Source organism: Phocoena phocoena, chromosome 8, assembly GCF_963924675.1.
Source record: "Phocoena phocoena chromosome 8, mPhoPho1.1, whole genome shotgun sequence".
Taxonomy (NCBI): domain Eukaryota; kingdom Metazoa; phylum Chordata; class Mammalia; order Artiodactyla; family Phocoenidae; genus Phocoena; species Phocoena phocoena.
This window is the reverse complement of record NC_089226.1, coordinates 21,353,754-21,497,932: the sequence shown is the minus strand read 5'-3', so window position 1 is coordinate 21,497,932 and position 144,179 is coordinate 21,353,754. Positions and strand designations below refer to the sequence as shown.

Genomic DNA, 144,179 nt, shown 5'->3' with positions numbered 1-144,179 from the left:
CTCAGGTTGCTTTTATGAGGCCACTAATCCCATTTATGAGGGCTCCACCCTCATAACCTAATCAGTAACCCTAATCATAACCCCACCCCCTAATACCATTGCATTGGGGATTAGAATTTCAACATATACATTTTAGGAGGCTACAAGCATTCAGCACCAAACAATCCCAGCTAAAACAACTGCTCCCCACAGGGGTTCAGGTAGGTGAGTACTTCTCCAAGTGTCATCATTACACAAGACATGGTTACAGACAAGACCAGAAGCCAGATCCCAGATTGTCCCAACTTCTCCACAGCTGTTGCTATTGAAACAGTATGAGGTATTGAGTTCCAGATTGCCTCTTTCTCTAGTCAGAGAAAGAAAAACATCATATGGTATCACTTACATGTGGAATCTAAAAAATGATACAAATGAAATTACGTACAAAACAGCAAAGACTCACAGACATAGAAAACAAACTTATGGTTACCAAAGGGAAAGTGGAGAGGGATAAATTAGGAATTTGGGATTAATAGATACACACTACTATATATAAAACAGATAACCAACAAGGACCTACTGTATAGCACAGGAAACTGTACTCAATATCTTGTAATAACCTATAATGGAAAAGAATCTTAGAATAGCTATGTATATAATTGAGTCACTTTGCTGTGCACCTGAAATAACACAACATTGTAAATCAACTATATTTCAATAAAAATTGAAAAAAAAACTATGAAAACAGCCAGGAGAAAGCAGTGTCTCAAAAACCAAGAGAGGACCAAGTTCAGTAAGGAAGTGGTCAGAAGGGTGAAATGTTACCAAGTAAAACAAGGATTGGGTTAAGTAGAACAAGGATTGAAAAAAATGTCCATTGGATTTGGAAATTAGGTGAGGAAATTAGAAACCTTAGTGTAGTTACTCATAACTTAGTGATCCTCCTCAATGTAGTGGGCAGGACGAAGGTTCAGATTCTCAAACAACTGTTTGGTTTAGTTTCAACATTATTTTGTCACTGAAGACATTCGATAACCGGAGACTTTGGAACATGTATAGGTATATATGTGCAGAGAATGTCACAGTGATGAGTGCATGTCCACTGTGGTGCCAGGCAGGTCTCTGCCCAGGAGTCCAGTGAGCTCAGCGTAGAGTCAATGACTGAATGCTTTGGTGTTGACATCTGGTCCTCAGAATCCAAAATCCTAAATAATGAAGAATAATGGCTATCTCTTAAAAAATAAAAATTCTGGGTGCCATACCAGATGGGCAAGAAACTCACCCTGAGAGTAGAAAACTTGGAGTGTCACAGCAAGAAAAGTGTGCATTTTTAACATGAAATAGAGTTACATGTATGAAAGTGAGAAGTGGACCTGGAATACACCAAGAACAAGTCAAATCAAAGCACACTCAACAACCTAGGAACTAACAAGGAATTGATGTGCGTGGCACCAGTAAAAATGCCCCTAACATCAAAAAGCAGGAGACTTAGTCTCCACATCTTGGTGGCAATGAGTGGAGGAGAAAACCTCCAGAACACCACCCAAATCACTGAGAACTGAAGTCACAGAAGACGACCAGAGTTAATCATGGGATTAGAAAGTAAGTCATAAGAGAGTAACAGTGATACACAACAAATGCAGAAGACCTCTGATCAGCTCTCATAAACCTGTTAGATACCCCTTATGGACGGTGAAATGAGAAACAAGTGATTTTTCTGTGAAGACTATGATTCAGATATGCTAGAAATATAACTGTTTCATTAACTCACCATCAGGTTGCGGCTATCCGGTCACATGTGGGTCACCTGTATAAACATATATTCTTCCATTCAGCAAAATTGAGCCGTACAAGGAGCTGAACACTGTAGGTCAGTCTGTAAGTTCTGTAAGGGCACAAAGGATGTCTGTATTACCTACCTTAGTATCCCAAGGACAGCATCCTATACATAGTCCCTGAACTCAAGAAGCTGAGGATTAGATCAAAAGGAAAGTGTGTGTGGATGCAAAGAGAGAGGTAGAAGGAAGTGTAATTGGTGGCTGGAATTTTAGTTTGAGAGATAAAGAATTGGGCGATGAAAAAAGAGAGACCATCACAAAACACTTTGTGTGGAACCTGGCACATAGTATACAGTCAATAAATGATTGCTATTCCTAATATTATATAGTGTGCTCATTTTAAGCAACTCCTCCCAAACTAGGGTATCTTGGGGAAATCCTAAAGCTTTCAGAGAGATTTGTAACTAGCCACAAATCTGGCTTCAGATACAGTTTCGACCTTCTTAATTGAACATAATGTAGTCTCTTCAGGCAAGCCAAGTGTTTTTAAGACAGATGGTTTCAATCACTTATTTTATTATTCAAAAGTCTGCCCCTCAACAGGAATCCAGAGAAGTTTAAACTGAAGATGAGTGGTCATTCTCAGCCAGAGCCATCCCCATCTTGAAAAATACCTCCTCTCATGTTTTGGTTACACTTTCCTTTGATGGACAAACAGCTCCAGCTGTTTCAACCCTTGAAGTTGCCTCAAGCCTTCCTCAGGAGGCTGTCTATCCTTCTCTTCCTACAGAGCAAGGGGATCTGCATTCAGCCCCTGAGGAGTAGAGAAGGCCTATGTTTTCCCTCTGATCTTAGGTTAATTCTTTTTAGTAAATATAAATAGACTGCAGCTCTGTGAACCTCATTCACCCAGCAAAAGGAAAACTCAGTATTTCAGTACTGAGTAAAATTTTTTAAAAAAATAGAAAATTTAACTCACTAGTAGTTGGATGTACAACTGTTGGATGAACAGAAGAAAGTTAATTGATAGAGCTGGGACCCTTCCCAAATTCATACTGACAAACATTCCATGGTATCACCAAGCACTATTGTCAATTTCATTTCATTTGCTTTTTTTTAACATCTTTATTAGAGTATAATTGCTTCACAATGGTGTGTCAGTTTCTGCTTTATAACAAAGTGAATCAGTTATACATATACATATGTCCTCATATCTCTTCCCTCTTGCATCTCCCTCCCTCCCACCCTCCCTATCCCACCTCTCTAGGTGGTCACAAAGTACCGAGCTGATCTCCCTGTGCTATACGGCTGCTTCCCACTAGCTATTTTACATTTGGTAGTGTATATATGTCCATGCCACTCTCTCACTTTGTCCCAGCTTACCCTTCCCCCTCCCCATATCCTCAAGTCCATTCTCTAGTAGGTCTGCATCTTTATTCCCATCTTGCCCCTAAGTTCTTCTGACCATTTTCTTCTTCTTTTTTTTTTTTAGATTCCATATATATGTGTTAGCATATGGTATTTGTTTTTCCTCTTTATGACTTACTTTACTCTGTATGACAGTCTCTAGGTCTATCCACCTCACTACAAATAACTCAGTTTCATTCCTTTTTATGGCTGAGTAATATTCCATTGTATATATGTGTCACATCTATTTCATTTGTTTTTATATAGTGTTTTGGATTGATTTGGTTGGGGTTTTAAGGTATAATTTCACTTTTTTTAACCTTCATTTGTTGAAGATCACAGCCAGTTTGGAATCCAACAATCATATGATAATTGACTCCCTCCCTGGTGAAGGACAGTATGTTTGGAACATCATAATAAAAACAGATCTGATGTCACAAACACCAAGAAAAAGTTTCTTCAAATGAAAGGTCAATTGCTACATTTCTCATTCTATCAAATGTGGTAGCTTCCATGTTGTAGTTATATTATTATATGTTTTTCACTCATGTGTTACTTAAGATTGAAAGATTTAATATTGAAAAATCTACTGTCAACTAGCCTTGAACCTGATAGATAGACCTCGGTTCCCTTTATTCCAGTGGAACTATATGTGCTGTCTCAGAAGATGCCCAACAGCATGTATTAACCATGTCAGTGACAACCCTAGAGAACAGTCCATTTTTCTTGCCAACAGTAATTCTACTGGGAATAGCTTTCTGGCTTAGGTTAAAATAGCTATTTTCATCCATAATCACACTTCCTGTTCAGCTTTTATATACATACAATTTCTACAAATGGAAAGAACTTGGGTATCTTCAACATTTGTGTACTGGGCACCTGGGTTCCTCCCCTCCAATGACCTTCCCAACCTCTTCATTTCATCCAGCTGCTCCCATGACCATTCCTGGAGATGGCTGCTCTGCCTACAAAATGTACAACCCTATTCTTTAAGTATAATCGCCTCCTTTCCCCCATCATCCTCTTCCAACAAAGCCTGTTCTTCATCTCCATGGAGACCTCTCAGTCAGAAGGGCTATTAACTTGCAGTTCCTGATCCCCTAAATGGATTTCAGGGAGTCTTTAATATCTTTAAATACTACACAGATTCTTCTCCCAAGCTGCAGTTTCCTGCTAGAGAAAAATTACACATCCATGCAAATTAGAGCCACCACAGTGTGTGGGTGACCCACAGTGCTTCCCAGCAGTTCTCTCATTTCTTCTGAGCCAAATTTTTGTGCCTCCTCTTCACCTAGCAAATGTGCAAGCCTCACCACCTCACTGAAGCCTTCTAAATCGCCACTCTCCTCCTTCCTTCCCACAACCTGATTGCTGCTGTTGCTTTACTACTTCCTTACACTTGTGTCCAACTTGCCTTACTTAACTCCTGTCCCAGAGGAAGAAACATTAGACTTCTCTAACATAGGAAGAGAAGAAAGACCACTAGTGGTAGTAGTGGTCACCTCCTAGATGTCCTGTTCATTGTAACAATTGTGGTTACCCCACAGAGGGGGATAGACCCCTACCCAAAATTTGATTCAAATGTTGAGACTAAAGCTGCCACATATGCATCAAAAGGGTATGAAAATGTTTATTACTCAGTTTCTGGGCAGAGTAAGGCAAGCTTCCCAGAAGGTCCAAAAATGGCTTGAGAGAGTAGGGAGAGGAGGCTGGCTTTACTGTTACTGTGATTAGGGCTTGAGTTAGATGTGAAGTCTCCCCTGCATGAGCTGGGGCTTGAACTTCCCACAGCACCAAAGAAGGGAGCACCCAGACTTTCTTGCCCAGATGTGGGCAGAATGGGAATGGGGAGTAGTGGAGCTTAAAAGCTGTCAGCAAACATCAAAAGTGAAGTCAAACTCTTCATTACATTCTCCAAGAACTGAATCTGAATACTAGGTTTATTACTTACTAGCTGGATGACCCTAAAAAAGTTATGTAACCATTCTAACCTAACCTCCACACTAATTACCAAAGGCTAATAAATAAATAAAATAAGAAAGAAAGGAAAGAAAGAGAAGAAAGAAAGAAGGAAAGAAAGAGAAGGAGAGAAAGAGAGAAAGGATGGAAGGAAGGAAGGAAGGGAGGGAGGAGGGAAGGAAGGAAGGGAGGAGGGAAGGAAGGAAGAACCTTCCCACTGTGTTGTTGTAAGAATTAAATAAGTATGCTCATTGCCTAGCATATGACAGATATCCAATAACATTGGGAGGTTATCCTCTCCAAAGCTAGCCCTTTACCATGTGCCTGAATCCCTCACGCCTCCTCTAAGGCCATACTCTGTCACTTATCACCTCTTTCTCCTGGATCTTCAATTTCTTCCTCTCCACTGGACACTTGCAGAGTGCCCACATGTCCACAGGTGCCTCTGTCAATAAGTTCCAAGAACAGATCTTTAACTACACCTCAGGAACCCATGCCACCAATTATATTGCTTTTGGTGCTCCAGAAATTTTAGTGTTGTAATTAATATCTCCCTTCTGTACTCCAAACATCTAATTGGCCACCTAATTTTGTGGATTCCAGCTCAGAAATTCTTCCCAACTGTTTTATCTCTAACTCTACTACCACTGCTTTGTCTAATATCTCATTATCTCTCATAGACTTCTCATTGGTCTCTGTCACAAGTGTCTCAAGACCTCAATTATCTTCCTTAATCACTCTGTTAAAAATATCTGTTGATTTTTTAATTATATGAAAAGCTTCTTACATTATAGTAAAGAGTGGGGAAAAAACTACAAAAGCCTCATAAATAGGAGAAACCTATTGACCTGTATAACCATGAGGACGTTGTAGAAATGATAACGTGTGACTTTGAACGCCAGGTCACAGAAGACATTCTGGCTTCTACATTATACTCTCTTCGATCACTTGCTCTGGGGGAAGCAGCTGACATGTCATGAGGACACTTAATCACCCTCTGGAATGGTCCATGAGATGAGAAACTGAAGACTTCTACCAAAACCCAGCACAGTCTTGCCAGGATATGAGTGAACACCTTACAAGCAGATCCTTCAGCCCCTTTCACACTTTCAGATGAGCACAGCCCAAGCTGACATCTTGACTGCAACTTAATGAGAAACCCGGAGCCAGAACCACAAAGCTAAGCTGCTCCCCAATTCTTGACCCACAGAAACTGTGAACTAATTTATTGTTTTTAAGCTACTAAGATTTGAGGTAATTTTTTACACACCAATAGATACCTAAGATGGTCCCCAAAACATCTTTCTTTTTGTGTTATAGTTTTTACTTAGTATAGTTGATTTACAATGCTGTGTTAGTTTCAGGTATATAGCAAAGTGATTCAGGTATACATACATAAATATCTATCTTTTTTCAGATTCTTTTCCCTTTTAGGTTATTACAAAATATTGAGCATAGTTCCTTATGGTATACAATAAGTCCTTGTTGGTTACCTATTTTATATATAATATCTTTCTAATTTTATCTTCCAAAACTCTCCCTTGTGCTTTATACTCCTACCATACTGAACAACTAAGAAATTCCTAGATACTTTCAAGAATTCATATCTTTGCCTCTGCTAACTCTGCTACTTAATCCTCCTTCTTGAGAGACGGGGGAAGATGGCGGAAGAGTAAGACGTGGAGATCGCCTTCCTCCTCACGGATACACCAGAAATACATCTACACGTGGAACAACTCCTACAGAACACCTACTGTAGGCTGGCAGAAGACCTCAGAGCTCCCAAAAGGCAAGAAACTCCCCACGTACCTGGGTAGGGCAAAAGAAAAAAGAAAAAACAGAGACAAAAGAATAAGGACGGCACCTGCACCAGTGGGAGGGAGCTGTGAAGGAGGAAAAGTTTCCACACACTAGGAAGCCCCTCCGCGGGCGGAGACTGCGGGAGGCGGAGGGGGGAGCTTCGGGACCGCGGAGAGGTGCACAGCGACGGGTGTGGAGGGCAAAGCGGGGAGATTCCTGCACAGACGATCGGTGCTGACCGGCACTCACCAACCTGAGAGGCTTGTCTGCTCACCCGCCGGGGCGGGCGGGGCTGCGAGCTGAGGCTTGGGTTTCGGTTTTGGACGGAGCGCAGGGAGAGGACTGGGGTTGGCGGCTTGAGCATAGCCTGAAGGGGTTGGTGCGCCACGACTAGCCGGGAGGGAGTTCGGGGAAAAGCCTGCACCGGCCGAAGAGGCAAGAGACTTTTTCTTCCCTCTTTGTTTCCTGGTGCGCGAGGAGAGGGATTTAAGAGCGCTGCTTAAAGGAACTCCAGAGACGGGCGCGAGCCGCGGCTGAGGGCGCGAGCCCCCGAGACGGGCGCGAGCCGCGGTGGGAAGCGCGAGCCCCAGAGACGGGCGCGAGCCACGGCTGAAACCTTGGACCCCAGAGACGGGCGGGAGACGCTGGGGCTGCTGCTGCCGCCACCAGGGGGGCTGTGTGCGAGCACAGGTCACTCTCCGCGCCCCTCTTCCGCGGAGCCTGTGCAGGCCGCCACTGCCAGGTTCCCGGGATCCAGGGACAACTTCCCCGGGAGTACGCACGGGGGGTCTCAGGCTGGTGCAGCGTCACGCCGCCTCTGCCGCCGCAGGCCCGCCCCGCACGCAGTGCCCCTCCTTCCCCCATCCCCCAACCCCCGGCCTGAGTGAGCCGGAGCTCCCGAATCAGCGGCTCCTTTAACCCCGTCCTGTCTGAGCAAAAAACAGACGCCCTCCAGCGATCTGCGCGCAGGGGCAGGGCCGGGTACAAAGCTGAGCTCCTGTGAGCTGTGAGAGCAGGGAGGAGAGGGGGAGGTCTCTCCCGGCAGCCGCGGAGGCGGCGGATTGAAGCTCCACAATCAACTTGATGTGCCCTGCATTGTGGAATACCTGAATAGACAGGGAGTGATCCCAAATTGAAGAGGGGGAATTTAGGAGCGAGATCTGTGATTTTTTTCCCTTTTCCTCTTTTTGTGAATGTGTGCGTGTATGCTTCTGTGTGAGATCTTGTCTGTATACTCTTGCTTCCACCATTTGTCCTAGGGCTCTATCCGTCCATGGTTTTTTTAAAAAAAAAATTTTTTTTCTTAATAATTAATTTTAATTGTAATAACTTTATTGAACTTTACCTTCGTTCTTTCTTTCTTTCTTTCCTTCCTTCCTTCCCTCCTTTAGACAACGAATCACCCCAAATTGAGGAGGTGGTCTCTGGGAGCAGGATTTATGATTTTTCCCCCTTTGCCTCTCTTTGTGAACGTGTATGTGTATGCTTCTGTGTAAGATTTTCTCTGTATAGCTTTGCTTCCAACATTTGTCCTAGGGCTCTATCCGTCCGTGGTTTTTTTTTTTTTTTTTTTTTTTTTAATTTTTTTTTCTTAATAATTAATTTTAATTGTAATAACTTTATTGTACTTTACCTTCGTTCTTTCTTTCTTTCTTTCCTTCCTTCCCTCCCTCCTTTAGACAGCGAATCACCCCAGATTGAGGAGGTGGTCTCTGGGAGCAGGATTTATGATTTTTCCCCCTTTGCCTCTCTTTGTGAACGTGTATGTGTATGCTTCTGTGTAAGATTTTCTCTGTATAGCTTTACTTCCAACATTTGTCCTAGGGCTCTATCCGTCCATGGTATTTTTTAAAAAAAATTTTTTTTCTTAATAATTAATTTTAATTGTAATAACTTTATTGTACTTTACCTTCGTTCTTTCTTTCTTTCCTTCCTTCCTTCCCTCCTTTAGACAGCGAATCACCCCAGGTTGAGGAGGTGGTCTCTGGGAGCAGGATTTATGATTTTTCCCCCTTTGCCTCTCTTTGTGAACGCGTATGTGTATGCTTCTGTGTAAGATTTTCTCTGTATAGCTTTGTTTCCAACATTTGTCCTAGGGTTCTATCCGTTCTTTTTTTTTTTTTTTCTTTCTAAATATTTTTTAGTACAATAACTATATTATACTTTATTTTATTTTTACTGTATCTTCTTTCTTTCTGTCTTTTTTCCTTCTTTCCCTCCTTCCTTCCTCCCTTCCTCCCTCCCTCCCTCCCTCCTTTCTTTCCTTCTTTGCTTCTTTCTTCCTTCCTTCCTTTCCTCCTTTCCTTCTTTCTTTCCTCATACTTCTACTAATTCTCTCTACATTTTCTCCTTCTTTCCCTCCTTCCTTCCTTCCTTCCCCCCTCCGTCCCTTTCTTTCCTTCTTTGCTTCTTTCTTCCTTCCTTCCTTTACTCCTTTCCTTCTTTCTTTCCTCATACTTCTAATTCTCTCTACATTTTCTCCTTCTTTCCCTCCTTCCTTCCTTCCTTCCTCCCTCCCTCCCTCCCTCCTTTCTTTCCTTCTTTGCTTCTTTCTTCCTTCCTTCCTTTCCTCCTTTCCTTCTCTCCTTCCTCAAACTTCTACTAATTCTCTCTACATTTTCTCCTTCTTTCCCTCCTTCTTTCCTTCCTTCCTCCCTCCCTCCCTCCTTCCCTCCTTTCTTTCCTTCTTTGCTTCTTTCTTCCTTCCTTCCTTTCCGCCTTTCCCTCTTTCTTTCCTCATACTTCTACTAATTCTCTCTACATTTTCTCCTTCTTTCCCTCCTTCCTTCCTGCCTTCCTCCCTCCCTCCCTCCTTTCTTTCCTTCTTTGCTTCTTTCTTCCTTCCTTCCTTTCCTCCTTTCCTTCTTTCTTTCCTCATACTTCTAATAATTCTCTCTACTTTTCCTCCCTATTATTCTGAGCCGTGTGGATGAAAGGCTCTTGGTGCTCCAGCCCAGGAGGCAGGGCTCTGCCTCTGAGGTAGGAGAGCCAACTTCAGGACACTGGTCAACAAGAGACCTCCCAGCTCCACATAATATTAAACGGTGGAAATCTCCCAGAGACCTCCATCTTAACACCAGCACCCAGCTTCACTCAACGACCAGCAAGCCACAGTGCTAGACAACCTGTGCCAAACAACTAGCAAAACAGGAACACAACCCCACCCATTAGCAGAGAGGCTGCCTAAAATCATAACAACGCCACAGACACCCCAAAACACACCACCAGACGTGAACCTGCCCACTAGAGAGACAAGATCCAGCCTCATCCAGCACAACACAGGCACTAGTCCCCTCCACCAGGAAGCCTACACAACCCGCTGAAACAACCTTAGCCACTGGAGACAGACATCAAAAACAACGGGAACTACGAACGTGCAGCCTGCAAAAAGGAGACCCCGAACACAGTAAGATAAGCAAAATGAGAAGACAGAAAAACACACAGCAGATGAAGGAGCAAGATAAAAACCCACCAGACCTAACAAATGAAGAGGAAATAGGCAATCTACCTGAAAAAGAATTCAGAATAATGATAGTAAGGATGATCCAAAATCTTGGAAGTAGAATGGACAAAATGCAAGAAACAGTTAACAAGGACATACAAGAACAAAAGATGAAACAAGCAACGATGAACAACACAATAAATGAAATTAAAAGTACTCTAGATAGGATCAATAGCAGAATAACTGAGGCAGAAGAACGGATAAGTGACCTGGAAGATAAAGTAGTGGAAATAACTACTGCAGAGCAGAATAAAGAAAAAAGAATGAAAAGAACTGAGGACAGTCTCAGAGAGCTCTGGGACAACATTAAATGCACCAACATTCGAATTATAGGGATTCCAGAAGAAGAAGAAAAAAAGAAAGGGACTGAGAAAATATTTGAAGAGATTATAGTTGAAAACTTCCCTAATATGGGAAAGGAAATAGTTAATCAAGTCCAGGAAGCACAGAGAGTCCCATACAGGATAAATACAAGGAGAAATACGCCAAGACACATATTAATCAAACTATCAAAAATTAAATACAAAGAAAGCATATTAAAAGCAGCAAGGGAAAAACAACAAATAACACACAAGGGAATCCCCATAAGGTTAACAGCTGATCTCTCAGCAGAAACCCTACAAGCCAGAAGGGAGTGGCAGGACATACTGAAAGTGATGAAGGAGAAAAACCTGCAACCAAGACTACTCTACCCAGCAAGGATCTCATTCAGATTTGATGGAGAAATTAAAACCTTTACAGACAAGCAAAAGCTGAGAGAGTTCAGCACCACCAAACCAGCTTTACAACAAATGCTAAAGGAACTTCTCTAGATAAGAAATGCAAAAGAAGGAAACGACCTATAATAACGAACCCAAAACAATATAGAAAATGGGAATAGGAACATACATATCGATAATTACCTTAAATGTAAATGGACTAAATGCTCCCACCAAAAGACACAGATTGGCTGAATGGATACAAAAACAAGACCCTTATATATGCTGTCTACAAGAGACCCACCTCAGACCTAGAGACACATACAGACTGAAAGTAAGGGGATGGAAAAAGATATTCCATGCAAATGGAAATCAAAAGAAAGGTGGAGTAGCAATTCTCATATCAGACAAAATAGACTTTAAAATAAGGACTATTAAAAGGGATAAAGAAGGACACTACATAATGATCAAGGGATCGATCCAAGAAGAAGATATAACAATTGTAAATATTTATGCACCCAACATAGGAGCAGCTCAATACGTAAGGCAAATACTAACAACCATAAAAGGGGAAATTGACAGTAACACATTCATAGTAGGGGACTTTAACACCCCACTTTCACCCATGGACAGATCATCCAAAATGAAAATAAATAAGGAAACACCAGCTTTAAATGATACATTAAACAAGATGGACTTAATTGATATTTATAGGACACTCCATCCAAAAACAACAGAATACACATTTTTCTCAAGTGCTCATGGAACATTCTCCAGGATAGATCATATCTTGGGTCACAAATCAAGCCTTGGTAAATTTAAGAAAATTGAAATTGTATCAAGTATCTTTTTTGACCACAACGCCATGAGACTAGATATCAATTACAGGAAAAGATCTGTAAAATATACAAACACATGGAGGCTAAACAATACACTACTTAATAATGAAGTGATCACTGAAGAAATCAAAGAGGAAATTAAAAAATACCTAGAAACAAATGACAATGGAGACACAACGACCCAAAACCTATGGGATGCAGCAAAAGCAGTTCTAAGGGGGAAGTTTATAGCAATACAAGCCCACCTTAAGAAGCAGGAAACATCTCGAATAAACAACCTAACCTTGCACCTCAAGCAATTAGAGAAAGAAGAACAAAAAAGCCCCAAAGCTAGCAGAAGGAAAGAAATCATAAAAATCAGATCAGAAATAAATGAAAAAGAAACGAAGGAAACGATAGCAAAGATCAATAAAACTAAAAGCTGGTTCTTTGAGAAGATAAACAAAATAGATAAACCACTAGCCAGACTCATCAAGAAAAAAAGGGAGAAGACTCAAATCAATAGAATTAGAAATGAGAAAGGAGAAATAACAACTGACACTGCAGAAATAAAAAAAATCATGAGAGATTACTACAAGCAACTCTATGCCAATAAAATGGACAATCTAGAAGAAATGGACAAATTCTTAGAAATGCACAACCTGCCAAGACTGAATCAGGAAGAAATAGAAAATATGAACAGACCAATCACAAGCACTGAAATTGAAACTGTGATTAAAAATCTTCCAACAAACAAAAGCCCAGGACCAGATGGCTTCACAGGTGAATTCTATCAAACGTTTAGAGAAGAGCTAACACCTATCCTTCTCGAACTCTTCCAAAATATAGCAGAGGGAGGAACACTCCCAAATTCCTTCTATGAGGCCACCATCACCTTGATACCAAAACCAGACAAGGATGTCACAAAGAAAGAAAACTACAGGCCAATATCACTGATGAACATAGATGCAAAACTCCTCAACAAAATACTAGCAAACAGAATCCAACAGCACATTAAAAGGATCATACACCATGATCAAGTGGGGTTTATTCCAGGAATGCAAGGATTCTTCAATATACGCAAATCTATCAATGTGATAAACCATATTAACAAATTGAAGGAGAAAAACCGTATGATCATTTCAATAGATGCAGAGAAAGCTTTCGACAAAATTCAACACCCATTTATGATAAAAACCCTCCAGAAAGTAGGCATAGAGGGAACTTTCCTCAACATAATAAAGACCATATATGACAAGCCCACAGCAAACATCATCCTCAATGGTGAAAAACTGAAAGCATTTCCATTAAGATCAGGAACAAGACAAGGTTGCCCACTCTCACCACTCTTATTCAACATAGTTTTGGAAGTTTTAGCCACAGCAATCAGAGAAGAAAAGGAAATAAAAGGAATCCAAATCAGAAAAGAAGAAGTAAAGCTGTCACTGTTTGCAGATGACATGATACTATACATAGAGAATCCTAAAGATGCTACCAGAAAACTACTAGAGCTAATCAATGAATTTGGTAAAGTAGCAGGATACAAAATTAATGCACAGAAATCTCTGGCATTCCTATATACTAATGATGAAAAATCTGAAAGTGAAATCAAGAAAACACTCCCATTTACCATTGCAACAAAAAGAATAAAATATCTAGGAATAAACCTACCTAAGGATACGAAAGACCTGTATGCAGAAAATTATAAGACACTGATGAAAGAAATTAAAGATGATACAAATAGATGGAGAGATATACCATGTTCTTGTATGGGAAGAATTGACATTGTGAAAATGACTCTACTACCCAAAGCAATCTACAGATTCAATGCAATCCCTATCAAACTACCACTGGCATTTTTCACAGACCTAGAACAAAAAATTTTGCAATTTGTATGGAAACACAAAAGACCCCGAATAGCCAAAGCAATCTTGAGAACGAAAAAAGGAGCTGGAGGAATCAGGCTCCCTGACTTCAGACTATACTACAAAGCTACAGTAATCAAGACAGTATGGTACTGGCACAAAAACAGAAAGATAGTTCAGTGGAACAGGATAGAAAGCCCAGAGATAAACCCACGCACATATGGACACCTTATCTTTGATAAAGGAGGCAGGAATGTACAGTGGAGAAAGGACAGCCTCTTCAATAAATGGTGCTGGGAAAACTGGACAGGTACATGTAAAAGTATGAGATTAGATCACTCCCTAACACCATACACAAAAATAAGCTCAAAATGGATTAAACACCTAAATGTAAGGCCAGAAACTATCAAACTCTTAGAGGAAAACATAGGAAGAACACTCTATGACATAAATCACAGCAAGATCCTTTCTGACCCACCTCCTAGAGTAATGGAAATAAAAACAAAAATAAACAAATGGGACCTAATGAAACTTCAAAGCTTTTGCACAGCAAAGGAAACCATAATCAAGACCAAAAGACAACCCTCAGAATGGGAGAAAACATTTGCAAATGAAGCAACTGACAAAGGATTAATCTCCAAAATTTACAAGCAGCTCATGCAGCTCAATAACAAAAAAGCAAACAACCCCATCCAAAAATGGGCAGAAGACCTAAACAGACATTTCTCCAAAGAAGATATACAGAATGCCAACAAACACATGAAAGAATGCTCAACATCATTAATCATTAGAGAAATGCAAATCAAAACTACAATGAGATATCATCTCACACCAGTCAGAATGGCCATCATCAAAAAATCTAGAAACAATAAATGCTGGAGAGGGTGTGGAGAAAAGGGGACACTCTTGCACTGCTGGTGGGAATGTGAATTGGTTCAGCCACTATGGAGAACAGTATGGAGGTTCCTTAAAAAACTACAAATAGAATTACCATATGACCCAGCAATCCCACTACTGGGCATATACCCTGAGAAAACCAAAATTCAAAAAGAGTCATGTACCAAAATGTTCATTGCAGCTCTATTTACAATAGCCCGGAGATGAAAACAACCTAAGCGCCCATCATCGGACGAATGGATAAAGAAGATGTGGCACATATACACAATGGAATATTACTCAGCCTTAAAAAGAAATGAAATTGAGTTATTTGTAATGAGATGGATAGACCTAGAGTCTGTCATACAGAGTGAAGTAAGTCAGAAAGAAAAAGACAAATACCGTATGCTAACACATATATATGGAATTTAAGGGGAAAAAAATGTCATGAAGAACCTAGGGATAAGACAGGAATAGAGGCGCAGACCTACTGGAGAACGGACTTGAGGATATGGGGAGGGGGAAGGGTGAGTTTTGACAGGGCGAGAAAGAGTCATGGACATATACACACTAACAAACGTAGTAAGGTAGATAGCTAGGGGGAAGCAGCCGCAAGGCACAGGGATATTAGCTCGGGGCTTTGGGACAGCCTGGAGGGGTGGGATGGGGAGAGTGGGAGGGAGGGAGACGCAAGAGGGAAGACACATGGGAGCATATGTATATGTATAGCTGATTCACTTTGTTATAAAGCAGAAACTAACACACTATTGTAAAGCAATTATACCCCAATAAAGATGTTAAAAAAAAAAAAAAAATCCTCCTTCTTTATAGACCTTCAAAACATACCTTAAAAGTCACCACCCCAGTGAAGTGGAATTAGTTTCTCCTTCCTCTGCTGAGCCCTGGCCCTCTTTTCCTACCTCTATGATAGCATTTATCCTGTTCCATTGTAATAAATCTATGAGCACATTTTCATCTCCCTCTATACTGTGAGTTATTCAAGGAAAAGGCCCAAACTTGTTCAGCTTTGTGTCCCCAGCACCTAAGAGTGCCAGATATAGAGAAAATGAAAAATTGTTGATGAACAAATATATAGACACCTGAATAACTGACTGAGTGAAGGATTAGAGTATCAATTCTGTCTTAGCCAGAGGAGGAAACCCATACAAAACTCTCTGCATGTTAGCTCAGACAAGGGGTTAAAAAATATCTTTGTGAAAGCAATGACCCATAAACCAAGTTAACCATCCATAACCACCAATTAACTAGGGAGATATTATTTGAGTAGTGGAGTTAACTAATGAAAAAATGCCAAAGAATTAAATAGAATAATTAGGCAAAATCTAAATTCTGAAGAAGACCCTGTAGAATACTATCATAGCAGATCTCAATGTAGGTTTAACTATATTGGGCTGACTTGTGTCTCTCAGTTACAGAAAATACTGTAACTGCCATGAAAGGAGCTACTATGACACAATTAGGCCTCAAGATTGATTCCTAGTAATTCCTACACAGTTTGTAAATATCTTGCTTCTGAAGCCAGTGGTATGAATTGATTAGTAAAGTTAGCTAACAAAGGACACATTTATCTGGAACACTTGCTGTTTTCAAACCAAGAAAAATGTTCCTCCGAGGTACTGATTTTTACTAAAACTGTGGCTCAAATACTTATTTATGAAAATTACTAAGATGCCAAAAATTCATTTACATCTCTTTAAGATCCTGTGATATTATTTTTGAAGCGTTGAGAATTTTTTACTTACCACGTCTAAGTTCATGTGGTCATGGCTCAACCTCGTCCACAAAGCAAAGTGACTTCTAAAATGGAAACACAGAAAAAGTGTGTGTAACAATGTTATTTTATGTTTCATGTTTGCTAGCAATCATATGGGTCCCATGCATTTTTGTTTGTTGTCTGTTTGGGAAAGGTGGATGTTATATTTTTAACTACTTATTCAATTCCTTTAGTTATAATTTATCTAGTCACGTTTTCTCTTTTTTCTTAAGTCAGTTTTATTATATTACAGTTTTCCAGACAACTTTCTATTTCATATTTCAAATTTATTGGCAAAAAGCTGTTCACAGATATTTATTTTTTTAACTATCCACTGGATCTCTAGTTTCATTCCCTTTTTATTCCTATTATTGTTTATTTTTCTACCTCTTATTTTTTCTTAATAAGCTTTGCCAGAATTTTGTCTATTGTGTTAATGTTTTTAAAGAGCAACTTTGATTTTATTGAGTTGTATTATTAAGAGTTATACACTTTTTTAAATGTATGTTTATTATACCTCAAAAAATAATTTTAGAGAAAAATGAAACCAAGAGATGTTGAACACAGAATTCAGAATGATGACTAATTTGGGTTGATGGAGGCAGGGGAATAGGATAGGAGAACCACACCATTAGATTTAGACTATTACCAAGATCTTGGCTTTTGTTTGGGGTGGTGGTTTCATGGGTCTTTATTACCTTATTAAAAATAAATACACAAGCAGGCCATACTTAGACTAATGATGAAAATGATGAATGTGTCGTGGACCAAGAATTGTAGATGAGCCAGTTCTGTGAACCTGGGGTCCAAGGTTTGATGGGAAGTAGGTAACATGGCATTGGTGTCTTCAGGTGGTTACAGATGGATGAATGCTCTTTTTCTGTCCTGGAATGCCCAGGGCATTCCCCAGAGATTCCCCTCATCTGAAAATCTGCATCTGCATATTCCCAATATGAGCAATCTTCCTCTAGGGGCCACTCAGGAGAACCCCAAATCCTTGGCTTCTTCTGCATCCAAAATCTTCCTGCTGTAATCATCACATCTCTCTAGGAAAAACCTGTTCTCAGAGTCTCCCGTTCAACGGGTCCACATCTGGCTCACAAGAACGTTCATTTTTGCCCCCACTCAATGGAAATGTAGCTTCTTCCCATGATGGCCATCTATCCTCACTCTTTCTCAGGGCATATGGCCAGCCTCTTGCTGTTATATATTTCCAAACATAAATGAAAAAAAAAAAAAAAAAAAGCAGTTCCTAAATCCTAAGGATACAAAAAACTGTCTGAGTGGTTATATAAGACCCCACCCTGTTCCACCCACATTTGACTGGGAGGATGGGAGGGAAGAGAACACTTAGTTCATCTATAGCGCTCTCTCTCTCTCTCTCTGAAGAAATTTTCACTCTGAAATTCCTCCTAATCAATATTCAAGCCTATCCTTACCTACTCTGAAGGTAGGTCAAAATAAATTCACAAATTTCACTTGTTCTTTGTAGATGATCTGATACATGTTGTTCTCAGCCTTTGGGGCTCCTGTCAAAAATCCCAGACCACAAGAAACATTGAATTCAGCATGCTGTTAGCTAAATATGGATTATGAGTTCAATTTTAGTAGGGTCTTATTGATGGTAATTCTGTGCAAACTACATTAAAGATTTGCCCCTCCAGAGTTCTTTTGCACTCCCTCTTGCCAGGGTATTGGCTCAGGACAAATTTTATCTTAATTTCTTAACAGATAGCATAAATTCAGACCCCAAACCAGCACAAAGCACAAGCTTGTCATTAACACTTCTTAGGAACTTTTTTCCACCCATGTCAGAAAGGCTCCCTTGTTGCCTCTCTGTAGCAATTAATTGTTTTCTTAATTTATACTTTTACTGATGGTATGGACCTTTGACTATCTTGTCCTTATGCAGGAGTCTCAGGTCCAACTCATTCTCCCTCCTAGCTTAGACCAAAGACTCATTGTCTAGTCCCACATGGATATTAAAACACTAATCCCAAGAGTACAGAAACTGACAACCTCCAGTATTTCAACCCTACCCCCAAGACAGCTGTTTACTGATCTGGATTTTAATTTCCTCCTCATTTTTGGTGTCCCCAGATTTCCCTTACTTTCTTGTAATCTTGGCTCTGCCTGTACAACAGTGTTAATAGTCGATGAGAAGTTAACTCACTACACCAATGATTCCCTTCCCCAATCATCACCAGTCAGCCATTTAATGTTCAGTGCTCTCCTCAATGGGACATCATTCCTCCCACCAGCACCCTGTCTGTAGAAAACCTGGAGGTCCCAGTTCTATAGGCACTAATCTTTCCACACCCAAAAGTAGGTCCAGTCCCTGGATGTCTTGGTTAGGAATGACCGTGTAAAGGGATGACTTTCCATCTCACCAAAATGGGGCAGGACAGAACCAACCAGGGCATCAGTGGATACACCACTCGGGTTATAACACATTCCTGCCACTCTTTCTTACCTTCCTCCCAATCTAGAACCTATTCTTCCTTCAAGGCCAAACTTAGGACTCAAAACTTTGTGGAGTCTTTCCCCATGACTGTAATCCACATTCATGTCACCTTTACCATAGTCCATGGCATTCCTTTTCCAACTGATTATGTCTTGCTTCATACCATCCTTTGTTTTGTGTATTAACTTACAGCAGTTCAATAACCTGCTTCATTTTTACAATCCATTGCATTCTCAAATACATTGTAAGTGACTTTTAAAAACATTAGAACTTATGGATCTAACCCAATGTAGTCACTTTGAAGAAAAAAAAACTCTATTACCTTCATATATTTGTACTTTTATGAAGTTATCATTGCTGAAAACATTTTTCTAATTCAGACACATTTCTTTATGGTTACATCTCAAATGTATTAAATCCTCAGTAAAACTAAGTTCTTAGAAGGCAGAAACTATGTTAGGTACTCCTTTTTTAAAGTTCCACACACAGACCAGAGATGCACTGAAGTAGAGGTAAGGAGTGACATGCCTGTATGAGAGAGGACAGAGGGACTGGAAAATGGAAGTAGGGTATTAAGGGACTAGGATCTGGAAGAGAGCAATGGCACTGGGGAAGCTGTCAAAAGAGGAACATATTTTCAAGAAGGAGGAGGTTGTCTCTGACAATTGAGTCTGTATGCTACATCAGCCAAATTCCCAGTGACATCAGCAATTTGACTAGGTTTTGTTTGGCTCATTAGAGATACTTTAAAAGACAAGGACTCTCAGGGGAAATAAAGTGAAAGTATTTCTTGCTCCTTGGTGTCAGACTTGTGGCTAGGAAAGAGACCTGGAGGTACTAGGACACTGTGGGAAGACCAGGAAGCGTGTTCTCTGCTCAGCTATATTTGGTGCAGAATATAAGCTTGAAGACAGGCATTCATGAACATGTTATTCTCTCTGTATCCCCAGCATTTCTATGGTGCAGGCACATAGGAGGCACTCCCTGAATGTTTGTTCAATGAATGAATGTTAGTGAGTTGGAGCCTCCTAGAAGCATGCAACCTTGTCTCTGGCTCACTGACAAGGTCTTGAGTACTGACTGGCTGATGACCTGAAGGGGTGGGCCAGATTCACTCTTACATCAATGGATAATTTCATTTCTTTTAAACATTGTGAACTGAAAAACCAGTTTCATGGTGTAAATGTAGGAATATTAAAGGGAAGAATTGAAGATAAACTAGAGTAAGACCTACTCTTCTTGAATGATGCTTCTCTCATTTCTAACAATAGATTTTTATTCAGCCAAAAAATTGAATATTTAAACAAATATTTAAATTCACATTTAAGTATTTAAATAGTAGTTACAAGAAATGTGTTATCTCAATCTGGGTAAAGGTAGCAGACAGCCAAGACAAGAGACAACATGGTGATATGCAAAATCCAGGAGCAGGATGTGCCTTCCCATCATTTGATGTGACATGGGACACTGGGCCAAGTAGGTTCCAGCCTTAATTCCTTTGTCTAGACTCATTGCTGACTCTTGGTAAATTTGAAAAGTCTTCACTAATTTCCAAGAAATTATGAGTACTACATTGATTTTATGATTTTGGTGTTTTTTTAATGCTGCAATTGCTTTGCTCTTACAAATTTGATGCAACATGATAAATCATATTTTCACTAGCACCAAATTTTAGTAAAATGTATAAAATTTGATTTTTATAAACATCAGTAGTACTCCTAGTAGCTTGGTGCTTTGTGTCCACATAGAGGGATGGGATAGGGAGGGTGGGAGAGAGACATAAGAGGGAGAGGATATGGGGATATATTTATACGTATTGCTGATTCACTTTGTAAAACAGCAGAAACTAACACAACATTGTAAAGCAATGATACACCAATAAAGATATTTTAAAAATATACACTTGCATGTGTGGAAAGCAATGTATGTAGAGATACAGGTTCTTCACTGCAACATGATATGTAACAGCAAAAGATTGAGAATAGTGTAAATATCCATAGAGAGAGGACTGCGTAAAATATGAAATAAAATAAAACTCAATATTATTAAAAAAATAAGAGTACACCTAGTAATCTTCCCAAAATATATCACTTTAATTGTGGATAAACGTGCATAGATTAAACACATTCTATGCAGTATATGAAGCCACACCACCCACGACTCATTCAGAACTGATGTTTGCATAGAATGTAATCCCAATGGAAAGACATGTTTTAAATAATAAAAATATTTTCCTGTGAAGTTTTTGATAAAGGCTAAACTGAAAAGAACTTGTATTTATATAGATAAAGGAGAAATATTTTAAAATATTTTTAGGGTAGCTGCTAAGTGAATTTTATTTCTAAACTCTGAATTCCATTTGAAAAGAACTTGTATTTATATAGATAAAGGAGAAATATTTTTAAAATACTTTTTAGGGTAACTGCTTAGTGAATTTTATTTCTAAACTCGGGGCAAAAGAAAAAAGAAAAAACAAAGACAAAAGAATAGGCACAAGACCTGCACCTCTTGGAGGGAGCTGTGAAGGAGGAAAAGTTTCCACACACTAGGAAGCCCCTTCACTGGTGGAAATGGGGGGTGGGCATGGGGAAGCTTCAGAGCCACAGAGGAGAGCACAGCAACAGGGGTGCAGAGGGCAAAGTGGAGAGATTCCCGCACAGAGGATCAGTGCTGACCAGCACTCACCACCCTGAGAGGCTTGTCTGCTCACCTGCCGGGATGGGCGGGGGCCTGGGAGCTGAGGCTTGGGCTTCGGATGTCAGGCCCCAGGGAGAGGACTGAGGTTGGCTTTGTGAACACAGCCTGAAGGGGGCTATTCCACCACAGCTATCCGGGAGGGAGTCTGGGAAAAACTCTGGACCTGCCTAAGAGTCAAGAAACCATTTTCTTGGGGTGCGTGAAGAGAGGAGATTCAGAACACTGCCTAAATGAGGTTCAGAGACAGGTACAAGCCATGGCTATCAGCACGGACCCCAAAGATGGGCGTGAAATGCTAAGGCTGCTGCTGCAGCCACCAAGAAGCCTGTGTGCAAGCACAAGTCACTATCCACACCTCTCCTCCCGGAGCCTGTGCAGCCCACCACTACCAGGGTCCCGTGCGCCAAGGACAAATTCCACAGGAGAACACACGGCACGCCTCAGGCTGTTGCAATGTCACACTGGCCTCTGCAGCTGCAGGCTGGCCCCACATTCCGTACCCCTCCCTCTCCCCAGCCTGAGTGAGCCAGAGCCCCCTAATCAGCTGCTCCTTTAACCCCCTCCTGTCTGGTCAAAGAAGAGACACCAAAGGGCAACCTACGTGAAGAGGCGGGGCCAAATCCAAAGCTGAACCACAGGAGCTGTGTGAACAAAGAGAAAGGGAAATTTCTCCATGCAGCCTCAGAAGCAGCAGATTAAATCTCCACAATCAACTTGATGTACCCTGTGTCTGTGGAATACCTGTATAGACAATGATTCATACCAAAATTGAGATGGTGGACTTTAGGAGCAATGGTAGACTTGGAGTTTGCTGTAGGCGACAGAACAGCTACTGATCTTTATGTTTATCTTAGTTTAGTTTTTAGTGCTTTTTATCATTGGTGGATTTATTTATTGGTTTGTTTGCTCTCTTTTTTCTTACTATTAAATTTCTTTATTTTAATTTTTTTATTTTAATAATTTTATTTTTCTTTCTTTTTTTTCTCACTTCTCTTCTGAGCCATGTGGCTGACAAGGTCTTGGTGATCCTACCAGGTGTTAGGCTTGAGCCTCTGAGAGCCAAGTTTAGGACACTGGAGCACCAGAGACCTCTCAGCCCCACAGGATATCAATCATCAAGAGCTCTAACAGAGATCTCCATCTAAATACTAAGACCCAGCTCCACTCAACAACCAGCAAGCTCCAGTGCTGGACACCCTTTGCCAAACAACTAGCAAGACAGGAAAACAACACCACCCATTAGCAGAGAGGCTGCCTAAAGTCATACCAAGTTCGCAGACACCCCAAGACACACCACTGGACATCGTCCTGCTGACCAGAAAGACAAGATGCAGTGTCATCCACAAGAACACAGTAACCAGTCCCCTTCACCAGGAAGCCTACACAATCCACTGAACCAACCTTACCCACTGGGGGCAGACACCAAAAACAATGGGAACTATGAACCTGCAGCCTGCAAAAAGGAGACCCCAAACACAGTAATTTAAGCAAAATGAGAAGACACAGAAACACACAGCAAATGAAGGAGCAAATTAAAACCCACCAGACCAAAATAATGAAGAGGAAATAGGCAATCTACCTGAAAAAGAATTCAGAGTAATGATAGTAAAGGTGATCCAAAATCTTGGAAACAGAATGGAGAAAATACAAGACATGTTTAACAAGTACTTAGAAGAACTAAAGAGCAAACAAATCATGTTGAACAACACAATAAATGAAATTTAAAACTCTCTAGAAGGAATCAATAGCACAATAACTGAGGCAGAAGAATGGATAAGTGACCTGGAAGATAAAATAGTGGAAATAACTACCATAGAGCAGAATAAAGAAAAAAGAATGAAAGGAATTGAGGACATTCCCAGAGACCTCTGGGAAAACATTAAACACATCAACATTCAACTTTTAAGGGTCCCAGAAGAAGAAGAGAAAAAGAAAGGGATTGAAAAAATATTTGAAGAGATTATAGTTGAAAACTTCCCTAATATGGGAAAGGAAATTGTCAATCAAGTCCAGGAACCACAGAGCATCCCATACAGGATAAAACCAAGGAGAATCATGCCAAGACATATATTAATCAAACTATCAAAAATTACATACAAAGAACAAATATTAAAAGCAGCAAGGGAAAACCAACAAATAACACATAAGGGAATCCCCATAAGGTTGCCAGCTGATCTTTCAGAAAAAACTCTGCAAGCCAGAAGGGAGTGGCAGGACATATTTAAAGTGATGAAGGTGGCGTTTCCCTGATGGCTCAGTGGTTGAGAGTCCGCCTGCCGATGCAGGGGACACGGGTTCATGCCCCGGTATGGGAAAAGCCCACATGCCACGGAGCAGCTGGGCCCATGAGCCATGGCCACTGAGCCTGCGCATCTGGAGCCTGTGCTCCACAACGGGAGAGGCCACAACAGTGAGATGAAAGAGAAAGACCTACAACCAAGATGACTCTACCCATCAAGGATCTCATTCATATTTGACAGAGAAATTAAAATCTTTACCGACAAGCAAAAGCTAAGAGAATTGAGCACCACCAAACCAGTTTTACAACAAATGCTAAAGGAACTTCTCTAGGCAGGAAACACAAGAGAAGGAAAAGACCTACCATAAAAAACCCAAAACAATTAAGAAAATGGGAATAGGAACAGATATATGGATAATTACCTTAAATGTAAATGGACTAAAGGCTCCAACCAAAAGACATAGACTGGCTGAATGGATACAAAAACAAGACCTGTATATATGCTGTCTACAAGAGACCCACTTCAGACCAAGGGACATATACAGACTGAAAGTGAGGGGATGGAAAAAGATATTCCATGCAAATGCAAATCAAAAGAAAGCTGAAGTAGCAATTTCACATCAGATAAAATAGACTTTAAAATAAAGACTATTACAAGAGACAAAGAAGGACACTACATAATGATCAAGGGATCATTCCAAAAAGAAGATATAACAATTTTAAATATTTATGCACCCAACATAGTAGCACCTCAATACATAAGACAAGTGCTAACAGCCATAAAAGGGGAAATTGACAGTAACACAATAATAGTAGGGGACTTTAACACCCCACTTTCACCAATGGACAGATTGTACAAAATGAAAATAAAGAAACACATGCTTTAAATGATACATTAAACAAGATGGACTTAATTGATATTTATAGGACATTCTATCCAAAAACAACAGAATACACTTTCTTGTCAAGTGCTCATGTAACATTCTACAGGATAGATCAAATCTTGGATCACACATCAAGCCTTGGTTAATTTAAGAAAATTGAAATCGTATGAAGTATCTTTTCTGACCACAACACTATGAGACTAGATATCAATTACAGGAAAAAAATCTGTAACAAATGCAAATACATGGAGGCTACACAATACACTACTAAATAACCAGGATATCACTGAAGAAATAAAAGAAGAAATCAAAAAATACCTAGAAACAAATGACAATGAAAACATGACAACCCAACACCTATGGGATGCAGCAAAATCTGTCCTAATAAGGAAACTTATAGCAGTAGAATCCTACCTCAAGAAACAAGAAACATCTCAAATAAAAACCTAACCTTACACCTAAAGCAATTAGAGATATAAAAACAAAAAAATACCCCAAACTTAGCAGAAGGAAAGAAATCATAAAGATCAGATCAGAAATAAATGAAAAAGAAATGAAGGAAACAATGGCAAAGGTCAATAAAACTAAAAGCTGGCTCTTTGAGAAGATAAACAAAATTGATAAACCTTTAGCCAGACTCATCAAGAAAAACAGGGAGAAGACTCAAATCAATAGAATTAGAAATGAAAAAGGAGAAGTAACAACTGACACTGCAGAAATACAAAGGGTAATGAGAGATTACTACAAGCAACTCTATGCCAATAAAATGGACAACCTGGAAGAAATGGACAAATTCATAGAAATGCACAACCTGCCGAGACTGAACCAGAAAGAAATAGAAAATATGAACAGACCAATCACAAGCACTGAAATTGAAACTGTGATTAAAAATCTTCCAACAAACTAAAGCCCAGGACCAGATGGCTTCACAGGCAAATTCTATCAAACATTTAGAGAAGAGCTAACACCTATCCTTCTCAAACTCTTCCAAAATATAGCAGAGGGAGGAACACTCCCAAACTCATTCTATAAGGCCACCATCACCCTGATACCAAAACCAGACAAAGATGTCACAAAGAAAGAAAACTACAGGCCAATATCACTGATGAACATAGATGCAAAACTCCTCAACAAAATACTAGCAAACAGAATCCAACAGCACATTAAAAGGATCATACACCATGATCAAGTGGGGTTTATTCCAGGAATGCAAGGATTCTTCAATATACGCAAATCAATCAACGTGATACACCATATTAACAAATTGAAGGAGAAAAACCATATCATCTCAATAGATGCAGAGAAAGCTTTCGACAAAATTCAACACCCATTTATGATAAAAACCCTCCAGAAAGTAGGCATAGAGGGAACTTTCCTCAACATAATAAAGACCATATATGACAAGCCCACAGCCAACATCGTCCTCAATGGTGAAAAACTGAAAGCATTTCCACTAAGATCAGGAACAAGACAAGGTTGCCCACTCTCACCACTCTTATTCAACATAGTTTTGGAAGTTTTCATCACAGCAATCAGAGAAGAAAGAGAAACAAAAGGAATCCAAATCAGAAAAGAAGAAGTAAAACTGTCACTGTTTGCAGATGACATGATACTATACATAGAGAATCCTAACGATGCTACCAGAAAACTACTAGAGCTAATCAATGAATCTGGTAAAGTAACAGGATACATAATTAATGCACAAAAATCTTGTGCATTCCTATACATGAATGATGAAAAATCTGAAAGAGAAATTAAGAAAACACTCCCATTTACCACTGAAACAAAAAGAATAAAATACCTAGGAATAAACCTACCTAAGGAGACAAAACCTTTAGCCAGACTCATCAAGAAAAACAGGGAGAAGACTCAAATCAATAGAATTAGAAATGAAAAAGGAGAAGTAACAACTGACACTGCAGAAATACAAAGGGTAATGAGAGATTACTACAAGCAACTCTATGCCAATAAAATGGACAACCTGGAAGAAATGGAAAAGTGTAAGACATAGATGATAGTAATTAAAGATGATACAAACAGATGGAGAGATATACCACGTTCTTGGATTGAAAGAATCAACATTGTGAAAATGACTATACGACCCAAAACAATCTACAGATTCAATGAAATCCCTATTAAACTACCAATGGCATTTTCCACAGAACTAGAACAAAAAATTTCACAATTTGTATGGAAACACAAAAGACCCCGAATAGCCAAAGCAATCTGGAGAAAGAAAAACAGAGTTGGATGAATCAGTCTCCCTGGGTTCAGACTCTACTACAAAGCTACAGTAATCAAAGCAGTATGGTACTGGCACAAAAACAGAAATATAGATCAATGGAACAGTATAGAAAGCCCAGAGATAAACCCACACTCATTTGGTCACCTTGTCTGTGATAAAGGAGACAAGAATATATAAAGGAGAAAAGACAGCCTCTTCAATAAGTGGTGCTGGGAAAATGGGACAGCTACATGTAAAAGAATGAAATTAGAACACTTCCTAACACCATACACAAAAATAAGCTCAAAATGGATTAAACACCTAAATGTAAGGCCAGAAACTATCAAACTCTTAGAGGAAAACATAGGAAGAGCACTCTATAACATAAATCACAGCAAGATCCTTTTTGACCCACCTCCTAGAGAAATGGAAATAAAAACAAAAATAAACAAATGGGACCTAATGAAACTTAAAAGCTTTTGCACAGCAACAGAAACCATAAACAAGATGAAAAGACCACCCTCAGAATGGGAGAAAATATTTGCAAATGAAGCAACTGACAAATGATTAATCTCAAAAATATACAAGCAGCTCATGCAGCTCAATATCAAAAAAACAAACAACCCAATCCAAAAATGGGCAGAAGATCTAAATAGACATTTTGCCAAAGACGATATTCATACTGCCAACAAACACATGAAAGGATGTTCAGTATCACTAATCATTAGAGAAATGTAAATCAAAATTACAATGAGGTATCACCTCACACCGGTCAGAATGGCCATATGAAAAAATCTACAAACAATAAATGCTGGAGAGGGTGTGGAGAAAAGGGAACCCTCTTGCACTGTTGGTGGGAATGTAAATTGATACAGCCACTCTGGAGAACAGTATGGAGGTTCCTTAAAAATCTAAAAATAGAACTACCATACGACCCAGCAGTCCCACTACTGGGCATATACCCTGAGAAAACCATAATTCAAAAAGGGTCATGTACCAAAATGTTCATTGTAACGCTATTTACAATAGCCAGGACATGAAAGCAACCTAAGTGTCCATCGACAGATGAATGGAAAAATAAGATGTGGCACATATATACAATGGAATATTACTCAGCCATAAAAAGAAATGAAATTGAGTTATTTGTAGTGAGGTGGATGGACCTAGAGTGTGTCATACAGAGTGAAGTAATTCAGAAATAGAAAAACAAATACCATATGCTAACACATATATATGGAATCTAAGAAGAAAAAAACTGGGACAGGAGAGGAATAAAGACACAGAGGTGGAGAATGGACTTGAGGACACGGGGAGGGGGAAGGGTAAGCTGGGACGAAGTGAGAGAGTGGCATGGACATATATACACTACCAAATATAAAATAGATAGCTAGTGGGAAGCAGCCGCATAGCTCAGGGAGATCAACTTGGTGCTTTGTGACCACCTAGAGGGCTGGGGTAGGGAGGGTGGGAGGTAGACATAAGAAGGAGGGTATATAGGGATATATGTATATGTATAGCTGATTCACTTTGTTATACAGCAGAAACTAATGCAACATTTTAAAGCCATTATACTCCAATAAAGATGTTTAAAAAAGAAGAAACAGTTTATCAAGTGCTCCTGGCTCTAATTTCTGGTTGCATTTAGCTCAGTCTCTTAAAGGACAGGAAGCATAGGAAACTGTTGATTCAAACAAAAGCACCATATTACGTTCTTGGGACCCACAGTAAGTAAGAGCAACAAGCACAATCCCTCTCCCTGGCAGCTGTCCTACCATCAAGGGAAGACCATCCCACTACACAGGTTTCTACCCTCCTCTGAAAGCATGTCAGGGCTAGTACCATCATGCTTCCCACCCGTGATCCCCCATCTCCATGCTTCTCCCTCTATGCCTAATTCTGACCTATTACTTTCTTTACAAATCCTTCAAATGTGTACTTGGACCTTCCAATAGGCATACCCCATGCCGTATCTTCTACTTCTTCGCATGCACTAAATTAAAACCTTGCTCTCTCCTGTGGAAACTCTTTGGACACCACTCTCTCAGCCCTCTGGAAGCAGCCCCATGTTCTTCTGCTAGGGGTTATGTTCTCAGTGCCACTTCCCAACCATTGTTTACATGTTCTTGATCCTGAGAGTTTCTTGACTCCTTCTCCCTCTCCTCCCTGCTGACATCTCCTCAACATGTAATCATGTCCCTCATTTTTTGAAGAATTCAACTCCTAGCCATGGAAACCTTTGGCACCCCAACTCATTGTCATGCTCCGTCATTTCATAGTGTCTTTAACAAACACATGAAGGAAGCAAAAATATATACAAGATGTTTCATGTGACTAGCAATCTAGCAAATGAAAATTAAAACAAAACCCATCAGTTTTAATACTATCAGATTGGCAAATTTTAAAATTACAAGCTGGATAATATTGAGTTTGTTGAAGATGTGGATACATGAGAATTCTCACACATGGTTGGGACTGTACATTGGTACAGCCACAGAAGAGAGAGGTTTTGCAATAAAAGCCAGGTTGGAGATAAGCATATCCAGAAATACTACTTCTAGATACATGTATGTGGAAACAAAATTGCAAAGTTGATTTCATTACAATTTATACCAGTACAACAACCCAAATATCTATCAACAGATGAATGGAGAATTAGTTGCAGCTTATTAATACACTGAAATAGTACATAGCAATTAAAGTACATATACAAAAAACTAAAAATATGAATTTGGATAAAGGTTATCTCTGGGGTAAGAAAGAGGGTAGTGGACTGGGGATGGGTACAAATGGGTCTTCATCTGTATCTGTTACTATATTTTATTTATTACATTAAAAAGGAGAGATTAAAAACATGTAATAAGGCAAAAGAGTTAAATCAGAGTAACAGGTAAATTATTTTTAAAAGAAAAAGATGTTCAGTCATTTCTTCTTGGCAACAAGTTTTGAAACCTTAGATAACTTAAGAATTTCAAATAATCTCCTAGCCATATAAATGATATCTACAAAGGAAAAAAGAAAGATGTTTAGCAGTTAATCGTATTGGTATCAGACATCTAAGCTTAAAATTTGCACAAAATTAATTCATGTGAGGAATAAATTATTCTTGGATACTGAATATTGATCACAATTACCAAATAACAGTCAAATGTCCACTACACTTTGTATTATATGGAAACAATCTTATGCAAGTACAAATCTCCAAAACATTCAGCAAAGAAAAAGTAATCTGTTTCTACATCTGGCTTTACTTAAGGAGAGTAATGCTTTATTTATTCAACATCATTGTGAAATGAAGTGTTTCAAATAATTTTACGCCTTTAAGTGCCAAGATTTTTTATTAATAATTTTAACCACTTGTAGTGGAATCACTTTTGGAAAGCTATTGCACATTTGGATGCTTTTCTCCCCTTTCTTAAGACAGTAGACAGAGTATGACTAAAGTTTTCATGTTGACCTGGGGTCAAGATCAAGTAGGCTCCTAATTTCATTTTTTCTTATAATTCCAAAGAACCTTTTTCCACATTTGTCTCCAGGAAATATATGTAGTAGTAGTTCCCTGCATACTTTGGGCAGCTAAACAGTTGGTGACTGTGTCTCCAGAAAATCACTCATTTTCCTATTTGTTTAAGCCATTACTTCAGTCAATTTCACTGAGCTTGAGTAACATCTACTCATAAACACACATCTGCCAATACCCCTTTATTTCCACAATGCTTCTGATTGATCTGGTCCACATGTCATAATTATCTTTGCCAAAATCAGTCTGTACATAAAGAAGGATGTTTAACCCAGCAGTAAATAACTACAAGGCTGGGGATTTCAAATTGTTGTGTCTGTTTTAAGCTTACATTCTCCTTACTCTCAGGTTGTCAGCCTCCAGCAGCAGCTTTCTTATTCGCCCTTACTGATATGTTGATTGTGATCCATCTGGGGCTAGGGAATTAGGTCGTCTATTCTAAACTAAGAATAAATATGCTGTTACTGACAAGCTAGAGTCTCTCCCAAGAGGGAGGTATGTAGGGTTGGGTCCATGAACCATTTTTTAAGCTCTGCATGTGTGTCTGTTTCCTGTTCCTCTGTAATGTCCCAGATAACCAAGTCCTTAGAGGCTCCCTTCATCAGCATTGGCCACTGCTGCAAGACAGGGGTGAGACCATTCCAGTGGCTCATCTGCACCATTTTAGAATTTGCCCTTCTTCTGATTCTTCCTCTTTACTAACAAGATGGCATTTGATAATAGTCCTTAGTCTTGAACATTTCCAAATAAAGTTCTGGTACATGAGGCATTTTCTTAAAGGACTCCTGACAAACACACAGCAGAATTTCCATTGTAATTACTACTCTGTGCTAGATTTTACAAGTTGCCTTCTAGCATTTATTTAATTCCACTTTACTTGCAAACAAAAAGTTTGAAGTGCACATTCTATTCTCTATGCCAGTGATTAGAAAACTACAGCCTGCAGGCCAAATGCTGGCACATTTTATAAAGTTTTATTAGGACTCAGCTCATAAGTTCACATATTACCCATGATGCTTTCATGCTACAACAGCAGAGTGGCTGAGACAGAGACTAAGTGGTCCAGAAAGCCTAAAATGTTTATAGAAAAAGTTAACCTACCCCTGATTTAGGCTAATTAGTCACTCTTACCTAAACAGATTTACTTCCTCAAAGAGGTGAATTCCAACAATATCTTTCTTTTTCAAAGTGCAAACATGGAAAAGGCATAAAATAATCAGAGAGATTACTAGGAAAATGCTTAGTAGTTTCTGAGCTACTTTAATGTATCGGTCAATTCTTAGCAGCTGAAATTGTTCCTGCTGGACAAAGGCAGTTATAGGCAACAGTAGAGTTTATATAAACACCTCACAAGAATACCAATGGTGACATCCTCTAAGTGTAGCAAAGGTGCATTATAATTTTGTCTCAGACATAAAATTAGATAAGAGATAGAAAATACCTTAAACAATAATTGTGCTATATAACATAATGCATAATTGATGTCGTGTTAGACCCACAGTTTGGAATAATTACAAACACTGAGAAATGGCTGGTAATTAATAGACTGTGATGTTATTAAGGCAACCTAAAGTTTATACTTTTTAATAAAACAAAACATAAACATTATTTCAATATATTTACATTTTATCTTGGTTATATCAATATAGTATTAAGAAAATACTATACAACAGAAACATGGTATCAGAAAATAGAATTAATACCTGTAATTTAACTGTTATATTTTATGATACATATCAAGTATTTGCTTGTTAGATATAATGTTATAGGCAAATGATTTGACCCATGTTATCCTAAATCCATAAAATAACTATTTAAATGCTCTCTGAGTTCTAACATGTTTGTATGTTGGACACATATGTTGAATAACACCATAGAGTGGGATTTCATTAAAACTCAACTTTATTTTTGTCTTCTCAATGCCCATGAAGCTATTCAGTGAAAGAAGCTTTGCCCCTGCATGAGGTAAGAACTCAGCAGGTTTCATTAGTTTTCTATTCATTTTAAGGTAATAGCTACTGTCACAGTTACTTTAAGTAAAAAAAATACAGTCTCATTTCAAAAATTAAGCACCTGGCTCAGGACATTATTCAACACTTCACTCTCCACTCAATCTCACACGTGAGAGTAAGGCATTACTAAGAGCAGGTACTATTCTGTGTATTTTACCTTAAAAAACAATCTGAAAAACCACACTACTCAAAACAGCATGATTTTGGTGAAAGAACAGAAATATACATTGCAACAGATCAGAACAGGGAGCCCAGAAATAGACCCAAACAAATATAGTCAACTGATCTTTGAAACAGGAGTGGCAATCCAATGGAAAAATAATAGTCTTTTCAACAAATGGCACTGGAACAACTGGATGTCCATATGCAAAAAACCAAATCAACCAAGACACAGATCTTACACCTTTTACAAAAATTAACTCCTCAAGAATAGACCTAAATGTAAAATGCAAAACATTTAATTTCTAGAAGGAAATATAGTAGAAAACCTAGGTGACATTGGGTTTGACAATGAATTTTTAAATACAACATCAAAAGCAAAATCCATGAAGGAAAAAAATTGATGATAAGTAGAATTTACAAAGATTAGAAAACTTCTGCACTGTGAAAAACATTGTTAAGAGAATGAAAAGACAAGCTATAGACTGGGCAAAAATCTTTGCAAAACACTTATCTAATGAAAACTTATATCCAAAATAGAAAAAAAAAAAAAAAACCTTAAAACTCATCAGTAAGAAAACAAACAACCGAAGTAAAAAATGGACAAAATATCTGAATAGATATCTCACCAAAGAAGACGTATGGATATCAAATAAGCATATGAAAAGACGCTCAACATCATTTGTCATTAAGAAACTGAAAATTAAAACAATAAGAATTTACCATATACCTGTTAGAATGGCTAAAATCCAAAACACCAATTGCTAGCAAGGATGCAGAGAAATAACTCTCATTCATTGTTGATGGGAATGCAAACTCTTACAGACAGATTGAGAAGACAGTCTGATAGTTTCTTAGAAAGCTAAATGTAGTTTATCATATACTCTTAGGTATTTACCCAACTGATTTGAAAACTTATGTCTACACAAAAATCTGCACACAAATGTTGTTAGCAACTTTATTTATAATTGCCAAAAACTGGAAGAAATGAAGATGTTCTTCAACAGGTGAATGGATAAACAAATTTTGGAACAGTCATGCAAGGAAATATTATTCAATGATATAAAGAATTGAGCTATCAAGACACAAAAGACATGAGTGAATCATAAATGAATACTGCTAAGTGAAAGAAACCAGAGAAAGCTACTTACTACATGATTCCAATCATATTTTTTTCTCTCATATCGTTTTGGTAAACAGCATCTTTTATATCTTAATGCCTCAGTTGAAACTTCAATTTCAGTGTCTTGTTATAAATGTGTATAAGCACACATTCAGGGACCAAGAAATATTCAGCCATATACAATTCTAAGTATAAACCTACTAACTTTATATGTTACTTCTCTAACTAGATTATAAGCTCCTCAAGTGCTTTAATCATAGCTTCTACTTCTTTGCAAAGTATATACACACACACACACACACACACATACACACTCACACACACACGCACATAGGAAACATAATTTTTAATCCCAAAATTGACTCAATAAATACTGGTTGCTGACTTGTTGATGGTGTTTCTGTGTATACTTTATTCTACAAAAACAATCAAGCATGAATCTGAGGTTGGGACACGTAATTTGGCGCCAGACTTGGACTCCTGAGTTTCCAGCTAAATCACTAGATGACCACTTGAAAAACTGGTTAGTATCATCATTCACAGAAAGATCCAGATCAGACAGTCAATCCTGAAGATCAATGGAATGACCGATGTTGCACCCAGTGCAAACTGAACATCCAAATTACTATCATAATACATTACCCAAGGAAAATATTTTGTACCTTGTAATTCATTTGAATCTGTAAAATTAACAACATTTTCAATTGAGAAATTAGACCCTCTAGAATTACCAGACACAGAACTTAAAATTCAGGTGAAATGCATCATTTTTACCTACAAGCTAACAAACCAGTCAGTTCATTCTGAAGTATGTAACAATGGGAGCATGCCCATGGTTCCTTTCTGTCAAAGGAAAATCTGACTGGCTCTAAACTGTTCCTCCTTGACCAGAGATGAAGATTTCATTTAATAGCCCCTTCTCATACTAGGTGCCCCAAATTCCTTACCCTCTGCTCAGGGGCTTGCAGGGATCTAGGACCATAGGACAATGCATTGTGCACAAGCAGTGGATGGTCCTGAGGACCAACCACTCACTCCATCACAAATCTTCACCAAGCCTGTGTGTCGTCCCCTCCCCACTTCAAACTCTGGTCTGTTGTCCCTCTTCCTCGTCTTCTCTTTCCTAGAGCTCCAGGCTCACCTCACCTTTGGGGATAGAAAACTGCTTAACATAAACAAGCATCAGAGTTTTCTCCTCCTGGGTTAAGCCAGCAGCTCCTTTAAAGTCTTTGTTTCTGCTTCCATGTGGGCTGGGAAGGGGAAAGCAGCCCTCAGGCACCACTGAGAGTGGAGAAGGGGAAAGATATACTGGACATATGTCAGAAAACACACAGATTTAACTACACAATATAGCCCTGCCGTAATAGCTTTCCAACCAATATCCTTTCTTCTTTGCAAAAACTGCTATCTTTATTCACCTCCCATGTTGTGTTTTTTCAAAGTAAAATGGTTTAAAAACAAGAAGCGACACAGTTTGAAAATGTTTAACCAAGATAGACAGCAGTGCTTAACAGACAAAGCAGATGTCATGGCCAACCAAGAGAATTTAATAATTTAGGCTAAGTTGAGGTCATAGGGGTAATGAGAAGGGAATCTTAGGCAGAGGTCACAATTGATGGCCAATGATCAGGCATGGAAAGTAATCATAGGCCAAGAGAAGCCATGACTAGTGTCCAAGCAAAAGTGGTGACCCACACCAGGTAGGTGCATTTTTATTGACTTGGTGGTGCAGGTGGGGAGGAGGAAGTGATTACTAAAGCTCTGTAGGGATCCATTAGTCCTAGGAGAATGAACTGGAGCCCCTACTGGCAGAGTATTTGAACAGAATCAGTCAAAACGGATGTAGATTCTAGAATAACTCCGAAGATGTTCCAATACTTAAGCTTGCCCAGAGAAAAGTTTAATACAATGGAGAAAAGACAGTCTCTTCAATACTTATTGAAGAGCGCCGGGAAAAGTGGACAGCTACATGTAAAACAACGAGATTAAAACATTTCCTATACCGTATACAAAAATAAACTCAAAATAGAGTAAAGACCTAAATGTAAAACCCAAAACCGTAAATCTCCTAGAAAAGAACATATGCAGAACACTCTTTGATATAAGTCATAGCAATATTTTTTTGGATCTGTCTTCTAAGGCAAAAGAAATAAGAGCAAAAATAAACAAATGGGACCTAAATAAACTTAAAAGCTTTTGCACAACAAAAGAAACCATTGACAAAACGAAAAAACAACCTATGGAGTGGGAGAAAATGTTTGCAAACGATGTGACTGACAAGGGGTTAATATCCAAAATACATAAACCGTTCATACAACTCAGTACCAAAAACACAAACAACCCAATCAAAAAATGGGCAGAAGACATGAACAGACATTTTTCCAAAGAAGACATACAGGCACATGAAAAAATGCTCAGCATCTCTAATTATTAAAGAAATGCAAATCGACATGATTTTTAGAATCTTTGGTGGACTTTGAGTCAACTTTAGGTAGGCTAACAGGAAAGTTTAGGCCAATAATCCTTAATCTTAATTCCCAACTCTCACCTCGAACTACATGGAAATCTATTAAAATTTAACACCAAGCGGCTTTTTATAATTTGCTTTTGGTTAAGATATGTTAGGAAAAATTTGTGTTTTATACCAGAAAATTTTATAAATTCCTTCTAATAAAGGCATCTCAAATTTAGACTATAAATACTTCTTTTAAAGATGGCTGTGCCCCGTTTGGGACAAATCATTTTTAAAAGGCTTGTATATAATGAGTATATTGCTCTGACTCAACTGCGTGTTGTATGAACACAACACGATGTAGTTTTACTTTTCTCTAATTACTGCCTTCAACCAAATTCAATCAAATCTGACTTTTGCATTCCTTAGTGACATCCTAGGCAGATTTCAAAACTTTCCTGGTTATTTTCTATTGCTAAAACTTAGTCTGACTGAAACTCAAATTTGATTTGCACATCACGTCTTCTCCTCCCATTAGCATGGTTTTGACCCAGACCCTTGTGGAGTCCAGAGAGGAAGGGGATGCAGGAAGCAGTGAACTGCCTTCCCTTTACCTCCCTTTAAGGTCCAGTCTTTCCAGTATGTTGGCAAGAAGGAGGTAGAGAGAGATGACTCCTATTTAACCAGTTCTTGTGGTTCCTCTCCCCGTTAGTTGCTGTGTGCTTTTCAAAGAGCCCTGTGGGAGCTCTCGCTGGTGCTCCCGGGCCCCCGCCCAGTACACTTCCTGACTCAGGAGATCTAACTCTGGTTCTACCTCTTTCACCCTCCTCCCAGCTTCTACCTTCAGAGGACAGAGCCACAGCACCATGGCAACCCATCACCCAGGCCCCTCTTGGTGGGAAGCTTTCGCCAGTGATGCAAACCCAGCTACCTTCCACTGCATCCTCTAGGCCCACGGGGGACACAGGTATCCTCACCATGGTCACACCTCTCTCAGTCCCACCATCTCCTGGTCCTACTTCCCCTGCTCAAATGAGATGAGGCGGATAAGCAAATCATCCAGTTGGAGATCAAGATGCCCATCTCTCCTTTCCCAGTTTCTACAAGTGATTTTCTTGGAGCCTCCCTGTCACTGGGGTTGGGGAGAGGCAGTGGCATATAACTCACTCCTCACCCAGGAGAGAGGCAAGAATTAACTTCTCCACACAAATACTGCAGGTCGATGGCTTTTTTTCTCTACTCTTTCTTCTCTCTCCCCTTAGTTTCCTTGTATAGACTTGGTGGAGGTGGGGGTAGTGGCTGGTGGTAGAAGGGGCTATTCATTACTTCTTAATAAACCTGGAGCAGGTGCTTCCAGGGGCCTCCCTGAGTTGGTGGCCATCTCCACAATGACAGGTAGTTCCTGCCTGATGTTTTCAGCTATGGGCTCTGATGCCCATTCTGGTGTATCAAGAGAACGATCCCTTGACATCCTTTAGCAGGCTTCAACAGAAAAATTCACAATTTTTTTCTTTAAAAATAATAGGCACAATATTTTCACCACAGAATCCAAGGCACAAATCTGTTTTTTCGGGAATGAGTGAGACTTTGTAACTTTTTTAGGTAGGCACAGAAATCCCCTCCTATTCAAAATGTTCATCTCTCTTGTGAGCCAGTCAAGAAAAGAAGGACTATGTCTATAGCTGAGGAAACCAATCGGTTTCCAAGTCTTTAGGACCCACCAGTGCCTTCTCTGATGCCAAAGAGGATTGTGCTCGAAATTCCTCAGTCCATAAGGGATCCAGTTTCCCCTCATCCTCTAATCCTCACTTAACTCCAAAAGTCGGTCAGTAAACCATTAATTGAGAACAAGTCTGAAGAATATGAAGTATAGATAATTGGGAAAAACCTAAGAGGTAAAGAGAGTTATTATCAATAGAGTATAGGTGATTCCCTCTCTGATGTTCAGAGAACCCTGAGGAGATGTGAATTTCATTTTGTAACTTGATATTGGGAATAGAGGGCTGGTGTATCTAGAGGACTCTGCTCTCTCCCTTCACAGTTCTGCATACCCAGAGTCACTCAATGAACTGAGACTTTGCATCCCTACTATTCGCCGTGGGAAGAGAGTTGGTTCCTACTACTAGGCTGCTGGAATTGATGATACACATTCCAGAAACAATACCATAGAAGATACAAAACATACTAACACAGTGTCTGGCCATAAGAGCCACTGGAAATAATATTTTTAAACCAAACTGATTAAAAAAGTTTTACGTCTATGGACTTCCCTGGCAGCCCAGTGGTTAAGACTTCGCCTTCCAATGCAAGGAGTACGGGTTCAATCCCATTGGGGAGCTGGGATCCCACATGCCTTGTGGCCACAAATTCAATAAAGACTTTTTTTAAAATGGTCCACATCAAAAAAAGAAATCTTTAAAAAAAAAAGTTTATGTCTAGCTGAGGACTTAGAAATGTAAAGAAAAAAATGTCAAGTTAGATACCAATGGTTACAAAGGAAGAAAGTGCCAAGAGCAGACCAATGGTGGGGAGGCAGCCAGCCTTGAGTTGGGACACTGATGTATGGTCCGGAGGCTCTACCTCCAAGGAGATGGTCAACTGGAAGAAATTCAAGACCAGAAGAGCAGGCTAACAGTCTTCTACCAGCTTTGTGGTCAGAGGTAGAGCTCTCCCACTACCCAGAGGTAGTGCTGGGAGCCCGAGGTGTACCAAAGTTTCTTCTGGGAAAAAAGACTAGAAAAGATATGGACTAGAAAAGACCAGGGCTAGTGAGATGGCAGACTGATCTCATCAAGGACTAAAGTTCACTTGGTTTGATCTGGTACCTAACCTGAACAGTGCTAATTAATAATAGCTATACTACCACAGTGTAACCATCCCAAGGCAGGTCACTTTCCTTATCCCCATTTTATAGATGGAGAACCTGAGGCATGGAGAAGTTATGTGACTTGCTCACGTTTACATAGTTTATAAGCGGAGCCAGGTTCAGCTATGACCCAATAGATCTAGAAATTGTGCACTTAACCACTTGGCTTTGCTGCCTCACATGAAAAAGAAAGACCTTCCCACCCCAGTATCACCCAAAGAAAGATGCTTCTCTGTGAGCTATTAACCTACTGCAATTAACAGTGAAAGGCAGGGGGAAAGAGTCGGAGGAATGAGCAGTAAAATTGGGGAAATGGCCTCCTTCCCCTCAGGCAGCCAGGGAAAAAGCATTTAGGTTGACTTTCAGAGTTTTCAGAAAGAAAAGAATACATTCCTTCCATGTCACTGCAGTTCCCAAGAAATCCTTGCTCTTAACCCAGCTGTCAGAGCAGGCATTTTGGTGAGTGACTGATAGGATCGAAGCACCACCTAGTGGCTTAAACTGAAAATATTCCTAGAGGATGTCCCTAGAGAATCAGAGGCAAGAAAGGAAGCAGAGATGCATCCAGTGCAGGAAAAGGGAACCCAAAGCAAAAACTACCCATGCTCAAAGCCTTTCTGTATCCCCTGTAGCTCATAGACACACATCATTAAAAGATGTCTTTTTTCATGCCAGCCTGCTCAAGGATTTACCCAGCGTATCAGGAACAAAGCAAGGGCTAGAACCAGGATACCTAAATCCCAGACCCCAGTCACTTACTCTACAGCAGACTGAAAAATCCTGTCTTCTAAAACCTCTCCCCAGACTTAGGAACCATCTTGGATATCTGTGGGCCTTACCCAACATCTGGAGGAAACTCAATAGAGAAGTTAGTGGTAATGAAGAAGGAGGAAAGGAAAGAGAAAATGGGGGCGGGGGGGGCAGGGAATGGTTGTTTCTTCTCAAAAAACAGTTTTCCCTGAGCTTATATTAAAACTCAGACTAATAGAAGGAAGGGCTGCAGTATGCACTGTTGCAGGCTGTACCCCAACCTTCCTCGCAGTTTCAGGAGCTGTTAGTGGATCTCTATCCCTTGTCCCTTACTTGGCACACAGAAGCGAGACAGTCCACCTGAGACTGAAGTGTCAGGCGTTTCCATGGGAGAAAGGTTGGCAGGTCAGGTCAACGGCCCCAGCAGAACTCTCAGCTAGCTCTGGCATGTGACAATAGAGAGTTATAAGACCAAGGGATAGCTAAGAGGTGCAGTCTGAAGCAACAGGATATAAGTACAGCTTCTAGAATCCCGAGCAGTGGTCATACTCTGGTGTCAGGTGCCGTCAAGTCAGGGTGGTTGGTAAGAAGGATCTGTGGTAGGGCCCAGCCTAGAGAAACAGGCCGCTGGCTGTTCTCCTCCACCCACCTCTAGAAACCTGGGGAGATGGAGAAATTCCAAGTGCAAACTAAAGAATGTCACTCGCCGTCTGGTTCTACAAGAATGAAGTCACTAGCCACTGCAGTTGCTGACTTTTAACAGGGCATGAAAGGAGTTCAGAGTTGAGATCAGGAATGAGACACTCTGCACCATCAGAAAAAACTGGCAGAACAGGCCTTCAGATAGATAGATATTTTCAGGAGAAAATATTACGAACCAAATTCCTTGCAGATTCTCCTACCTAGAAAAACACTTAAAATAATTAAGAGACATTTGCTCCTCATGACTAGCAGCAACCTTCTACCAAGATGTATGACTGATTGCACGTATCCCTTCACAAAATCATATGTATACTGACCTCCCTACTACCTGTTCAGAGAAGTTCCTCAGAGCTATCTGAAAGGTTATCTCCCGGGCTATAGCCCTCAGTAAGTCCCCAAATAAAACTGAACTCACAGCTCTCACATTGTATGTTATTTTTTTTTGTTGCTGTTGTTTGTTTGTTTCAGTTGACACAAGTATTCAAAGGATCAGACAGGAGAGGTCTGGACAGACAAAAGTAGATTCAGGAAGCAGCCCAATGTAGTGTCAACCAACATGAGGTCAAGGGTTTTTTAAGCTACACAGACTTGGTCCCAACTCAGCTCAGGTTAGCATCTTGCCAGGTGTGACAGACTCTTGACCCTGTTGGAATCAGGATGCTGATACATTTTCTAAGAATGAGCCTCCAGGTGTTCCTTTCTGTCCCTAGGCCTTATCATATCTACTCTGTAGGCACTTCAGCCCCTGCAAGCCCCCAATACTCTGACCAAGGCAGAGGGTGGTACCTCTCCCACTTAAGCCTCAAGAATTCTTTCCCTTCAGGCACATCTGGACTGGCACTGCATCCCACTCCATCACCTTCCTGTGAGTCTTGTCTTTTTTTTTTCTTTTTTTTTTTTTTTGCGGTACGCGGGCCTCTCACTGTTGTGGCCTCTCCCATTGCGGAGCACAGGCTCTGGACGCGCAGGCTCGGCGGCCATGGCTCACGGGCCCAGCCGCTTCACAGCATGTGGGATCCTCCCGGACCGGGGCACGAACCCGTGTCCCCTGCATCAGCAGGTGGACTCTCAACCACTGAGCCACCAGAGAAGCTCTGTCTTGTCTATTTTTGCTCACCTTATTTTTACCTTTCAAGGTTGTTTCTATCCTTGGGAAAAGTGTGGATTCTTCACCTCTTGTTCTAAGCTGAGCTCAGGTCTTAGTCTCACCAGCGGTTACAAGGTCATCATGACATGAGACTCTCCACTCCATGTCAGGTCACTCCCACACTGCCAGACTGCTGTCATTCCCTACTGCAAAGGTTCAGTCAGCCTGGAAGGGTCACCCCTAGGTCTTCATGTATTTGTCAGACAGAGCTGATTATCACCCCCTGAGATCAATGAATGAATGAGCCTACCTCTGTGGATGTTAATGTCATCAGCTACTTATGTATGTTCCCCACAGCATTGGTTTGAAAGACTAATCTGTTGTAACAAAGAGACCTTGAATTACAGTGACTTAAAAATAAAGTTTATTTCTCTCTCATGTTACAGTTCAGAAAAGTCACAAGCTGTTTGCCGGACACAGTCGCTCAGGGACTCTTCTACTTTATTTCTTCATCTCGTTTTAGAGAATTTTCCTATGTTCAATACATATTTGAGAACTTACTATTTAAAAGTGCTGGCTTACATTTCTCAGAAGATACAGTCTCAGCCTTCTCAGGACTCAAGATCTAATGGCAAGACAAAGCAAGCAAATTAATAAATGTGTTCAGAGAAGAAAATCCAACACAATGGAGAGAGAGAAATGGTCTTAAATTCAGGGGCAACAGGAAAGTCTTCACAGAGGAAGTTGTATATGAGATGGAATTTGAAGCATGAATAAAATTTTAGCAGATAAAGAAGAGAATAAAACATTACCAGTGGAGAAAACAGTATGAGCCAAGTTTGAAGATAGTAAAATGCAGGAACTCTAGAAAGAAATGAGCATATGAGTATACAGCGTATTAGCTGGGGGGAGATCAGAGCCTCATTGCAGAGGACCAGACAAGGAAATCCTTTACTTGTGGGCCATGAGGTATCTTCTGGTATTTCGAGTTGGGCAGTGAATGTTCCGAGCTCTGTTGCTGGTTGAGACAGGTGGAGTGAAGGAGGAGGTTGGAAATAGAGAAACTAATAGAAAACCACTGCCATAGTCAAGGAGGAGAAAGCACAGGCTGGAATCAAGTTATAGGTACAGCAAGGAGCCTGAAAGGAAAACCACAGTGGAAGCAGGACTGACAGGATTTGACAATTGGTTGAATGTTGGGAGTGAAAAGAAAAAATAAAACATAACTCAGAGTTGTCAAGGTTTAGCTCCTTAAACAATGGTGAGGCTGCTGAGGTATGGAAGTCAAAGCATGAATGAGATTGGGTAAAGACGGTGGGGTGAAGCGTTCAGCTTCAAATATTACGTTTAAATTCCTAGAAGACCCAGAGAGAGGTTTCTAAAAGCAGGTCAAAATGTTAAGTCTGAAGCTGAGATGAGAGTTATTTCTAGTGTAGGATTTGAATTTAAAGTAGTCAGTAGGGAAAGAGACCAGGAGGGTAAGAGAAGACAGGATGACCAACTTGGGCTTAAACAAGGGTGTTGGTGGGACTTTAGAAAACTCACACACAGTAACAGTACAAGGAAGAATCTTCAGGGGAAAAAAAAGAAAACTTACCTGAAAAGCTGAAAAATCAGAAGGGCTCAGTGTTCTGGGAGAAAAAAGAAAAGATTCTCAACGAGAGGCAACTATGTGAAAGACAAAGATGATGCAGATGAGCAAAAGCCATCGAATTTGATAATTAATGTTTAAGTCATAACTTTCAGGACAGTATCTTAGGAAACTAATAAGGATAAAAACAAATGTGTTAATCAGCAAGTTAGGAAAACAACACAGAATGTTAGGAAAGGAATAACATAATAAAGCAAAGGAAAATAGAAGTAAAGAATTGATAAAGCAGAAATTAATGAGCTAGAAAACAGAACTAATAAATAAATGCAAAAAGCATACCTTAAAAATGAATAAACTACCAGCTAACCTAGTTAAGGAAAAGGTAAAGCACCCAATATACATAAAAAGAAATAAGTGAGAAACACACATAAAGAAGAAAGTAAAAGAATCATAATAGTCCACTCCATTCAACTCTACACAAATAAACCTGATAATCTAGATTAAAAGGATATTTTTCCATGAATATATAATTTACTTAAAATATCCCCAAATGATATGATCATATATTTTATTTTATTTTTATTATTTTTTCTTTTTTTGCGGTGTGCGGGCCTCTCACTGCTGTGGCCTCCCCCGCTGCGGAGCACAGGCTCCCGACGCGCAGGCCCAGCCTCCGTGGCTCACGGGCCCAGCCGCTCCGCGGCACACGGCATCCTCCCGGACCTGGGCACGAACCCACATCCCCTGCATCGGCAGGCGGACTCTCAACCACTGCGCCACCAGGAAAGCCCTTGATCATATATTTTAAAAACACAACACAACTAACTGTAAAACTACTGGAAACAATAAGAAATATGGTAACATAGAGAGATGCTGAATTAATATGTAGAAATCAACAGCTTTCATATATACAGACAACGAGTTAGAGTATAATGGAAGAAAAGACTCCATTTTCAATATCAAGAAAACAGATAAACTGTCTAGAATAAACTTCATAAGAATTAGGTTAAACATGAATAAAAATTAAACAATACAGAAAGATACCAAATAAGGTATTTTTTATTGAACAAATGAAAAATGTTAATTTGTAAATGTAACTAACATAAACTTAATCAATAAATATACTAGAAGGGTTTTGGTTTTCTACTTTTCTCTCTCTCTCTCTCTTTCTCTCGCTCTCTTTTTTTGGACTAGACAGGCTAATTATAAAGTTCATATGGAGAAAAACCAAATTAAAATAGCTTAAGAAAACTCTGGGAAAATAGGAGAAAATATCCCTATCAAATCTTAAAACCTAAAGTCTCAATAATTCAAATGATGCTGGTTTGATACATAAATAGGCTTATGAAACAGAATAGAAAGTCAAGAAATACAAAAAAATATACACAGGAATTTAGATTATGATAAAAGAGTCATCTCAAATCAGTATAGAAAAGATAACTTTTCAAATAATTGTTTTACCATCTGGATTCCAATTGGATCCAAGATTTAAGTGTTTAAAAATAAACAATTAGTTAAAATACTAAAGAAAAATGTGGAAGAATTCCTTTATAAACCTGTATTTTAAAAAGGCCTAGAAGACTAGGCCTCTAGAAGACTTAGAGAAAAGATTGATACATCCTGCTAAATAAAAATTAAAATCCTGTGCAAAAAACCTACAAAACTTAAAGCCATACAAAGTCAAAAGACAATGACAACCTGGGGGAAATTATTTGCAATTCATATCACAGAAAAAGATGATCTCAATTTATAAAATACTAGACTTTGATAAAATGAAAAAACAATCAACCCAATACAAAAGTATACAGGTCACAGAAAAGGAAATAGATGTGTGAAAAGATGCTCAATCTCACTCATAGTAAGGGAAATGTACATTAAAACTATGCTGAGAGGGACTTCCCTGATGGTGCAGTGGTTAAGAATCCTCCTGCCAATGCAGGGGACATGGGTTCAAGCCCTGGGCGGGGAAGATCCCACATGCCACAGAGCAACAAAGCCCTTTCGCCACAACTACTAAAGCCTGGTGCCTAAAGCCGGTGCTCTGCAGCAAAGAGAAGCCACCGCAATGAGAAGCCTGCATACTGCAACAAAGAGTAGCCCCCGCTCACTGCAAGAGAAAACCGCGCGCGTACCAATGAAGACCCAACACAGCCAAAAAAGAAAAATAGTTGAGATAACATTTTATTAGCTTAGAATGGCAAAGACCTATAAATTTGACAGCACAATGTATTAGTTTTCTATTGCTACTGTAACAAATTATACAGACTTAAAATCTTAAGCAACACAAATTAATTCTCTTACAGTTTTATAGGTTAGAGTCCAACATGGGTCTCACCGGCTAAAATCAAGGTGTCAGCAGGGCTGCGTTCCTTTCTGGAGGCTCTAGGAGAGAATATGCGTCCTTGCTCTTTCCACCTTCCAGAGCTGCCCACATTCCTTAGCTGGTGGTCTTAGTCCAGCTTCTCCAAAGCCAGCAGCATTGCCTCTCTTTGTGTCTTTCTTCCACTGACACATCTTCCTCTGACTCTTCTTCTGCTTCCCTCTTCTATTTTAAGGACATTTATGATTACTTTAGGCCCACCTAGATAATCCAGAAAAATCTCCCTATCTTGAGGTCTGCTAATTAACCACCTTAATTCCTCTTTGCCATGTTACTTAACATAGTCAGGTTCCAGGGATTAGGACTTGGACATGGGGGGAGGGGATTATTCTTCCTACCTACTATAGACACTACCAATGAGGATGTAAGAAACAGGCACTCCCACAATTACTGGCAGGAGGGAAATTGGTACAAAGGTTATGTAATACGACAATATGTCTCAAGATTTAAAATAAACTTCCAATATATATCAAAGCACTATGTTGCACACCTTAAAATTATACAATGTAATATGTCAATTCTACTTCAGTACAACTGGAAAAAAATTAATAAAAATAAACATTTAAATAAATAAATAAATGCACATTACCTTTGATCCAGCAATCCCACTTTGAGAATCTATTCTATAGATATACTTGCATACAGATGAAATGACAGATGTCCAAGATTATCTATTGTAGCAATGTTTGCAATAAGAGATTGGAAACAACTCAAATGTTTATTAATAGGAAACTGATTGAATGAATGGTGGTACAGGCATACAAAAGAGTACAATGTAGAAATTTAAAAGAATCTCCGAGACAATTAAGAAGCAAAAATTGGAAGGTGGGAGAATAGTGTATATAGTGTGATATCTTTTTGTAGAAGCTGAGAGCCAGATAAGAATTTATATTTGTATTTACTAGTAAATGCATAAAGAATCCCTGGAAAAATATACAAGAAACTAGCAATGATGATTATCTATAGGATAGAAGGGATGGGTAAATAGGAAACTTTTCATTATATACCAATACACACACATGCACACGCACACATCTGCACACACATACATTTTCAAGACTCAGCTCAGATGTCTCCTTCTGTAACCTTCCTGCCTTCTGAACACCTTCTCTGGGCCACTCAGAGACATTTTGTGCCATTAGTAGGGCACTATGCTCTTCTTTGATTTACCTTAATTTGAATGGAATTCTTTGTTCCACTAAGAAGGAAGAGGATGAGGCAGAGAAGACAAGTAGAGGAAGAAGAGAGGAAATGGAGGGTGAAAGTAAAGAGGAAGTTGCTACTATCTGAATCTTTAGGAGAAGGAGATTTTTAATCTCTTTTTTTTTTTTTTTTTTTTCCTGCGGCACGCGGACCCCCCACTGTCATGGCCTCTTCCACTCGGGAGCACAGGCTCCGGACGTGCAGACTCAGCGGCCATGGCTCACGGGCCCAGCCGCTCCGCGTGGCATGTGGGATCTTCCCGGACCGGGGCACGAACCCGTGTCCCCTGCATCGGCCGGCAGACTCTCAACCACTGCGCCACCAGGGAAGCCCGATTTTTAATCTTTAACACAAAGAAACATGAATTTTAAAATTGTTGAGAAACACTGACCTGCACTGTAAGCACGTTGAGGGCAGGAATAATAATCTCCCAATAGCTCTTATCACACTGCAAGCTGATCATTCATTTCTTTGTCTTTCCTACTAAACCACAAGCCCCTTAAGGGAATGGATTGTATGGTTTCCTCAAACACAGTGTGATCCATTTGAAAGACTGAGGAGAACGGATTTGTACCTCTTACTAGAGGAAAAGGTTAGCAGCTTGGGGAAATGAACACTCAGACATGCAAATCTTATAAGAGTTCTTCCTTATTTTATGGATTCTAAGACACTTACGTTTTCAGGTTTCATCATCTCTGAAATTGAGTAGCACCTCTCAATCCCTGCCATCTGAGCAGCAGTTATGTCTAGTCATCCCTGCGTGTGTCACTGAACTTGGTCATAGTTGTTCATGCTGCCACCCCAGTCAAAGTATATGTAAGGTGACCATGGAATTTGATCCTCCAAAATGAGACCCTTTTGAGAATGAAAGGGAACAGTAACCAGACAGGACGCTATGACAAGAGTAATCGGTGCCTGTCCCAGGCAAACGTGGACAGAAGGTCACCCTAGTGATACATCTAGTTAGCACCATGTATGCTGGATATAAATGTCATTCAAAATGTCTTCAAACAGACTATACTGTGATAAGCATTGAAGTTTAAAATGTCATGTCCACAAAAGGCACAGAAACAGCAGTGGAATGTAAATTTGATATTAGTAAAACAAGTACTCATTTTTGGAGAAATGGCCACAATTCCAGGTATTTCTTACAATGTAAAACCCAGTGTCCATGAGACCCAAGTAAAGTAGATACTTAAAGTCCATAGAGGCGTGTTCATTTTTTTTGGTAGAAAATATGCAAAAGTATCTGACTTGAAGCTGTTTGTCAGGGTGGTTTATCAAGTCCCCTCAGCTCCTCCCAGCAGCGTGCTTGGACCAAGCTTCAGGCACAGCTCTGGCCAGAAAGCAAGAATCCCCCTGCGGGCTTACATGCTCTTGTACCTAAAAAACATGAAATAAAATCGCTACTTAAATAAGATCTAGGGACTTACCTGGTGGTGCAGTAGTTAGGACTCTGCCTGCCAATGCAGGGGACAAGGCTTCAAACCCTGGTCTGGGAAGATCCCACATGCCACGGAGCAACTAAGCCCATGTGCCACAACTACTAAGCCTGAGCTCTAGAGCCTGCAAGCCGCAACTACTGAAGCCCATGTGCTCTAGGGCCCATGTGCTGCAACTACTGATCCCACGTGCCGCAACTACTGAAGCCCAAGCACCTAGAGCCTGTGCCCCCGCAGATAAGCCACTGCAATGAGAAGCCCATGCACCGCAACTAGAGAAAGCCCACGCACAGCAACGAAGACACAATGCAGCCAAAAAAGTTTTTTAAAATTTTAAAAATAAATAAATAAATAAAATCTACTGAGTCTCCCACTTGACTTGTATAATCAAGATCTCCACTTCAACTGTCACATTCAGGAACCTCGGTATATAGGAACTTTATGATTGTAAAATTCTGGCATTTTTGCTAATCAGGATCATGGTTGGGAAGAGGGTTTATTTCCATCCTTTCATCACTGCTTCTTCCCCCTCAGACACCATGGTTGAGGGACTCAGAGGTGGCCTATTTCACCAAGGAAAAGGTTTCAGAGTCGGGGGTGGGAGGGGCAGGCATTGTTCACCTTAAGCACCACCAGACCAGCTCACTCAGCATTTCCCCCAATACATAAACTCCCCTCGCTAAAGGATTCTGGGAACAGGCTCAGGGAATTGACTGATTTCTGTAAATCTCAGCGTCCAAGACCTTCTTCAGCCCCTATGCATTGCTCAGCAAATAAACCCATCCACCTCCCTGGCCTAAAGAGATTTTTCAGCAATCTCACTGCTTCCTGGAGGATCAAGTGGGGTCACAGAATGGTGTCACCTAAGAAATAAATAACTGCATCCTCAAAGTCTTCCTTAGGCCCTCTCATTCCTCCTTTCCCATGGCTAGGTCAACCTCCCCTGGAGCATGTCTGGCCACAAAGCAGTCCCTAGGGTGGGGCCTCAAGACCCCTCAAGTCTGTAACTCCAATGTGCCTGCTCTACCAAACAAACCACCAGGGCCAATTTAATCATTTTCAGGGGTGGTGAGTCACTCTGACCTGGCAGATCTAGGACTGCATTTTCTCCCATGCAAACTGAGGAATATAGGTCACTGATCTCCCATGTCCCTTCCAACAGACACAGCCTATCATCCACATTTTATTTCCCAGCTGACTTTCCTTACGCCCAATGCCAGAGTATTCGCAAAACAGTCGTTTTCAGATTTGAAAGAAAGCTTGTGGCCTGAAACTGGCTGCATGTAAAAGGATTGGATGATAAGTCACCAGGTCACCACCGCAAACCCCAGGCAGGTACCTCCAAATGACAATTTAGATGGCTTAAAGTGGCTGTGTTAGCACCTTCCCTTCCCTCTCTGTGCCTCAGATCTTTTCACCAGCCATCCTCACTCTCACATGGAAAACTCTGGTGGCCAAGCCCACTCTCTGCTCAGTCCTCATCAGGACCACCGTGCCCTCACACCCACAGTGAAGCGTGAAGCTGCGGGGCAGACCGAGAAATGAGTCTGTGCCTCAGAGGTGCCTGAGGCACCCTAATCTTCATACCTGTCCAAGCATAGAGAGGAAAGTAACTTCGATCTTCATGTGAGAATCCCACTGGGCCCACTGGGCCCACTGTTCAAGCCCAAAAGAATAAAACAAAAATTGCTTCTCCTTTCTCTACTCACAACACTTCTGACACCAAATGCGTGGGTTTTCACACATCAAGCAGTTCTCCAACTTCAGCAGATGCCGACTGGTTGTCCTAGAATTTCACTCAGGTTTGACGCTAAGTGCCTTGAGTTTAGTGCAGCCCTCACAGGGTAAGGGCTCAGTCTCAGAAGACTGCCCCCTCTTCAAAGGTCAGTCACAAGTCCCAGGTTGTCACCTGTGCTTCTGACCAACAGGCAATAAATCAGGAGTTCCCATGACCCCTCCTCAGGTTCAATAATTTGCTAGAATGGCTCGTAGAACCCAGGGAAACAGTTTACCTACTATCACGCATTTATTATAAAGGATGCAGCTCAGGAAAAAATGGAAGAGATGCACAGGGCAAGGGGTGGGAAGGTCCACACCTTCTCCAGGGTGCCGCCCTCCCAGAGAGTGGCACCTCACCAACCCTGGGGCTCTCTGGACCCTGCCATTTAGGGATTTTCATGGAGGCTCCATCATGTAGGCATGATAAAACTCCACCTCCTCTCCCCTCCCTGGAGGATGTGTAGTAAGGCTGAATGTTCCTAGCTTTCAGTCGTGGCTTTGTCTTTCTGGTGACCAGCACCCATTCTGAAGTTATCCTAGAGCCCATCAAGTGTCACCTCCTTAAAACAACAGACTCGGGCTTCCCTGGTGCCGCAGTGGTTGAGAGTCCGCCTGCTGATGCAGGGGACACGGGTTCATGCCCCAGTCTGGGAAGATCCCACATGCTACGGAGCGGCTGGGCCCGTGAGCCATGGCCGCTGAGCCTGCGCGTCCGGAGCCTGTGCTCCGCAATGGGAGAAGCCACAACAGCGAGAGGCCTGCATACCGAAAAAAAAAAAAAAAACAGACTCGCCTATCAACCAGGAAATTCTAAGGGATTCGGGAACTCTGTGTCAGGAACCAGGGTCAAAGGCTAAATATTAGCAAACAAGATGCTCCTAGTACCCCTAACACTCAGGAAGTTACAAGGATTTTAGAAGCTCTGTGTCGAGAATCAGGAGCAGAGCCTGAATATATATTTACTATGTCATAATGCCTGTTCTTTTCTCCATTTAAGAGGCAGCTCACATGTTACTAGCACACTTCACCTCTGCCTCCCTGTAGAAACCTCTCCCTTCTGCTCCTGCACCCGTAGTAAGGGTGCCCCTGGGCCCCTGTGCACTGTACCGTGAAGCCCAAACCACCAGGCGGCCTTTACTGCTCACTTCAACGCCCCCTCATAAAGAGGCCTTGGAAACAGGAAAGGCTTGGAACAAAGGCAGGGTGGAAGAAACAGAGGGTGCTGTGCTTCTCACCTTGGCAGGCCTGCTCTGGGCTTCCTCTCACCTGCCCTCCGCAACCTCACCTCCACTTGACTGCCTTACAGCAAGTTTGTCAGTGAAGCACCTGCCAAGTCGTCAGGAGCTACCCAACCCATGCAGCAGGCCCTGGAAAGGATAGGGAAGCTGGTACAGAAATGTTGTGGTTGGGAGCATCTGACGGGTGTTCCCCAAAAAGATAAAGGAAGCAAATACTAGTGGTGCCTGCATTATGTGGGTTTGTGTTTATCTTACGTAAACTTACACTCGTTTTCCCCTCACTCGTAACAAGCTGCTCCACACCATCATCAGACCTTACTATGACCCAACAACCTGCCTGACTGTGCATGTGCCATGTTTCTGAACCCACCAGCAACTGAAGCGAACACAGGCAAAATAGGTCACCAACCCACATCCTTCCAGCAACAACCATCCACTCACATCTGCCGAAGACTTGGTTCCTTGGGATAAGAAAACAGCCTTTCTGGGATTTCTTTTTAAATGTATTTAATTCCATGTAAACAATTCTGGAGTTCTATGCAAATGCAGCAAGTGTACTAGAGGTTATTTTTAAAGCCCAAGCCCATACCTGTTTCAAATCAATTTCTCAGCGTCAACGCATTTCAGCTCTTCCCAAGACGTCTAGTCTCTGAAATGCCTTCTGCAGGGTACCTGACGTCTCTACATTAAACTTCTTCTAGAAAATCATCGTGTCTTTGAGTTTTGGATGCAGGATCAGCCTACAGGGAGATGGTTATAAACTCTTCAATTTTGTGTCCAGATTGTGGAAAGAGAAAGGTTATACTGGTAATAACATTTCTCTACCATGAAAAATAACGGAATTCCCTCTGCTATGTTTTATCTCTTATTGCTGCTCATACCCAGAAACTGTCATCTCTGATAGATTCTGTAGCAGGGTTCAGCATGGCAAGCACTCACTGGGGACCTGCTAGGGGTACACAGCACCATCAACACAGTTAACAGCGGAGAGAATACAGAGCAGAAGAGAGAGGCAGTCTGCATGGGGATGGAGGATGACTATGCAAGCCACTGACCAGAATGGAAAGCAGCATGAGATCACTGCCATTACAGAGACTCAAGCAAGAAGCACCATGAAATGGGCCATTGAACCCATCTTGGTGAGTATACAAGCAAACTGCCTGGAGAAAGTAATTTGGGCTGAATCTTGAAAATCACTGAGTTATTAGTTATAGCTAGAGCAGGGCCCTCAAACTACAATATTTATTAAGAATCAAAACGGGGGGGGGGGTTGAATCTTGTGTATTATGCAGATTATCTGGCATGATGGCCTGATACTCTGATTCAGTAAATCTAAGATAGACTGCATTTATTAAGTGTTGCAGGTAATTCTGAGGCAGGTGGTCAAGGACCACACTGTGCACTGGGATTGAGGCTGTGTGGGGGGAAGAATTAGTAAACAAGAGGAAAGGTAGGATGGGCCCAGATCATAGAAGACGTCGAGTGTCAGGCTAAGGAAGTTGAGTTTTATTCCATCAGCAATGGGGGCTGTATCTGTGTTTGTAAATGGTTCCATTCTGCTTGAAAGCTTTATAATGTTCCAGCTCCTTTAAAACTACAGTGTTGAGAAAAATCTACATGCTTGGAGAATTTACTGTCATTTAAAAATTTTATATTTTATTTTAATATAGAGCTACTGGTTCATAGATTAAGCAAGAATGCACTCCTGCTTGAAAAAAGGATGCAAATCACCAGCTCTAGAACCAGTGTGTTTATGCTCTTCCTCTTTCTTTGCTTAAAGGAGGAAAGAAAACAGGTATGAGAAACTGGGAAATTGAGACAAATTTTGTCGTTTTGGTTTTCTTTTAGAAATGTGGAGACCAAAAAAGGTGTATTCTATCAGTAAGACAAACACAGACACAAAGTTCTCAAATTAAGTGTGCGTTAGAACACTCTAGAAACTCATTTAAACTACCGATGTTCTTCCAGAGGAGAGTTCTCACACTGTTTGGTCTCAGAACACCTTTATTCTCCTATACATTATTGAGGACACCAAATAGCTGTTTTATAGGACTTATATCGACGTATATTTATCACATTGTAAATTAAAACTAATAGTGTTTAAAATATTTATTATTCATTTAAAATAACAGTAATAATCCATAACATGTCAACATAAATAAATTTTCCCAAAAAATAGCTATGCTTTCCAAACCCAAACAAATTTATTGAGAAGGGTGGCACTGTTTTACAATTTTACAAATTGCCTGTCTGGCTTCAAAAAAAAATAGCCAGATTCTCATATCTGCTTCTCCATTCAATCTGCTACGATATCACAGGTCATGTAGCCTCTAGAAAACTCCTCTGGACATTCATGAGAAAATGAAAGAGTAAATGGCAAATAACGTATTACTTTTATTATGAAATCAGTTTGAACTATGCAGATCTCCTGAACCATTCTCTGGGACCTATGAGGATCTCCAGAACACACTTTGAACAGAACAAAACCACTGTCATCTGGATTCCATTTGTCTGAAATGGGCATGTGATGCAGAGCTCGAGGACCACTAGCTGTTACCCATTTGAAGACCTGAAATACCATGTTATACAAATCCAGAACAACCTGGAAAGTGTCCAGGAACTAACTTTGTTCAAGACTAGGAGACAGGAACTTCCCTGGTGGTGCAATGGTTAAGAATCCGCCTGCCGAGGAGCTTCAAGATGGCGGAAGAGTAAGACTCGGAGATCACCTTCCTCCCCACAGATACATCAGAAATACATCTATAGGTGGAACAACTCCTACAGAACACCTACTGAATGCTGGCAGAAGACCTCAGACCTCCCAAAAGGCAAGAAACTCCCTACGTACCTGAGTAGGGCAAAAGAAAAAACAGAGACAAAAGAATAGGGACGGGACATGCACCAGTGGGAGGGAGCTGTGAAGTAGGAAAAGTTTCCACACACTAGGAAGCCCCTTCGTGGGCTGAGACTGTGGGTGGCAGAGGGGGAAAGCTTCGGAGCCACAGAGGAGAGCGCAGCAATAGGGGTGCAGAGGGCAAAGTGGAGAGATGCCCGCACAGAGGATGGGTGCCGACCGGCACTCACCAGCCCGAGAGGCTTGTCTGCTCATCTGCCGGGGTGGGTGGGGGCTGGGAGCTGAGGCTCGGGCTTCTGTCTGAGCGCAGGGAGAGGACTGGGGTTGCCAGCGTGAACACAGCCTGAAGGGGTTAGTGCGCCACGGGGCTAGCCGGGAGGGAGGCTGGGAAAAGGTATGCAGCTGCCGACGAGGCAAGAGACTTTTTCGGGCCTCTCTCTTTGTTTCCTGATGAGCGAGGAGAGGGGATTCAGAGCACCGTGTAAACAAGCTCTAGGGACAGGCAAGAGCTGCGGCTATCAGCACGGACCCCAGAGACGGGCATGAGACGCTAAGGCTGCTGCTGCTGCAACCAAGAAGCCTGTGTGCAAGCACAGGTCACTATCCACACCTCCCCTCCTAGGAGCCTGTGCAGCCCGCCACTGCCAGGGTCCCGTGATCCAAGGACAACTTCCCCGGGAGAACACACAATGCACCTCAGGCTGGTGCAACGTCACACCAATCTCTGCCACCGCAGGCTCACCCTGCATTGGTACCCCTGCCTCCCCCCGGCCTGAGTGAGCCAGAGCCCCCAGATCAGCTGCTCCTTTAACCCCGTCCTGTCTGAGCGAAGACCAGACGCCCTCAGGTGATTTACAGGCAGAGGCGGGGCCAAATCCAAAGCTGAACCCCGGGAGCTGTGCAAACAAAGAAGAGAAAGGGAAATTCCTCCCAGCAGCCTCAGGAGCAGCGGATTAAAGCTCCACAATCAACTTGATGTACACTGCATCTGTGGAATACCTGAATACACAACGAATCCTCCCAAACTGAGGTGGTGGACTTTGGGAGCAATGATTTTTTTTTTCCTTTTTCTCTTTTTTGTGAGTGTGTATGTGTATACTTCTGTGTGTGATTTTTTCTGTATAGCTTTGCTTCTACCAGTTGCCCCAGGGTTCTCTCTGTCCGTTTCTTTGTTATTTGGTTGTTTTTTTTTTAGTATACTTTTTAGCACTTGTTATCATTGGTGGATTTGTTTTTTGATTTGGTTGCTCTCTTCTTTCTTTCTTTCTTTCACTTTTTTTATTTGTTACTTTTAAATTTTTTTAATTTCTAATAATGATTTTTTATTTTAATAACTCTTTATTTTATTTTTTCTTTATTTCTTTCTTTTTTTCTCCAGTTTATTCTGAGCAGTGTGGATGACAGGGGCTTAGTGCTCTGGCCGGGCATCAGGCCTATGCCTCTGAAGTGGGAGAGCCGAGTTCAGGACATTGGACAACCAGAGACTTCCCAGCTCCACATAATATCAAACAGCAAAAACTCCCAGAGATGTCCATCTCAATGCCAGCACCCAGCTCCCCTCAACGACCAGCAAGCTACAGAGCTGGACACCCTATGCCAAACAACTAGCAAGACAGAAACACAAACCCATCCATTATCGCAGAAGCTGCCTAAAACCATAATAAGGTCACAGACACCCCAAAACACACCACTAGATGTGGTCCTGCCCACCAAAAAGACAAGATCAAGCCTCATCCACCAGAACGCAGGCAGTAGTCCCCTCCACCAGGAAGCCTACACAACCCACTGAACCAACCTTAGCCACTGGGGGCAGACACCAAAAACAACTGGAACTATGAACCTGCAGCCTGTGAAAAGCAGACCCCAAACACAGTAAGTTAAGCAAAATGAGATGACAGAGAAACACAGCAGATGAAGGAGCAAAGCAAAAACCCACCAGATCAAACAAATGAAGAGGAAATAGGCAGTCTACCTGAAAAAGAATTTAGAATAATGATAGTAAAGATGTTTCAAAATCTTGGAAATAGAATGGAGAAAATACAATAAACGTTTAACAAGGACCTAGAAGAACTAAAGAGCAAACAAACAATGATGAACAGCACAATAAATGAAATTAAAAATTCTCTACAAGGAATCAAGAGCAGAATAACTGAGGCAGAAGAACGGATAAGTGACCTGGAAGATAAAATAGTGGAAATAACTACTGCAGAGCAGAGTAAAGAAAAAACAATGAAAAGAATTGAGGACAGTCTCAGAGACGTCTGGGGCAACATTAAATGCACCAACATTCGAATTATAGGGGTCTCAAAAGAAGAAGAGGAAAAGAAAGAAACTGAGAAAATATTTGAAGAGATTATAGTTGAAAACCTCCCTAATATGGGAAAGGAAATAGTTAATAAAGTCCAGGAAGCACAGAGTCCCATACAAGGTAAATCCAAGGAGAAACACGCCAAGACACATATTAATCAAAAATTAAATACAAAAAAAAGGATATTAAAAGCATCAAGGGAAAAACAACAAATAACATACAAGTGAATTCCCATAAGGTTAAGAGCTGAACTTTCAGCAGAAATTCTGCAAGCCAGAAGAGAGTGGCAGGACATATTTAAAGTGATGAAAGGGAAAAACCTACAACCAAGATTACTCTACCCATCAAGGATCTCATTCAGATTTGACAGAGAAATTAAAATCTTTACAGACAAGAAAAAGCTAAGAGAATTCAGCACCACCAAACCAGCTTTACAACAAATGCTAAACGAACTTCTCTAGGCAGGAAACACAAGAGAAAGAAAAGAACTACAATAACAAACCCAAAACAATTAAGAAAATGGGAATAGGAACATACATATCGATAACTACCTTAAATGTAAATGGATTAAATGCTCCAACCAAAAGACATTGACAGACTGAGGGGTACAAAAACAAGACCTGTATATATGCTGTCTACAACAGACCCACTTCAGACCTAGGGACACATACAGACTGAAAGTGAGGAGATGTAAAAGATATTCCATGCAGATGCAAATCAAAAGAAAGCTGGAGTAGCACTTCTCACATCAGATAAAATAGAGTTTAAAATAAAGACTATTACAAGAGACAAAAAAGGACACTACATAATGATCAAGGGATCGATCCAATAAGAAGATATAACAATTGTAAATATTTGTGCACGCAATATAGGAGCACCTCAATACCTAAGGCAAGTGCTAACAGCTATAAAAGGGGAAATCGACAGTAGCACAATCATAGTAGGGGACTTTTAACACCCGCTTTCACCAATGGACAGATCATCCAAAATAAAAATAAATAAGGAAACACAAGCTTTAAATGATACATTAAACAAGATGGACTTAATTGATATTTACAGGACATTCCATCCAAAAACAATAGAATATACTTTCTTCTTAACTGCTCATGGAACATTCTCCAGCATAGATCATATCTTGGGTGACAAATTGAGCCTTGGTAAATTTATGAAAATTGAAATCGTATCAAGTATCTTTTCCGACCACAATGCTATGAGACTAGATATCAATTACAGGAAAAAAGGTGTAAAAAATACAAACACATGGAGGCTAAATAATACACTACTAAATAACCAAGAGGTCACTGTAGAAATCAAAGAGGAAATCAAAAAATACCTAAGGCTTCCCTGGTGGCACAGTGGTTGAGAGTCCACCTGCCGATTCAGGGGACACGGGTTTGTGCCCCGGTCCCGGAAGATACCCCATGCTGCGGAGTGGCTGGACCTGTGAGCCATGGCCACTGAGCCTGTGAGTCTGGAGCCTGTGCTCCACAATGGGAGAGGCCACAGCAGTGAGAGGCCCGTGTACTGAAAAAAAAAAAAAGCCTAGAAACAAATGTCAATGAAAACACGACCACCCAAAACCTATGGGACGTAGCAAAAGCAGTTCTAAGAAGGAAGTTTATAGCAAAACAGTCCTACCTTAAGAAACAGTAAACATCTCAAATAACCTAACCTTACACCTAAAGCAATTAGAGAAAGAGAACAAAATACCCCAAAGTTAGCAGAGGAAAGAAATCATAAATATCAGATCAGAAAAAAATGAAAAAGAAATGAAGGAAACGATAGCAAAGATCAACAAAACTAAAAGCTGGTACTTTGAGAAGATAAAGAAAATTGATAAACCATTAGCCAGACTCATCAGGAGACAAAGGGAGAAGACTCAAATCAGTAGAATTAGAAATGAAAAAGGACAAGTAACAACTGACACTGCAGAAATACAAAGGATCATGAGAGATTACTACAAGCAAATATATGCCAATAAAATGGACAACCTGAAAGAAATGGACAAATTCTTAGAAAAGTGCAACCGTCCCAGACTGAACCCAGAAGAAATAGAAAATATAAACAGACCAATCACAAGCACTGAAATTGAAACTGTGTTCAAAAATTTTCCAACAAACAAAAGCCCAGGAACAGATGGCTTCACAGGCAAATTCTATCAAACATTTAGAAAAGAGTTAACACCTACCTTTCTCAAACTCCTCCAAAAAATAGCAGAGGGAGGAACACTCCCAAACTCACTTGACAAGGCCACTATCACCTGACACCAAAACCAGAAAAATATGTCACAAAGAAATAAAACTACAGGCAAATATCACTGATGAGCATAAATGCAAAAATCCTCAACAAAATATGAGCAAACAGAATCCAACAGCACATTAAAAGGATCATACACCATGATCACGTGGGGTTTATCCCACGGATGCAAGGATTCTTCACTACACGCAAATCAATCAATGTGATCCACAGTATTAACAAATTGAAGAATAAAAACGTATGATCATCTCAATAGATGCAGAAAAAGCTTCTGACAATATTCAACACCAACTTATGATAAAAACCCTCCAGAAAGTAGGCATGCCAGTAACTTACCTCAACATAATAAAGGTCATATATGACAAACACACGGCCAATATCATCCTCAATGGGGAAAAACTGAAACCATTTCCACTAAGATCAGGAACAAGAAAAGGTTGCCCACTCTCATCACTAATATCCAACATTGTTTTGGAAGTTTCCACCACAGCAATCAGAGAAGAAAAAGAAATAAAAGGAATCCAAATCAGAAAAGAAGAAGTAAAGCTTTCACTGTTTGCATATGACATGATACTATACGTAGAGAATCCTAAAGATGCTACCAGAAAACTACTAGAGCTAATCAATGAATTTGGTAAAGTAGCAGGATACAAAATTAATGCACAGAAATCTCTTGCATTCCTATACACTAATGATGAAAAATCTGATAGAGAAATTCAGGAAACACTCCCATTTACCACTGCAACAAAAAGAATAAAATACCTAGGAATAAACCTATCTAAAGAGACAAAAGACCTGAATGCAGAAAACTATAAGACACTGATGAAAGAAATTAAAGATGATACCAACAGATGGAGAGATATACCATGTTCTTTGATTGGAAGAATCAACATTGTGAAAATGACTATACGACCCAAAGCAATCTACAGATTCAATGCAATCCCTATCACACAACCAATGGCATTTTTCACAGAACTGGAACCAAAAATTTCACAATTTGTATGGAAACACAAAAGACCCCGAATAGCCAAAGCAATCTGGAGAAAGAAAAATGCAGCTGGAGGAATCAGGTGCTCTGACTTCAGACTATACTACAAAGCTACAGTAATCAAGACAGTCTGGTACTGGCACAAAAACAAATATATTGATCAATGGAACAGGATAGAAAACCCAGAGATAAACCCATGCTCATATGGTCACCTTATTTTTGGTAAAGGAGGCAAGAATATACAATGGAGAAAAGACAGCCCCTTCAATAAGTGGTGCTGAGAAACCTGGACAGCCACATGTAAAAGAATGACATTAGAACACTCCTTAACACCATACACAAAAATAAACTCCAAATGGATTAAAGACCTAAATGTAAGGCCAGACACTATAAAACTCTTAGAGGAAAATATAGGCAGAACACTCTATGACATACATCACAGCAAGATCCTTTTTGACCCACCTCCTAGAGAAATGGAAATAAAAATGAAAATAAACAAATGGGACCTCATGAAACTTAAAAGCTTTTGCACAGCAAAGGAAACCATAAACAAGACCAAAAGACCACCCTCATAATGGGAGAAAATATTTGCTAATGAAGCAACTGACTAAGGATTAATTTTCAAAATTTACAAGCAGCTCTTGCAGCTCAATATCAAAAAAACAAACAACCCAATCCAATATGGGCAGAAGACCTAAGTAGACATTTCTCCAAAGAAGATATACAGATTGCCAACAAACATATGAAAGAATGCTTGACATCATTAATCACTAGAGAAATGCAAATCAAAACTACAATGATATCACCTCACACCAGTCAGAATGGCCACCATCAAAAAATCTACAAACAGTAAATGCTGGAGAGGGTGTGGAGCAAAGGGAACCCTCTTGCTGGTAGGGTTCCTACTTGTTGGTAGGAATGTAAATTGATACAGCCACTATGGAGATCAGTTTGCAAGTTCCTTAAAAAACTAAAAATAGGGCTTCCCTGGTGGCGCAGTGGTTGAGAGTCCACCTGCCGATGCAGGGGACACGGGTTCGTGCCCCGGTCTGGGAGGATCCCACATGCCGCGGAGTGGCTGGGCCTGTGAGCCATGGCCGCTGAGCCTGTGCGTCCGGAGCCTGTGCATCCGGAGCCTGTGCTCCGCAACGGGAGAGGCCACAACAGTGAGAGGCCCGCGTACCGCAAAAAAAAAAAAAAAAAAACTAAAAATAGAACTATCATATGACCAAGCAATCCCACTACTGGGCATATACCCTGAGAAAACCATAATTCAAAATGAGGCATGTGGGCTTCCCTGGTGGCGCAATGGTTGAGAGTCAGCCTGCCGATGCAGGGGACACGGGTTCATGCCCCGGTCCGGGAAGATCCCACATGCCATTGGAGCGGCTAAGCCCGTGAGCCATGGCCGCTGAGCCTGTGCGTCCAGAGCCTGTGCTCCACAATGGGAGAGGTCACAACAGTGAGAGGCCTGCATACCACAAAGAAAAAAAAGTGAGTCATGTACCACAATGTCCATTGCAGCTCTATTTACGATAGCCAGGACATGGAAGCAACCTAAGTGTCCATTGACAGATGAATCGATAAAGAAGATGTGGCAATATATACAATGGAATATTACTTGGCCATAGAAAGAAATGAAATTGAGTTATACGTAGTGCGGTGGATGGACCTAGAGTCTGTCACACAGAGTGAAGTAAGTCAGAAAGAGAAAAACACATACCGTATGTTAACACGTATACATGGAATCTAAGGGGGAAAAAATGGTCGTGAAGAACCTAGGGGCAGGACAGGGACAGGAATAAAGACTCAGACCTACTAGAGAATGGACTTGAGGACACGGGGAGGGGGAAGGGTAAGCTGGGACAAAGTGAGTGTGGCATATACATATATACACTACCAAATGTAAAACCCATAGCTAGTGGGAAGCAGCCGCATAGCACAGGGAGATCAGCTCGGTGCTTTGTGACCACCTAGAGGGGTGGGATAGGGAGGGTGGGAGGGAGGGAGACACAAGAGGGAAGGGATATGGGGATATATGTATATGTATAGCTGATTCACTTTGTTATGAAGCAGAAACTAACACACCATTGTGAAGCAACTATACTCCAATAAAGATGTTAAAAAAAAAAATCTTACTAACAGCAAAAAAAAAAAAAAAAAAATGGGGTGTAAAGTCAATATTTTGTAATATACGTAAATGGAGTATAACCTTTAAAAATTGTATATAAAAAAAAGAATCTGCCTGCCAATGTGGGGGACTGGGGTTCGATCCCTGGTCCAGGAAGATCCCACGTGCCGTGGAGCAACTAAGCCCGTGCGCCACAACTACTGAAGCCCATGTGCCTAGAGCCCGTGCTCCGCAACAAGAGAAGCCACCGCAATAAGAAGCCCGTGCACCGCAACGAAGAGTAACCCTTACTTGAAGCAACTAGAGAAAGCTCACACACAGCATCGAAGACCCAACACAACCAAAAATAAATAAATAATTTAAAAGACTGGGAGCACACCATTGTAAAGCAATTATACTCCAATAAAGATGTTAAAAAAAAAAAAAAGACTGGGAGACAAAACCAAAATTAAGCAGCAATAGTGGGTTAAGATAAATGATGGAAATATCAGAAAGTACCTCAAATTTGGTCTAAAGGAGTTCACACTGATAGTGCATCAAAAAAGACACTTTTTAAAAAAAAATCAGAAAGTTTGTTTTAAAATATAGCTATCTGGGCCTCTACTTCAAAAGATTCTGAATTAGAATTGGCTGGGGGCTGGGCAAAGTTATTTTTAACAAGCTCCACTGGTGATTTTGATGTACTGCCAGGTTTAGGAACCTCTGCTATAGATCATATATTGATGTTTATATATAATAAAAAGGATATCCTATTGTATTAAAGTGACATTCATTTTGATTTTTATCCCTAAATAAAAAACCTTTCTGAATTCTATCTTTATCTGAAAGATAGCCTAGCTTTTAAAAATCGTGTACTCATAATTACAGTATTAACAGCATAGTACCTATATTTCCTACTGGGAAATATGGCTTTTTCATACATACTATTTTTTAAAACCTAACTCTATATTAAAAGGATAGAAAATGCCACTGCTATTCATAAAGCAAATAATGGATTCCTTGTTTCCATAATGAACGTTCAAGAGAGTTTGTTCCCAATGGAAACTCATTGTTGCTGACTAAAAATCCTCCTGGGGAGGAAAAAAGTACCTTCATATATAATCTACATTGAGGATGCAAACTGTAGAGAAACTGACACAAAAGTATTTGCATTTAATCAAATCTAAAGCAAGTCATTTCAGAAGCATCACTACCATGTACAGAAGCCGTTCCCATCAGCATCAGGCTGACCTTTCCAGGAGACCAGGCTCCCTTATCAAGCAAAATACACCATTCACCAGAAATCCTACATTGCCATTAAGAAGGAAATTCACCAGAACCATCCAGAATGGAACGTGGTGAGTCAATATCAATGATTTAAAACTTTTTTAAAACTTTAATAATCCTAATGTTTATTTTTAACGTCACAAATGCATAACACAAAGCAAAGGACAAGAAGAAATATCCCTAAGTCCAGCTAGAACATATACCGTAAAAGTATAAAAACACAGACCAGAGACCAACAACTTTGAACTCTTGGTAACATTTTCATAATTCTGTTGCATTTAATTAATAATTGTTGGGTTTATTTTGCTGTTTCAAGTTCATGGAGGTATGGTTTCTGAAAGATCAATTCTATTGAACATTATTTTTATAAAATGAGAACTTGGATATTAAAGCATTCTTTTCCAGTGTAGCCAAATTTTATGTTAAAAGTAACAACTTCTAGTAAGCCCTCAATTATAAAGTGCAGGAGAAGAATCCACATTTATATAGAACTTGAAATATCTTTTATTCATGTATCTTGCTTTTAAGATTAAGGATGAAGGACTTTCCACATACACATGGTAAGGAAGGGCTGTTATTTCATGAATTCAAACTGTATACAGATCTTTCTCAGTGTGTTCAGTCTGAGGATACAAATGTTAGTGTCAACATAGAGTAAACCCCTTTCAGGAACAAATTTTAGATTAAAAAGTTAGCATTTAAATGTTAATAAGTGATGATAGAAGAAATATTCTTTAAATACTTTGTAAAGTAGCTTGAAAGAAAAATTAATATTTTAAAAACACTATAGCTCCTCAAAGATAAAAAGAGCCATAAGAGCATCTATCTTCTGCAGTATGGAATTGGTTATGACAGAAGTGCTAAGTGTTTGGATCCAGCTCCGAGGCTTAAAAAGTGGAAGAGAAGGGTGGCTATTGGGAGGGGCTTGTGGATGCCTATGGTATGGGCAAACCAAACTGCTAGAAAATCCTCACATGTTAACTAATTTAGCCCCACTTCTTTAAAAGTTTCAGTCTTTATTTCCAGTGTAAAATTTCCTAAGTAGTATATATTAATTAATATATTGAACATTTCAAGATTAATTGCTGAAGTTTCCTTGTATTTCCTTGTATTTCCTTGTCTTTCCTTGTATTCTCCTAGAGGCTTTGCATAATAAAACTAGTAATATCATCTCCCCAGATCAAAAGTGGAACCACAAATGCTGAGCATCTAGTGGGCATAGATCAAGCACTATATTCCTACGTAGGGATCTGCCTCCTCTTGGGGAGAGGGTTCTCAGCCTCAGCAAGACAGGCTGAGCTGGGTTGGTGGGGTAAGGAGAGGGTACCTACAGTCTCAAGGCTGTCACCTGAGCCAGACGGTGGGCCAAAGCACTGTATTGCCACTGGCCTGTCCAGGACCTCATTCTTCCCTGACGGGCAGAGAAATGGAACAAATGTAGATGCTGTTCACCAATAATCCAGGATGTTTATTCTGCTCTTTCTTAAGTGAGAGTGTGCCTGTATTTCATACCATGAGGGACCACAATTCAGAGAGACATCATCTATTATCTTAATTTTACCATTGTCTAATGATGTAACTCAAAATATGAATTGTTTTCTAAAGTTATGGGATTGTTTTTGTTTTACTCTTTGTTTTTTTTTTTTTTGAACTGTCTCTTTATTCCCTTACCTTATGTAACAAGAACCTGCTCAGACACTCTAAAGAACTTAAAAGCAAGAAAATGTATTACAGAAACTGTCATCAAAAGTAGTAAAATAAGGTGCTTCAAATGTCATAAATATATTTGATATTTCATAACTAAAAACAGTTGAGGAATCGCCTACATTTTAAATAGCCAATTTTAGAATGTATGAGTTTGATTTGATGGAGAAAAGATGTAATTTTCAGAAACAACATTAAAGCAACAGCATCATTAAATCTACTGTGGGTCAAATCCTTCTTCAGAGTGAACAGGAATGTGGAGAGGGCATGACTGAGACAGTTTGCTGCGTGTACACAGTCACGATACGACAGCATGAATTTTTTTCCCAAATTCGAAAGGATAAATGATTCTTATTAATAAATTTGCTTGTGCTTTCTCTCCGGAAACACATGTCTTTGTTTTCTCAGCAACTGATCTGAATGAAAGTTTGTATCTAGGGTATTTGAATAAAACCTCTTAAGCATCTCCTCATTTATGCAGGTGTGGATTCTTTAAATAGACACAGTGCACAAGGGGAAATACATTTGGAAGTAGGAATACTAGCAACATTTTTAAACTCTAAATATCACTCCTCTTTAAAAAAGGAGGATAGGGTAGGTTAAGGAACTTTCAGAATTCCCAAAAATAGGACGAATAATCCAGGTAATAGTTTAAAGAGTTTTTACTAGGTTCCATCTCTTAGTTAAAATGTATTTTAATCCACCTTATATGCTGTGTAAAATGCATTTGCTGTTTTGTATCTACTCCAGAGCCTGGTTTATCTCCATTGTCCCTGTTTTCTTACCACCCATGCTGAAGCCCCAGAGAAAGGGTTTCTTCCCCACCTCTTATGAAACTGCTCTCTCCCACATTCTAAAGATCTCCAGTTTTCCAAACCCTATGATATTTCTATGTCTTCATTTCCCTCAAATTCTCTAAGGCACTTTCTTTACCCCACAAGTATTTACTGAGCACCTACTAGGCGCCAGATACTTGACATCACCTCTTTCTCCATGCCTAATGTCTACAAGGCCTTTCCCCCTCCATCATTATTCCTCTTTCTCTACACTCCGTCTTTCCTTCATTTCCTTGTTGCTACCACTCTGCTGTGTCACATACCTACATCTCTGCCCCCTCCTCCCCACTTCTGCCCTGACCTTCCCTGGCCCCTTACTTTCCCTGGGCATCAGAACTATAGCCTTTTCCCAGGGCTTCTACTCCTTTCTGCTACAAAGTCTTCCTTGGAGAACTTTCTTTCCATAGCTCTAGTTATCATAGTTTTATAGATGTTTCTTAGATGTTCAGTTCTAACGCTGGTCAAAGTTCTCGTCTATCTATAGGATGATTTCACTTGATTAAGCCACCACAACCTCAAAGTCAGCATATTCAAAACTGAACTCTTCTTTCCACATCAAAACCAACCCTCTTCCCTGCCTCCTTGATTTCTCTTCTTAATCATGGTAGTCTTTTTTATTGTGTGTGTGCATGTGTGTGTGCTTGTGTTCTTTTGAAAGAGACATTTAAGATTCCTTAAATCTGCCCTTCCCTTGTCATTTCCAATGTTTCTGGTTAGCTTCTCACTGTTTTATCATTTTCCATCCTCTCTTCTTCCTCATCCTCAACCCATCCTAAGATGGGCCTTCAGATTAATCTTCCAAAAAAAATTCCAAATCTTCCTAAATACGATAAAGTCATAATATAGCCCTGGTCAAAAAGATTAGTGGTTTCCATCACCTACAACATAAAGTATAAATTTTTACCACCTGGTTTTCAACACCTTCAACGTTTCCATTATTCTCAACTAAAAAAAAAAGGATACTTTCAGCAAATATTTACTGAAGGCTTACTAAGTGCCAGACACTGTTCTAGGCATTGGCACTTAAGAGGTTTCAATGAGTAAAAACAAGCAAAGATTCCTACCCTCATGGAACTTACATTCTAGCAAGGAAGAAACAGACAATAAACAATAAACTTAATAAACAAGGAAATTATATAGGACATTATAACAGACAAGTACTACGTAGAAATAAAAAGTAAAATAGGGTAAAGGGGAATAGAGATGTTTTATGGGAAGGTGTAACTTAAAATATGTTCTCATTGAGAAAATGACTTTTGAGCCAAATTTTGAAGGAGACAGGGGCATTTAGTCATGTGGATAACTGGAGGAAGAATATTCCAGATAGAGTGGACAGCCAGTGCAAAGTCCTAAGGTAGAAGTGGTGTGGTTGATGCATTTCAGAAACTGGCTGGAGTACAATAGAGTGTTATGAGATGAGATCAGAGGTGTCGTGGAACAAGGTTATGTAGGACCATTGTAAGGACCTTGGCTTTTACTCTGAGTTAAATGGGGAGCAATTGTATAGTTTTGAGAAGAGGAGTGAGGCAATTGGACTTTCTTTTTGAAAGAATCACTTTGGCTGCTGTGTTGAGATACACTGGGGATGGGGAAAGAGTGGAAGCAAAGAGATCAGTTGGAAGGCTACTGCAGTATCTACATGAGAGATGACAGTCGATTTTACCTGGATATCAGCAGTGGAGGTGGAGAAAAGTCAGCAGATTCTGGCTCTATTTTATAGGTGGCACCATCAGGAACTCCTAAAGGATGGGTTGTGAAGTATGAGAGAAAAGAGAGGAACTAAGAATGACTTTATAGCTTTGGGACTGGGCAAACAGAAGGATGGAGTTGCCAACGACTAATAGGAAGGTTTCAGAAAAGCAAATATAGAGGGAAGGACAGAGTTCAGATTTGGACATGTGGAGTTTGAAATGTCTACTAGACATCAAAGTGAAGATGGACATCCACGTCTAAAGTCCAGGACAGGTCTGGTCTAGGGATATCCATCTGAACTTCATCTATATATTGATGGCATTTAAATCCATTAACTCCAATTACCCTCATTCCTTTCTCTTCCTACACATGCCTTGCTCTTTCCGACCTCTGCTTTTGCTCATGCCATGCCTAATGTCTACAAGGCCTTTCTCCCTCCTCCTAATTTATCCACATCTATCTGAATCCAGACTAAATCCCATCCCTTCTCACAAAATTGTCATCAACAAAGTATACTCTTCCCCCTCCCTTAATCCTTCACATGTGCATGTCTTATTTCTCTCACTAAAAGAAGATGTCTTTAAGGACATCTGTTATATGTTCTAAACTTATTTTGCATCCCCTGTTGCATATAGCCCCACATTTTGCACTAGAGTTGGTGCCAACTGATACATAAGACTGATTGTTTTATGGCAAAACTTCAGAAGTTTTGATCTGCTTATTTGCCATCTCATGAACTTTGTCCATTAGTCACCATGTGCTTATTTGTTAAACTTATTTAGAATAGGTATATTTCCTCTAGGCTTTTTGGCATACACATAAAGCATAAATGGATAATTCAGATTGAAACCACCAACTAAAAAGCCCTTCGGAAAAGTGAAACCAAGACTGTCTGCAAACACACAGAGGATCAACCTTTGGGACTGGGCAACTGGACCTCTTCAAAGTCAACCCCAATCTCCTCTCAGACCTAAGTCCACACCCACCATCAATCAGCCAGTTAGGAATGCCTAGGTTAGAGTTGTCCCCCACTTCCACAGGAGCCTTATAAAGTCCCTACTCTTATGTATATCTTTGGTTCTCAAACTTCAGAGAACATCAGAATCACCTAAAGGGCTTGTTAAAACACAATTGCTGGGCCCACCCCTAAAGTTTCTGATTCAGTACATCTGGAGCAGCACCTGAAAATCTGCATTTTTAACACATTCCTAGCCGATGCTATTGTTCCTGGCCCAAGATTCACACTCTGAGGATCACTGGTGTGTATTCTCACTTGGTTGGACTTTTCTGTCTGGCCTTGACTCCTGCCTTGCTCTGACCTTTAGTGCCTGTGTCACTCTCCTACTCCAGGCTGCTGGAACGAGCACTAGAGATGTCTTAGTCACTGACCATACGACCGGGCCACCACCCCTCCCCTGCCCTTCTTTATTCTGGGCTCAAAAGTTTGAAAGCCAACTTGTGTCCTTGACCCCAATTTCTGTCTAGCTCTTCAAGATCTCCTTTCATCATTTTCTCCCTCTTCCCTAAATCTTCAGTCCCTCCCTCTTCCTGTTCAAATATCCTCAAATATCTGCTATCCACGAATACATTAAATAGATGTAAAAACATAAGCAAAGCTCTCCTTGTCCCTGTAATTGTCTTCAATGATCATTCAATCTCTTGCTTCCCTTCCTCATTCAAACTTCAAGAAGAAATAGTCTCCCTCCCTTTCTCCACCTCTGCCCTTGATGTTATCACCTGGATTCTAGGTAATGCTTCCAAAATTACTCTTGCTAAGACAACACCACAACTGAATTGAAAGCAATGGATGTTTTGCTGTCCTTATCTTCCTGAACAATTCTGCGGTATCTCACTCTTTTTCCTTCTTTCTTGAAATCCCTTCCCTTGAATTCTACCTCATTCTCCTGTTTTATTCTGGTTCTTCTCCAACCATTTCTTCTTCATTAGGGTTCTCTCCTTCTCCTCAGACAACCCTTCAAATGTGGATGTTCCCCAGGCTTCCATCTTTAACCATCTAGTCCAGAGCTTCCCAACCAGTGTGTCAGGAATTAGTATTATAGGAGTTCCCGGGATATTGATCTCAGCCATTGAGAGTAGCCTGGTCTATTTATCCCAATATGCCAGATGCATACATTTTCCCTGAATGCCATTGTTATGACTCTACCTTTCAAACAGTCCAAGAGAGTTCATTCTCTTTCCTGGTTTCCTTACTATCAACATTATGATGTCTCTGAAACTTATATACCCAGACCAATCCCATGGTGGAAGCCTGAGAATCAGCCTTGAATCTTCCCTCTCCTTTCCCTCCTACGTCTAAATAATTTCCAGATCTGTCCTCTCCTTGCCCTCCTATCAACCACAACTCAGACCCCACTATCTCTTGCCTGAATTATCCTAGAATCCTCCTGACTGTGGCTTTGTGATTCTTAAATCTAAATCCACCCTCATACAGCTGCTAGAAATGTCTGTCTAAAATACAAATCTAACCACGCTACTACCATGCTTGGAAGCCTCCAATGGCTCACTGCACACAGGATGAAATCCAAACTCCTTCGCCTACAAGAAACTTCATGACTGCGCCCTGATCACTTCCTTTCCCCAGGCTCAGTTTCTCCCTCCTTCTGTTCTTACCTCCAGGACTTTGCCCATGCTTCCCTCTATACCTGGAATGTTCTTACTCATTTACCATCATACACACCGCTTACCTCCGCTATCACATTGCCTTCCCTAACTCCTTCCCCACCCTCAAGAGAAATTGACACATTCTGTGTTTTTCTGAGTATTCTATTCAGGCATACTTTTTGTTGTACTTTGCATATTTGCATTATAATTATTTTTAAGTATTTCTCTTCTCCCATTAGATGGCATGTTCTTTTGTATTACCAGCTCTGACACAATGCCTGACACATAAAGAATACTCAATAAATTATCGATGAATAAATGTAGCCTCAGGCTTTTCCCAAAAAATAAGGCATCACACACAATTCTAAGAGCAGCACTTAGATTCCTTTGGAACAAACATTAAGATCCTTTAGCTTTAAATTTGAGGCTGATTTGAAAGAGATACTTAAGCCTCTTTAATTAAAAGATATATAGGCCAAATCCTGTCAAAATAAGACCCAAAGGATCAGTCAAATAACTTTGTTTTGCTGAAATCAGTTTGCATGTGGCTTTATTTGAATTGAATAATAAATTGTCTTGGAACCTAGTTTTTTTCTCTCCTTCATTTTGTACAGGAATTTTGTATTTAACTTGGTACTTTTCACAACATTTTCATATGCATAGCTTATGTAACTCTGCAGTCAGTTTCAGAGAGATTATTATACCCATTTTACAGATGAAGGAAACAGGGCTGAGAAATTGTGATTTTCCCAAGTCAGTGGCTAATACGTAAAAGATGGAATAGTGTTTCTTTCACTTAGCTTGGATAAGTTTCTGTCAAGGATCAGGAGATAGGACTAAATGACCTGTGTTGAAGCCACTTCAAATTCAAGTCTATCATTCTAATGAGAAAATAGCATCACAATATTAACCCTGGACAGGTTAACCTACTTATAGTATCCACATTTGATTGTTACTATTCCATTTGCTTAAGTCCCAGGAGACTACAATAAACGAGGGTATCAAGGCGTGAGAGTGAAGCACACAGTCAAAGATCTACTGGCAGAAAAACGATCCAAGCATACAAGTAACTCAAGATTTAATGTAAGTCTCAGTTGAATACATTCTGAAGTCTTTGGGTGTTTAAGTCCTATTAAGGTTAATTATCTCCCCTCTCCCTTTATCTTCTCACCAATCTCTCACCTCTTGAGTCTGGTATTCTCCACAGCAAAGCCCCCCTTTAACTGGCACACACTATATAATTAATCTATAAGCAAGGATTCCAAGAGCTCTGTGAACTTATTGACTGGCTACTTCAGCTAGTGGATATGAAACGATGATGAGTCCTGACTTTTTCATTTCTGCCAGTCATGAACTACCAAAGGCTCAGTTGGTGGGAATAATGCTGACCTTCATATACATGTTATTCTAAATCTGATAGAGACAACTTCTAAACGTCTTCTATATAACGTGCAAAATCAGATTTAAACATCTTAGTAGGAGTTGTCTTAAGTCTAAAATCTCTATCTGGCATCCTTGTCTTTATAAATAGCTCTGCTCTATACCTAAAATGTTTAAGTAGTTACACCCAAATCTCCAATAATGATTCTTGAATGGAAATAGCAGTTGGTTATCGAGTTGTGTATATAATTACTCACCTGCATTGCTGGGGGCAGGACACGAGAGCAGATGACCAGGAATAAAGGAGGCAACCACATACAGCACTGAGCACAGGGGCTGGTACACAGTGGGAACTGCTTCTTCCAGTGTGTTCTGCCCAGAACGTCAGCACCATATTCAACACTGCTCCAAAGTCAAACTTCTGGGACTTGTTTCAAATGAACCAACTCCAGATTCAATTTCCTCCCATCCAAGAACATCCTTTATTTGCACATTTTTTGGCTTTCATTTCTTTTAAACCACCTCCTCTCTTCTAGTTCAAATGGAGCTTAGTTGATAAAGAGAAATCTGAATAATTGGCTCCTTGTCTGTTCCTAGTGCCATGTTTCTCCTCATGGTTCTTCAGAATCATCTGGAATGTGAGTTAAAAACATCCATACAAATCTAGTCTCTTGAGAGAAAGAGAGGAAAAAAGAAAGAGACAGAGAATTCAGTCTACTCTAAGTGAACCATAGCGGCATGGATGTAACGTGGATTGCTTGGCCACTACTATGGCTAGAATTGTGAAACTTGCAAAAGTTCCAGGCATACTGTCAATTGGGAAGATAAGAGATGCAATGAGGATAACTTCATAGTCAAGGAACAGATAGTCTATCTGCCCCGTGTGAGGCTATAATTCCCTCCTCGGCAGCGTCATCCATACACACATACAGTAATAGGGCACTGTGCCAGATGGAATTACATAACAAGACAAAGAGGCACCTATCCAAATGGTGGATGGAAATATATTTTTTATTAAAAAATTACCTAACATGACTTCTTACTTAAGCTCTGCGACTATCGAAGAGTGTGTTTTCTCTATTTTTTGATGCTTTTACTTTTTAAAAGATATAACACTATAAACATAATTAACAATAAGTCATATTATTTGATTTAATTTTAAAATGCAAATTCCTGGTCCCTGTTCCATGTCTATTAACATAGAGTTATTGGTCTGGGGCCAGGGAATGGTCATTCTTAACAAGCTCCTTGGGTGATTTCTTTGCACATCATAATATAAGAAATTTACCACACAGCAAGGTGCAACTGTCAAAACCCCACACATAACCAATGTTCTTATCTCTACCCAGATTAGAAGTTACTGAGCTATTGCTGCTGGCCCAGTGACACTGCAAATGTTATACAAAAGTGGGTACAGGAAACATGTGATACGTGGTCTGTGCCATTAAACAACAATGGCGGAAAGGAAAACACTTATACATTTAAAAAATAAAAGACCATATAACCAAGCACTACACTGAATGCTGAAGACAAAGGACCAGGCAGCATAGCCATGTGTTATGAAGATTGGAATACTATTTGCATAAGCACAGTTTAAAGTGCACTTCCTGTGTGTTATCTCATTCAATAGACACACTACTCCTATGAGATTGATGTTGACATCATTCTCCATCTTACAGATGAAAAAGTTGAGAACAAAAGAAGGGAAGGGATTGTTTGCAAGTTGCAGTTATCAAGTGGCAGGTCTTCTGACTGCCAATTTCATATGCCTTCTAAAGGGAAAGATCAATGTGGACTGGAGTAGAATCATTTCTGATTCATGCTGTCTTCATCTGTTTGGGCTGTCATCACAAAATACCACAGACAGAGGAGTTTATAAACAGCATACATTTATTTCTCACAGTTCTGGAGGCTTGGTGACCAAGTTCAGGTTGCCAACACGGTAAGGTTCTCGTGAAGGCCCTTTTCTGGGTTGCAGAATTCTCATTGTATCCTCACATGATGGGAGGGCATAGAGAGCTCTCTAGGGCCCTTTTACAAAGGCACTAATCCCATTCACGAGGGTTCCACCCTCATGACCCAATTGCCTCCCAAAGGCCCCACATCCTAGTACAATCACATGGGGCCTTAGGATTTCAACATCAATTTGGGGAGGACACAAACATTCAGACCACAGCACATGCAAACAAAGGAAATGAAGGCATAAGAAAATATCATCATATAGAAAGGACTGGAAAGGTGCAAACCAGCTCTAACTATGGTTGTTCTTCTCAGGCATCAGGTACACGGGCAGTATGAACTCAGCCCTAACTTCCTGTTCTCACATATTACTCAGTGTCTCACTGCTGGTATCTTACTCTCATCCTCATTTCAAAGACCTTTTAAATTTGGGTAATTAAATGCATATAGTCCCTGGCTATGTACATGGCTATTCAGACTTTAGGTATCTCCATGAATTGATTTTACTGTCTACTTCTTTCATCTCAACCACTATTCTAGAAAATCCCAAGAAAGACATCATATTAATTAATCACTGACTCTCAAGGACTTTTTCTGTCCCTGTGTCAAACACAACTCAATGAGAAGGTATCATGTAGAATCACATTACTGGCAGCACTTACAGGGCTCGAATGGCATGAGGAATACTGACACTCCTTACCCTTTTTCATACCAGTTCACTAGGTGACAATGAGTCTGATATCTTAGGTAAGTTTAGATAGGAAAGCCATCCTTAGATGTGTTCAAAATTTGCTACTGATAACATGGGTAATAACCAGTCAAAGGATAACTTGAGGAGATTGGAGGCCCTACCACACTGTTTTACCATAGATATTATCCTAAGCCAAAAACTGGACCCCCAAAGATCCTACATCAAATCCCTGAAACATGTGAATGTTGACTTAAATGGCAAAATATGTGATTAAGTAAAGGATCTTGGGTGGATCTTCCACTTACCCTGGAAGAGGTGATCCCTAAATGCAATCCCATGTACTCTTGTTTTTTTTAATGTAGAAGAATTGTGGGTTTTTTTGTTTTTGTGGGGTTTTTTTAACATCCTTATTGGAGTATAATTGCTTTACAATGGTATGTTAGTTTCTGCTTTATAACAAAGTGAATCAGCTATATGTATACATATATCCCCATATCCCCTCCCTCTTGCATCTCCTTCCCACTCTCCCTATCCCACCCCTCTAGGTAGACACAAAGCATCAAGCTGATCTCCCTGTGCTATCAGCTGCTTCCCACTAGCAATCTATTATACATTTGGTAGTGTATGTATGTGTTAGCGTACAGTATTTGTTTTTCTCTTTCTGACTCACTTAACTCTGTATGACAGACTCTAGGTCCATCCACCTCACTACAAATAACTCAATTTAAATTCTTTTTTATGGCTGAGTAATATACCATTGTATATATGTGCCATATTTATAAGAGGGAGTTTTGAGAGACACGCAAAAGAGGAAGAGGACACGTGACCAGGGAGGCAGATATCACATATCAAGGAAGGCAGGCAGGTAGGCAGCCACCAAAGCTGGAAGAGGCAGAGTGGACTCTCCCCTTGAGGTCTCTAGAGAGAGAAAGAATAAATTTTGGTCTTTTTAAGCCACCCAGGTGGTGGTAGTTTTTTCCAGCAGTCCTAGGAATCTAGTACACAGATATTATGAAAACTACATCCCCCAGATAAGTACTCTCTAGGAAGTGTCTATCTGATGCCCAAATTGCTGCTCTGTTCTTTATGACAGCACTTGAATAAATTTACATGGGTTATGTTGACTCATCTTTACCACAATTTCTCTCATGAACATCTGTTTTCTATACCATGAAGTGTTTTTCACATTTTTGCAGTAGGAATCAAAGGGGAAAAAAAGCCCTTGCATCAAAAGAAACTTTCAGGGCTTCCCTGGTGGCACAGTGGTTGAGAGTCCGCCTGCCGATGTAGGGGACATGGGTTCGTACCCCGGTCCGGGAAGATCCCACGTGCCGTGGAGCGGCTGGGCCCATGAGCCATGGCCGCTGGGCCTGCGCGTCCGGAGCCTATGCTCTACAACGGGAGAGGCCACAACAGTGAGAGGCCCACATACCACAAAAAAAAAAAAGAAAAGAAAAAGAAGAAACTTTCACCAAATACTGAACTTAAAACCACTGTGTGCGTTTTAGCCATAATCCTGTGGTTCCACAGCTATTATCATGGACATCTTTTTAAATAATCGTTTCCTCTTTCTTTTTCAAAATTTTCTGGGTTATTCTTTACTATACTATCGACCAGATCATTAAAAATATGAGCCACTCACCAACATCTGGTACCAAAAGATATGTATTTAGACTTTTGATGTAAGTTTATGTTGCATTGTTTTCAATTACACTATTTCAATGACATTCCATAAAAACCGATCATTGAAAATTTTAAATAATATCACAAAATTCGGTGAGCTCTCAGTTGTCTATACTAAAATTAAAAAGAAGAAGAGGCAGTAAGCCTAATGGCCACAATTTTTCATTTTGTTTTGAAATTCAATGAACAAGTTGCAGGCTATTGAACTTTCTAATCAAATTTTTCCCAAGCTATCATAAAGATTCATTTAAAATCATTGACTATAAAACAGCTGCATGAGGGAAAAAATTCTAAACTTGCTAAGTAGGAAATGGAGCTCAGTAACCCAAATTTGGAGTTAAAATTGAGTAGTGGAATGGGGGAGTTCAGTGCAATATAGGGGGAATTAAGAATAGGCTTAGCAATAAGGGTCTGATATTTAATCCATTTTACTGGTTTATGGACACCCTCATAGCTATTCTGCTCTGCTCATTCATCAAAATGCTAGAGTGAGGAACAATAAGGAAATAGATATGAAAGTGATTTTTAAGTTAATATCCTACATAAATATGAGGAAAAACAAGTGACGATTTCTGGTTGTTCTTAGAAGATCCGAACTGAGGGAAATGTTGAGGAGCAATATCCCAAGTGGGAAATATATTTACATCATATCAACCTTGAATTGTACATAATATACATACACAGACCAAAATCTAACTATTTCCACTTGACATGATTCTTTTTATACTAACCTTAAAGTCACACTGTCAGCTAGGTGTCTTGGTTAATCTTTCCCAATTATTTTTGGAAGTAAAACATTGCAAGCACAGAAAGAAGCATGACAATAGTACATACTGATGGAAAAAAACTGGAAGAACTGAAGGTGAATGGAAGCCATATAGTGCATTTATGGCATAAATTATATGAAAGTGTTTGATCTTCCTTGAGAGGTCAGTGAACTCTAACTGTAGAACAGATGCACATTGTCCAGCTTCATCTGTAACAACTGTCTGTCTTTCCATCAGGACTGCTAGTTAGAGATTTGTTTTGTTCCATATCCAGCTGCTGTTTTGTGGCACCAATCACATGTGCATTTCAGTTATCACCGAGTGTAAACATGATGTCCATATCTGTGATTTGCATTTGGAGTTCTCGTGAAGTATTAAAAAATGAAAGTAGACAATTGGAAACTGTATATTACAGCATCTCAAAGTTTCTTTGATTTCCCTGAAACTTCGGAAAACACATCTGAGACTTCTCTTCTGCACCAAAAGGGAAATTGCTGCCTCCCCAGTCTGTTTGAACCCCCACCCCGTTCTGGTTGTCAGTGGTCTCTGGCAATTCCTTTCTCCTCTCTGGGCCTCAGCGTCCTTGTCGATAAAAGTAGAGTTTGATTCCTCTCATTTCAGTATTCAATTTTAATACTCAAACTTTAAAAAGTTTCTCCCATCCCCTTATCTTCTTTATTATTCATATTTCAAATGTTCACATCTCACTGTTTATGATTTGAAGTGGATCTGAATCTCTGAGAGCTAGCTCATATTCAAGCTGCAGCATCCTTGAGCTGAAGTTTCAGATCACTCTGTCATCTGGGAATCTTCAGCACTTAGGTTCCCAGAATTTTCTCATCTAAGGCACAGGCAGCATAGCATGATGAAGAGTATGGGCTCTGGATCAAGATGACCTGAATGTACTACCCAGCTCTGCCATTTGTCAACTGTATGATAACTGTAAAGGTACTTTAATCTTGGTGTCAGAGGAAGATAATAATACGTCCCTTGCAAGGTTAGGTTTAATATGTCAAGAGCTTTGCACATGGTATGTGTTCAATCAATACTAGTGCTATTAAATACTGCAGTGAAGGAACATTAGAATTCAAGTGATGTAAGAAATTCACTGAGCTGAAGAAATGTACAGTCCACCTGTGGGAGAAAGGATTATACATGAGGATTAAAGACCTAAATGTAAGGCCAGAAACTATCAAACTCTTAGAGGAAAACATAGGCAGAACACTCTATGACATAAATCACAGCAAGATCCTTTTTGACCCACCTCCTAGAGAAATGGAAATAAAAACAAAAATAAACAAATGGGATCTAATGAAACTTCAAAGATTTTGCACAGCAAAGGAAACCATAAACAAGAACAAAAGACAACCCTCAGAATGGGAGAAAATATTTGCAAATGAAGCAACTGACAAAGGATTAATCTCCAAAATTTATAAGCAGCTCATGCAGCTCAATAACAAAAAAACAAACAATCCAATCCAAAAATAGGCAGAAGACCTAAATAGACATTTCTCCAAAGAAGATATACAGACTGCCAACAAACACATGAAAGAATGCTCAACATCATTAATCATTAGAGAAATGCAAATCAAAACTACAATGAGATATCATCTCACACAAGTCAGAATGGCCATCATCAAAAAATCTAGAATAAATGCTGAAGAAGGTGTGGAGAAAAGGGAACACTCTTGCACTGCTGGTGGGAATGTGAATTGGTACAGCCACTATGGAGAACAGTATGGAGGTTTCTTAAAAAACTACAAATAGAATTACCATATGACCCAGCAATCTCACTACTGGGCATATACCCTGAGAAAACAATAATTCAAAAAGAGTCATGTACCAAAATGTTCATTGCAACTCTATTTACAATAGCCTGGAGATAGAAACAACCTAAGTGTCCATCATCGGATGAATGGATAAAGAAGATGTGGCACATATATACAATGGAATATTACTCAGCCATAAAAAGAAATGAAATTGAGCTATTTGTAATGAGGTGGATGGACCTAGAGTCTGTCATACAGAGTGAGGTAAGTCAGAAAGAGAAAGACAAATACCATATGCTAACACATATATATGGAATTTAAGAAAAGAAAATGTCATGAAGAACATAGGCCGCGATGAAGAGTGGCCCCCGCGCACCTCAACTAGAGAAAGCCTTCGCACAGAAACAAAGACCCAACACAGCCAAAAATAAATAAATTAAAAAATTAAAAAAAGGAACATAGGGGTAAGAGAGGAATAAAGACACAGACCTACTAGAGAATGGACTTGAGGATATGGGGAGGGGGAAGGGTACGCTGTGACAAAGCGATAGAGTGGCATGGACATATATACACTACCAAATGTAAAATAGATAGCTAGTGGGAAGCAGCTGCATAGCACAGGGAGATCAGCTCAGTGACTTGTGACCACCTAGAGGGGTGGGATAGGGAGGGTGGGAGGGAGGGAGACGCAAGAGGGAAGAGATATGGGAACATATGTATACGTATAACTGATTTACTTTGTTATAAAGCAGAAACTAACACACCATTGTAAAGCAAGTATACTCCAGTAAAGATGTAAAAAAAAAAAAAAGAATTATACATGAAATAAGTGATTAAAAATTTTAAAATGGCTTTGGTTTCCAAGTGCCAAATGCATAATAGTGACCATCAGTGAACAAGACGGAGGTTGAAAAGGGGGAGAGCGGGCGTGGACAGGGTAGATGGAAGAAGACTTCTTGGAGGAGGGTAAGCCTTGAGCTAAGTTTGGAAGGAAGATGGTAACTCAGATGAGCAGTGAGGAGGGGTAGAGTCCAAACAGAACACGAGGCCTGGGTGACGGTCCAGAGGGAGAGGAGAGACTCTGTCTGTGATGTGCAGTAGGTAGACCCACTTGGTGCATAGGGTGGAGAAGTGAAGAGAAAGTCAGGAGGCCTGGCCTGGGACATGACCTCTCAAAAGTTAGTTTTATTCTTGCCTGCTGAGGTCTCCCAGACACTCCCCTCCATGCCCAGAGCCTCTGGCATATTTATCTGCTAAAATACTTATTACGCTACACGATAATTGCTTGTTTTATTAAATCTCTCCCTCAACTGGCTAATTTCTTGCTATTCCCATTTTTTTTCCTTTTGGAGCCTCCAGCCCAGGAGAAACAACAGTGGGGTAGAACGGTTAAGAGCTTGTGTTTTGGAGTCTGACAGAGTGAGGATCTGACTCTATTGTGTCAAGGTGATCAAAGTTCTCTGGACTTCTGTTTCATCCTATGTAAATGGAGAGAGTGATACCCACCACAGATGTGTCATGAAAATTAAATTAGATAAGGTATAAAAAGCCCCTGATATGGCTGGTACATGGCACATTGTAAGTGCTCAGCAAATGGCAGCTTATATGGTTTTGCTAGTACCTGGAGTGTGGTAGCATTTGATAAATGTTACTTATCGTGCAAGTGTGCTGTGCAAAGGCAGACACCCACAGTTGGTGGTGAGCTCCGAACAGCAGCCTTGGGAATTAGATACTTTGAATCCATTACTACAAATTCTAATAGAGTATAAATAAATCGACCCGGAGAAAGGCCACTGGGTAACTTTTGTAGGTTTGAAAAATTGATTCACTATGAACCAATGAAACAACAAAATAGTGGAAGCGACAGTTAGCAACTTTGTTTTTATTCTGACTCAGCAATACCACCCTCCTCCATTCTGCGCGTTGAGATGGATAGAGTTGAAGCTCCAACTTGGCGCATTTCCTTAAGATAGATTCAACTGCTCCCATCCTGCAGTTCTAAATCTCCAAATATGTAACCAGTCTTGGATAACAAACCAAGTATTATACTTACCTATCATGGATGACTGTTTTATGAAAACACCAACTTCAAACGGCAGGAAGAAGGAAATAAAAGTCTTAACATTTTGATCAGGATTTGCTGTCAATTTACTGACCTAACAAGTTACTTTTTTAATCCTACATTTCCTCAATTACAAAGGATCATATAATTCTATGAATGGTATGGGTGGGAGGGGACCAGTACTCACTGTGTTTCTGATGTGTCTCCCTTATTCCCACTGGGTACAGCTGCTTATCTTTCTGCTTTGCTAGATTTTCCCGACCCCAAAACATGTTTGACCCTACCCCCGACCTGAGGGGTCTACCCAAAGCTGAGCTGTATCCCTTATTTATTCTGAAAAAGATAAATCATATTTCCTCTCGTTTGACAAGAGTTTGCAAATTGAGTTTACAAGGGAAATAGGCAACAGAAAAATCACATAAAGCACAAGAACAATTATGTGGAGTGTAAATATTCTACACTGATATCTGGTCAAAGATTGGCATGGGTAGGACAGTTGCGGTGACTTCTGAGCCTGAGTTCCCTTCCATCACCTCAATTTTCTCTGGGGTAAATAAGAATTCTTAATGATAATAGCTATCATTTACTGCTAGGCTCTGAAATAGAAACTTTACAAATATTTTCATTTAGCCATTTGAAAGTAAATTTCACTTATCAACAAGGAGCACAATAGCCCTAAGAGGGTGACACTCATATCTATTTTTCAGATGACAAAACTAAGAATCATGAAGGAATCAGTGGAGCTTAGATTTGGACCCAGGTCTTTATTTTACCCAAAGTAGTATTGCCTTCTTAAGTTTACATTTCTGGCCCAAGGAAGGGCTATCTTAGGAATAACCACTTTGCTTCGGGTTCTCTGCTCAGTGCTGAGCTCACCCTTCACACTCCATACATTCTGTTGGCCCCATCATGCTTTCGTTCCCTCTCAACCATATGTCCTCATCCCTGTCCGTCTCTGCAGCAATTCCGTAGACTGCTCAGATGATGCCACACCAAGCCCAAACCAGAGCCAGGACCTTCCTCTCCTCTGATACCCGGACATCTTAGAAGAAACTGGACACAGAAGTTCTCAATTTCCTTCTAGAACCTATCTCTAGCTCTGTCCCAAAACCTGCTTCCAGAGTGTAGTTTCTCTCTGCCATTCCCCACCACTCGGGACCCCCTGTTCTCCTGAGCTTTGGATGGCATCTAGCCCTCCCTGTAAAAGAGGAAACCATTTCCGGAGCCAGAGTCCAAGCACACCACACCGACCTCACAGAAACCTCTCTGCTGCTCTGCTTGAGCTCTGTAGGGTCTGCCTCTGCCAACCCATTATACTCTGACCTCTTCTTCTTGCCTGAATCTTATAGCCCTTCTCTGCCTGTTGCTGAGGTGTGATTTCTTTTCTGAAAGTTGCCGAGTTGACCTGAGAGGCTGGTATCACATGGCTTGCTCCTGGGACAGGATGTAATATGTCACTTCTCCCACTCGAGGAGGAGGCGACCATCTCAGCTCCCTTCTGAAGGCTGGAAAAGATCCCCGAGCCCAGGGAAATGCAGAGCTTACCAGCTCAGTTGACTCTGCTGATACACCTCTTAGGTGCTCTCGCAGCCTACGTGGTGTCCAGCACTCTCTCACAGTTGCACACACTAAAGAATCATATGCATACTCTGAATAAATATAATAACCACTAAGGAAAGGGGAGGGCAATTTCCTTCTGCTCTTACCCTCTGATGAGCAAACTGAAAAAGATGGAGAAAGAAGGACCACCAAGAGTCTCATTTCCTGGGCAGTTTTTAGAATTCCATGCTAAAGACAGATGGAAGCCTTTACTAACATCAAAATCTAATTTTAATCAAGATATAACCCCCAAAGCCTCCTAAAACTTGGACAATTTTATACTGTGCTACTTCTCTTTGATAATCTAATGGTGGTGCTAAATAACAATTTAAAGCCTCAAAGAAAGAGGCAGAACGTAAATAAGCCCACACAATGCTTATCCATGCTTTAAATTTAGGCAGTTGGCCATATATAAGTTCAAAGAAGAAATCACAGCCGTTGCAACCCTCACTGTACTTGCCAAGTGCAAAAGCAGAGCACCTGTATGTTCTGTTGACTCCATCGTCAGAGGCATCCGCAAGCTCTGAAGGCACAGGAGTGCAAATTATCTGTACTACTGCTATTACAAGAAATCCTCATGCCCTTCTATTATTTCTAAAAGTTTACCGTAAAAGTTATTTTTCATCTCTTCCACTTTCATAAAAGAGCCCTTCCTACAATGTGTTCTGGCTTTAGTAAGAATTTCGTGCTTGCCTGGGCACAGCAAATGGTCATCAGATGGCCCAAAGTGTATCTTTCTGCTTTGTTAATGTTTTAGTTTTCTTATATATATTTTTTTTATATTTTAGAAGTATGCATGCTCTTTGTGTTTATCAAATTCTTAGGAAGACTATAATTTTTCCTTAATGAGTACATCTCGCTTGCCCTTGCTACTTTTTTCTGAATTGCCAGCAGAAGGATCCATTCATCTGTAATGTTTGCACAGTTATTGACAAATGGAATCAGTGTCTACCCTGGGAGTGTCCCCCCAAACCTTTCACTCACTCTCATAACGCAGTGCCTTGCATATTGCTTGCTAACGTTGTCAACTAACCCCCTTCCTGAGCCCAGAAAGAATTTAAAAAGAAAAAAGCATTTTCTGAGCTGGCAATGCCTTGTAAACTCCAAATGCCAAAGTTTTAATACATAAGTACATATTATATCCCTGGCATTCATTTGAATGAATGTTTTATCTAAAGCTTTCAAAATGGCCCATTGTCTGACTTTAATTAGCCCACGGTCCCGCCTGTTTGGAGAGCTGAACCGCATTTCCAGAGCTGTCCATGTTCCCCACCCGACCACCTGCTCCTTCACAATTGCAGAAATTTAAAAAAAAAAATAATAATAATAAAGGCAAACCTTCTGCAAACACCTTATTTTTTCAGCTGTCTTATTGATTCTGTAGGGGTTTTTTTCTTTATATCATGAAATCTAAAACATTTCCTGGTGGTGAATCCTTTCACACAGCTTGCAAAAATAATCAGATTTTGCAGCGAAACAGCCATGGCGGGTCCATCTGGCAGAGTTGAAGTTCTGCAGATTCTGCTCTGGCCAAAGTGTACAGGACCATTTATTAATGTGCATCCCAGTAGCTCCTGTTGTTCTAACTTAGCTACATAAATACAAATAGCATTCCAAAGGCACACCAAGACCCAGGGGTTAAATTTTAAAAAAGTGTTTCATTTTGTAACTCAAGCAACAGAAATCACTTTCCCACAAAAGGCAGCCTGGACATAATTTTGTGCCAAGCAGGAGAGTTTTACCAGTAAAATTTCAAGAAACTGTCAGAAATCTGGAATTCTGTAAACAGTGTTACTTTCCAAAGGGCATAAAATAGTTCATATACCAGAAATGCAAGACACTTGGAACCACAGTTTTTTTTTTTTTTATTTGAGATTTACAATAAAGATATGACTTAAATTCTATTTTTAAATTTTTATTAACTGGTTGTTTCAATTACAAAAGTAACACATGATAAAATTTCAAACATAATAAAATAATATAAAATAAAAAATAGAAGTCTACTGACCTTCTCTGCCTACCAATCCCCTCGTTCTACTTCCCGGGGTCACCATACTGAGTTTTATGTGCTGTCTTCCAGAATTTCTCTATGACATTTTATTAGAAAGAAATTAAGCTGTTGCACCAAGTTAATGAACATAAAATCTTAGATATTTACATGTACTATTACAAAAATGCATAAAATAATGTTTTCATGGTGAATTCCTGTCCCCCAAGAGAGAATTTAAACAGACCTTTTTTAGTCTTCATTTTACTTCTATACATTCGAAGGCACTAAGCAAAGCACTTCATCCTTTCATGTCTCCGTCTATGTCAATTACATAGTCCCTGCTGTCACCTGAAGTGGTGATATTGCAAACAAGGTGCACAAATACAATTCTTTCTTTGTGAGATAAATCCCCTATAATCTAGGCTTTAAAGATGCAAGGTAAGTGTTTTTAAGGATATATGTTTCAATATTCCTTCCTCACAAATTCTTATAGGCTTTAGGATTGGACCTACCCAATGCCCTATTAAATCACTTAAGGATGTAGAGTTTTTTCCTCTGTAAACAGGGCAGTATGAGGGAGACACGCCAGGCCCCTCTTTGCACACAGGTATCAGTGGGGAGGATGGGGATAAAGAAGAAAAGAGAGAAAGAGCCCTGGGAATTGGTACAACTGGGACAGGTGGCCAGCAGCCCTTAGCACCCACAGGGAGAGTATCAGCTCTCGCCAGGCTCTAACAGAAAGCCAAATAGAGGTGGATATAAATGTCCCCTCCTGGCCTCCTGAAGCCCCGCCCTACTGAGAGCTCCTCAGACCTGTATCACTGGATCTGTTCAGCTGCAATGGCCCATATATTCACCCCACCAACAATTTCTGACCTATCATTTTCAGCCCCAGATTAAATTTCCTAGAATGCCACTTTCAGCACATCTACACTGCTAAGAGCCACTTAAAGGACCACTGCCTGCTACTGAACAAAGTCCAAGCTCCTCAGCCTGGCTCAAAAAAGCTTCTTATAACCTGGCTCCTGCCCCCTCCTCCAGCTTCTCCCCAGTTTCCCTGTCTGCACACTTCCTGCACACATTTCCTTGTCTCTGACATGCTGTCCACACATTTGAGCCTTTGCTTTCCTCCCCAACAACAATGCCCCTTATCCTATCTGCTTACTGATTTCTTTTCATCCTTCAAAAAGGGATTCATATATCACCTACAATACGATACGTTCAGTCATCCCTCAAGATAGCAACTCGCCTCCACCCCTACCCTCATCCTAACCCCAACCTCCTCCCCCTACCTGCACTAAATCATGGTTAGAGTAGATCTAGTAGAATCCAGCCTATGCCACTCACTAGCTTTGTGACCTTGACAAGTCCTTATACTGCCTATTCGTTTCCAATCTGTAATCTAGAGATAATAACTTACTACAGTCTATTTCATTGGTTAATGACAAGGCTTTAATGACATAATGCGTGTGAATCTTTAGCATACTGCAGAGCATATAAAGCACACAAATGTTAGTTGTTACTAAAAGTGATGAAACACATAAGTAAAGTGCCTGATACAGAGTCTGGCATGAAGTAGGTATTCATAAAATGCTAGTTCTCCCAACCCTTGTTTTTATTACTGCACCAATTACATATATATTTCTGCAACTCTCTTCTTTTTGAAACTGTGAGCTCCCTTAGAATCCATGCCTTATTCCTCTTTGTATTTCTGGGAATTACCACAATCCTGATACATAGTAGGCATACAATATATTTTTTTAAGATTTTTTGATGTGGACCATTTTTAATTTGAATTCAATTTGTTACAATACTGCTTTTGTTTTATGTTTTGGTTTTTGGCCCCGATGCATGTGGGATCTCAGCTCCCCAACCAGGGATCGAACTTGCACCCCCTGCATTGGAAGGTGAAGTCTTAACCACTGGACCGCCAGGGAAGTCCCCACAACATATTTTTATTTAATCAATTAAGTGAAACTTCTGCTCTGGGTAAACCAACTTGCTTGTTATTCCCTGAAGAAGAGCCATGTTTTTCCATACCTGTGCTTGGTTCACAAAATTCCTTGCACCTGGGAGCTTCCTTTCTCCACTGCATCCTCTCATCTTTCAGTGCCAAATTCAAATCCTTAGCACATTGATTTGCCCCTTTTCTCACTTCCAGAGTATGTAGAGCATGGACCATGCACCTGGACACTAGGTACGTACTGTTCTGTACCATGAGCTACTTTTTCCTGGGTATGTCTCTATCAGTTACTTACCGCTGCATAAGAGCCCACTGAACCTTAGTCATTTATAATAATGATTTATTATTTCTCACAATACTGTGGGTTGGCTGTGTACTTCTGTGCACTCATGCAGTTGCATTCAACTGGAGGTCCAGCCTTGTCAGAAAGTCCAGGATGGCTCCTTCCATGTCTGGCAGTTGGTGCTAGCTGTCAGCAGAGTGCCTGGATTTGCTTCCACACACTCACTCATCCTCCAGGAAGCTAGACTGACTTTTTTTTTTCTTAATACATTGGGGTTTTTTTTTAATTGTTTTTAAATTTATTTTTTGGCTGTTTTGGGTCTTCGTTGCTGTGCTCAGGCTTTCTCTGGTTGCAGCGAGCGGGGGTTACTCTTCCTTGCAGTGTGCGGGCTTATTGCGGTGGCTTCTCTTGTTGTGGAGCACGGGCTCTAGGCACACGGGTTTCAGTAGTTGCAGCACACGGGCTCAGTAGTTGCGGCACATGGACCCTAGAGCACGTTGGGCTTCAGTAGTTGTGTCTTGCGGGCTCTAGAGCTCAGGCTCAGTAGTTGTGGCACATGGGCTTAGTTGCTCCACAGCATGTGGGATCTTCCCTGACCAGGGATCGAACCCAAGTCCCCTGCATTGGCAGGCGGATTCTTAACCACTGTGCCACAAGGGAAGTCCTAGAATGACTTTTTAAGAGGAAATTGTAAGGCAGAATTTCAAGCAAGCAAAGGTGAAAGCAGCAAATCCTCTTGAAGTTTAGACTCTGAAACTCACATAACATCACTTCTGCCACATTCTATTAGTCACAAAACCATCCCAGATTCAAGGGGTATAGAGATAGACTAATTTGTCAATGGGAAGAGCTGCAAAGTAATTCTGGCCATATTTAATCCACCACAAATGGCTTGTGTCCCTAAGTAGATACTAATCTAAGCCCTTGTTGCATTTTTTCTAGTACCTGAAACATTCAGCATTGTGCCTAGCTTATCAGAGGTGCCCGGTAAATATCTTTGGTTTGGTGGAAGGGCTAGTGCACAGAACCTACTGGTTAAAGGAGAATAAATTTGAGAGTCAGAGAGTTTGGGTTTAAATCCTAGTTCTGTAATTTATTAAATAGATAATTTGGGACACATTACTTAACTGCTCTGATGCTTGGTTTCCTCTTTTGTAAACTTGAGATGATAATATCTACTTTATAATAAGATAACATCATATAAAGCATCTGGCACATGGTAGTTGCTTAAAACTCTAGTTCCTATTCATTATGAAGTGTTTTTTCTTATTCATGATTAAATTACTATGTATCAGTAACTCAGATAATGGGTCCATAAATCAAAACCTCTTTCAAACTTTGCAAAACTAGTAAGATTTATTAGAACAGGTATGGTATAGTTTAGTCACTGTATAAAATTTCACACCAATCAGAATGCCCCAGTTCTACTACATACTTGTCACATTAACTAAGGCATCTAATTCTCTATGCCCATTTTCTTTTGGAGGAAGAAGGTATTCCATCCTAACACAGGTGTCCATTTAAAAGCTAACAGCATTATATCTGGCCTTAACTTTACATTCATTTCAAAGTTGGAGGAAAATCATATGACTTATGGTGGGTCTCAAAACAGATATTAAAAGATGGTTTTAAAATGTTCAGTATTTCATCAGTTCCACCTCTCTCCCAGCCATAGATATGATGACAATGAAAAACTAAATATACTGTGAATTCCTTGAAGAAGGATCACAGCTATTCACAAGTGGCTATGATTTTTATTTAAGCATTAATAGCAATATATTTAATTTTAAAGAGACACTTTCAAACTATGTAATCAGAATTTTTAAAATATACAGCAGTGTGAAAAAGCTTATGCTACTTGGAGCTCTTTTCCTTAGTACATTTCAAAATAGTCCTTCAACTAGGTTGGCATCTAAAAATATTATAGGGTCATAAAAATGACAATAAATGTACTGAACTCCTAATCTTATCACTTTACTACCATGGTGACCTGTTGGTTCAAATTAACTCATTTTCATGGAGGGGATTTGGGGGCAGCTGTGAGGCTGCCTGTGTTAGCTACAGGAAGTTGCAGACTGGCAAATTTCATTCAAATGTAAACCTCTAAATTTGGCTACTTGGCATTGCAGGATCCTGTTGTTTGCAGTATGCAAAATAAAAATTATATACCATCTCGCTTGGCCAAAATTTATGGGCTTTTCGATATTAATTTCAATATTACTTCTGGAGAAATAGTATGGTGAGATGCAACTGCGTGAATATAATATCTTTGTTTCTTTTTAATAAATTTATTTATTTATTTTTGGCTGAGTTGGGTCTTCGTTGCTGTGCATGGGCTTCCTCTATTGTGGCGAGCCAGGGCTACTCTTTGCTGCGGTGTGCAGGCCTCTCGTTGCGGTAGCTTCTCTTTGTTGTGGAGCACGGGCTCCAGGCGCGCGGGCGTCAGTAGTTGTGGCACATGAGCTCAGTCGCTCCGTGGAATGTGGGATCCTCCCAGACCAGGGCTCAAACCCTTGTCCCCTGCATTGGCAGGCGGACTCCCAACCACTGCACCACCAGGAAAGTCCCAAATATAATATCTTGAACAAGGTGAAAAGGAATGTGTTTTCCCTTCACATGAGCAATGATAACTAGTGTGCATGCCGAAGGCTCATGTTTTAAGCTGTTCTTTCTCAACCTATAAATCTGGGACGCCAGCTCTAAAATCTATCCAGTGAAATCCTTCCCAGTCTCAACATACGCCCTTTAGATCTCGTCTATGTTCTGTGAGACAAACTGAAGTTATGTGTTATCATTGGTTTTTGTATTACTTATCCATCTAAATATTTCCCAGGCCACCATAGAGAGCACAGCACTAACTACAGCTTTAAATAATTAAATGGAAATGTTTTATATCATGGTGGTGGGTCATAAGAGTTTGTTAAAGTGCTCAAAATTCATCAAATTTTATGCTTAAAATTTGTGAATTTTATTATATGTAAATTATACCTTAATAAAGCTGACTTCCCCCCCAAAAAGTAGAATATCCACTGAAGGACTAAAGAGTGTGTGTGTGTGTATATATATACACACACACGCATATATATATGCAGGGTAGTTTTTTTTTAATTCATTTATTTTTGGCTGTGTTGGGTCTTTGCTGCTGTGCGTGAGCTTTCTCTAGTTGCGGTGAGCGGGGCTACTCTTCATTGTGGTGCACGGGCTTCTCATTGCAGTGGCTTCTCTTGTTGCGGAGCACAGGCTCTAGGCGCGTGGTCTTCAGTAGTTGTGCCTCGCGGGCTCTAGAGCACAGGCTCAGTAGTCGTGGCGCATGGACTTAGTTGCTCCGCGGCATGTGGGATCTTCCCGGACCAGGGACCGAACCCGTATCCCCTGCATTGGCAGGCATTCTTAACCACTGCGCCACCATGGAAGCCCCCCCAGGATAGTATTTACACACAGGGAAATACAAATCTCACTAGTTCTTTGTGAGCTTTTATATAATTATATGATCTCTATGAGTGTCCCTAAGTCTCCTTTATACTAATATTTTAAACTATGAAGTTTTCTGACTTTTATTTTCAAGTTATGAAAGCTCTTGGAAGGCAGTATGCTGTGGTAGTTAAGAAATAGGCTCTGGAATCAGAAAGTTCCTTGTTTGATCCCACCCACCACCACTAACAACAACCCTACCTACAAGGGAACCCGAGTTATTTTCTCTGTTTCAATTTACTCATCAAGATGAAAATAGCATTACTTATCTTCTGGGGTGGTTGTGATAATTAAATGTTAGTAGATATAACACATTTGGTCATGTGCCTAATGGTGTGCTTATGAAATTACTACAAGTGCGTGCTTATGAATTTTATTTATAATCTAAATCTCTGCTGGAAAATGTTGGCAGTCATAGAAAAATAAAAAGTTAAAAATAAAAGCTGCTGTGGTTAAAACAGGACAGTATCTACTTCTAGTTTTAATACTTAGGGATTTGACTCTGTTTCAGATAGTCAACAGTCTGGAGGTGGGGAGATTTGTACCCAAAACAAAATAGAATCCTGCATAAAACAAATTTTACTAATTTGTTGGGCTGGCTGGAAGTAAGGGAAATCACCAAAGCTAGGGGGTTTGGGGCAGGGGGTGTTGGGTTGAAGGTTAGCATGGAAGGTGGGGAAAATGTTTGAACAGAAGTAAGGACACAGAATGAAGAGAAGTTGATCACACCAAAAAGGCAGATTCCCCTAAGGAAGGGTGTTCAAATTAGCCTGATACATGAAGACTGGTTCTTGAGCTATTTTTGCCAAGACTGGGGAGATGAACCTGGGACAGGGAACCTGGAAGGGAGCTGCCTCCAAAGCAATATAAGCATAACTCTTCTGGAGAAGCACAACCTCAATTTAGGAACCCAGATTTTCACAGATTAAGGTCAACCAGATATGAGTTTCAATCAAAGATCACCAAATGCATAAGGAAACAAGTCACTAAGAATGACAGTCAACATAAACAATAAAGTTAGGGCTTCCCTGGTGGCGCAGTGGTTGAGAGTCCGCCTGCCGATGCAGGCGACATGGGTTCGTGCCCCGGTCCGGGAAGATCCCACATGCCGCCATGGCCGCTGAGCCTGCGCGTCCGGAGCCTGTGCTCCGCAACGGGAGAGGCCACAACAGTGAGAGGCCCGCGTACTGCAAAAAAAAAAAAAAAACAATAAAGTTAAATTCTCAGGACTTTCAGATATTAGAACTACCAAATACAAAATAAATAATAACATAATACATAATGAACACTCAACAAAAAACCAAGCAAAATTTTTTAAAAATCAATGGAAATTTTAGAAATGAAAAAATATCTAATCATTGATACCAATAAATTTCAATGTTTGTGTTAAACAGTAAATTAGCTACAGTTGAAGAAGGAATTAGTGAACTGGATGTAGAGCTGAAGAAATCTATACCCATCTATCCCAAAATATAGAACATAGAATCATGGATATAGAGGAAGTAACAAAAAGTTAAGAATATATAGGGGATAAAAGTAAAAGATTTAACATACATCGAAGACCCAGAAGGAGAGAATACAGATAATACAGGCAAGGCAATATTTAAGTAGAGGATAGTTGAAACTTTTCTGAAAGACATGTACCCCCAGCCACATGAAGCACACCCTATACAAGCAGAATACATTTTAAAAATCTACCCCAAGGTAAAATGAGATGGACTTGAAAAACCATAAAGACAAAGGGAGTATATTAAAAAGGTAGTCAGAAAAGAAAGAAAGATTGTTACAAAGAATAAGTTTAAGGTTAATAGCAAACTTCTCAACAGCAATCATGGAAGCCACAAGACAATAGAGTGCTATCTTTAAAGTGCTGACAAAAGAATAACTGTAAAGTTACAATTATGAACCCCAAAATAGTATCTTCTAAGTACAGGGCAAAAGAAATTATATTTTCAGATAAATAAAAAACTGAAACAGTTTACCACTAACACCACCTACAGGGAAGGAATTTTCTAAAGGGTTATTTCAGAAGAAGGAAACTTGAATCTAGAAAAAAATTTTGGAGGACAGATAAGCAAAGAAAATGATGAACATGTAAGGAAATCTAATACAGATTTACTTGATAAAATGATGAAAATAATTATGAAGTCTAATTTGTGGAGGTTTAATAAAAAGAAACAAGCTAAAATACAAGAAAATACATACTCGTGTAAATTAGGAGAGGAGCAATAAGAGTTAATGTCCTAAGGATCTTGTCTGTCAGTGGGAGGTTTAAGATACTGTTTGTAGGGACTTCCCTGGTGGTGCAGTGGTTAAGAATCCACCTGCCAATGAGTGGGACATGGGTTTGATCTGGGAAGATCCCACATACCGTGAGCAACTAAGCCCGTGTGCCACAACTACCGAGCCTGCACTCCAGAGCCCGCAAGCCACAACTACTGAGCCCGCGTGCTGCAACTGCTGAAGCCTGCACGCCTAGAGCCCGTGCTCCGCAACAAAAGAAGTCACCGCAATGAGAAGCTCGTGCACTGCAGTGAAGAGTAGCCCCTGCTCTCCGCAACTAGAGGAAGCCTGCACACAGCAAGGAAGACCCAATGCAGCCAAAAATAAATAAAATAAAATAAATAAATTATTTTAAAAAGATACTGCTTGTCATCTTTGTTAAATACGCAGGTAAAATTTTATGACTAACCATAAAGAATGGAAATAGAGTGTTTACTTTCCACAGCAGGTAAAGGGCAAAAGTATGCAGAAGAAACAAACACAAGAGCCTTCTTTTCATCAAATAATAAATAAAATCAACTAGGCTAGTAATTATGAAAGCTTTGTAGAGTCTTCAGGTATTAAAATTGGGTTGGGGTGGGAGGTACAGTGCTGGCAATTCCACAGTAATAATTAAAACTGGGCAGAAGAAGAAGAAGGGGTATAAGAAGACTGTTTGGTGGCAATGGTGGTGGTAGATGGTGGTATTGGTGGTGGTAGATGCTGCAGGGGCTGTGTTGGCACAGACTGAGTTCTGTCATGCCTCAGGCAGAGGCCAGGGCAGAGCCACAGCAGCTGATGAACCAGTGCATGGCTGACAGGTGCCGATACTTCTGTCCATCAGGTTGGACATATGCACTGCATCTCACAGAAGACTTCCTCCTGGCCCCAGCCTTGGCCAGAGCAGTTTAAGGGAGCAGGCCGGGAGGAAAAGATGCAGAAGAGCAGCAGGACATCTCCCCAGGCAGCACCCAGGACAGCTACCACCCTGCCACACCCTGCTTACCCAGTGAAGGAGGCTGAGGCAGAAGCCACAGGGAATGGGCCCTGGCACAGGTCTCGGAGGAAAGACCCAGATGGACAGAGCTGGAAATCAGAGGGAAACACTGGATAACATGGGCCCTGGCAACATGGGAAAATGTGCCCAAACACAAGTGCTTCTACAGTTAATCAGTAACTCCTTTCCTTCCCATATAAGAATCACAGTACCCTGACCTACACCCATCTCTGACCCTGCATGCCCACGAGTTCCCTTCTGCCATTTGCCATTGTTAATTTATTAGAGAGTTTGAGATTAGCAGAGGCAAACTATTATATATAGAATGGATAAACAACAAGGTCGTACTGTATAGCACAGGGAAATATATTCAATATCCTGTGATAAACCATAATGGAAAAGAATATAAAAAAAACATATATGCATAAATGAATCACTTTGCTGTACAGTACAAACTTACACAACATTGTAAATCAACTATATGTCAATAAATTAAATTTAACAAAAAAAGAAAGTGTTAACTTATTAAATAGGAAAACATGTTTAGAGGAATATACCATAGATTTGAAGAGACATAAAAATGCATCTGAGTGATAATAGCTAATACTTACATCCTCCTTACTCTAAGCCAGGAACTATTCTAAGTGCTTGACACATAAAATCACATTTAATCTTCATGTGCCCAAGATCACACAGCTAACAAGAGGCAGAGCTGGGATTCAAACACACACTCTGGTTCCAGAGTCTTCACTCTCAAATACTGGGCTACTTCTGAACGGTTGGAGGACATTTTGCCTGAAGAAGATACAATTCCAGTTTGGGGCTATGGATGGAATGCTTGTACCCCACCCCCATAATTCATGTGTTAAAGCCCTCATCACTGGAAGCAACCTAATTGTCCATCGACAGATGAATGGATAAAGAAGATGTGGCACATATGTACAATGGAATATTACTCAGCCATAAAAGGGAACAAAATTGAGTTATTTGCAGTGAGATGGATGGACCTAGAGGCTGTCATACAGAGTGAAGTAAGTCAGAAAGAGAAAAACAAATACTGTATGCTAAGACATATATATGGAATCTAAAAAAAGCCCTGATCCCCAGCGCGATGGTATTTGGAGATGGGGCCTTTGGGGAGGTAGTTCAGTCATGAGGGCAAAGCCCTCATGAATGGGATTGGTGCCCTTATAAGAAAAGACACGTGGAAAAGATGATCTCTCTTTGTGCCACATGAAGACACAGTGAGAAGACAACCAACTGCAAGCCAGGATGAGGGCCCCCAGAGAACCCGACCTTACTTGCACCCTGACCTCAAACTTCCAACCTCCAGAACTGGGAGAAATGTTTGTTGTTTAAGCCACCACGTCTATGGTATTTGTTCTAGCAGCCCAGACTGATTAAGACAGTTGAGAAATGATGGGTTATCTTCAGATATTTGAAGAGCTATGTATGGAAGAAGGGTTTACCTTATTCTGTATGGACCAAGATTAGAATTAAGAACATGACTCTTTTCAGCCTACTTTATCACAACTGGAGGTCTCCAAAGAAAAAATAGGCTTTCGCAGAGGGTGCTGAGTTCTCCACCACTATAGGCTAAATGCACCCAGGGCTGATAACATGGAGAGTATTTCAGCCTTGAGTGGTAGTTGAATGAGACTCTCTGCAAAATCTCTTCCAACTCTTGAGAGTTTGTAGGATTATTAGGGTCAAGACTAAGTGTTCAAATCCGAAGAACTGGATGTTGAGGACTCACCTTTTACAACAGCAACATTGTTCCTGGGCATCTTGGAGCCAGAGCTTGCATTTGGATATCTTAAGACTCTACTCACCTGGATACCCTTCCTTCAGCACTCAGCTTAAGCATCAACTCCTCCAGGATATGTCCCCCATCCCATCCCTAATACTGGCTTAGGTGTCCACCTCAGCCCACCTTACTTCTAAAATGCCACTTCTCACACTACACCGAATTATCTGTTTCATTATCAATCACTCCCTGTATTAGTGTCCTAGGGCTACAGTAACAAATTACCACAAATGGGATGCCTTAAAACAATAAAAATTTACCGTCTCACAAATCTGGAGACTAGAAGTCCAAAATCAAGTTGTCGGCGGGCCAGGCTCCCTCAGAAGGCTTTAGGAGAGCATCCTTCTTTGCCTCTTCCTAGCTTCTGGTGGTTGCTGGCAAACCTTAGTGTTCCTTAGCTTGAAGTTGTAACTCTCAGATTTCTGCCTCTTTCTTCAGACTGCCTTCTCCCCTCTGTGTGTGTGTCTCTGCGTGTCTCTCTCCTCTTCTTATAAGGACAACAATCATATTGGATTTAGGGCCCACAATCCTCCAGGACGAACTCATTTTAATTTAACTAGTTTCACCTTCAAACCTTCTATTTCCAAATAAGTTCACATTCACAGGTTCTGGTAATTAGGACTTCAATATATCTTTTCAGGGGACATAATTCAACCGACAACATCCCTCAGCCTCCTATGCTCACTAACCTGCGGGATCTTTGACGCCTATTTTTATTCCACATATTTTTATTGTGTCTATGATGGATCACACTCTGTTCCGGACACTGAGAACAAGTCACAGTCAAGGTCTCTACCCTTAGTGAAGCTTCCATTCTACATGGAGGCAGACAGCTTAAAAAGTGGCCATTCAATGTTAAAACCAAATACAAACATATTTGTGTGTGCATGTATGTATTTATATAAATCTTTGATATATATTTGATGAAGGATATTAACACAAACAGTAAAAAAAAAGATAAATTATTTCATCTAAACTGTGCTTTTTGGCAAGTTTATCAGAATCTAAAACTTTGGTTTCTCTCTGTCCCTTGTTTGTTTTCTGGTATTGTGTTCTTAACCCTCATTTGACCCTCCTCTAAGCTAACCTCTCCTAAAATGTTTCTTAGTAGCAGAAAATAAAGCTTGTAGAACGTATTCCTAAACTTTTTTTAAGTTCAAACTTGCAACTAAAGAAGAAAACACTTGTGTGTTTTAGGACACTGTCTTCCAGGGCAGTGTCAGCTCTACTCAGCCTCCGTTTGGCCCGATGCCAGGTGAGTATTGCAGTTCAAGGGGCAATTCCTTCTCTTTTGAGCAAAATCAGGCATTTAGGCTTCTATTCTTTCATAGCTGCCTTACAGCACTTGCAAAATTTTGCAGCTTTAAAACACTTATTTTTAAAATGTAAAATCAGGGAAAGCAGACCTCATTCAGTCATTCCTGAATTTGGAACGCATTCCGTCCAGCATAAGCTTATTGGGCAAAAGCAGTATCAATTAAGCCTTTGATACAGTTTTAAAATGTTTAAGATTCTGGCACTGTGGTCTGATAGATTATGCACATGCTTCAGAACAGAAAGAGAGAGACCTGAGGGCAGGTGGAATAACAATTATTTATTGGTGCTTTCTATATGCCAGGCACTTAGTTCAGCACCTTACATTAATTTTAATACATATGTCTCATTAAGTACTCCTGTTGGGATGGAATAGGAGAATTCTTAATAATAATTTGGGGCACTCTCATATGTGTGTGTATACACATGTAGACACATACACACACACACACACACACACACACGTTCCTTCCAGATCCCAAACTCAGAAGGGCATATGGTTTCTCAGTAATTTTGGTAACCTTCAGAGCTGGAAAAGGGAAAGGGATAAGAGCAGGAGACGATCCCACATATCTGAATGTCTCTATGCTGTGTTTCCCAATCATATTTATTGTCACTGGAATGTGGTTGTATCTGCTCCATTCTACAGAAGAAAATTTCTGCAGCCTCTGTTATCATCTAGAATTATTCTTCCTCTTTTTAGGGAGAAAAATACATGCTTAAAAAGCAAAGGGTTTTTTTCTCTGTATTTTTTTATTTGGAAATTGGAAATACAGACATGAGATCCTAGAAGCCTTGTTTACTTATTCTTCATTCTGTTCTCAGCCTTAACCACTACTGTGGATATAAATTCCTGGCATGAAACGAAACCTTATTTATTGATATTAATTTTCACTTGCACAGATGTTTTTTCTGGAGAATTATGCTTACGATGAAACCTCTAACTGCAGCTTTCAAATTCATGAGCAGATTAGAAGTTTGGGGCTATAGAATTTAAGATGAAAGTGGAGTGGGTGGAATTATGCTTTAAGTTTCTACAGGGAATTTTGATTTCCTCTGAATGAATGAATAAATTCACATGTAATTTTTGAACACAGTATTATACGACTGGGTTTACAGAAAATGTGTAAGACATAAGCTCTGCCCCCATGGAGCTTGCAGATGGATTGGAAAGAGGGCTGTAACTCAGGAGAGAGAGTATCGAGCATAATACGAAGTGCCACATCAGGTGGCAGGGGCCAAAATGCTGTGTCTGGAGAGTCATGTATGACTGAGTCAGTGTAATAAGAAGGAAGGTCTTGATGAGTCTGTCTTCTCTCCCTGTGGAAGAGTGGGCAGGGTGGGCAGGGACAAAGCTCAGAAGCAGTCCACTGTGTTTGGGAAAGGTGACAAAGACAAGCACCCGCATCACCCTCCCAGCTCAGCCTCTTTGTGACCTGAGGGAGTAGGTCTTAGCTAATTGGATCACACCCACCACCAGCTGGAAAAATAAAAATCAGTTTTACAGCCCTTGAGTCTGTGCTCCTGACCACGTTCAAAGTGATGAAGGGTTTCCTGCTACAACTGAGCTACGAGATCAGAAAGTCTTTAGCTAACACATCTCTTCTCCTCTGGGACTATTTCACTGGCCTTACCTTAAATGAGATTCTTCTCAGTTTCAGCCTCTCCAGGTTTCCACCAAGGGAAGCTTTCTGTGACACGCATTCCCTTCTCTAGCTTGCAGTGCCCAGGGGAGCTGAGTGAGAGACTCAACGTGGCCACAAGAGGGCAGCAAATAACACCAGACTCATCAAAGCCAGAAAACATTTTTTGTGGTCCTCTAACTTTGCTTCACGGAAGCAAAGCAAGCAGCAGTTTCTGGTGCCTAATAGGTGCAAGTCACGGCCAGTGTACAAAAAAATTAGAAGAAGAGTACGGCCTGCCTCTGATTTGGGGCGGGGTTATTGTCTCACCTTATCTAGAGATGCTGAGTCTCACATAACATGCCCCAGAAGCAGCCTCTTGCAAACGGTCCTGTATCTATGGGGACAGAACTCAGAAACTGTGAAAAAAGTACTTCATTAGATGAAATGTAAATGCCAAGGGCTTCTTATTCTATCTCCTTAAGCCCAAAGAGATAGAATAAGCACAGCGTCTAGCACAGCACCTGGCACACTGAAGGTGCACAAGAAGTGAGAGACACTGAACAGTTATTGCTCCATCTAAAGCGAACTTATCCCCGAAGGCAGAGCGAACTTTAAATGTATGAATTATTTGGGCTGGACCAGTTAAAAGAGGTAATGCCGCTATAGTTAATGCCTTTCAAGACATTTATCTATTTAAATGTTGGCCTTGGCATCGGGCCTGCGTTGGAAATACCATTTCACACGTGGAGAGACCTGGCTGCAACAGAGATGCCTTGACTTCCTCCAAGGAAACAACTTTTGCCCGTTTGTTTTCCCCTTGGCAACAGGCTCACCGGTGATGTCAGGTTACTATGGTGTCAGGAGATCCCTCCTAACCGACTTGGACTTCCACAACAGTAAACAGTTCGCAAACGATGCTTGCACCCGAACTGTGGCGAAGGACATTGCCTGCGAGTCCTCGGCAGGGCAGGGCCACCAGGCCCACCTGGACTCCTACTTCCCGGAGCTCTACGGGGATCACCGCCCCACGGCCCTGACCCCCAACAGCGGCTCCCTAATCAGCGCCTAACCCCTGCCACAGCTCCTGCCGCTGCCCTTCCCCAGCGAGCCTGCACACTTCGTGCTGGTGAGTATGCAGAGGCTTAATTTAGGGGGTCACTAACGTCGGGGCTCCCGCGGCCCTGGCCAGCCTATGTGCTTAGCAACCAGGTCTGCTCGCCCCGGAGACCCCCGGGAGGCTGCTCTGTGCCGCCCCGGGAGATGCCAGGATCCACGCCCAGGGAGCCCTCCTCAAAGATCCGTGCCAGCCACGCGGCAGGAAGCTCTATCTAGGGATTTGGGCGGGGACGACTGATAAAACAGGATATATATCCATTTTGTTAATACTTTACCGATTGTGCCAGATGTTTCCCCATTATTCCTCCCGTGCATAAGGAAAGAGCACTGAAGTTACCTCGCAGACAGCGAGGCTGTCAGCCAGGGCAGGCGCATCAGGACTCCTCTCGCCCTCCCCCTCCCTGCCTCCCCGCTCCCACGATATTTCTACCCTCTAGAACCTTGTTCTCTCGCATTCCTTCCAGAGACGAGTTCATAAAGATGAATACTAGTAAATTTCTTATACTGTAAAGCCCTCAACCACAAAGGCATGAATCTCTGGAGATGGGATTTTAGACAAAACAGGCTGTGGGAGAGTAGGAATTAACATTATTGAGTATCTACTACAGCCAGGAACTTTTATGTGCACTTGTTCATTTAATACTTGCAACAACTCAGGGTATAGTTATTAAAGCCCTATCTTACAGATGCGCAAAGTGAAATACTCAGAATCAGGAAGGTAGTAAGTGGCCCAGCCATGAATTGAAGCCAAATCTTTCCAGCTCCAAGCCTATGAGGTTCTACCCCCTTGCTCACTGAGGACAGGTAGCCTTCCTAGCCCTCTCAGAAGCCCACTGTGTAGCTTAGGGTCTACTTCTTCCAGGAGTAAATGATGAAACGCTGTCAAAATGTTCATTTTATTATCTTCACATTTAATGTTTTCTGGGGAAAGGACTCTCTCTCTCTCTACACACACACACACACACACACACACACACAATCTAATTCTAGAGTAAGAAAGGAACTAAAACTCCCAGTGCCGATGTCAAACACCAGAGGGGAGAGCTGCCTGGTAGGGAGGCTTTGGACAGCAGAGGGAGGACACCTAGTCTGCTCTGGAAGACATGGGCCAGCAGCACCCTGTGTTGGGAAGGAAATCTGCCCACGTCAGACAATCACCTAATGACTAACCCCAGTGACCTTTCCATCCTCCTCAGAGGGACTCGTGGGAGCAGATGGTGCCCGAAGGCCTCAGCCAACCAGACCCCGTGCTGGCCGATGCCCTGCAGAGCTCGGCGCCCAGCACAGGCTGCCTCTCCCAGCTAGAGTCGGGGAGCACTGCCCAGCACAGGAGCTCCGGTTGGGTGGCCCCCCTAGCGGGGGTTCAGTCCTACTCTCTGCACACACTGGAGGATCTGTACCACATGCAGGGGTACCCAACCCCATCCCCCTACCCCTTCACCTCTTTCATGACAATGTCCAATGACCCACCACCCAAGGTGGGGCCCTTCTCCCCAGACGAGGGGGCAGACACCTCTGTCCTCCAGGACCCTTCTCCGTGGACCAAAGAAGGTGGGAGCCTGGCATGGGGGGTATATGAGTGCCGCGGAGCTTACTGAGGATGCCAGAGGACTTCTGTGCTTTTCTTTAAGTCAGTGTCTGTATTCACAGATTGTTGTGGTGTGGCGGCTTTTTCAGAACTGGATTTTCAGGATAAGCCATCGTGCCACCCTTTGTTAATGGAGGATGATGGCATTTATTTGTGATCCTCCCACTATAACCCCACTGAAACACACCACAATGTGAATTCAGTGTGTCAGGGACCATATTCTAGTTAGACAGCCTGACAGTGGGGTCTCTGGGGGAATTTAGTAACCCATTATGTTCTGAATCTTTTGTTATCTTTGAAGTATCATTTTTAGCACTGATAGTATTTTTTCTTAAATTACATTAAAAACTTCATGCAGATCATAAAACATACTGATTTCCCTGTCCAGTTTTTCTTAATTATGAACTATGTGTGTTCTTCAATAAAAGAGAATGCATAGGATATAATATAGACTAGGGTGCATAAAACAAAACTCATTTTATATCATGTGACTTTATAAAGTGTGAAGCATTATATGCATTTATCCCCTTACGGTGACTTGCAAATAACAATAACTTGCAAGTAACAAATGTGACACCACATATAAATGCTTTATTGTCATTAAAATGGGGTCAGGACACTATGGCTTCATAAATAACATGGTTTTGACTCTGCACTAAAGCCCAGTATGTCCAAAAATCAGGCTAATCCAAAAAACAACAAAGACCAAAGACTTTCTTTGATCAACGGTAGCCTTAATTAAGCTAGACATTGTCTCTCTGATGGAATAAACCGACAGTTATCAGAATGCATTAGCAAAATGGACATTCTATGATCAAATAAGAATGCATGCATTGTAAGGAAAACACAGAGAGCAGTCCTGGGCTGTCGGCAAGAAACAAGACTACAAAACACCAAGAAGCAAAGGGTCTTTGGAGAAGGACATGTTGTCAGGTCCTTTGACAACATGACCTTTGAAGAAAGACCTTGTTGATGGCTCACTGGTCAGAAATATATAGCTCTTACGATGTATAAATGAAGAAACTGACATTTGAAGCATCAATCTGTCTCATGTAAGTCTGACTGGTATGGACTCCTTTGGCAATTAAATTCCCATAGTAATCCCCACCAAGCAGTGTGCCTGTCTGCAGGCCAAGCCCATCATAAACACCTTGCACACACTTTAACATTGCAAAGTGTGAGTCAAGGCTCACAGGTCACACCCACAATCTTCCTCTTGTCTTCCTACCACCTTCCTTTCTTTATTCCCTTCACCACATTTTTCTGACCCATTGGGTCTCTCCTGTTGCAGCGCTTTTTCCCTCCATCTCCTGGGGGTCCAAAGCCCCTCAATACAGTCTCCCTCGCATCCTCTGTGACAGGGTTCCATGCTCTAGGTTGGAGTCTAGAAAGTCAAATATGGATATTAATTCACATTTAGAAGTGAATAATTGATATTCCTCCTTGTCTAGGCCTTCAAGGGTATATATTCTGGTTGAGCAAACATACACATAATTTGTGGAGTTCTCAAAGAAATACTTGAATAGAAGCCTTCTTTTACCTCACAACCTTCATCCCCCTCCTGGGACAGCATCCCTGGAGAAACAAACAAAGGAGCATTCGTGGTCCACAGCTGTTGGGCTGCACTCTCCCGGGTCCCCTGCCTACTCCTTCCCTCCCACCACTCCTTTTCACAACCAGATCTTTACTTTGCTCAATATTTGCTCTTCAATGGAAGGGGACAGCTTCTACCATGGGAGAGAGCTGCCCTTCTCAAGTCTGCTGAGACTGGAGACCTTAGTCCTGGTTGCCAGCATCTTCGGTAGAGCCATCTGTCATCCAGCCTCACTCAAACCTGGACGGCAGGCCCCACATCAGAAGGAAGAGATCTGGCCCTCCCTGTAGAGGCAGGGTCTTCACAAGGAAGGATCTCAAAGTCACTTTTCTAGATTGGTTGTATAAATTTTATAATAATTACAGTCATCTACTGCTTACCATTTGTTACTAAGTAGCACATAACACAATAATCATAAGTTTATGTGTAAGTCATAAATATGTGTTCCTATAACTTTAATTTTGGTTTAATTATAACACTAAATGTTAGGCATGCTTATTTCTCTTAGTTTGCTATTGTCTATTCACCTATTATGTTCATCTTCTCACGACCTGAGGATTCACTGGCTCTCAGATAAGTAGAGCTCAGTGACCAGTGGTGTCTACATTCTTCTTAGAGCATCCAAGCCCTTTCATAGTGTTTGGCAAATTTAATTTATAAAAAAGGAGACACACACAGGCCCATACTCTGTCTAGTATCCGTTTCAGTTCTCTAGTCTAAAGGATCAAGTGGAGTGGGGAATGGTGCTAATAATTTCCAAATGGTAAATGACTTTTAAGAATTCTATTTAGCTTGACAGTGTTGCTATATTGCATATATTTTAATTTGGTTCTTTTTATTGTTCTGGGAATTTACAATACTTTGTAAAAAGTGAAACCAAGATATAAACTTATGCTAGGAAAATGAATTTATATTTCCCTGTCCCATTTCCCATTCAAGTACTCTCTATTTCCTACCACATGCCAGGGACTAACTGCACCTTTATGTAATAATGCAGAATGCCAACATAAAGATTATACATGTTCTCCTCTCCGTCTCCTTCTCAAACCTGCTCTTCCCAGACTCACAGCTTTCCTGGGGAAGCCAGAGAAAATTTAAGTGTTCAGGTTCAAAACACCATTTCTTTTAGGTCCCTTAAGATTTAAAGTAAGCAGAGATGGTGATGTCAAATTCAAGCTAAGAAATCTCCCTAGAGGATAATGTCCAAAAAAAATGGAGAGCAATATTTTCCCATGTAAAAGCTAAAATATAGGCAATCCCCCCATACATCGCTAAAAACAGATACTATAGTATGTAGTTGAAACTGTTTGTACTTCTCTTACAATGTTATACAAACCCCAAAGAAAGAGAGAAGAAAACCACAGCTTTACCTCGTTTACTTAATAACTGCTTTTAAATCAGCGTTATGACTTGCTACAGCTAATAATACAATATGATGGCAAGGGGAAGACTTCAGTACTAGAGTACTGTACAGAAAATTCCACAAAGGGAAAAGAATTACTAACCCCAATAGTAAAATATATATTTGCATACATACACATATATCTATATACACGTAAATGTAAACATATATAAAGGAATTACCAGTACCTCTGTGAACCATTTTTAATATGTAAATCTAAATAATACATTCACAAGAAATAAAACATCAGGTATATTTAAAGAACTGAAACAACAATTGATGTCCAAGGTTTAAGTCACATTACGTTACAGTCATTCTACTAACCACACATCAAAATTATACTCTTTCTTTATGTTCGATCATTAGGTTCTGTCTAAGGTGTCCTCACTGTTCAAAACAATATTACACTGTTCATCTTACACACCATATTTGATAACTACTGACTCTCGAGAGGTTAAGTGCAAAATCGTACACTCTGGCTAAAGAGGATTCTCTAACTAAACTCATCAAGGGAAGGATAGTTCTGTGTCCTCAGCACCTGGCTTAGTGTCCAGCAGGTTGTAGGTGCTCAGTAAATCTCTGTTAAGTTGAGGGAAAATTATACCACAAAGATGAGTAACAACTTAGACCTCAACACTATGGGTGACAATTCTGATGTATAAGAAAGTCCTCACCATGCTTAGGATTTAACTTAGTCATACTCTTTGCAAATCATGACAGTACTGGCTATTGAGTTGTAGTGGTAATATATTTAAGATGACTGATTTCATATTTTTAAATGTCTTTAAGAAGGAAAATTACTGAACCTTTGAAGTAGCATAGAAAAATGTTTATATATTCATTTAGTATCTATGTAGACTATAAATATTGATAATAATTCTTATAAATAAAAGTTATTCAGTGTTTGGTATTATCTCTGGTGTGATAAAAACACATATGATAAATAGATCAGGAATTAGAATCCCTAAAGATCAGGTTAAATAAATAATAAGAAAATCTTCTATAATTATTTGTAAATGATGACACCATGTTATATTTGATCTTTGCTATAAAAGTGTCCTCTAATCATAATCTCTGATAAACGTGTGGGTTTGCAATATGTAATGTCATTGTCAGTATATTACAAGCCAAAAGGAAAAGAGAGTGAAAAAGAAAATTTACAAGTTCCAAAAGGAAGAAAATGTGGACAAAACAAGTAGTACCTAAGAATCAGCTTTTCAAATTGGGAAAATTGATAGCCATCCCTGCTAACCTTCTCTCTTAACCAAATATCTTGAGTGGATAATCTAAAAGTTTAAGGCTTAATAAATTAATTTAATCATAAATGAAATATCACTTATTTCTTAATGTTGATAATATATTCACAGGCTTTTATCACAGTAATCTTTATGTTTTTGTATGTCTCAAATGTTGCATAATAAAAATGTCTTGGGAGGGTGGGAGGGAGGGAGATGCAAGAGGGAAGAGACACGGGGACATATGTATATGTATAACTGATTCACTTTGTTATAAAGCAGAAACTAACACACCACTGTAAAGCAATTACACTCCAATAAAGATGTTAAAAAAAAAATGTCTTAAGATGAACTTTTCAAGCAGAATCTGATGGTATCTTCCTAATTTAAATGATAAACTATCAAATGCTCATTCCCCATGGAAGTCTCTTAATGTAAAAACTTTGGATATATTTTATGGGAAGAGACTGACTTACCACAAATCATTAAATAACCTTCATCTAATAGTCTTCCTGGTCATTTTCATATGGACCAAACATTCACATTGGACCCAGTAAGTATTTGTTTCCTCCATGTTTTTGGAACTTGATATTTCCCACAAGGTTTGGTAACAGTGTCCCAACAGTCAGAATGACAAAAGAATTTTGCATTAATGAAGAGAATTTAGAGCCACAGTCAAATTCGGAGGGAATAAACTCCCTCTTTTTCTTCTACTGAAAGTCTTTTCATATTCATGTGTCATGTGTGTCTAATTTAATAATGTCTCCTAAATATAATGTTCTGCACTGTCATTTGCATACAAAAGCCTGCCAAAAAATTTCAGTTAAAATATTCAGTTTAAAACTTTTTTAAAAATGTATTCTATTCCCATTATTCTGGTGCTACAGGACTTTAAGAAGGCCAAGGACCAACTAAAGTGTTTCTGAGATCCGTGGCTCAGAGATTTGAAATACTATAACATATGAAGAACCAGAGAAATTGCAGATGGTGAACCTTAAAAAGAGAAGGTTTGCAGTGGGGGTGGAAGAGGACATGATACCTTCTTCAGGCTTAGTCCTCGGCCTGGTCAGAGCAGATCATCAGTATATGCTTGTTGAATGAATGAATGAATGAATGAACAAATGAATGAGCCAAACAGACCTGTAATGAAGGAGCAGTGGTGTGGACATGGGAGAACAGGTATTCCATGTTACTCACCAAGCAGTTGATGACAGAAAGCATGACTATCAGTCTGTATTTCTGGTCTTGGCACCAGGCCTGGTACATAGATGGTGCTCAGCTAATACACCGCATTGGATTTTGTCTCAGCCAATTAAATTTAAAGCAGTCCAACAGTGGAACAGGCGGCCTGACACACCGTGAGCTCCCACTTCCTCTATGGGCTGGCAGCTCAGCCAAGTGGCGGAGGGAGCCTGGGCCGGACAACAACCGGCAAGGATGTTGGAAAAACACTCCAAGTCTGTCTCAGTCCCTCAAAGATCCCTTCCAACATCCAAACATCTGGATCCTATGTTATATTTTGAAGCAAGTGAGCCTGTTAAAACCCACAACATTTTTTTCAGTCTTTTATTAAAAACCTGAAAGAGATGATCAGGACCTCAGGGCAGACACCTTGAAGGTGACCATGACCCCAGCAAGAAAGAAGAGTTTCCGGTCTGAGACGCACAAACTGTCATAAGCCTAATTAGCAGATTCCCCTCCCCTCCAGTCAGCCTCTTCTCGGGGTTCCTGTGACCCCAGTGTTTACAGACCACTCTCCAGTCAGTATCTGCACTGCCCCAGCCTCCCCACACACCCCGACAGTAGAGCAGACAGGACACGCTGTCCACGAGCACAGCTCTGACAAGTGGGTTTGCATGTCTCACAGGCAATATTTTCCAATGTCAGTCACAACGCACTGGTGGGTCATTAAATTATATTAGCGACTCCGAATCAACATAGATGTTTTCATGAATAGAATGAGATGGAAAAGATGGAATAGAAATTTTCAGGATATCTCTTGTGCATAGGTGTACATTGTTCCATGAAAAGTTTATTTTGTAAATATATAAATATTGTTATAGATACAGTATGCGAACATGTAAAATGAATTTCCTAGTGTGGTTTGAAGTCCGAAAAGTTTGAAAGCCTCTGCTATAAAAGATCAGGAAGACAACAATGTTAATTAAGAGTAAGGGTTTAGCATCTGATTTATCAAAGTTTGACTCCCAATCCTGCCATGTGTGTGCTCAGTAATCTTGGTCATGCCGCTCATCCCTCTGAGCCTGTTTCCTCATCTGTGACATGGGGAGGCTATACCATACAGTGCCTGACATGCAATAAACACTCAATAAAGGACAAACTCTAAAAAGTCTATGAGGAACATCCAACTCCATGGGGCCTCAGTGCTGAGCCGGTTGTTCCAGGCCTTGTGACACACACAGCCCCACAAGGAGGGTTCACAGGACCCAATTTAAGAAGAACCCTCCCTCACCCCCGCAGGTGTGGCGTGTGGCTCTTAAATACCTGTGCTGGGGTTCTGCAATTATAGAAACAGTGGCAACGAAACTCCTTACTGTTAAGCTAAAAACTGGGGGGCTTCTTTCTCAAATCAGGGCTCAGACCTAAGGAAACCCAGTTTTCTGAAGTTGCTGGCTAGCAACAGCACTGGAACACCCATCCCAGCAGCAGCGGCCAACGCAGAATCCCCCAGAACTGCTGTCCTTCTTTGGGCAGAGGCTTCTGGAGGAAGGGACAAAGAGGTCTTTGCTGTCTCTACAGAGCCCGTGACTTCCAAGGAACTCACCTCTCACTCAGCCCTGCCTGCCTTCTCCAAAGGTCAGCCAATCATCAGCACCAATTTCGATGATGTTGCCAAGGGCGCTCAATGGCCTCCTGTCATCCCTGTCCACTTCCACATGAAAGGAGAGGTTAGGAAGGAGACTAAGCCTGAAAAAATGAGACAGCACCCCAGAACATGGGAAAACAGACACACACAGAGAGCCAGGGAGAAAAACAGCAATGTAGGTAAGAAATAGAAAGCAATGACAAGAAGAGAGACAAAAAGAAAGAAACTCAGAAAAAAATAAACACGAAGGCCATAGAGGAAGATTTTTTTAAAGCAAACCAAAAACTAAGTATAAAACAAAATGGAGGACAAAAGAGAAAAGAAGTTATGGAAGAAGCTATGAGGACAAGAGACTGTCCCTAATTCTACACTGCTTTGCTCACTGTTCCTTCAGAAGGGGGCCGTGCCCACACATAGCAGGACAGGGAGAAAGAAATAGGGGCTCTCTGAACTCCCAGTGTCCTTCGCCTCCTCATGAGTCTGGTCCTGAGTACATCAGGGAAACTCAGGACACAGGCTCAGTGCCTTTGGAGAAAGAGGCTCCAGAAGCTGACAGATTCCAGCTGGGCTGGGGACAAACACATACCACACCTACTGCCAGGTGCCATCTCAAGTGTTCCCAGCCGTGATTCCCTCCCCCAGAGATACAACTTCAGTTGCCAAGCAACTCTGATCCATCACAGACCCTGGTGTCTTGTCACTCTTAGAGCCCCTTTCTTCCATTTCTGTGTGCTCCTTCCTACATCCAACACATTCCAGGGCATTCGGGTATTTTTCTGGTGGCCTGAGGGGCTCAACTCCACCTCTTGCACTTCAGAGAATTCAGAGAACAAAGAACAGAGGCCTATAACCATTGCCTGTCCTGGCAACATGGAAATGTCTTGGCTTATCTGGAAAGGTAGCCCCACCCTGCCCTCTCTTGGGGGCCAGGAGAGGATTTGGCCTGGCACCCACTCCCTCTCTGGACCACTGCTGTCTTCTCAGCTTCCAAATCACACAGAAGAGGTACAGCAAGTGGTTGGAGAACTTAACCCAGCACAATCCCTGGTCATTTGTGAGGGGCTTAGGCCTGGACCAATGAAGCAGCTGACTTCATATCCCTCCCACCTCTCACCCAAAGTGTGAAGGCCTGACACAAATCCATATCCTTTCAGCTAGAATGAGCAGAAGCCAAGCTTATCATTTCTCTCAACACACGCTCCTGCAGCAAAAAAGCAGGAATGGCTCTAGAGGGATAAAGAGGAGAAAAAAGGGAACTTCATAGTGAAAAAAACACCAGCCTCAGAAACTCTCCAGAAGGTGAAGCCCCACAGGCATCCCCAGCTCTGTGGGGAGGAGCAAAGGGTCTTAACAGGCAGGCATTCTGTACTGAAACCCCAGTGTCTGGGGCACAGACAAAGAGCGGAAGAAAGGGGAGGGAAGCCAGCACGTGGCCAGGCGGGGCCAGAAGGAGATGAGGCGCAGAGCTGAGGCCTCTGCAGGCCTCCAGCCTGCAATCTGGGCCCAGAGTGACTCCTTGCCAGGCCAGACCTACTGGCTGCCATGTTCACTCCCCAAAACCTGAGATTTTCTCTTAAAACAGAGACTGAAGAGATGGAAATCAGTCAGCCCGGCCAGCCTGACTCAGGTGGTCATGAAGGGCACCCTAAGTCACTCAAGGCTCCCAGGGCTACCTCTGAGGCAGAAATACAGAGCATCTTTGAGGACTCCTGCTCTGTCTGTGGGAAGGTGGGCAAAATGCTCAAAATACAATAAAAGCAAGGGCCAGGCCCCAAAGGGGTCTCAGCCCCTGTTTCTGTGGACTCTCTGTGGGGTGCCTCTGTGCAGGATTTCTGCAGAAGATAGTCCATTTTGTTAAGCCTTTGAATATTCAAATTGAAAGTATCGCGCAATCATTGATTGTCAAATCATGGGTTTCTAGAGGTTTTAAATACTTGGCATGAGGGGGAAAAAACTCAAACCTATACCCGAAGGTATAAAACATTAATTCTGTTTGTCTCCTGCTCCAGGAACCTGGGTGCAGCTGGATGCTTTGTGAAACTTTAAAAATGTTGCATCTCTGCCTCTCCCCCTGCACAGGAGCCCTCCTAGGCGCTGAGTCCCTGCAGCTGCAGCATCCAGCCACCAACCCAGCTTCTGCTGACCACGATGTCGGGTAACTCGGCTTCTTGTCCTGGGGTAGGGTCACGAGGGTAAGGGGCGTTTTGATCCGGGTGTATTTCCACGGCTTTTCCTGCATGGAACAGAGAGGCACAAAGTCAGGGCATGCAAGTAGGAGCCCGGGATCCGGAGAGGGCACGGGCCACGCTGTGGCTGCTCCCACTCCACGCCTGGTCCCGAGGGCAGAGGCCCACAAGTCCAGTTGTCCGCTGTGGCGTCCGCGTACCCCGGTCCTTTCACTTGGTCATAGTTGTGACCCTTGGACTTCCCGGCGCGGACTTTGTGCGCCCAGCAGCGGCGGCGGGAGCTAGAGGCTCACGGTGAGCCTGGGACTCAAGCCGGTTGAGCCGGCCCGCGCAGAGCTGAGCCGTGGCGGTCCCTGTGCGGACCCCGGGCAGCACCCGCTGTCCGCGGGGACGCGGACGCGGCGAGGAAGTCGCAGGGAGACGCTGGACCGCGGACAGGGCGCGGCGCCCAGGCCCTGCGGGCCAGACGCGGGATTCCTTGGGTCTGGGCGACGAACACCGCGACCTCCTTTCCCGGGGAGCACCCTAGCTCCCAGGACCCGGCCCGGGGGGCTCCCAGCTGTCCTGCTGCGGTCTCCGCAGTGACCAGGCGAGGCGCTGGCGGCCCGGCCCTGTCGCCGGGCGCCCCGGCTGATCGCGCGGCCCGCCCCTCCCCGCGCGGCTCTCCCGCGCTCACTCCAGGGTCGACGTCAGGGCCGGAGTCGCTCCTGGGATCCCGCGGCCACCCCCGCCCGCAAACGCCCGCCCGGCCCGACCTACTCACCGCGGCTCCGCGGGGCCCGCCCGGGGCCGCAGCTGCCCCCGCTCCCGGCGCGCAGGACGCCCTCCCCAACGACCCCTAGGGCGCGCTCGGCCTCTCCCGCGAGCCGGGCACCCAGGCCCGGCCCCGCCGGCCCCAGGGGCGGCCCCTTCCGGACGGCGGCCTCCCGGCCGAGTGCGCGGTCCTCAGCCGCACCGCACGCCTTCCCCAGCTCGCGCTTCGCGGACTCGACTCGGAGTCTTCGGGCGCCGCGGAGAAATGCCTGCCCCAGAAAGGGAGGGGGTGGGGAGAGACGGGAAGAGGAGCGAGCGGGAGCGGAGACTAAGGAGGGAGGAGGAAAAGATGGAGAGCAGGAAAGGCGAGAAAGGGGGTGAGGGAGAGAAGGCAGAAGAAAAAGACGAGAGGGAGGGAGTTCTCGGGCCTGGTCCCTTTATTGGGGTCAGTCTGGCGAGTCCCTCACCGACCCAAGGACAAGGCTGGCCAAACCCACCTGCCGGCTGCTTGCCCCAGGGCTGGCTTCCAGGCCAAGGGCACGTAGAGGTCAGAGGCTCCCCAGAAGCCACGTCTGCCCTGGCGGAGAAGGAAGGGACTCAGAACTTCCACTGGCGTGGGAGTGGGGTGGGCTATGTCAGCTGCGGCGACGCCCAGCCCCTCCTCAGGTTCTGGTCTGGGAGAGGTCTCCATCCTCTCCCAGACCAGAACCCTAGGTTCCCCTAACTTAGCCAAGGGGTGAGGTCCCCTAGACTGGTCTCCACATTCCTGAGCAGAAAAACTTGCGCTATTGGCCTAGGGATAGGGCTCAGCCTGGGGCAGGTAGCCCCACAGATTTCCATAGGTTCTGTTTCCACTGGGGCCCTGAAACCTGCCCACGGTATCTCTTCATCCTTTCGAGTTTGAGAAATTTGAGTTTCTTTCCCATCTGTCTTTTAGCGTTCTCTTTGCATTCTCCAGACCTAGAGATCTGGCCTCAGGTGCCATAGTTTATAAAGAACCCCCCCACACCCCAGCCTGACACCCAAACCTCACACTTGACCACTGACTCGGTTGCCTTTCCCCAGAAAAACCTAAGGTGTATCAAGGTGTCCGGGTGAAGATCACAGTGAAGGAGCTGCTGCAGCAGAGAAGGGCACACCAGGCAGCCTCAGGGGGAACCGTAAGCATAAACCCTTCACTTCTTCCCAACTCGTGTTCAGCTTCATTCAGCCCTGTGTCTGGGAAGGTGTAGGAGGCCACCCTAGGCCCCAGTCACCATCCCCAGGCCTGGCCTTCCGTAGCTGTTCTTATAACGTCTGCGCCCACCTTCATCCCAGTTCACCACAGAAAACAACAGAGAACAGCTGGGGCATGTTGTGGAGCTCAAGATTTGGGGAAGCCCATCCCTCACTGATCATAGTTGAGTATAAGAGCATGTTGGTCCAGTACAGGGGAGAAGCAGCCAGTAGGTAAGCAGGTTGTTATTTTGTAGGAAGACAGTGTATGTGCCCTCGCATACGCAAAGAAAATCTCTCCCAGAAACTTCCTTTTAGGGAGCCCTTCAAGGAGAGAATCTCTGTGGAGCATTCCCCGCCACCTCATTCTTCTGGAACCCAGCCTCTGAGGTCATTGATCTGTAAATCACCAGGCACTGAAATTTCCCAGCCGAAAGGGGCCGTGTAGCCTCAGAGGAGACAGCTTGAAATATAGAACCTCCTTAAGATGTAATGAAGCCTTGAGCAGTTCCAAGTTATCATGCGATTGATCTGGGCAGTCATAAGGGTACCCTGCCATTTTATGTACATCCTAAAGCAGAAAATACTACCAAGAGTGCTCAGGGCAGCAGCAGAACCAAATAAACTAGGTGGGGTTATCCTCCAAGAGAGGGCAATTCATTGCTGAGAGCCCTTGATCACACAGTTGCCTTTGGGTTGGTTTGGGTGTGAATGTCGGATATGAAGGACAGAGCCCATGTTGCCAGTGGTAAGACTGGTCCTGTCTCCAGCTTATTGGCATCTGTCGCACAACAGTTTTTGTGTCCAGTGCTGTTTGTGTGCAATGCCCGACTTCATGAAACTGGGCCTTTTCGGGAAGAGGCAGATGCCATAGGGGTGATCAACACAGGTTTTAGAACCAATGGACTGGGTCCAGACCTCAGCTCCTCCATGGCATGAAGCCTCGCGCAAGTTACTCAGTCTCAGTTTCCTCATCTTTAAACTGGAGATAATGGGATTTTGTGAGGATTAAATGAGTTATTGCACATAAGCACTTAGAAGAGTGGTTTCCACTTAGAAAGTGCTCAATACATGTTAACTATCATTCTTATTATTTCCAAAAAGCAGCTAAAATAAAAGTACAACCAGGGATTGAAAGCCAGCTATTCAGTAATGTTCATTCACACCCTTTGCTCAGAGTTTTAGAGTTCTGGTGTGAGCTTGCTGTGATATGGCATGTACAGCACAAATTTTACATTTTCTGGATGTAAAGTCAGTACCTCCATGTGTAGAATTTCAGCTAACACCATAAAACTTCCTTCCATTTGTACAGAGTTTTCCAGTGGTTCTTTTAAAGCACTTTTGCACACTCACTATTTCTTTTAATTCTTATGACAACCAGGAGAGGTAAGTAGATCAGGGATCTGTATGCCTCTATTACGTCTAAAGGTCAAAGCCTTACAGTCACTAATGGTAGAGCAAAAAGTGGGACTAAGATCTTCTTGTTCTTAATATTTAAAGAAACTTCCCACCCACTGGCTCTTAAAATTCATCTTTCTGCAGATCCAGCTGTGCTGAGCAGGAGTCTGATAGCCTCAACCACCAACCCCTTCAGTTCAGAGATTATTATAAAATTAATAAAACCAGGAACAAGGGAACTGCGAAATACTGCTGGTGCCAAAAAAAAATCATCAAGACGTTCCTAACAAAATGTAATCTTTTGTTAAGGAGCTTTGGTACCTGGTAGAATTCTGCTCCAGCTGCAACCTGCACTGCAGTTGCCCACTTGCACATGGCAATTTTATTACTCTTGGCCTCTTACAGGTTGGTTTGGCCACTGTTCCCCTGTTAGCTAGCTGCTGGAAGGAAGGCAAGGCTGAAACATTGCACTTGTGTATCTGACCAGTATCTGTTCCCTGGAGCAGTCTGACTTATCTGAATTTTCTGAATTCCTCCCCGAGAAATAATCAAGCAGTACTTCTGAGCCAGTGCCTTTCAGGAACATGCAGAGCAAAGCAAGCCCTACTTTGCTTTCTGGAAGATTTTATCCACCCAGATCCTCACAGACATGGAGGAGTAACACAGGGTTGGTTTAGTTATGATAGCCAAATGTAAAATCTCTCACTGGGCACCATCAGAAGGATCTAGGATTCTAGGAAAGCTGTGAGGTATACTCAATAGGCAGGGATAGCAGGTAACAGGGCATGGTGTATGCCTGCTTCTGGTTTAACAGAGATCATCTCCAATTTGTTCAGTGGTTTAAGGATACCTCTGGGAAGCGTTAAGCCAAGGAAAGAGTTAACTTTATCAAATATATAAAGCAGGAAGAAATTTATCATAATTTGCTATAAAGTCAGAGTAGAATCCACAATTTGAAATTTTAAGAAGGCAATCCTGAATGGAAGTTATGGATTGAGACAAACATTAGGGTCTCAATGTCAGGAGAAACATGTGTATGCCAGATTTGTCAGTTTGATTAAAAAACTTACTTCGGCCAGATCAATTTACAAACAGCCCTACACACATACACGCATGCACACACAACTCTTTTACCTTTAGGATAAAGAGAAACTGGAGTTAGTACTTACCAAAAGACATAATTTACCCTTTTTTTACCATTAATTTTTTTAAACAACCTTGATGTATTTTTATAAATTGTAGATTGTGGATTTTTGCGCTGTTTGAAATCTAAGAGAGTGGAGACTTTGTATTCTTGCAGCAAAGTAGAAAGTGAACCCATGACTAGAAAGATAATATCAAGTAGGGTATTGTAAACATACCTGAGGGAGATAACCTGGGGAGGCCTACAAACGGACCATTCCAGGGGAGGAATGGGGTTAACCAGAGCTCTACATTGAAGCCGAGTTTTTAAAACCCACTCCTTGCAAGTGCTTGAGCTTAAGCTGCAGCCAGATATTTGCATAAAGAACTGGTGAGGGATTCCAACTTCCTGGTTCATGATATTACAGCATGGATCGTTTTCAAAATTAACACCACCTCCTGTTTCAGCAGCGGCCGACTGTGCAGGCTCCCAGCGGCTCAGTGTACAGGAGTGAGTATACCCTGTAAACCAGGAGAGAGGCATGCTGAGCTCTGCTTCCCAGCACAGATTCTCAGAGCAAGGCTGGTCCCTTTAAACTTTAAAGCCACCACCTGAAATCTAAAAAAAAAAAAGAAGTCCTAAATAACTCAGTTAGTACAATTATCAATTTAACTGGAAGACACAGGCTGCTTTACTTTGAATAGTTAAAAGGAACAGTCTCATAAACTTCAGGTATTTAACTATCGTAGTGAAAAAAAGCAACTTTTATAGAAAATAGTAAAAAACGTACCGAGAGGTGAAATATTTCCCAGCCATTAACTAGAATGTAGATAGGCTCCAGTTCACTGACTACAACTTTAAGAAAATATTCTCTATTTTAATATTTCATAGCTAGGAAGAACATGTGACTATTTTTAGCTATCCAGGATTAAGCTGCCAGATAGTATATGAAATTTTTGAGGAAAACGATTGACTAAGTTACGGACAGTTGGGATTAAATAAATGTTAATCCTTATTTAATTTAAATTAAATAGTTTAATAGAAAGGATATTTACTGTGTTTTCTTGCACTGTTCATTTATGTCATATAAAAATCATTTAAATTAATTTTTATCAAAATTAACAACCTGTATAATTTAAGTGGGAGATATTAGAAAAAAATCCCCAAGCAAAAATGAAAGTTGAATCCGAAGAAGATATAACATTGGTTGTATTTCACAACAGTGAGTTTTTTTCAGAAGAAAGAATCTGGCTTACCTTAAGCAGAAGGCAACACAGCTCACGTCAAAATGTCTTAGATTTCCCTTTAAAGAACTTTTATTTCACTTTGCTTTGTGGTCATCTTCTTGCTTTGGCAGCTGTCCGGAGGCAACAGTGTCCACCTTTCAGACCCAGTCCCACCATCTTCTGCAGGTCAGTAAAGCCAGCCTTACAATTCCCTCAAAAACTCTTCCAAAAGTCCATCTCGAAAGGCTTTCAGTACTTGATTCAGGGGTTAGGATAGGCACCACCATTTAATTGGAATCCAACCAATCAGAAGGTGAAAAAAGGCATGGTGACTCCAAATACAAGCCCAGCAAGGAAACAAGTGCAACATTTTGTCCTCATTTCTGAACTGTCTATTCCCTGCTACCTACTCTGCTCCAAGAGCTTGTTCTTCACATTAGTTCCAGGTCCTCGTCTCCAAGTAACTAAACCTGATTAAAAGATCAGAACTGTTTTCAGAAACCTGTTATCTTTTTTAGTGTACTATTAGATGGAATACAGAACATCCCGAGGTCCTAGAATAATGCCTTTGCTCTTGTTTCGCTTAGTTTCTAGCCAACAGGGGCTTCCCTCCCCTTCTTTTCTCTCTTCCCAGAAAGCAGTTCAAACAAGTGTAAGTTTTCTCAGCCCATTACGAATAACTCCATTACATAAACACTCCTACCTATGCCACTCAACAGCTCAGAGTTTAAGGAGGTCATATATAAGGAAACCAGTGCTATGGGAGCTCCCCACTGAATGTGCCACTTAACCTTAAAGGAGCCTCGAGACTTCAAAAACTCCAGTGTTCTGTCATTCCTCTGATGGACACACTCTAAACCTATCTTCTATGAGCATTTAAGAGTAATAATCAGAAATGGGGCCTATTAATACTGAAATGGAAAAGGGAGGGGTTTCAGAACTATTCTTGTTTGGTATTTAACATATTAATTCCATGATCATGTGTAACATGTTCACTAAGGAAACATTTTGCTTTTTGTAATATAAAATGAGCAATACTAATCTGTAGACATTCCTGGTTTCTCTATTTATAATATGCATTGCCATTTGTAATACTCCTCAAAATTTAAGTTACTGAGTAAGTGTGAAAACTTTTGGAAAGCAATTAACCCTAGATCAAGAGAATTATTTCCCATGGCATCAGAAGTTTTCTTAAAGTCTCAAACAACACTACAAGTTACTTCTGAGAGATGAGGGTCACTTGGACTGCAGATAGGGGTAGGGTGTTGGTGCTTTATAGTCTAAGAGAGTGGACAGGGAAAGTTTGAGCTTGACTGTGACAGTTGGACAGAAATGGGATCACCATTGTTTTCTTTTGCCCAGGCCACATTTACAGCCAGTTTCCACATTATTAACCAGATTCATTTCAGTGGACTTGAATTCTCTAAGGCAACTAAAAAATCCAGATTGCCTGCCTGCTTACTTTTCTCGAACTTCTTAAGCCCCCTTTCCCCCTAGAGGTAGTAAATACTCAGAATAAAGAACAGAACTCGATTCAAATCTGTAAGTGCAATTTTTAAACAAAAATCTCTCCTTTTCCTTTTTCTTCTAGGACAGTATTTTGAGCCTGAACCAATTCCTTCCACACCCAATTATTTCCAACCCCGAGAATTTTCCAGTTGTGTTTCTTGTGAAGAAAATCCAGGCTTCCTCGACCAGATATTTGATTCCTACCTTCAGACAGAGACACACCCGGACCCTTCGCCCAGTTCCATGCAAAGTACTCCACACTATTTCCCAGACAGCTTCCAGCCTGCCCCTTTCTGCTTTAACCAGAGCCTGGTAATTTATCTCTGTTCTTTACAAAACCTATTATTGTTTACTATGGGGCAGAGAGTTTGTATCATCTCGTAAGAAATCATAAAGACACTATCAACAAGAAAATCATCCAGGAAACAAGCAAAGAACCATTTAAAACTCAATGGAGGTAGAAATAGCCACACACTGAAGGGCAAAATCCTTTGGATACACACGTAATTATGATTTCCCAAGTCGGCTACGCCCAAGTACCTTTGGTGTGTAGCCATAAAAAGAGGTTTCCCGGCAATACTCATTTAATGTTTTTAAACTGTAAAGTTCAGAAATCTACTCATTGGAAATTACTGATTTAAACAGTGGCCCTTGGATTTTTGAGTTCTAGAAATTAGAATTAAGGCTGTTTCAACACAGTACAAACTGTCATCTGATAAGGGATTTTTTGTTTTATTCTGGCATTGAATTGGCTCTACTAACTGGTTGTTTTGGTCTGGTACAGGCACAAGAACTCATTTGGGTCTGAGATGGTTGGTAAAAAAATGAAGTCCTAATAGTTGAAAACGTTTGGATTGTCTGTTCTTCATGGACCTCAAATGTCTGAAAATGTGTTACCACTTAAAATGGAAATAAGGTGTCCATTGGTAGATACCAGTTGTTGAAGATGTCTTTTAGATACTCGTATAGTTTTTTTTAAACCTTAGAAAGTAGTTTTTTAATGTAAATACTTTTTTCTTTTGGTTTGTCAAAAGTCCGTGTAGGTATCTGACTAAATTTTAAGGGGATAAGAAATTAACTCCACCGGATATGTACACAGGGCCCCAGTCATTCACTTCTCTTCCAGCTTCCAAGTTAGGCTTTCTCAGTAACAATTGTGGACCTGCTTAAGAGAAAGAAGAAAGTACCTTTCTCTGCAGGGGTCAAGACTTTAGCGCCTGTAACAGTAGTTTCGAGTCTTGGAGTCTCCCAGACACTGGCTCATTGAGGATCTCGGTTCTACCTGTGTATGTTCACCTTGTTCTCCGCAGTCAAGGGTGTGGAGAACATCCAGGCTGCCACCTGCAGCTTATATCGTGGCACACAGCAGGATTTGATGCGCAGGTGATGAAGCACAATGGGATTTTGTGGTTTAAGAACAAAGCATGCTCTAAAGTATGCTTATAACAAAGAAAGCCAGTGAAGCAAGGCAATTTATTGTTGGGAAAGAAATAGGTAAGTATAGAATGCAGTGTCATGAAATCACGCCAGCCAGCAAATAAAATTACTTCTGCAGACTTGGGTTGTGTTGGGTGTTTTGTTGTGCTTTTCTTTTTTTTTTCCCCCTAATGTTCTTACTCTGAGTTACTAAATCTACTCTATTGAGTTCTTTTAATTCTGTCTAATTTATCAAGCTTTTTGTTCCTTGGTTTTCATCTCTCTAGAACCCAGGATGGCCTTCGGATTCCTCCACTCTCTCTGGTTCCTTAGACTACAGTTACTCTCCTGCTCAGCTACCTTCATATACTCCGGAGAATTACAACTCTCCCCCTTCTCTGGACACCAGAAACTGTGGCTACCCCTCGGAAGACTACTCCTACCCTCACCTGCCCTCACACACCCAGTACAACTGCTTCTCCTCTGCCACCGCCTCTGTCTGCTGCTGTGCATCCTGCAAGGCAGAACACTTGGACACCTTCAGAGCTTCAGAGTGTTTTGCTTACCCCAGCACAGACTATGTGAACTTCACTCCCTCAGCAGCAGCAAGCAGTGATTTCTGTAGGAGGGAAACAAACTGGGACATCTGCTATAGTTAATAGAAATTACATTAGTTTGGAACATGGCATGCATGCATCTATTTTTTTACCACCTCTAGATGACAACTCAAAATATGCAACCTGCTAACAAAATATCACAGGCGCAGTTTACATGTCACCATTTTCGATTTTCTGACACTAATTTAGGCATTAATACGAAATTCAGACCCAGTCATAGTGCCACTCCTACTTTGTACACTTACAGTTAAAATTGTTGTAGGGAATATTCGTTTTACTTTCTGTGTAATGAACAAATTATAATTTTTTAACTAATAAATAATTTTGTATTATTAAAAGTTGGCTTATTTTTTTTTTATTTTCCAATACTCATTCCCCAGTTGATTTGAGTAATATCAACTAATTCTGGAAATCACTAATTACTCTTCAGTATTTAATTTCACTTGTTCATGGATTGGAAATTATTTTAATATTGTGAGGTGCCTTGGCTCCCATGGAGACGGAGGGTAGACACAGCTATGACGGCTGAAGAGGGACAGTCAGCCTCACCGCTAGATGAGAGTGTACATCTTGGGGCAACATCAGAGAAAGACATTTATGAATCATTAGTTTCTCATATCTATCAGTGTCAGTGGAAGGTTAATATGACCAAAAAGCACATCTTACCTACAGCACTGTTAACCTGTAGATATTTCATTTCCAAAATCCTTTTTTGTAAACTTTCGGGGCAAATACTTGATCTTTCTCTTGAGAGCTACCATGCAGTTGATGTACCAAAAAGGTTAGAATTCTTTGTTACCTTCTATTTTTGAATTTTTGCTTTAGGTCTTTAAATATGCATCGCTCGTGTTTACAGATTGATTTGTAGGATTGACTATGTTGTTTACAACTGAACTTCCTCTGATTGATCTATTTGAACAAGGCCAACTGTCTTTCAAGCTGAAGAGGAGTTACTTAAGCCATCTGTGCTAGACTATACTGTTAAATCCTGTTTGCAGAGGGCGTTAAGGCACAGGACTTCATCCCTGCTGTGAGGTCTGGGGGACATTTTCCTCGTCTTGGGGTTCAGCACAATGGCAGCAATACTGGTACCATTGGTACTGGCCACAGCTACCATTTTCTGAGCCCTTCCTGTGTGCCAGAATTGTCTAAGGGTTTTCTCACACATTTAATTCTCTCATTTAATCTTTGCAACAACATTGATAGCAAAATGAGGAATCTGAGGCTCAGAGAAGTTGTCACCTGCCCAATGTCACCCAGCCAATAAGTGCCTGAACTTGGGTCTGAAAAACACCAAGTGGTGCTTCCTACTCTCCACTGGTGAAAAGTTTGTCGCCATTTGTGAAAAACTGTTCAGGAACCTGTGGAATCATCCTCCATTAAACCCCTGTACACACAAAGCTGTGTTCCCAGCTGACTACCAATAGTCAGAGCTCCCCAGACGGGTCGAGCTGTCCACAGGATGCAAAGATGCCGAGCACAAAAGCTGCTAGAGCCCCCCACTCTGGCGACTGAGGGGAAGAAGGTGACAAACTGCTACCTCAGTGGGTTTCTTTTGATCAGGAGACAGATTTGCTTTCAAACTGACACCGTCAAATTGTCCCCTCACTGGGGACTCTGCTAAGGCTTGGGCAAACCAGACGAGTTACAACCTGCCTCATGGAATAGATATGCCAGGGGAACAGAACAATTACTGCCTTTAAAACTAAATTTTTAATAGCTTCAAACTAAACTGAAGCTGGCCTATTGTCAACAAACGTCTGTTCACACAGCCCAAAGCCCTTGCATGCCCTGCACCCCACCCCCAGCAGCTGTCCCAAAGGGACAGAGAACAGAGAACCCATAGATGTCCAGTGGTTGGCACCAAAATCTCTCTTTCCTGGGTGCCATTCTTTTTCTTTTTTTCCCCACTTCTATCCTCTGCCTTCTGAATAGGTGATCTTGCAGCTCTAACAAACAGAGAGCACTTCCTACCTCCCTGTTTCTTGTTCTTTCTTCACATGCCCCTGAGGTTTTCCCTAAATCTGGCATGGAAAAAGATTCATTTAAAAATGTGAGACAAGAGCTAATATCGCTACTGTGCACTACGATGAATATCTCCAACCTTAAAATGGTCTTTAAGACCTTTGCAGAAACTTGGGGCAACAGATCACCTGGCACATTACAAAGTCTATCAGAGCCCACCCAGTCTCTTACCCACTGCAGCTCACACAACAGCTCGGGAGCCCCACAGCAGCAGTGGGACAACCTAGAAGGCTTCTCATCAACAGATGCCTGGGAAGCTGGGTAAAATACAGGTGCCTACACCTCAGTGTGAGAAAGCATGATCAGTAAGCCAGTGGTGGGGCCCAGGCATCTGCATTTTTAAATGTACCTAAGTTGATTCTGAAAAACACTTGAAAAACACTGATGTATTCAATGTCTGGATTGTTCCCTTGTAGAACCCAGAGGCACAATAATAATAGCTTACATGGACTAAGCTCTTTCTATGGGCCAGTGACGTGAGCATTATCTCATTTAATCTTCAAACAAGCACACCCGATAGATACTATTATGGTTCTCATTTTTCTCAATGATAAAACTGCTGCTTCGAGAGATGAAATGACTTGCCCGAGGTCATACAACCTATAAATCGGGATCACAGTTCTCCAATTCAGGTTACCTGATGCCACAGTCAGAACTTCCAATAGTCTCAATATACTTTCCATGCATTAGACCTGGAAGCATAATCTATTTGGAACTTGATCTTTTGCCTTAAAAGTCATATATGTATCTGTACATGTATATCTGTAGCCAGTTCCTCATACCTCAGAGGCATTTAATAAGATTACAAATGGAAATTTAAATGAATGAATCATTTTGTTATTCAGAACCATTAGAGAGATCAGTAGAACAAAATATCAAGTGCTTACTGTGTGCAAGACGGATTACATGCCTTCAAAATCCAGTCAAATGTTTAAAAGAGGGTGTGATTTTAAAAATCTTAAACGGGGAGGATGGGCGTGGACTGATTTTCAAATTCTTGGGAAATTTACATTAGGGGTCAAGCCTTGAAGCCTGAGAGAGATAAGAGGAGACAAAGTTGAAAGCAGTAAGCATTTGGAAACTATTACCTCAAGCAATGGGCCAGAGCGGTGACGTTTGGCAGCTTGCCTAAGACTGCAGGTGGACATCAGAAAGCAAGGCACAGATAAGGATAACTGGAATGATGGGGCCAGGGCAGGAACGGGGAGGGAGGTGGTGCAGTGCTACTTTTTGATAGAAATTGTTTTTTAAAATCATTATTCATTCCAGAAAGATGAAGGCTACAATGAGTTCAAATCAAAGCCAATGAAAACTCTGACTATAATAGACTAAAATAAACACAGACTTACAATCGTTTCTAAATCCTCAAACCCTCTGTGATGCCTGCACAATGGTGGCAGGGCTGCTCAGGAAAATTAACCCTCACACTGCCTCCCTTCCTCTCACAGCTAAGGGGATGGAGATGCCCTGCCTAAGAAACAAGATTTGGTCCCGGGTGGGGGGTATCACAAAGCCCCGAGTGACTAGATTTTAGTGTGGCAACGGAGGGGGGATTTGGGACTAGGTGGCTCCGTGCTTTAAAAGGCAGGGAAAGTAGACCCATTTCTTCTGCTCCAACAGGCCTCTGGGCAAGATGTAGGAGCTGGAAGATGAACAAATCTGAGTGGACACAGCTCTGCACAGTAATGAAGCTTCAAACTCATTGAGGGCAGGAATCTGCATCCATTTAGAAAACAGTTTCTCTTGCTTTAATATAGATAAATAACATGCAGTTGGGTCTTGGGAAATGTGTGTGTGTGTGTGTGTGTGTGTGTGAGAGTGTGTGTGTGAGAGAGAGAGAGAGAGACAGACAGACAGACAGACAGAGAGATGTTCATTCATTGCCACCTGGGTGATCAGCAGGAAAGAAGAGATATTCGCTTTTGACCTGTCAGGACTAAATCTGTCAAAGCTCACACGGGGCTGTCCTATCGAGGCCCACTTCCCTCCCTCCATGTAATTCATAGTTGGATAAGCCAGATTTTGAGAAGAGCTCTGCTGGGGGCTACTCAAGTCCTAGGATTGCTCTGATGACCAGAAGAGATCAATTTGTGGGGAGGTGACACTTTTCCTAAAGGTGGGTAGGGTAACAATTTCACTGTGGTTGTGAAAAGAAGGGAGTGTTCTCTGAAAAGACAGTTTGTCAGAGGGCAGAAGATCTAGCATAAGAACAGGGACGCATCCTTTATTGGGCTCCCCGTGAGAGGTTTAAACTTGACGTGGTTTTCTTTCAGACGGTGAGCACAGTGCCATTCAGCATTATGTCTGAATCCTCCCCTTCCCACATTATAATTCTTACTGGTTACCCCCCACTGGCTCAGGAAAGTCTGGTTCCCCATAGGGCTTTGGGTGGAAGTCCAGAGAATAAAGTGAAGAGACTTTAAAGGGAAGCCTGCCCGATTCACCCCTATCTGCTGAGACCCATGTGGAGTTGGCAGCATCTAATGCAGGGGCTTGTGGCCCAGGGTGAATAAGAAATGACCTGCAGCCAGTGAGTGGTGGCAAGAGTATCACAGGGAAAGGGCATCAATTAGTAGCAGCAATTCCAAGATCCAGCTAGAGGATGACAGTGCTTGGAAATGAAAGAGGCTAACAGACAAGGGGTAACTTTAGGACAAATAAAAGAACGCCTTTACACAGTGGGTAATAAACTTTAAAAAATTACCCCTACAAGTTGAACATTTAAACAGTTTCAGGAAGGGGTTGAGATTAATTTGGCTGATAATATTTCAGGGCTGGAAAGGGACCCAGACATCATCTACTTCAGGAGTCCTCAACCCTGGCTGCGAATTACAATCACCAAGGAGGTTTTAAAAAACATTGCCATCCAAGCCCCAGACTAATGAATCACAATCTCTGGGGTAGAATTTGGGGATTAGGATTTTTTTAACTCCATATTTTAAAATTACAGGAAGTTGCAAAATTAGTACTTAAAGTCCTATGTACCCTTCCCAGAGCTGCCCTCACTGGTGCCTGACATCTTAAATAACTACAGTACAATAGCAAAATCAGGAAGGTGACATTGGTACAATGCTGTTAACTAGACTGCAGATCTTATGCAGTTTTCACCCTTATCACATACATGCATTTATGTGTCATAGATGTGTGTGTGTGTGTCTATGAAATAAGCATTCGTATGTTTGAAGAACTTCCCCAGAAGATCCTAATGCAGAGCCAGGGTTGAGAACCAGTGGTTTTGTCCAACCAACCCTCATTCCACAAGTGAGGAAACTGAGTCCAGAGGGGCAAGGTGACTTGTCCAAGCACACGACTGTCTTTCAGGAGGGAAGTTCTTTACTGCACCTAAAGCTGTTACAGGTCAACAATGAGCTACTGAGAAAGAGCTGACAGAGAGGGGGAGCAAGAGGTAGAAGGGACACGTGACTAATTGCTTAGGTCCCCTTAAGGGACAAACAGAAAATCCAACCTCTGGTAGCCCTTCAAACCTCATAAGGTTATTGAAAGACGTTTTTTAAAATTTCATAAAAAGCATAGGCCCTGGGCTTCCCTGGTGACACAGTGGTTGAGAGTCCACCTGCTGATGCAAGGGGCACGGGTTCGTGCCCCGGTCTGGGAAGATCCCACGTGCCGCGGAGCGGCTGGGCCCGTGAGCCGTGGCCGCTGAGCCTGCGCGTCCGGAGCCTGTGCTTCGCAACGGGAGGGGCCGCAGCAGTGAGAGGCCCGTGTACCGCAAAAAAAAAAAAAGGCATAGGCCCTGGCCAACAGAAAACCTCCCCCACCTTGATTATTATTATCAGAGAGTTCTGGCCTGGAGGGATCTCAGGTCTGGCATCATGTGGACATTCTCATATCCTTCGACCTTTTCTCTGTGTGGCTCCTTTTGCTTGCTTCATCTTGCAAAGGGACTTTCAGTGGCTGGGACACATAGTCAGCCTTGTTCAGATGACCTCCTGCCATGCTCTCTCTGGGGATCCGTCTTCCCATCTTCACTGAGGCATTGAGCCAGGTGGTGGAGGCGATCACCTACTCTCTCTGGGGCTCTGTGTCTCCATTGTATGTGCATTTTGGCCTGAGGAAGCCACAGGAATGTTTCCTCCTTCTGTAGTAGCCTGCTCCTACACAGAGATGTTCCACAGTTTGATGGAACTGCTCTGTCCACCAAACATGACACAGCCGGGAGAGGGCACGGAAGGTGGCCCCATGCGGGTGAGATGGGTCCAGCCTGAGCACCTCCCCTGCCTGAGTAAATCTCTCTACGGGCCACCCTTTACCTGAGACAGAAAAACACAGCCAGGACATCCATCTAAACTTTAACTGGAGTCTGGCCCCAGGGCAGCACAGTGGGTTGAGGGCTTGCAGAGATGGGTGTGCCAGATGAGAACCCTGGGGCTCCTGTCCCCCGCTCTCCGCCCTCCTGTTTGGCACACGCCAGTTGAAGCCAGTTTGAGCTGGGTCTGAGGGGCCAGGCTTGTCCAAGCAACTTGTTCTCTGCCACAGGCTCAGCAAGCAGAGGTAGACTCAGATTGCAGGACAGTCTCCCTGCGGCTTCTTTCAAGTTCTTCTTCAAGAGTTTTAAGCACTCACTCAACGAGCTTTGTGAATAAGAAAATGAAAAGGCTGAAGTTTTCTCTGTGTTCCCAATGTTTTGCAGGAAGGATCAAAGCTACGATGGGCTTGGCTGCCCTTTCCTAAGGCTTCCTCTCCCTGCGGTGGGAATGGCTGAAGGAGGGCCCCCACCCCATCCGCTACAGACCTGGCTGATCACCTGGAGGAGGTTACCTGGGGAGGACGAAATGAGCCTCCTGATCTGGGTAGCCAAGCGGAGCCTGAGCCTGTGTGTTCCTTCCCGCCCCTGCAATGGAAGAAAGGAGCATTGGCTTCTGTCTGTCTTCTTCCTGCAGCAGGACGAGGGGAGTGGGAATCCAGCTTCCCAGGCACAAAGCAATACAGCCCAGACTTACAGTCTTTTGAGCCAGACAGTCCTGGTTCTACCACTTATTTCCTCTGTGATATTGGACAAGAGCCTTAACCTCTCTGGGCTACAATTTAGTGACCAAAGCACACAAATCAATGGAGTAAAATATACTCATTCGGAAAAGCTCTTCAAAATTGGTTTTGTCCTGGGAACAACTTATGGAATACTATTTTGTTTTGTTTTGTTTTTTTGCATTGATCAAAAGGAGCTCATACAGTCCAGGGGATGCAATGTACAGCATGAGAAATATAGTCAGTAACATTGTAATAACTTTGTATGGTGACAGATGGTAACTAGACTTATTGTGGTGATCATTTGTAATGTATAGAAACAGAATCACTATTTGTGCACCTGGGGCTAACAGTGTTCTAGGTCAATTATATTTCAATTAAAATAAAAAGAGCTCAGGAAGTTGGGTCACATTGCATGGCCAGAGCATCCAAGACCTTTCCAAATTCTCTAAGACATTGAGACAAGAGGCCATCATGTCTTGGAGAGTGTGAGAGCATCATCAGTGTTACAGGGGTCTGAGAAGAGTCACATTCCTTCCTTTGGAAAAGACTTCCCTAACTATCTGGTTTTTCTGCTCTCTCTGCACTTTAGGAGAAAATCATGGTTTTGCTGATTTCAGCTGGTCACCCCTGCAGTTAGAGATCCCCAGTTACTTTGTTTCTGCTAGGTCACCTACCTGCCACTATCTCATTTGGTCCCCAAAACCAGCCAATAAGGTAGGTATTGTTATCCCATTTTATAGGTAAAAAAACTAAAATTCAGAAAGGTTGAGTCAAATGCCAAGCCAATAAGTTAAAGGAGCATAATTCAAACCTAAATCTGTCTAATCCCATAGCCTATGACCTCCTTTCCCTAGGAAAGGCCTTAGGTGCTTCTAGAACAGAATTCTCCTGAGGTTCACACTACTGACCCACTCTTCATCCATGGACAAGTCAGCGCTATCCATCAGCAGAATGAGGGCATCTTTGACTAACAACAAAATGCTGAAATGGAAAGCTGTGGGGTAAAACATGGTACAGAACAGAAAAGGAGCTAAGAGAATTTGATCAGATATTATCATGGCCTCTGCAAAGAAACTGCTCCAGTACAACTCTGTTTCAAATGATGCCATGGAACTATTAATTTTAATGTCCTAAAGAAAAATCAAAAGGCTCCTTAAAGAAGCATCCTTGGGAAGAGCTTGGAGTTTCTGGGCTGTCCCACATTCAAAAGACATTTATTGTGCAACTACCCTATATAAAACACTGCACCAGGCACTCTGCAGGTGGAAAGGTGACTAAGATAGCCCCTGTCGACAAAAACTCACAATACTGCATGAAATTCTCTTCTATAAAATAAATCAGAAGGGATGCAAATTGAAGTACCACACCAAAATCTGATAGAAATAGGAGTAACGTGTATGGATCCCAAGTAGAAGTACTTAATAAGTGGTGGCCATCTTTGTTCTTTTCTCTAATAAGTGCACACAGGTGGTTAAATGCTTTTGTTGAGTGATTTTCAAGGATCTCATCCTGTGGAGTGACCCAGAAAGTCTCTAGGTGTTAGAATGAGAACAGGTGATGTTCAGTGAATGAAGTACTTGAGGTGTGCCCAGGTATTTGGATTCAGGTAAACGTCACTGTTCAACAGAAATGTTTTTAAATGGTTAGTTCTTATGAGCTAGTCATGGTTATCAGTTACATCATGATTGGTTAAATATTTTTTAAATAATGAAAAGTAGTGTTCCTTTAGAAAAATGGGTGGACTGAATTATGAATCAATTAGCTCTGTCTTCTACTCTTGAGAAAAATCCAACTGCTTAGGTAACGTAGCCATAGGCCAAGGCTGTGAGCCCAACTCTCTTCATGTGCACATGGGTCACTGGGGGCTCTCGTTAGAGTGGAGACTGAGCTTGGGCAGGTCGGGTGAGTCTGAGATCCTGCATTTCTAGCAGGCTGCCAGATGAGGCTGACACTGCTGGTCGGCTGGGACCGAACCTATGTGTTTATGGAGTTAATAAACTCATCTATAGGTATTTTCAGTGCCTTGCTCAGCCACACTCTGAGTAGCAAGGGACCAAGATGCTTATTCACCTGGTGGCAGCTACATAAATTGTAGTAATGGTGTCCAGAAGTAAAGAGTATACATTTTAGGGCTAGTCTAATGGGCCCAAACATATAAAACAGAGGCAAGCATCATAATCTTCTTGTGATGACTTATTAATCTGAGAGTTCATTATCGATTGGATATCCTCACTTCAGGACCTGAGGGCTTTCCAAACTTGACACTATACTTCCTTTTGGAGGCAGTGCAATATAGAAGCTAAGAACATAAACACCAACCAGAGTCACCCCAGGTTTGAATCTCTAGGCACATAAGTTTGTCTAAACTACTTAAACCTTCCTAAGCTTCAGCTTTTTCGTGAGTAAAATAGGCGTAAAAATAACACTTGCTTGCCTCCTAGGATTGTTTGCAGACTCAGCGAGAATGTATATGAAACAGCTAACCAGGTGCCTGGCAGTTAGCTATTTACCTTAAGGTTTCAATTAAAACTTCCACGGAGACTTCCTGACCCCAACTCTCATGCACCTCTGCATTTTGGTCAGTCTCTAGCCATGAAAAGCCAAGATTTCACCCTTAAAGTTGGATAATGATATATACTTGTCTGCAGTAATATCTTACAAGTAGAGTTGAACAAATTCATTTTCTTATTGTGTGTTATTTTTTCAGACAGATTGGGTCAGACACTTACAGCTCAGATATTTTTTGGTTTTTCCAGCCACTAAGGATTCCTGTTGCCAGCAGAGGAATAAAGAAATGCAGAGAACAAGGAACTTTAGACTCTCCTAGTTGCTGTCCAAGACCTTTTCTGCTGCTAAAAAAGAGTCTGTGCAGTGGTGACAAGCAGCTGAGGACTGACACTGGGCTGATGACAGGACATGCCATCCAGGGCAGAGACAAGCCACCATCATCTACTAAATCTGCCCCAACAGGGCCACAGCCCAGGAGGGTTTGGGGAGGGAAGGCGGCACTCCTGCCTTGGTCTCTACAGTGGAGTCACAGGCCAGGAAGGACACAGCCTCACTGAGAACCACACTGACAAATGTTTCGAGACAGTCCTTGCATATGCCAGATCGGGGTGCAAGTTCAGTCCGTGGTCCCTGGCCTCAGGGAGCCCACGCTTTTGTTAAAGAGGCAACATTGTCAGGGGTAGGGACCAAATCAATGCATCCAAACAAGGACGGAGAAAGGCTGGGGAAAGAGAGAAAAGAAGAAGAGGAACAGAAAAGGTTAAAAGAAGAAGGGAGAGAGCAAGAGAGTGAGAGTGAGGGGAGGAGAGGGAGAGAAGGAGAAAGCAAGGACTCTATTCCTAGCATGTCTCAAGTGCTGATTAAGAAGAAAGAGAGGGCTTCCCTGGTGGCGCAGTGGTTGAGAGTCCACCTGCCGATGCAGGGGACACGAGTTTGTGCCCCAGTCCAGGAAGATCCCACATGCCACGGAGCGGCTGGGCCCGTGAGCCATGGCTGCTGGGCCTGCACATCTGGAGCCTGTGCTCCGCAACAGGAGAGGCCACAACAGTGAGAGGCCCGCGTACCGCAAAAAAAAAAAAAAAGGAGAAGAAGAAAGAGAACAAGCATGAGGGTGCTAGCACATCCACTGTGGGATGCCTCCTGACTCTTCCCAGAAAAGGGAACGACCCACCGCATAAGCCAGGAAGAAGAGGTAGACACTCAAAGAGAGACTGATGGGTTCGCCAGCTTGTGGTACTGGGAAAGGCAGAACTGGGTTACCTTGGCTTCAAGGAAGACTTTGAGGCATACTCTTGGTCCTCTATTCCCTTCACTTACAGCCTATGAAGTAGGGAGTAGAGAGGACGAAGAATTACACTCACCTAGAGGCCGGAGGGCTGAAGCTAAGAAGTCAGCCAGCTCCTGAGCCCCAGCCTCCAAACCTGCCAATCAAACCACTACGTCTCATATATACACTACCAAATGTAAAACTGGTAGCTAGTGGGAAGCAGCCGCATAGCACAGGGAGATCAGCTACGTGCTTTGTGACCACCTAGAGGGGTGGGATAGGGAGGGTGGGAGGGAGACGCAAGAGGGAGGAGATATGGGGATATATGTATATGTATAGCTGATTCACTTTGTTATAGAGCAGAAACTAACACATGGTTGTAAAGCAATTGTACTCCAACAAAGATGTTAAAAAATAAAACACCAATGCATCTCCAGCTCTCGGCCTGACTCATGCAACGATTAGCTGCCTCTTTTTTGAACCTCAGCTCCCCATGTGGAGTGGGGATTGTCTCTCACTCTCCAAGCTGGGAGCTGGGCAGGTTAAGATCAAGCAGAGGTCTCAGAATCACCCGCAGCCTGCTTTGCAGAAATCTGCTCCTCCTGGCCGAGTGCCATCCATCATTTGGTTCCTCTTCCGCCCTGCTCGCCACTCGGATGCCATGTGCTCTCGTAGAGAAAACAGTGCTAAGGTTACATCCACAAAAGCCACAGCCTCTCCTCCAGCCACTGTGAATTGTTCGTTTGCTGGAGGAAAATAAAATTTTTGTTTGATCCACGGGTCTGCCTCCTCTAAGGGGTCATTCTACTTTTTGAAACTCAGAAAAGAACCCCGAATTTACCAGAACTACCATCACCCTCTCACCAACTCTGCATTGTGTTCACCTGACTGAGACTTCAGAGGTGTAGGCTGGTCGACCAGGTTTTTGAGAATAAAGTTGATTTCAGACTGAATTGATCAAAATCAAAACCCCAGGCCAATCTAGACTATTCTTTAGTGACTCTCCATAAAGCCAGACCTCCCCTCCCCAAAAATGTCTTTGTAGAACCACCTTGTAGTCCATTTTAGAGCTTTTTTTAGCAACAGTCATCCAGGGAATTTTTACAATCCCCTGAAACAGTCAATCTACCCTATCTTCTCCATGTTGCAGACCGATGGTGCCTCATATAATTAGCCAACTTCTCATAAAATGGCAGATTTGGGGCCTGAGATTGTTCTCAGAGATACACTATGCAAACATGCAGTCGGTATCACCAGAGGACAGGAATTTTGTTTGGAAAAGCACAGTGATTAAGAAGCCAAAGGAAGAACTCAAGGTCTCAAACTGGACCACTGGCCTAGAACTTTTTCGAGAGGGTCCCAGGGAATCTAGATGAAGTTTTCAACACATGAGGCTCAAGCCTGTGTGACACCTTGTTCTCACTCTGGGTTTCTTACACAAGTGACCTCGGGCAAGTCACTTAAGTGATCCGAGCTTGTTTGCTCAATAATAATCGTCATAACGCCAACCTCACAGGCTCTTGTAAATGCCAAGTGAAAGAAAATGTAGAGGAATGCAGCCCTCCTGACATGAGAGGGGGCTGAGAGAAGTGGAAGAACTTGCCGCAGATCACCTGTAGTTTAAACCCAGCGTGTTCTTTCTCCGCTGAGCCCCAGATATGACGGACGAGAAACGTATACATGCATTCGCACGTTGTGATCACTATAGCTCCCTACTGGGTGATGCATTTGAGCTAAACTCTCCCCAAACCCAGTTCCAGCGCAACAGAGACTTTGTAGGGGCAAAGTTTTATCACAATCACACAGCCTTTCTGAGCCATCTGGTGAAGCACAGGATTTCTGCAAGCACAAATTCCCTCACGCAGTTGAGCCCTGGAAGCTGGGGCTCCCCCGAGTCTGCACAAGCCAGACACTGTGGCAGCCTCACACCACACGCTTGTATTCATCCCCACGCACTCCCTTCTGAGCATGATTTTGGAGCTTAGAACTCTCAATATTCCAGAAGCAGTGATTACCATTAAAAATAATGATTATTAACTTGATGGAGCACCTAGGAAGGTAGGTCAGGGTCTTTATAATATTTGATATTCAAACTGAAACTGAGCGTAGGTATTTTTTACCATTTCCATTTTGGGTAAAGGAAGCTGAGGCCTAGAGAGGTTAGGTGACCTGCCCCAGATCATACAGCCAAGAAAGGAGGGCAGGATTCAAAGCCAGGTCCTCTTACCCCAGAACCACGCTTCTCCCAGTATGCAGTATGTCTCATTGCCACAAAGGGCAGCAGCCAAGGCAGCACACCCCGGCACCCGCTCCCACATCGCCAGGCCAGACTCTCAAAAATGCAAAAGTCGCAGGACAGGCAGCAATGCAAATGCACACACAGCCCCAAGTGGATCTACCCTGACAGGCAACCCAGGTGGCCACTTGGCCATGGAATGTGCCCAGCCTGATAAGAAGGCAAATGCCTGGCACCTTGTGGAGCCACGACACGGGTCAGGTTTCACTGCTGGACTGTGGCAAGGTAGGAGCTGTATGTGGTCTCCACCTGCCAGGACTGGCTGGCACTGATGCCCACTGCCTGTCGGGAGTGGCAAGCCCAGCGGTGGGTCCCAGGCAGAACTTCTAGTGTCTTCCCAGCAGGGCCCAGCTCCAAGGGCGAAAGGCAGCAAACCAAGGAATAGAGCTCCCCTTCAACCTCTGCCTCTCCACACCCCACCCCTCTTTCCAGGTCAGCTCAAGCCCACCTTCCGTCATCCAGACTCCAGTGCCAACTCCAGCCAATTCTACCTGAATGACTTCAAACAGGTTATTTCATGTGTCTGAGCCTCAGTGCCCTCTGGTGAGTAAAACACGCATGAAAATGTCCACCTCCCGGGGCTATGGTAAGGACTGAGGGCCCAGTCCTGTGAAGCCAGCACACAGTGAGTGCTCAGTAAATGCTGGGCACCTCCTCACTTCTCATAGCAGCCTCCCTCCCTGAATCTCAATCCCTCTTATCACCGGTCTCATTCAACTTAGCGTTTTATTAGACACTGGCTTGGCTGTTCACTGGCTCATCATTTTCTATTCATGTGTAAGTCCTGTCTCTCCCGGAGCTCCTCAAAGCCAGGAAACAAGGCTCATCTTTCTCTTGTCTCCGAATGAAGCACTCAGCACAGTCTGGAACCACAGTATGACCCATCAGCTGCTAATGGGTTGGAGCTCCTTAGTTTGTTAATAACACAGTAAACAAAGAATGAAACATTCTGTGAGGGAGTTTTTAAGTATCACGTGCTGTACTGTGTGATTTACATAATTACGTATTTCACCCTGGCAAAATGAAGCAGGTGCTGTTTTGATTTCCATTTTACAGGTACTCAAGTCTTAGGGTGGTTATTGAAGTTCCCATAGTCACAAGGACAGGAAGTGGAAAAAGTCAGGACTTGAATCCACATCTGTCTGTCTCTAAAGCTCATGCTTTTAACCATTATCTTAATCCCAATTACTCAGACAGGGACTGTTCTGTAGGGCCAGAGTGTCCCACAAAGAAAAGTCCATAAGGAGTTAAAGAAAAAGGAAAACTTGACAAAAAACGAGCAAAACAAGTCCTGTCCTCTATGATCCAAGATTGACCCAACTGTCATCCAAACACAGCCCCCAATGCACTCCTGCTAAAACCGCACAGAGAGCGAGGTGTGATACCCAAAAGTGGGGGAAAAATTCCTTCTTCTTAGAATTTTCTCCTTAAATGTTTTCCTCTTCAACACCACAGCCTAGAAGCATCATGTGATGGAAGAGACCCAAACAATTTCTATAAATTGAAAGAATAATCTTGCTTTTCGGTGATCAGCTTTATGGCAGGAACCAAAAAACGTGCTGGCTTTCTAGTGTTAATTCCACCTGTCACGCCTCAAATTAAAGCCATTTGCATATTGGCTAGAGGGCTTTGAAATTTAGAAATTCATATGCTATAACTTGAAACCCAAAAAAATCAATCAAAACCAGCCAGGACTTGTTCCCGGGAGATATAACTGAAATGCACAAGAATCCACCCCAGCAGTTTGGGGTGCTTTCCCTGCAGCGAGACTCTTGCCACCATCTGGGTTTCAGCCAAGTTTGGCCCCCCCTGTCAGGAGCCCAGCCTGGCTTTGTCAGTCACTGTAAGCCTAGGCTCCAAACATGGGACTAGTCAAGGATGCTTTGAGCCCTTCCTGATGCTTCTAGACTCAAGGAAAACAGAGCAGATGGTCAGAGAAGGTGGCCTCAGGATCAACGTCTTAAGCAGATGAGGAGTGATTCCAAGCACAGAAGAGAAAGGAGCTCCTATTCTGGGCCAAGCCCTTTGACATGTGTGAGTCCCTGTAGCTGAACCCACCAGCTCAGAGGTCAACCGAGGCTTAGAGAGATAAATTGACTTGATCAGTGTCACAAAGTTAGTAAATGGAGTCAGGATTTGAGCCCAGGCCTGCTGGCGCCAGAGCTCACCTCTTTGCCTTTGGTGGCCTCTCCTCGAAAGCTGACAGAGTCCTGCACAACAGCTTGCAGACATGAGCGTGAATGTCACCTGCACATACCACAGCCAGCAGTTCAATAGCTTCATCGTGGGTCTCAGGTCAGATGGACCGATAACTGGGGCAGAGGGTCAGGTGAGGCGGCCTCAGGGATCACCGTCCGACTGGTTCCACATCCTAGCATCTGGCAGCAGAGATGGGGGGCTGGGCCCATGCCAAGGCCATGGCCTGGGACAAAGGGCAGGCTCACAAAGGCCCCTGAGGCCACCTGGCCCCTCTCCCCCTGCTGGCTGCAGGGCCCTGGGCTTTACAGGCCTGCCCCAGACCCTGTTATCTCTCGCCAGGCTCCTGGCTTGGTCCTGCTCTGGCTTAGAGACACACAGAGGAATGCAGGTGACTGGCCCAGCATCCCCACTGCCCCCAGCCATGCCACGTAATAAGCGTGCATAAGGCACATGCGTTCCTGGCTAAAAATCCATTCCTCATGGGTGCCAACCATCTGAGTCTAATAGTAATAGTAACCAGACTATCTGTGGCCACATGGCTCATTGTTTACAACAGAAAAGATCTGCGAGAAGGGAAGTAGCAAGTATTGAGTGTCTCCTCACTGCCAGTCACCAAGCACATAAAGTACCTCTCTTGTTTTTTTTCATACATCTTTATTGGAGTATAATTGTTTTACAATGTTGTGTTAGTTTCCGCTGTACAACAAAGTGAATCAGCTATACATATACATATATCCCCATATCCCCTCCCTCTTGCGTCTCCCTCCCACCCTCCCTATCCCACCCCTTAGGTGGTCACAAAGCACGTAGCTGATCTCCCTGTGCTATGTGGCTGCTTCCCACTAGCTATCTATTTTACATTTGGTAGTGTATGTATGTCAATGCTACTCTCTCAGTTCATCCCAGGTTACCCTTCCCCCACCCCGTGTCCTCAAGGCTATTCTCTACATCTGGGTCTTTATTCCTGTCCTGCCCCTAGGTTCATCAGAACCATTTTTTTTATTCCATATATATGTATTAACATACGGTATTTGTTTTTCTCTTTCTGACTTACATCACTCTGTATGACAGACTCTAGGTCCATCCACCTCACTACAAATAATTCAATTTCATTCCTTTTTATGGCTGATTAATTCCATTGTACATATGTGCCATGTCTTCTTTATCCATTCATCTGTCGATGGACAGTTAGGTTGCTTCCATGTCCTGGCTATTGTAAATAGTGCTGCAATGAACACTGAGGTACATGTGTCCTTTTGAATTATGGCTTTCTCAGGGTATATGCCCAGTAGTGGAGTTGCTGGGTCATATGGTAGTTTTATTTTTAGTTTTTTAAGGAATCTCCATACTGTTCTCCATAGTGGCTGTATCAATTTACATTCCCACCAACAGTGCAAGAGGGTTCCCTTTTCTCCACACCCTCTCCAGCATTTATTGTTTCTAGATTTTTTGATGATTGATGGCCATTCTGTCCAGTGTGAGGTGATACTTCATTGTGGTTTTGATTTGAATTTCTCTAATGATTAATGTATCTCTTTTTATCCTCCCAAGAACTCAACAAGGTAATAGGTATAGTAATAGCCCCATATTACAAAGGCTGTTTAACGTGGTAATTAGGGGCTTAGGCTCTGAAAAAACGATTGCCCAGTTTCAAATTTTGGTTCCCCTTCTTACTGCTATGTGCCCTTGGGAAAGTTACTTTACCTCTCTGTGCCTCATTTTCCATGCTTATCAGTTTTTCCCTGGTCTGCAGGCTGCTGTTCCCCATCCCTACAGATTTTGGATTTCCCAGCCTCCTTAATCATGTGAGCTAACTCCTTAAAACAAATCTCTCCAGATAGATAGATGATAGATGATAGATAGATAGATAGATAGATAGCTGGATAGATAGATGGATGGATGCACATCCTATTGGTTCTGTTTCTCTGGGGAACTCTGACTAAAACAGATAATAATAATAATGCCTGATAATACAGATAGTAATAATGCTCGTGAGATTGCTGTGAGGAATCATGAGTTAAGATATGGAAAGTTCTTAGCACTTTGGCACCTGATGAGAGCACAATATGTGTCATTTTATGCTGTACGGATGAGAACACCTGATCAAATAACTTCCCCAAGAGTCGAAATCCAGGACTGTCTGACTCGAGTGGGTGAGGGAGGTGAGATTGACAAGGCACAGAGGAGAGAAAGACACCAAGCCCATGGGCAAGAAAAGCAAGCAGCCCAGGTCCGTTGCTAGACTCCAGTGGGTCAGAGCCAAGTGCATCTGGGTTTGAACTCAGCCCAAGACCAAGAGGCAGAAGGGCCTTGCCCTAGGCCTCCAGGAAGAGAGCTCGGGGAAGAGTTAGGATGACCAATTTGACCAGTTTGCCTCAAATTTCTCAATTTTACCACTCAACATCCCCCACAGCTTTCTGGGGACTCCCTTAGTCCTGGGAAAACTGGGACAGTTGGTCACCCTAGGAACAGTGAGTGTCCCTGGCAAAACAGAGATCTGGAAGCTCAGAAGCTCCCCACACTGTGTGAGACCCTCAGACTCACTAGCTTTGCTTTAGGACCTCTGAGGAAGTCCGTTCCGTGTGGAGCTGGTATTTGTCAGTTTCACCAAGGAAGAGACTAGCCTCTTTTGCTTAAACACTCAGCTGCCTTCAACCTTGTGTGCTGTGGGGTGACTGTTTCCCCACTCAGAGCCGGCCAGTCCCACACTCCGCTGAGAAGAAAACTGAAGCTTGGCACCAAAGAGACGTGCCCAGGGTTACCCAACTACTTAACCCAGGTCTTAGGGCCCCCAGTCCTGCTCTTGTTCAGCCATACCCTGGGCCAGAACACTGTCCCTGTTGAATTTGGAGCGGGCAGCTCAGGCCCAGGCACAACCACACAAGAAACAGGTTTCCTTTAAAGATGGTGATGAGCCAGGTAATGCTAGGCGTGATGGTCGAAGGGCCCTGGGATGTCCAGTTTCATACAGGCAAAGAGCTTCTGATGCCCAGACAGACCCATGTTCCTATGACTGGCTTCCCCCATGTCCTACCTGCTCAGGGAACAGGAGTTTCCAAGAGGCACTTGAGAAGGCAGAGCTCCCATCTGAGCTCCCAGGCGGCCCAGTGAGGACAGTATGACTGTTGTCACATCCCGAGAAGGGAGTTCACAGTCCTGGGGTTGATGGGGAGACAACTGAGTCACCAAGACAGGGATGGTCACAAGCATATAGATTTTCTTCAGAAGCCCCTTCCTTCCCTGTCTGTGTTTCTCTCTTTTGCTCCATGCTTAGGTCTGTCCTCCCAGGGCAAGTCTCCAAACTTCTCTACCACCATATCTTACCTCTGTGGTGTCCCGTTCTCTCACTGCCCTGTTCTCAGCATTCCTATCTGACAGGAAATCAGCTCTGATGAGTTCCAAGGTGCCAAGATGCTAAGGTGCTCTCTCCCTGTAGAATCTCCCCCTTGGGTCTCAGCAGTTTAGAAGCTGGAGAAAGAGGGACTGGGTTTTGGCACCCTCCCTTTGGCACACAGATTTGGGCATAGGGAAGGATGGAGAAGGGAGACGGCAGTTTAAGAAGCTCAAGATAGTTCAAGAACTCTGTTTTCAGTCCCAATCTGCCATGCAAGTATCAGATCACCATGAAGGCTTCTGAGAAGCAGGTCAGCAACACATGACCCTCTTTGCTTCCTCTCAAGCCAAGAATTGCCAATACTGGTCTCATCTACCAGGCCCAAGAGAAGACCACTCCCCAGGAGAGCTGGGCCTAGCCTGGCACTTGGGGTCGGTTATTGCTAGTGGATTTAAACCCAGATTTGCCTCCTGGACCACCACCCACCTCTACTTATTGTGAGCCTTAAATTAGATAATAACCTAATAATACATGTAAAATGATTAGTTAGCACAATATCTGGTACATTTTAAGTGTTCCATAAACATTAGCTTTACTTTTAGATATTACCATCATCCAATTTTTACAAAGGATTTGAGACCTAAAGCGGTTCCACATTTTTCTCAGAGCTATTCATACCAAGTGAAGGTCAGAGCCAAGATGACTATGCCATGCTGGTTGGAAAATAAAACCCACCAAATAAAGCATTACTACTCTAGCATTGCCTTGAGGGCCTGAAATCCTGAATATTTGCCACACAGAACGTTAAAGAAGTTGGGGGTAAAAAGTCAAGATATTTCAAGGGCAAAAACATCAAGAGCATTTCTTATGACCTTGTAATTTTCATAAAACGGCAGTGAATGTCCTTGCTGTATGGTCTTCTACCACTCCTAGGCTGGCCTGTCAAGCTCAAGGTCATGGCTAGTGGCTTATAGCTCTGCTTTTAAATTGGCTGAGCATCAATGTCCTGTCATCCAACTTTCTGCCTCCAGGGGACAGCACCTGGGTCCAGCTCAGATGTGGGTTTGCTGTCCTTAAAGATTTCCCAGGAAAGGCAGCCCTGAACCTCCCCTAGAGCTAATGATAACTGTCATCAGGGCTATATACACTATGAGTTTTTCATGTATCATCTCAATTAATCCTCACAACAGCCCTCTGAGTTAATGAGATTGTTGTCTCCATTTTACAGATGTGAACACTGAGGTTCAGAGAGGTTGTCAGCTGCCCAACTAGAAGGCTGTGAAGTCACAGCTCAGTCACTTGCTGCCTGTTGCCTGTGTGTGTCCTATTGCCGTTTGAGCCCATTTTCTTTCGTGCCGTCCTCACTGGAAAGACAGTACTTTTCCCCCAACATGTGTGTAACAATTGTTAAAGTTACTTATTCATGCAGCCACTTTGGAGGATCATTTTCTGGTATCTATTAAAATTTAAAATTTGCATACTCTATCACACTGCAACCCCTCTGTCCTAGAAAAATACTTACAAAAGTATACAAGGAGCTATGTTCAAGGATCTTGGTTGAAACATTGTGATAATGGAAAGTGGATAACAACTCAAATGTTCACCAATCGCGGAATGACCAACAAAACAGAAAACTATGGAATGTACACATAACATGAAATTTTAGGTAGTGATAGGAAAGAACAAATCTGCTATGCTTACATGGAAAGAGAATCAAGACCTACTGTGAAAGGAAAGCAGCTTCAGAATGATGCTTATAAGCATGATTCCACGTATTTATGCACAGCTAGTGATGCTGATGTTTTCTATGCATATATTTAGATGTATGTAAATATATAGGAAAAGGTCTGAAGTTATATTAGCCGGACTGAGAATAATTACCCACTGAGTGAGGGAAAGTAACAAAAAATAGGGGATTTGATCAGAGGGGATTCCAGCTCTATCTGAGCAGTTTTAAGTTTTCACAAGAATAATGTGTTCATGTGTTACTTGTGCAATTATAGTAAATTTAATATAAAGTTGTTTTAATTACTTACATTAGAAAAATGATAGCATGTGGTGGTAAAGGATGCAGTGTAGACTCAGACAGATCTGGGCTTCTACCCTGACTTGACCACTCAGTAGCTTTGTGATCTTAAATAAGTTACTTAACCTTTCTATGTCTCTTTAGCCTCAGCTATAAAATGAAGTTGATAATCACACTTAGCTCAGAAGGTGTAGTGAAGGATTAAATGAGGTAATGGATAAAGCTCTTAACCCTGTGCATACATAGTGATCAATCATTGCAGGCAACTTTTATTGCTCCTAAAGATCTGGAGGAGCTGTGATTTATGCCTTCGAGCGGGCAGAAATCTGTTGGGAAGTAACAATACCTCATCACAACTCCAGGATTTCTATCAGGGAAACAGGAAGAGCTTATGCCCCTCCTCCACCCCACACACAGGCATGCGCAGGTACACGCACCCCAAGGGAGAAGAAATGGGAGGGCAAGTGACATCCAAGAGGAGAGCTGGGTGGAAAGCACAGGTGGAGGCATTTGTCTGTTGAGATCAAAAGATGTTTATAAAAGTAGGGCCGGGACCCAGGACTCGGCCTCAGAGCATCTGTGGTCCTAGCCCCGACTTGGCGGAGCCCGTTAGCTCTGAGGACAGGAGCTCGCCACCAAGGAGACCAAATTCCTAGAGTAAGTCATTTGGAAAGAGAAAGGTCAAGTATAAGAACTTAAAGACAGCATTTCTTCCTTCCTGTGAGGCCACCACGCAGTTGACCGCTCTCAGCGCTGTCTGAGCAGAGAAGGTGAACAGAGCAGGTCGGGGCAATAAGGGGGCCTGGGAAAGCCCACTTAGGAGGCCAAGGCTCTGTTCCTCCCAGCCCGGCCCAGCACAGAACCGCAGCGTGGCTTTGAAGAGGTAGGGGTCTGGGGTTGCTATGCAGCTCAGTTATTCATCTGAATTCCTGTGACATACTTTGGGAGAAATTCTGTAATCGTGCCCTTAAAACGTGGGAGGGACTAATACTTTCTTGGCGCTTGGCCAGCGTCTGCAAACACAAGTCCTGAGTGTTGCCTTTACGGAGCCGAATCCGTGTACCCGATTAAATATTGACAATAGTTCTACCTGCTTTATCTTGATTCGGTGGAAACGCAGTCCCCGAGGAGCGCGCAGGGTGGAATTTGCCTCCCACAGCAGGTGCCCTAGAGTCTTTCCTGAGCCATCTCGGCAAAGAAACTGCTCCAGGATACACAGAATCTGAACCCACACTCCTCGGCAAAGCAAGTTTTCTGGATTGTTAAATCCTAGAATGAAAGTCTGCTTCAGCCCTCTGGGTTTGGGGGCCCGAATAGCAGGAATATCACCTGTGGGACTTACCGCCGCGATACCCTGCAGGTGCGGGCACCGGGGATGGGGAGGGGTGAAGAGTGGGAACCAAATCCAGGCCCTCCAACCCAGAGTCAGCAGGGTCTGCTGGTCTGAGGGCGTCCAAAAGTCCCAGACCTAAAGAAAAGACCAGCCCAGATTGAAGTTTGGAAGGGGCAAAGGTGATCTTCAGTCCCAGGGTGACTAGTTCTCCTGGTCCCACCAGGCCCTTCAGACTCTTCTAGGCCAACCAGGACCCCAGCCTCTTCACTGGGTCTTCCCTGGGGACTTCCCAGGTCCCTGCTGAAGACTCCTGTCCTACCCCCTTACTCCCATTAATGGGGCAAGAATAGAAAATGATAATCTCCTTGGAGATGAGGAGAAGGTGAGCCCACATGCTAGGTCTCCTTGTTCACAGAGACCAGCAGAGTCTTCCTCACCAGGAGGGCTTCTGATGGCAGGGATCCTACAGAGGGGTAGATATTCATAAGGGCAGAGAGCTTAGGCTCTTGTAACTCCTTGGGGCCGGGGCCCTGCTGGCAGGTGTGATCCAGGAGGTTCTGCTCGTCCTGGTAGAGAAGTGAATCTGATCAGAGCGCAAGGCACAGGACTAAATTTTCTGTTTGCACGATGTCCTAAGACTCTTCTTGTGGGAAATCTGATTCGGTGTCATCCCTTTCTCCGTTTCATCCCTCAATAGGCAGCAGATCATCTGAACGGATGGGGGTGTCCCCATGCAGGAGGGACCCCTGGTCATCCCCGATGGAGCTTCAGAGTTCAGTGAGAGGGGGCCGCATATCTTTAGAACACTGCCAATGGTCTTCTATTCAGGGGAGAATGTCAGCTCTCACAGGTTTCAGAAAGGAATCTCTGAGAGCAGGTTTTCTTCCTTATCGTCATTGCAGCCACAAATCACTCAAGTCATCAGGCCCTAGGCTAAGTACTTTGCATATATTATATTATTATCTCATCTGATCCTCATGGCAATCCTTTGAGGACCCATTTTATAGATGGAGAAACGAGGGCAGAGGGTTACCAAGCAACTTGCCCTTGGTCACATGACTACCAGGATTTGAAACCAGGTCTGTATAACCTCATAGGCGAAGCTCTCCGGCAGTCTCCCGAGCCCTATTGCTGATGTGATGAAATGAGGGGAGGATCACCTTCAGCATAACTCCAACCCCAGACAAAGGAAGTTCTGTCTCTACCTTGCAGTCCCTGGGGCCAGATGGGGCAGGGTGATCTGCAAAGGCTCCCAGGGACAGTCCAATCAGTCCCCCAAGCCTCAGAGGTTAATACAGCTGCAGTTCATTTGCATTGCGATTGCAGGGCACTGCATCATCCAGGAGATGTCCGCCTTATGCAAATTACTTGTGCCAGGATTCTCCAGAAATTACCAAGCCACAGGGGAATTGCCTAACTGCTTAACCCTTTCCATCCAGCTATAGAGCAAAAGCAGACACCGTTGATCAATGCAAGGAAGTTTCCCAGGACGTGACAACCTGATGAGCAGAGGGTGACCACCCAGGGCTGGTGTGACAGGTACACAACTCATCCCTCAGTCTTGTCCTTACAGTGGGTTTGAAGCCCAATCCCTGCCTCCCCACACATCTTGAAGGGGAAAGTGTTTCCTTCAGAGGATCCTTGGGGTTCACAGGAGGTGGAAGGATTTCTTCAGTGGGCCTTGGGAGCTCAGAATCATTTATTCTGACCAGATGGTGAGGGTTTCTCAGAGAAGGCAGTATTTGAACTGGACATTGGAGATGAATCAACAGCAGAGAAAGGGCATGTCAAGCACACAGAGGTAGGAAGGTCCACAGCTTATTTTAGGAGCAGCAAGTGATGGAACTAAAGTTGGCTAGATGACAAATAAAGGCAAAGTGCATTTTTTTTTTAAGAAATATCACTGTAACAAAGTTAGGTATATTTTTAAAAATCACAAGTTCATGTCTATGAGATATAAAATTCATCACGAGCAAAAACCAAATAACCAACAAGCCAATAAAAAGAAAAAAAAACACTACTGTCCAAATTCCCTAGACAGATTCCTTCTGGTGGGCATTGGAGGTTTGAAAGCAAAAGGTGAGGTCAACACAAATACAAACTCATAACTGGTATTTGCATAGCTGAGCTCCTGGGTCCAGCTGGAGTAGCCCAGCCCCATAAGGACCAATAAATTGTCCACCTGGGGCTTAGACTGCCAGGTGAGAATTAGGGAGGGGCTCCTTCAGGGAAGATCAGTTTCCCTAGTGAGTGGCAGCTTGAGACATCAGCTTCTCTTGTGGCTTACGTAAGAAGGAGTCATGGAATCTTAGGGCAGGCAGCCAACCAGAGATCACCTTATCCAGCCCTCTGCCTCCAGGCCAAACTCTACTACATACAACACAATGAAGACGAATAGCTGATGCTCATCAAATGTGTGTTGTGACAGTGATGTTCATAGCCCAGCCCCTCCTCTGATATTCAGAGATCTGCATGAATACCTCAGTGGATAAAAAAAATCCAAATTAAGCACCAGTGTGATTTTTTTAACTCTGCAATCAGGAATATAAGGGTATTTCCTCAATATGATAAAGGTTTTACATTTAAGAAAGACCTATAACTAATATCATATATAATAGTGAGATATTGAATTGTTTCTCTCTGAGATTGGGAATAAGGCAAATAGATTGTCTCTCACCATTTCTACTCAATATTTTACCCAAGGTTCTAACCAATACAATAAAACAAGGAAAAGAAATCATGCAGATTGGAAAGAAAGAAGTAAAACCTCTGCTCAGACATGAATGCTTACATGTGAAATCATTACGAATCTACAAAAAATAGATACTAGAGCCAATAAGTAACTTTAGCAGGTGAAGGATACAAGGTCAATCCACAAATAATAATTGTGCTGTCTATACTAGTAGCAATTAGAAAATAAAATTTTAAAATACAATTTATTTCATAGTAACATCAAAAACGTAAAATACTTAATAATAAATTTTAAAAACGCATAGGACTTGTACATTGAAAACTACAAAACCTTACTGAGAAAAACTTTAAAGGTCTATATACATGGAGAGACGTACTATGTTCATGGATTAGAAGATGCAATGTTTTAAGATGTCAATCTTCTACAAGTTGATCTACAAATTTAATGCAACCCAATCATAATCTTACCTGGTTTTTTGTGGGAATTGATAAGCTGATTCTAAAATGTACATGGAAATGAAAAGGACCTATAATATTCAAAGCAATCTTGAAAAAAGGAAAACAAGATTGGAGGACTTACATATTTGATTTCAAGTTTTTCTATAAAGCTACATTAATTAAAACAGTGTGGTAGTGGTATAAGAATAGATAAAAAGTATCAAAAGATCAGAAAATAAAGTTGAGAAATAGAATCACACTTATATAGTCACTTAATTTCAACAAAAACATCAGAGAAATACAATGGAGAAAGGAAATGCTTTT

General features: G+C 41.9%; 2 protein-coding genes across 2 annotated transcripts; both read left to right on the top strand.

Moving 5' to 3' along the window:
* The first annotated feature begins 67,193 nt into the window (after nucleotides 1-67,193).
* On the top strand, nucleotides 67,194-100,258 carry POU2AF2 (POU class 2 homeobox associating factor 2). Its single transcript, XM_065882346.1, is given in 5 exon segments — nucleotides 67,194-67,290; nucleotides 70,896-71,005; nucleotides 95,818-95,860; nucleotides 98,372-98,670; nucleotides 99,857-100,258. Coding segments are annotated over 5 exon segments (951 nt in total).
* Nucleotides 100,259-109,543: 9,285 nt separating this feature from the next.
* Nucleotides 109,544-118,791, top strand: POU2AF3 (POU class 2 homeobox associating factor 3). Its single transcript, XM_065882345.1, is given in 8 exon segments — nucleotides 109,544-109,720; nucleotides 109,723-109,807; nucleotides 110,082-110,622; nucleotides 110,722-110,825; nucleotides 111,311-111,405; nucleotides 115,339-115,393; nucleotides 116,799-117,028; nucleotides 118,420-118,791. Coding segments are annotated over 8 exon segments (1,659 nt in total).
* The last annotated feature ends 25,388 nt before the right edge of the window (nucleotides 118,792-144,179 follow it).